The sequence below is a fragment of the Chiroxiphia lanceolata genome, chromosome 9 (assembly GCF_009829145.1).
Source record: "Chiroxiphia lanceolata isolate bChiLan1 chromosome 9, bChiLan1.pri, whole genome shotgun sequence".
NCBI classification, from domain to species: Eukaryota; Metazoa; Chordata; class Aves; order Passeriformes; family Pipridae; genus Chiroxiphia; species Chiroxiphia lanceolata.
In genome coordinates, this window is record NC_045645.1 from 21,888,072 (window position 1) to 22,032,250 (window position 144,179).

General features: G+C 39.2%; 1 protein-coding gene and 1 long non-coding RNA gene across 6 annotated transcripts; one reads left to right on the forward strand and one right to left on the reverse strand.

Moving 5' to 3' along the window:
* Nucleotides 1-7,676: 7,676 nt before the first annotated feature.
* On the reverse strand, nucleotides 7,677-95,826 carry NR5A2 (nuclear receptor subfamily 5 group A member 2). Of its 5 annotated transcripts, none has more exons than XM_032696282.1 (8): nucleotides 95,516-95,826; nucleotides 85,210-85,347; nucleotides 82,657-82,775; nucleotides 81,245-81,386; nucleotides 77,894-78,540; nucleotides 44,687-44,806; nucleotides 34,854-35,001; nucleotides 7,677-11,171 (listed from the first exon to the last, which is right to left on the reverse strand). In XM_032696282.1, the coding sequence occupies exons 1-8, from the start codon at nucleotides 95,577-95,579 to the stop codon at nucleotides 10,924-10,926; spliced, it is 1,626 nt and encodes a 541-aa protein (XP_032552173.1). In that variant the 5' UTR covers nucleotides 95,580-95,826; the 3' UTR covers nucleotides 7,677-10,923. The 5 variants fall into 5 exon arrangements, with proteins under 5 accessions (XP_032552173.1, XP_032552176.1, XP_032552175.1 ...); XM_032696285.1 differs by lacking the exon at nucleotides 95,516-95,826 and adding an exon at nucleotides 86,465-86,483; XM_032696284.1 differs by lacking the exon at nucleotides 95,516-95,826 and adding an exon at nucleotides 85,977-86,071.
* LOC116790846 lies at nucleotides 63,255-66,630 on the forward strand. The gene is made up of 4 exons (XR_004358513.1): nucleotides 63,255-63,618; nucleotides 64,624-64,660; nucleotides 65,540-65,706; nucleotides 66,337-66,630. It is a non-coding gene; the product is annotated as an uncharacterized LOC116790846 (long non-coding RNA).
* Nucleotides 95,827-144,179: the final 48,353 nt, after the last annotated feature.

Consider the following 144,179-nt stretch of genomic DNA (forward strand, 5'->3'; position numbering starts at 1 on the left):
TACAGATGGATTTAGTTACTACATTGTCAACACATTTGCTTTAATATCGTAAAATAATCCATTACTTCTTACTCTCATTTCACAGGCTTAATGTTTCGAAAATGTTTGCTGTGGAGAAGGATAGCTGGGCTCAGTCATGCTCCTCTTGCTGTGCAAGCACTGGCAAGGCACAGCCCCTTGTCCTGAGGGGACATTTCAAAGCAGAGGAGGTGACAGGGGGAAGAGTCCTGGTGGCCTCTATGACTACTACAGGAGGTGTACCTTTAGTAATGAAGTAGCTTAGTAATAGTGGTGAAGCACAAACTTCTGGTAACTTTACAGGAGATACCATCTAGCTTTTGGAAATGGTACATTTCAATGCATTTGTCTGGCCCCATTGCAAAGGTGCAATGGATTTGGAGAGTGAATTCTTAAAAGTCACTGAAACTCTCAGAACTTTCATCATAATAGTATGATGTGGGGTCCCACAAGTTTTGTAATGTAATTTATTGATGTCAGTGCTGATTATGCATGCAAATGACCTAAATATTGTTGCTGGTTGTGATCTTCCTGAAAAGGTCTTAAGTTACTATGTGCATTAGTAGCAACTGCCATGTATTCCTCTTTGAAAAGGGATGCTAGTCTTGGAAATCAAAATAATTTTTTAATCTATTAGCTTCACAAGAAGTTCCTTATAACTATAACCACTGACCCAATGAGCCAAGTACCTCCATCAAATGTTTCACTTAATGATGTCTTTTATTGCAGTTCAGTGACCCAATTGACTGAGTAGCTGCATGGTGAGCTAAGTGCCTCTGACACCTCAGCAGCAAAACTTTTTGCACATCAAGTGCTGTGAAAATGTTATCCCATGACTTAAGTAGGCGTTTTTTTTAGTCTAGTTTAGAAGAAATTACATAGTAGCAAAAAAAAAAAAAAAATCAAGAGAATTGGTGGGTGTCAACCTACAAGCAATAATCAAAGATCAGTGTGGTTTTACTTTGTTTTTACTTGTACTTTGGTTTTACCAAGCACATCTCTGTGATCAGAACTTCAACAGCAAATACAGAATGAGACCCATTCCTAATCATGCAGTCCTTCCTCCTGGCTTTTGCAGAAAAATGTGCCCTTGTGTGGATTAGCTTGTGGAGTTCACATTTTGAAGTGTGTCAGTGAACGGAAACCAAATAAACCATATTATGTGAACAGGTAGTGGAAATAAACTTCTGTGTAATAACGTGAATTGGTTGCTCAGAGTCATTCTCAGCTTGTTTGTTTGCTCTGACTGGAATTAATTATTTTTCTTTCACTTCTGTTGTGGCCTTGCATGGCTTCTCATAAAGTTTTGCCTTTAAACTTTTCCACTCTTACTGATCTGTGCAACAGGTGTGCTAACTACCTTTTAGCAACTCGACCTGCAAAAGGAGAAAGATTTCCATCAGCGATGTCTTGTTTGTTGTACCCATCGTACACTTGTCACGTAAGTGCGGCTTCTAAATGAACCTGGGCTGGGGCACAGAGATCCTTTTGTAGTTTCTGAGGTACATGGTGCCTAGGGGAATGAGGCATGGCAAAGCTCTGAAACTCAAGGGGTTTATTTCAGGGGAAGTTCAGATCCTTTAAGATCGGTTTTGTAATGCAAGCTCAGTTTCTTGGAAAAGGCCCCGCTTAGTTTTACGTTAATAAAAGATGTGTATTTGGCTTCATGTCAGAAACAGGAATTCAGAGTTTGAAAAACCTTTGAAGACTGTTACAGCTGTAATTGGTGTGTTTTGTCTTGGGTGGAGAATTTGAAAGGTTTATTTCGAGAATATACACTCTTGAGGGCAGGAACTGTTACTCATCTGTGTTTGGAAAGCAGCACCAACACAGTCTGGATAACAATAATACTACAGAAGGTTGATAGAACAATTAAAGAGTGGAAATAATGACCTAAGGGAGGAACACTTAACTTAGCATGCTTGAAGACTGTGTGTTTGGAGAAATCTGAGGGGGGAGAGAGAGAGACTAATACTCTCAGAAGAAACATGTTGAAATCTCTGCTTACATTTCATAGAAATGATATCAAATAACTCGAAGAAAAATCCTTTGAAACGGAAAGAGGGAATTTGTCCTCATTTGTGTTTTCTCCTGGGAGAGCTTGCCTTATTCTTTGGTTCTGTCTCTTTCCTTCCTATGTACCTTGGGACAGGGGGAGTCTGTCAATAAAACACCATCTCCAAAGCCCCACATTATTTGTGAATGTCAGGAGATGCACACAAAAGCTGCCTGGTAAATCCAATCTCCCAAGGCTGCCCTTTTAGAGCAACCTGGATGCTCTCGAGCCAGCCACTCCCTCCAGTCCAGGGTGGATACCCCAGAACACGTCATGTCCTGATACTACTCATCAACTGGTTTTTGGGTTTATTACAGGTTTTAAATGTTATTGTGACGGTCATGTTTCTGGAACAGCACAGGATGTAGGTCAGCCTTGGCTGTGTGATACAGGTGGGAAGATCAAGGCAGCACATCCTGGGGATTTTCTGAGATTATAGGGGAGTTTGTGACTGAAGAGAATTAGGGATTCCCAGGCTATCTGGTCTGGATCTCCAGGAAGCATCTCTCAAACTGAACTACACATCTGAGCCTCAAACACCTCATGACTGACAGACTTATTGAAATAGAACAGAATTTTCTCTCTCTCTCTCTCTCTCTCTCTCATCTATCTATCTATCTATCTTTTTGTAAATAAAAAAAGGAAGAGAATTTTTGCTTTTACATATATCTTCTGAGACATGTCAAGTATGTCTGTATACACACTTCTTTCTAAAATAGTTCTTTAAGCCACAAACAAATTATAATTTTCTTCCTGGCTACATTAGTTTGTATTGTATTACAGCTTTCATGAGAAGGCATTAAAACAAAGCAGAACAACTACAAAGTAACTACCAGGAAGAAAACAAGGGTTTTCTAGTGTCTTTGGCTTCAATTTTATCACTCTAAAGTGATCATTTCCTTTCTGGAGCTTTTTTTCTTGTTTTGTGTATATTATTTCTGTGTGTAGTTGCTCACGTGAAATCAACATCCTAACAGTGCCAAAATGTAAATTTAAAAATTAGGTGAGAGGTAAGTTGGGGTGAAGCTAATTGCATCAGTACAGTGATCCTTTAGTAAATCAATTAAAGTCTAAATATCTGAAATATCTGTTAATCAAAATTCTGTTATTTTCTTTGCAACTCCCACAGTCAATAAATGGATAATGATTCTGTGTTATTAATCACTTCCAGGTATATTAAAAGGGGAGCACAGTTCTAGAACAGCAGATAATCTCTCTGAATCTCCCTCCTCTCTCCATTTCCAGGCTGGCAGCTGCTGACACCGATGTACTGTGCCCTCACACCAGGAGCAGTCAGGCTGTGCAGGGCTCACTTGCAGTAAGTGCCCTGTTACCTCCTTGGAGTTGTTGCTCCATCCTGAACAAAACATTACTGAGACATCACTGATGCTGCTCTGCTGGACTTTCTCAGGACTCTGGCACACCAGGTGAGGTACCAGCCAGTTTTTCTGACAGCAAGGAAAGGCGACTCAAATATGTCACCACACAAAGTACTGTGGGTTTTCTTTTTAGTTTTCTTTTTCCCCCCTGCACGGTGCCCAAGGGGTAAAGTGGGGTCAAAGTTTGATAACTAAAAAGCAAACAAAAACCCCCCAAAAAACAGCAACAAAAAAGAAACGAAAAAAAAAAAGAAAAATTTTGTTCCCTCTGCTCTTTTTGGCAATGGCTGTTTTCTGGTTATGTTGAACAGTGCTAAGTGTGTTGTTGGCGAAAAAAAGTCTGTCTTAAAATAATTTAATCCCAGCTCTGATGCCACTCCTCTGTTTAGATTCTACTATTAATACTTCTGTGCTGTTGTTGAACTAAAATTCTTGTATGTTTCCTATTTTCTCTCTGAAAACAATGTTTGGTAAGAATTGTTGATTATTGTTTGGGTCCAGGGAGCTGGTCAGTGCACTGATGGTGACCTTGTCTTACTTTTGGCTGGGGTTTCTTCAACCTGGTGTGACCAGGCCCAGCAGTCATTTTCCTGTTTTGACATTTGTGGTCACTTTGCTGCTTCAGACATGTGGACAATATTACGTCCTTGACTTTTCCCACTCCCCAGCATATAAGAGACTCTCCTGAAAATCCTTACATGTTGGCATGTTGGTAAAGTTGACTTAGGAGTTTTGGTTTTGATACAAAGAAAAGGAAAATTAAAATAAACACGAGTAATGTGAATGGGGGTGGAGGGAACCTGAGTGGTACAAAGGAGTGGAAAGGCAGCAGGAGGCTCACGTGAAGAATGAGGGCTCTCACTGGGAGTGCATGGGGAACATCAGCTGGGTTTTCAGTAATGCAAGTGAGCAGAGGAGGGATACTGACATAAAGGAACAAAAATCGTGAGATGTGCCCCAGCCCCCCCTTCTCCTGGTCAACACCTCCCTTAGCTTCAGCGTCTCAGGTTCTCTATGCAAAGGCATGCAACTTTTGGGGGGAGGTAGCAACTCCAAATCCAGATATTGTGGCAATCATAGGGAAGTGGAAGAATAGGACTTTGTTGTGAAATATTTCAACTGTATTTACACAGTGGAAAAACAATTTGACATAGTTTGTGAGGCAGCTGTAGTGTTTGATTTTTAAATAAAAGCATACTCCAATAATAATCTTTTGTTTTCATAGCATGAGTTGAATGAATTGATTAAACATACTCAATCAATTATTCCATGTCATGTTTTTATCTGAAATTTATATACATTGTAAAGTAAAACTATGTTTATTAAATGAAAATTAAAACCAGTATCACTTACTGTGGCAGGTCCCTACAATGATAATCCCTACATGATAATTTATTCAGGCCTTGTTAATACTTCAAAGCAATGATAGTAATCCAGCATTTTTTGTTTAGGTTTTTTTCCTTTAGATTAAAAGTGAATTAAGATTAAATATTTATGGAACATAAATATCCTTGTGTCTCCTCTGTGTCCATGTGCTTCCTTTTTATTTTACTTTCTTTTGGAGCTGGTCCTCCCCCATTATTACTTTTGCTTTCTACTGTAGTTTTTGGGCTGACCATAATAGACATTTCTTACTGTGGAATTCAAACATGGGCAGTCCTACAGACCTCCTCTTAACATACAGTTGTAGTGTGCTGCTTTGGTATAGGAAGCAGAGCGCTTTGCAGAACTTCACTTCTTTGATACATCTTGGTTGTGATCACGTTGTAAAGAGCAGGAGAGCTGTAGTGATGTAGTGCAAGGTATAAACACCGAGGTATTGACTCAAAAGACCTGCCTCACTTTTCTGCTATTCTGCACCAAACTTCTGCTTACACCAGTGGAAGGACACCACTGTGAAACAGGAATCGAGCCATGCAGATGACTGAAGCTCGGTGTCCCCCAGGGAGCAGTGCCTCATAAAATATTTGATATAGGAACAGAAATGCTGGATGTTCGAGCATGTTTTAGGAATTCCCATAGGTGGCACGTGGCATGTGTGCACATGTATGTAGGCGTGCCAGCAGCTGCTGAATGGCCATCAGCAGTTTGTGTTGTACAAACAGTAGCTTACTTGGGGTTCTTCCCACAAACACGCTTTATTCCCTCTGCTGCAGAGTCCCTGTTTTCCTATATAATTGCAACTGACAGCCTGGATTGGTAGTATCCAGCAAATGCTCAGCAGCATCAGTCACAGGGTGATTGATGTGAATGCCACGCAGGGAGGCTCTTGCTCTGTGAAGGTTTGGGTTTGCAGCGGCATGATGAGTAATCAGTGTTACTGGAAGCAGTCTGACATGCTGATCCCAGTGTGAGAGGCATTTCACCCTTTTGTAGGTGATCCTGAAGCATAGGAAGAGCAAGATATGAATGGACAAAATTGTGACTCCAGAGCTGTTTGTTTTGACTTGTGTTTTATTAGTAACTAATGGTAAAACCTATAGTCCTTACTGAGGCAGGGCTGCAGGGGGCTGAGCTCCTGTGAATACAGAGAGCATCACGAGCCTGTGCTCCACCAACTTGCTTTACCTTGTGTCTGAATCATCTACTGGGGTGTGCACAGGACATACATTGCACAAACTGCTGTAAGCTTGATAGTTAATGTGGGACTTAAAGAAATTACAGTGAATAGGAAACAAGGGTCAGGACTTTCCTGGAGCAATAGTGAAAACTCACCTGGTATTGCAAGTCCAAGCTTGCATGCCAGACTTCAAGACTGTTGGTAACATGGAGAGGATTTTGTTATGTAGAGGCACAAAACTAACAGGTTTGCAAAGTATGTTTCATGTAGAGAACCTCTGCCTGGTTCCATTGATGTGGGCCAGACCAGACTATAACTATCAAGTAATTTCTAATGCTGCTCTCTTTAGCTGAGATCCACTGACATCAGGGTAGGCATGACTGTACTCCATCTGAGGGTCAGGTCACCTTTTGCCTTTATCTTTTAGCAAAGGTTTTTCTGTTGACAAGTTGCTGTGAAAAAATGAATCTCTTTTCTACAGAGTCAAGTGCAATTGAATTTGCTTGACAGACACAGAAGTATGTGGGCTCATGCCAGCATCACAGAGTAATACAGATCTAGGATCTGATGCCCCTAAAAGTTTATCTGCAACCTTCTTAGTTCGCTGTTAGTTTAATGCTCTTTGTCTGTCATTTGAAATTCCCAGCAGATGCACCTATATAGAATTTTCCTGGAAAAATATGAGCAACTGTATCAGAGAAAACTGAAATGTTGTTTGAATATTGCAATGTATCTAGAGTATGAGCTTCAAATTAGGGGTTAATATAAAGTATTAGTCAGTATTCCAGGAAATTGTCAAGATCACCAAGTATTGTACTGACTTGACCTGTGTTACATTGAACTCACTCTTTCCATGTTTCCAATAAAAACATACAGCAGAACTTGTTCCAGAACCAGTGTCAAGCTCAGTTAAAAATAAATCCCCTCATAGTTTAAACATGCAGTGCATATACTAAATATATTGCCCCAAAATATATCTCTCGTAAGGAAAACTATCTAAAATTTATCAACCCTGAAATCTCCCCTGAGTCTTATGCAAAATCATGGTTTTCCGCTATGATTCCTAAAAGTTAAAATAATCCTTCCTCACTTGTAAGCCACCTAATCCTCTGTGTTTTACTCTGTTTTTATTGCAACACTAAGCCCAGATTTGTTTCGTTCAAGAGCAGGATTTGTAAATAACTAATTATAGCCCTGTTTTTTCCCCTTGAAGCACTAACATTTGGCACCTCAGCAGACAGCTCCGTCTAAACTACCAGACAGTTCAGGGGAAACAGTGGACTCGGTCTCAAAACAGTAGGGTACTGCTGACAAGCTCTCTTGGACCACTTCACCTCCTGCTCTCAGAACAGCAATCAGATGAGCCAGAGGGCAACTTTAGGAAAATATTTTTCTCTAGTAGCAGTAACATCTGTCTCCTTGGTAGCCTGTGCTGGCAGTTGTGTTGGAAGCTGTGGGTTTGCCCCTGGCCCTGCCATGTATTTACATTGCTGAGAGGTTATCCTGAGCTCCGCTGGATCCAGTTACCTGATTTTCTTTTGTTCTGTCATTTTCCCTCTCTGATGCTTAGGCTGCTTAACTCTTTATGGGTAGATGTAAAGTGAAAATTACTTGTGCAGTATGAGATCAAAGGCATTAATTTGAAAGTATTGTGGTAATTTTCTTTTTTATTAGAAATTCAGCTTTTCTGATCTGTTTTAGCTGTATTTATCTGGCTTCAGCCTAAGCAATTTCACCACTGCTGTCTGAGATTTTGAAGGTGCTGTTTCTCTACACCTGTGTCTTCCACTTGCATCAAATTCTCTTTTGGTACTCTTATTTCTCCTGCATTTTACTCTCCTCCTCTGAGTAACTGATTTTTGACTGGTGCTTCATTTCAGTGGAATAATGTTATTATAAAGACAATTATAAAGTAATCAGCACAGGCATATCAATATTTATTGAAATACTGAAAAAAAAATTCCATTGGTGATGAGAAACTCCTGGCAAGAACTGACATGACAATATGTATTTCACGGATACAGTAAGAGAACTTCAACTTCAACAAGTAACTCACTGCACATTCTAAGAGTTGCATGGATTTAAATCCAAGGCAGCTGCAGAACATCTGTAATACAAATAGTCAGACTTTACAGATTGTCTGTTTACAAACACAGAACAATTATAATAAACCAGCCAAAGCCAAACCCTTTGAATTTTAGTCTGCTTTTAGTAATAGATCCTGTAATCAATAAGGCAGTCAGAAAATGCCTGGTTACAAAGTAGTTAACAATTAACGCAAGCAGCGTTTTTTTGTGATTTGTTTTGTTTTGTTTGTGTACTTTGGACAATCTGATGGGATTCTTGGAACCAAAGAAATGGGCAAATATATGTTAGTGTATCTGAAATAGTTTCCATTAAGCTGAATTGTTCTTTTCTTCTACATCCTTATTTTAATTCTTCTGTCCTGTATATAGATAAGGGTGCTGTGAATAGAGTTAGCAATACTTTTTTTAAGCTTTTTTCTTAGTATTCAGTGAGATTCACTGTAGCATTTCAACAGGAAAAAAAAAAAGAGAAAATACAGAATGCAAACACTTGAAATAATGCTTTGCTTTTCTTTCAAAAAGAATGCCCACACTTTTCTCGTACACTTATTTCACAGCCACCATCAATAGCCTCCTGCATTGTACTGTTAATTTAGTTTGTTTGAGGGAGAATGTTATTTAAATAATGCTTATGGCTGCCCTGTGGGATGACTGAGGGAGCTGGGCTTGGTTTGCTCGTGGTCTGTATGGAAGTACAGACGTGCTGTGATACAAGACAGGCACACAGGAGTCACAGACACAAGGCTTTGCTGTACTGGTACCCTATGCATGGACAGAACTTTAGAGTTGATTAATACAGGCAATTAAATCAGTGTGCTTTGTACTAATGGAGATGTAATAGCTGATGTCTTTGGTATACAATGTATGAACGTTTAGACAAAAGTGAGAGAAATGCACCTTTTCAAGTTCACATGAAACAGAAAAAGATATAACTCACATAATTTACAACAGATTTAAATAAACTACATTTAGGATTATGAAGATTTACAGACATTTAATCAATTGAATGATTTTAATTTGTAAAGACCCTTCTGTGTCCCTGAACTATGTTCCACTAACTTGAAGACATGCTACAGTAAACACATATATTTGGCTTCTTCATTCTGGCTATATCTTATATAAAGATGAAACCAAAGAAAAATAAATTAGCATCATAATTGTCTACAGTGAAAACTATCATATACAATATAAATAAACTATTCAAAAGCCAGCAATCTTCATGAAAAAATTAAAGTATTAGGATTTTATACAGTTTCTACAAGTGATTGTGCAGCCAATAATCTCAAAAATTAAAGTCAAAATGAAATACCCCTATTGATTTTAGTGTCTCACGACATACAGTAATTAAGTACTGGTAAAATAATTACCAATTTAAAAGAAATAATAAGGAAATCACTGCTCTGCAATTTTATCACAGTTTTTTCCCCACAGGACCTAAAGAATGTAAACACTATGCTTTGCTAATGTTAGAGATTAATACTTTATTTTGAAATGTATGTTGATCTACACCTGCACAGTTACCTTTAAGGGTAAAGAAATAAGGCAAGACTTATAACTGTGGCACTACATGTTAATACTGATATCTTCATTTGGACAGAGAGAGAAGTGTTTGTTCTTTTCTAATATTTGTTCTGCAGCAGACTTTGGCCTACATAGACACAGCAGTATCACTCTTCTTTCTTTGCGTAAAATATGTGTATTACCTAACTTGAAAAACAGAAGGTTTCATTAGATATTGTATGTTTGAGTTGAAATTTGGTTTCCTAATTTCTGGCAATTTTAAAGATCATTTCTTAATAAACCCCATGGCATCACCAGGTTGAACAATTCATTTGTCACTTCTTGCATCATGCAATTTATTTTTAAAAATTTTATCTTTAGTTTTTTAACATCAATATTTGGTGTCCTAATTTTTAGTTTCTTGTCAAAACCACTATTGTTTGGGACGGCTAAAATATCTTCATTTCCTTTATTTGGAAATGGCCATGAATATACAGCAGAGCCATATTTTAGCCACTGCCCTGGTTAAGTGTGTAGTTGAATTGACTAATTTATTTTGGAATATTTCCTTAACTATTTAATAGCTAGCCAATGACAGTAGCAGAAGAGGGATACTGCCTGATAGAACAACATGAACACGTGACAAAACAAACTTCAGAACATAGTAAGAATGCCAAGCTAACTGGATAACAGACTCTTCACAGCAGTGGTCTGCAGGCCTGAGAGACTGACAGTCAACACCAGCCTCTGAGGATGCGGTGGCGACACTACACAGGCCAGCTCTCTCTTACAGATTGTTGAATGGATGCCACATCATTTATCACAGAAGAAGTAAGTGTTGGGTTCTTGGAAGGATGATAAAAGATGCTCCAGATGCAGTTTTGCATCTCTTATAACTGTTTTAGAAGTCCTGCTATACAGTGAAGGAATTTAGTGCACTCAAATTCCCCACTATCTTAGCTTGATGATACAGTTCAGTTTTTTTCACCTAGGTTTCTTCATATTGGCCATCAGCAGATTTAAATATACAAGGATCATTCTGTCCTTTTTCATATCGACACTGGTGATAGTATCCACTTGGTAAGTTCACTTCACTTCAGTATAAAGTCCTATATAGATTCCTTTGGGGATGTGTAGCACATGATTCACAGTTTGCAATACAAATACCCTGATACATCACTTATTTACTATTAGTATTTGATTATTATACCATTTTGCAAAGTCTTAAAACCACATTTTAATTAGTGTTGCTCGGAGCAGTTCAGAATATGTTTGGGTTGTTTTTTTTTTTTCCTTGAAAGCAGAAGCTCTGATGGGTATAATTTATGCTCTCTTTGCATGCAGCATTTCAATGAGAAGGTTATTACATGGCACATCCCCATTCAGGTGTTTGTAATAGAGGTATTCTTCGGCCTGCATACTGATGGCCCGGATTTCTGGTAGTCGCAGGAGAAGCTGCCCAAATTTGTCTGTTTGCTGTGGGTAATTACACATCGTGTAGTCCAGCAGAGCAGCATTCACTTGTTCCTGAACACCTTCCACAAGCTGGAAGTTCTCAAGATTTTTGACATCTGAATGATAATAGAAAAAAAGTAACAGTTCAGTTGCATTTTAATTCCTGTTTACGAAGGCAGTGTTTCACTAAATGGATGTATTTTTTTTTGCCTTCTGACAAAAGCATACTTTACAAGCTGCTGAATATTCAGTGAACCTTTTGCCAACTTTCCTGGGAAAATGATCACAAAAGAGCTTTAGTGGAGTGTCTTGTTGAAATTCTGCATATACCTCAAATCAATTAGACACCAATGGAGTCTGAGCAAGGTCAGCTCTTTTCATAGCTTACAAAAAGAAAGGTTGAGGATTCCTAAAGTAGAGGACCATAATATATTGCTAGCAAATGAGTCCCAAGAGGAAGCCCTATCTTTAACCTAGTATGTTTCACAATTCATATAATTCTGTATTAATTTTTCTGACCCAAGGTGAAATCTGTGTCCAGGGTATGATGTAGTTAATTCTAATAAAAAGTGACAGCGTTCTTGTTTCTGTTTGACATTTTCTAAATGATTCTGAAAGCCTTTGACTTGTCTAGCCTATGTTAATGAACCATCTGGTACACTCCAGTGACTGCCAAAATAATCTTCCCTACTAAAAACTCTCTAAAATATATATTTCACTGACTAATGATCTTTATAAAATGAAATCATTGTCCTTTGGGTAGAATACCAGATAAGAATGGTGCCCTTTAACCTGAATATGGTTTCTGAAATCCAACACTGATTTTTTTTTTTTTTTTTTTTTTATTGGACAGCAGGACTTTTACATCAGCACGGCAGGTACAGTTTGTTCACTCTGCCTCTGTTTGATTATCTTCTGTTCTTATACAGAAGCAAGTTCAAGCTTTGGAAACGCTGGTCAGAGATAAACGGCAGTACATTATCTCCAAGCGTTTGCTTCCTTGTGTAAAATCACTCCAGTGGCATTATTTTTATCTGGAGAATGCAGAAGTTATTCTAAAGCTTGCAAATCAGAGTGTTGTTATAACGCTGAAAGAGTCAACTGATCAAAGTGCACTTGCTGGGAGAACTTTTTTTGGTTGGTACTTGATCGTTTTTACCATCAGTAGAGTACCGTAACAGTTTCTTGTAATGTCAAAGCATGCTGCTACTGGGCATAACTATGCTGCTAATTCACTTTGAGTAAAGACAAATCTGTTCTATGGATGTTTTTGGAGCACAGGAGGTGGGGAGTTTGGCAGAATTTGGTTCATTGTAAATGCCAGCCTCTGATTGTAGGGGAAGTGAGTGTTTTCCTTTGCAAAACAGGAACACGCGTTGGTCCCCCAATCTATAAGGAGCCTGAGAGGCTGTGTAAACGGGGTCTCACTGCACCTTTTCCTAGAAGTACTTTAAACAGAACAAATATTGGTTCCTGCACATAACTGTGTGCTGGAACATGAGGGAAATGGTCGGAGGAGGCAAACATTGTCTTTGGGACAAGAGGATAGGAAAGATGCCAGGGATTGCAGTGGCAGCCTGTGGCAGCACGCACAGCCTCCAGAGCCCGAGTTACAGGCTTTGAGCAGGAGCCCCTCTGGAATGTGCTGGCTGCCGGCTGCGCTTCAGGTTCCCTCTTGTACGAGCGGGGGCGAGTGTTTCCTGCTGTGGTTGTTACTGCCTGCCTCTTTCCTGTCCCAGTTTCACTGTGGAAATAAAGCAGGTGGCTCCAGGATTTGTGCTGCTTGTTGGGAACTGCAGACACGACATCCACCTAAATTCTGCTAGCTGGCTTAAGGAACTCACTAGTAATACTTAAATTATGTTGCCTGTCCAACAAGAATCGTCTGAACTTCGCATTATCCCGAGTGAAGAGAACTGGAAACTTCAAAGCTGCTATGCCTGGTCCCTTAGCTATTCAAACTCATTTATCCAAAGTCTTTTTGCCAGTGTCTCTGGAGATCTTTGGATAATCATGTTTTCATGTATTACACTGGACATTTTCTCACACAAAATACAGCTGCTTATTATTTTACATACCTACAGAAAACTCCCAAGGTATTTTGTAGCTAGGGTAACCTGGATTAAAAATTGGATGTTCTAAGCATATTTTTATAAAGTTACGAAAGAAACAGTATCAACTACCACAATTAATTTAAATAGGTTGTTTCAGATGCAAAATGCAATCATGAATGAATTGTTAGAACATAAGAAATTCCCACAGAAAACAGGGACTATGCTGGAAATTAAACTGTGTTAAACAGCAAGATAAAATGTATGATGATTTCAGAATCAGTATTTTGAACTTTTCTTTCCTCTGTTAAAAATAACTTTAAACATCAGGAAGTTTTAGAAACTGTTATCTGATTCAACCCCCTTTAAATTCAAGGGACGTCTTTCTGTTGCTGTCTGAGTCCTACTGTGTATTAAATTGTTCTGGCTTCTTGGAAAATCAGGTTCATTATTATTTTTGTTTTTGCATGGATCATATATTTATTGAAAAACCACAAAATAAATTTTTACAGAGATTAAGAAGAAACAAAGTCTGAGAACTGCAAAATTTCCATATTTTTCTACAAAAATGGTGAATTTAATGTATGTTTTTAGAGATGCATTCTGTTTTCAGCTGTATTGATACCATACTCAAAGTCAAGAAGAAACATAATATTTTATATTACATTACTCCCAAACACAGGATCAGTGGCTTTTGGCAGTAGGTGTACCTGTGAGCTGTACCGGTGTTCCTGTACGCCTGTCAGCTACTTGGCCTGGCTGAATTCCATGGAAATTGCAGAACTACAGGGGAAGGTCTGTGTTGTTTTTCCTTTTTCATCTCAGTGGAAAGTTCTTTAAATACTCATATGTGGCAACATAAGCACTGAAGTCAAATATAAAAACAGGTTGATACTAACATTAAACAAAAAGTAGTCCTGGGGCTCTTCTATACCACATTCAGCCTGAAGAAATACTTTTAATGTCTTTCCTCTAAACAAATTTGTGGTGAGGCTCAGTGCTTCTAAACAAGATGTTATTATTTAACCAGTAAAAACATGTAGAGATTTTCCTGACTTTCTATACTGAATCAGATACAGTCTGTGTGACTACAGTTTAGGACTGTGAATTATCACACAATTCATCTGTGTGTAGATCTCTCCAGAACTGCAATTATAATAGTGGGGATGTAGATGCAACCTGATGACCAGTTATGCATTTTGGAGTGAGTCTTCATGAAGTGACCAAGATCTCTGGATATGACTTTTGATAAGTGCTCTCATCTCACGTACGTTAACGATAAATGCTGCAGTAAAGCAAATGAGGCAGTCGAGAGAGAGAAGTCAAAGGATATGTGCTGAGAGCACTGTGTGAGCTCCCCTGTCATCTCTCAAGCTCTCCAATGATATTTTGTGTATCGTCAAAAATAGGTTTGCTGAACACATAGTTGCAATAACAATTATGTCATTCTTTCTGAGGGAGAATCACAAACTCCAGCTATACTGAAGATGAGTAATAACAAAGGAAAACGTGAATATTAAGTTATTTTCAGTAACTTCAAGTTATGCAGGTAGAACAAGAAATGGTACAGTTTTCATTTCTGATGCTTAGTGCTAACTAATAGTGATATAAATGAGATTAATAACTTTGGTTTTTAAGTAGATGGTTTTCCTGTGGTTTGGGTTTGGTTTTGTTGTCAGTGTTTATTATGTAATGCTGGCTAGACAGGCATGATTTAGTTTTTCAAGTATTTCCTTTGACTGCTAATGAGTTAACTTGGTGAAGACATCAAGCAATGCGGGTGGAACTCGGCTGAAGGCAGTGGTGTACAATGAGCATGAAATCTGCTACCGATGTGTACAGCACAACAGTCTTCTATGTTTTCATATAATTCTTCATTCCTGTCTGTTTTTTAAAATTGGAACGCCTCTTATCAATCTTTACATTGATTAGTAACAATTTAAAGTACATATGTTTAAGCTTAATGCAAGAAATAATTTTCTGAGGTTCAGATGCTTGTAAATTAAATGAGTAGGAGTAGGTCTCCCCCTCCCACCCACATACCCTTTAAATCCTAGCAGCTAGAAAAAGTGTTTTGTGTTGCTACAGTAAGTATCAGTCTCTTAGCTCTTCTACTTTATTCACTCAGGGACTAATTACCAACTTTTTACATGAAACAGCCTTACTGTGAGCTCACAGTGGGGCGCGCATCTTTTTCTATCCTTATTGAAAAGTAAACCCTTAGGTCTTCTGGAATATATTATATGTTTTACAAGAAATAGCAATTGCTTTTCTGTCAAACAAAGAATTTTTGTGCTCTATAGCTTACTTTTGACGATTAAGACAAAACCAGTATTATAGCATGTCATGGTCTGCTCTGCAGTCACAGTAAAGATCTGCCAGCCTTCCCAGATATCCCCCCATTTTGAGTATTTTCTACATCTGCTGTAAAACTGTGCATTAAGCTGAAACTGCATACAACATTCAGCCCGACGAGAACAGTTTTGCATATTTTCCCCCAAAATGGCTCTGGTCTTTAGAGGGGGAAAATATTTAGGTTTCAGAGAGATTTTCTCCCTCTCATATTCCAAACATGAAATACTTAAAATTTGGTGGTGTACTAATCTATAGAGAGTTTCTCTTTGGTCTGGGAATTTTGAAAAGAAAAATGAAACAGAATGAGAGATTTAAATTTGAAAAATAGTAACTCCTTAGGAACAGCATAAATATTTCTCACAAAAAGACAGTTAAATTTTACTGCTCATGTCTTTTATTGGATATGTTTCTACACGAAGCAATGAAGAGACGTGAACGCAGACAGCTCAGCTGCCTCTCTGCAAGGATGAAATAAGGTTGTATTTAGGCCTCTCCATGGGGAGGGGGATTTCTCACTTTCACAAGACTGGAAGCAGTCTTACGGATACTCCAGGCAATAGGACTTGATACCAGCCCAGGCCCGAGCTTTCTCGCCCCAAACGGGCTGATGAACCCCATCATTTAGGGACTTTACTAAAACCCAACTGGCCCCAACATTTAGCAGCTCTTTGGAATGGCTGATTAGCTTGTAGATAAAACATGACTTCTTCCAAAGTCTAGAGAGGGTGGTTTTGGCCTTCAGCTTTGCCTGTTTTTTCCAGCCATGCTGCAGGGCCTAAGAAGCAGTACTGCATCTGCCTAGAATGTGCTGCTTCATCAGGGAAGAGACAACATGGCTCCTCATGAAGTTGGGGTTCCCCTCAGGGGCTTTAGTGTGAGGCCAATTCCCATTTGACCTTGAAGATGGAATATGCTAATTACGATGAAGGTTTTTACCCCAGAGTAGTTCAAAAAAAGGGAATTAACCAGGACCGAGGTAATGTTACCAAACCTTCCTCTATTCAAACACAGTTTTTTACTATTTTTTTTCCTACTTTCTGCTAGCCCTGCAAAGTCTCTGGGTTAAAGGACTTAAAACACAGGTAGATTTTTGACACGTGCTAAAAATATTTTTGAAGGCAGATGTAGTAATGGTTGATAAAGTGCCAGTCTCTGAAAATTACCCACAATTCTCCTTCATTGAAACTAATGGTAACAACAGCGGTTCCACATAGCACATCTGTCATGGAGGCGGACGCATGTCATTCGACAGCGAAGCCTTCCTGACAGTCAAAATGCCATAATGAAGGAAGATTTATGGTAAAGATAAGCTCCTTACTGCAAAATTCCCCTCAATTTTATTACAACGGGATTGTGCTGAATATTATTCACTTAGAAGTCATGGAAAACAATTCTTGATAGATGTTTCTTAATCAGTGATAAGCCACTATATTTAGCACTTTACAAACCTTGAAAAACCTTAACATTACAACAAAGGAAACCACTTTTCTTAAGACTCCCAAGTCCAAACTGAATGTGTAGAAAACTTTTCCTTTCCTTTTTTGGGAGGGGTTAAGCTATCTCTAACAGTGCAACAGTTGATCTCTGTTTATTAGGGTCATAAAGTAATTTTCATTTTCAGTTGAACATAACATCTGCTAATGGGTGCATTGTTTTGAAATTATTGATTAAATTCTGCTATAGCAAAGTATTTCATTCATGCCAAATATATTGGGCAAAATTATATCTATTTTTAAAGTGAGAATAAGATGCTTATGAGAGAACAAGCTGTAATTCTTAGTCTGGATCCTATTTCATCTCTTCAGTTTTTGATCTTGATGGACCTCTTGTTTCTTTCAGAACAACTCAGACTCAACTAAAACATTTTGATATTGTTTTATAGCAGTAGGCTTCTTTCTAATGTCATTTAGAATATTGTATCCTATTTTTCTGTTCTAAAAAGATTGCAAATGATAGATTCTTACTGAAAAGCTCCTGATGTCTATTAAGAACCGTGCTTATTGACTTCTGTGAGTAATTTTATAATTGCTTTTGCTACTGTTATCTCTGCAGTGGGAAGAGAGACATGGGGAAATAAGGTGGATTCCTTTCCTTGTGCGACTGTGGAAGTATGTTACTACATTTCAGTTGTTTCTTTTCTTACAGTCCTTGTAAAGACAAAGGGCAAAGCATAATTTGATTTCTTAAGTCTTTATGACTGGTGTAATTACTGAGTCATCACTCAGGAAAATAAAACAGCTTGACTTTCAACAGCTCAGGCTGAATTTACTGTCTTGAAAGTTAAACAAACAAACAATCTGCACTCACTTCTTGTCCTGACACCCCAGGAACCCACATCCTTATTACTTGGAAATGAGGCATAAGTGATATGGTGATCATTAAAACACAATAAAACAAGATCCTGCTAGGCCTCTTTGATGGAAGAGTTGCTCACAGGTCCTGGCCCAAAGTCCACAGCCAGCTACACCCTTAAATACAAAGTCCAGTGTTTCTCACTGAAACTCAGAAGGGAAAAGCATGACCAGGTACGGCCACACAGTCAAGGGTATGAAGAGCCACTTGGGATAAAACTATGGCCCAGCCCAGGAGATGCCAGGACATTCCACAGACCACAGTACCAAGCAGTGGTTCCACTGCTGGCACTTCATCTTGGCCATGCCTAAACTTTGGTACCACCTCACTTTCTTTCACTTTCTCAAGCTTTTTCCATGCTGGGAGTTTTTCCCCTACTGAAGTCCAAGACTGGTTCCTGCTTTGGGCCAGCAATGAAGCATGTTCCTTGCCTCTTGCTCATCTGGGACTGAGGGCAGCCCATCTATTGCCCGAAGGTTTATTGTGTAGGTATTTTAATCCGTGCTTAAGCATTCACTGATAGGATTACGTTCCACGTAGGAGAGTAGCTGCTTTATTTAAAGACACGACAGAGGAACAGGAATTTGAAGAGCAGTTCCTCTCTTGTGTCTTCAAGGAAATTCCCCAAACAACTGGAGTGTCCCACCATGCCAGTGGGTGGTCTTAGCTATTGCTTGCTACAGGTTGTTTTCAGTGAAGGTGTGCTCCAGTCTTTGGGCTGAAGTGCACTGCCGGTGCACTGAAAAAATTAACCCTAGATGATTAAGCCCAAATTTATAGCCTGCCTTTGTAGGCTGGCAGTAAGGGAACCTGCCTGGGCTGACATGGCTTTCTGGTTCCTGCTTCCAGATTTGTTTTTGTATTTGACCTAGTGACTGCTTAAGGTAAATGACAGATCAATCCTAGAAAAAAAAGTCTTGATCTAAGTATCTCTTTTTCAGGAAAAAAATGTGTAACCACTATCCTGTGGAGCCATGGTCATATTTGTACGCCAGCACATGTTGATACTCTGGGGCAGAAGTGATTTAGCAAGGGTCTCACAGATAAACTGAGAAAGAAAGTGAGCCAAAACTCGTTTTTTCCCCCCGAACTCCTCACCCAATCCCAGGGTCATATTATATTTCTGGGCTAGAAATGTCTTTGAATATTCAGTTAGAATAAGCATATATAAGAAAGCTAGTATGCTAATCATTATGCCATCAGTAAGCATTATCATGCTTACACATACATATGCCTAAATGCAAGCATATCTACCAGCCAGAGCACTAGTATCACATTTAATAAAAGCAGAAATTAGGCCTCTGATAAGGGTTAAAAAAATTACAATAAATAATAAATTTATTGAACCAAAGGGTTTCCCCAGTAAATTTCTGAAACATCACTTTAATCTTCAATAGCACACAGGACTGTTGGTGTTTTAAGGGAACTGGCTCTCAATGCCTACAATTTGTAGAGTGTGAATAGTTTAAGATGTCATAAATATTTATGAAGTTCCTGGGAATGGTGATAGGGACATCATACAAAGTCCTTGAAGTTATGAACTGAGGCAGAAGGGGTGTTATATGCAACTTGCAATAATAGACAGTATAGTATAATGCTAAGATGAGCAAGAAACAATCTATTATTTAGCTGAGAAGCTGAATATTTAGAAAATAAGGAATGGAAATTTTATAGAGATTTGCTTTTACCTAGAAAAAAATTGCTCTGCTTTTGCTTAGACATTTGTAATTTTTCTAAATGTTTGGACTTATTGCTCTGATGAGAACCTTGCATATTATCTGTCCCTTCCCATTCTATCCCTCTCCTCCTACTCAAGTACTGTTTAAAATAGGAATAATGGACCAGATTAATCTCAGAAGTATTTCTACTGCTGCCACTGGAACTACACCAAGGGGTGATACAGTCTGAAAAGAGGAAATAGAAATATTTTCTGGAAAAATATAGAATATAAATTTCTGCTGAGGTTAAAACACAGCAATGCAGCTGCCACTGAAACCCTTTTGAGTAGCAGGCTGTATCCTTTTATAAAGCCCATCTGTCTCTGCAGAGTATAAAAAATGCATGATCATAAAAAGCAGTACTCCTTAGGGGAAAAATCCCTCTGTACTAATCTTGTAGTCACTTTACAAAACAGTTTTTAATCCCAAATTTGCATTTGATTTTCAGTCAGAAACTTTTGTGGTTTTTGCAAAGTTTTCTTATTCCATTAGAATAAGATATGAGGTACAGTTTGTTCAGGTGGCAAGTCCAGACTATGAATAAACCAACGTTATCATATGAAAGAGAATTAAACAGGCAGATCCAAGTGGGGATATATTAAGCCAAATTTAAGCTCCAGTAGTTGAATTTAGCCTGTACTAGATGTCTGGTTTGCCTCAGGATATATTCAGCTTTCCAGCTAATCGACTGAGGAAAACTGCCTCAGGTATGATAAAATTTACAAGAGAGCTCAGTTGAATAGCTCTTGTTATAAATACTAGCTTAAAGGCATTCTTCTGGTCTTTGGGATCAGGACTGTATTTGCATTTAATTATTATATTCCAAACTTTTTTGAACTTGGTTAAAAATATTAGACCAGCCAGTTATATCATTACAGTGGTTTCCAGACAAGGGTAGAGCTTCATACCACTTTTTTATTATTTGGTGAATTTTGTTTGGCCTTATTGTTTTGTTTAGATCCAAAGTCCCACAGGAGCAAAAATTATCATAATATATTTTGATTGAAAGAAGGAGAGGTAGTTAAGCAAAGGTGTTTAGTGATGTGCTATTCTAAGAGGTACAATAGTCTACTATGATTTTCTGTCACCACAACTGACAAATAATTCAGAGTTTTAAGCCTTTTGCGCTATTTGCAGACAAGGCTTAGCGTGAGACAACTAATTGTCTTTAAGACATTGATTTCAAAAACCTGTTTCTCCTTCTTTCTGAGACTTTTCAAGACATGGCTTGACTAGTTTTATGTGCTAATATTTGAGCTAACATGGCTCTTTTTCACTGAAATAAGTTGTATCAGCGGAAGCTGATTCTAGTTTGGAAAGAACATGAAAAAGATAATCACCTCTGCCTGTGTAAGAAACGAGAAGTGGAAATCAGTAACAGAACTATTTTCTGATAGAACTGTGTTGAAATAATATAAAGCAAAATGCATTCATTAATTGCTCAGTGCAGAAAGCACTACAGTAGAAACAAATGTGTTACTCCTATTATCCCAACATTTGAATTTTACTATTATTAGTAAATACTTTACTCTACTTTGGGCAGTTACAGTTATTTTCTATGTAAATGTAACTGCAGATGAGACGACTGATGGTAGACTGAAGCTGATGCTGTTTCAATTCCTTATCAGATTAGCATTGACAAAAGAACTTGCTGGCACAGATGAAAAGACCCAAAGAGTTTGGTCCCATCATATTCATGGTGTACCAATCATCAGTTCAGTAGCACACCTGACTGCAGCAGCCCATGAATTTGCTTAAATGCAATGCCCCATGCACTGGTGCTCCTCCCTGAGTGACAGCAGAGTTGGTGGCCCTGAGACAGGGCTCCTGCCCTGTCCCCCCTGGCTGGCCCAGGCTGCTGGGCCTCCTGCCAGGTGGTGGAAAAAAGAAACCCTTTGTTCTCTTGTACTCTCAGTCTTGCTTTCATGGACAGTAAACACAACTTGGGTACATAATTTTCTGCTGCAGTATTTCAAAACACATTGTTTCGGACGTTGCATACTGACCTGAGTGGAAGTTGCAAATTTCACTTTTTACTGTAAATGATGTCTGAGTCTAGTTGTGTAAGTGGTTTAGCAAATGAGAGAGACAGAAGCCCAAATGGGGACATCTGCCACTACACTGCAACTCTGCAAGTGTCAGTGCTGCCTACAGGAAACACTGGAGAGGCACCTAGATGTGTGTCAGCCTTTGTACTCTTTTCCCAAAGACTTGGATGTGTTCTTTGTCATTATTGCTTACAGTTTTAAACATACAGATATGAAAGCTAAAGAAAAGCCCACCTGAAAGTCTCTCTGGCAACACAGTTACTCATCAGTTATACAGAGGGTAGAGAACTGTGGTACTCTTATACCTGCCTTTCAAATATGAGTTCTTAGAACAGAGTTGTATTTCTCAGCTACCTCTGATTTCTTGATAGGACGTCCCATCAGAAAGGACCAGACGTTCTCATGTACGGCTGCGCTTCAGTATGTTTTTAACATTTCAATTGCTCAGTAAGGAATGGCAGAAATAAGTCAGGTAAACTCCAGATTTGTGCTCACTGCTCAGCTCAGACTGAAATATTTGGTCAGATACGGATGAGATGTTTCCATAGACAATACAGTCATAGGTTTAACACAAGGGGCATGGATAAGGGGCTCTAGATTCCCATCAGCCAAGAAACAGTGCTTTCCTGTGGCCTCGTGGCCATGGCAAACAGTGGGATATGCTTTTGGCAGGACACAATTCTTTTAAGTACATTTGTGCATTCTCATGGTTTAATTTCACGAAAATCCACAGGCTTTCAAATCTAAGGTATTGGGCATCAAACATTCCATTTATAGCTGTAAATCACCATAGTCTCCAAATGCCAAAGTAACCACTAAGTGCTGCAGCAGAGCTACCCACCTGCCCTAGGGAAACAGCCTCAAACGCTAAGTGGCCTGGACTTTTTCAAGGCAATCCTCACATGCTTACTGTTGTTCTTGCCTTTCTTCATTTACATTCACTAATTGGAAGTTAATTTGTTCTCAGAGGCAAATTAATATATTTAAACCAAAAATTATGCTATTTTTTCCAAACTGTTCATTGAAAAGCAACTCCTAGTGCACAAGTCCTAGGAGCACCTCTGAGTGTGTGGTAACACCACAGTGCCTCTTTCAACTCTGTCCCAGATATTATTGGTCTGTTCACTTTAAAGTCAGTAAGATAAGACTATTTCAACAAAGCACAATTCTTACCACTTCTGTCCAACCAAGCCTAATAAGACTCAGCTAAGCAGAGCCCAGCAGTTTATTTTGACATTAACTTCCAGTGGCAGCCTTAGGTTAAAAAAAATACACAGATCACAGTACAGAAAGTACATATCAAGCCTGATGCTTGGTAAAAAAAAAAAATCACATACTGAAAAAACTTGTCATAGAATCCAGCAGTGTCAAAAATCCTAGATATTTGTTGTTTCAAATTCAGACATTCTTCATTTAGATCAAAATAACAGACATCTACAGTGTACCTTATTGCTGGTGACTATTTAACAGCTAGGTGCTCTCACAGCATGGTATTCTATGTGCACAGTAATGAAAGTTCACTATTGATTTTTCTGTAGCTGCTTGTAACTATTATAGTTGATACATCAATAGAAAAGGAAAGCACAATGTTTCACAGGAGGCAGAAAATCAGAGAATACATGATGCTGTGACAGTAAATCATGGCATAATCTCAAGAATTGATAGATGGTTACTGCTGACTTGAAACCCATGGCTTTCTCTGAAAAGACTAACCTATAATCGCCCAATATGTTCTAATAGACTGACTGCCCATAATAGTGGTAAAGGACACAATACAATGTTTCATCTCCAGAATAATGGTCTCCATGAACTAGGTTGTTGTGGTGGAATTCGTTTTGTGTGTAACTGCAGAGGAGGGAGAAAGAGTGGTTGGAATGCTGTTTAGACTAATACTTACCGGCTGTAGGAAAAAGAATTTTTTTTTTTTTTCCGAAAAGAGCACAGAGTTTTGTTTTAAAAAAAAAAAAAGAGAGGAAGAGAAGTTGTCATTAATTTTTAACTTGCAAAAGTCTGCGGTTAGTTGAAAAGGAAATGCAAAAGAGCTGATTATTCTTGAGATCAAAATATTGGAGCTGTTTTGTCAAGAAAGGCAAATGCAGAGAAAATACATTTACCATAGCTGTTTCCAGTTCCACAGCATCCTGAAAGCAAGCCAAAGGCACGTAAGTAATTGAAAGCTTGCCTACGTGTCTGCTTCTCTCTGCTGTGTTTTTGAGGGACACAATGATCTCTGAATTTTACAGTATGCCTAGTGAATTTTTAGCAGGAAAGTTCATAATTGCTCTTTACTCCCTGGCTCATCTTTTCTAGCTTTATCTACGGTTTTAATTAATTGGGTATTTTTTTTCCTGTCTCAAAGCAGAAAGGGAGGAAGAAATGCAAGTAAGAGCTGGCCAGCCGGAGCACAGTCTGCAGTCTAGGTGACACTGCTGCCACAGTAACCCCTGAACAATATGAAAGGTATTTCCAGTGTGTGGAGTTGTTTTCCAGAACTTAAGCACATGTGAGCCTGATACCTGTCCTCTTTAACCTTGCTAGTGACTCCATTCTCTAAAAGACAAATCTGTCACAGAAGAGATGGTCTTAGATGAGAGAAAAGAACCTTCTCAAGCTGCCACCCATCCAGCCTGCCTCAGATTGGACTTGAAGAACAGTGTATCATTTGTTCTGCTTAGGGTATGGGTTTTCCCCTGGTGAAGGACTGGATAGCATTGTCTATCTTGTCCTGAGCAGTTCACTGATCTCTGTTACATTTTTTGGTGTTAGGGAGGAAAAACACTCTTGTAGTGTCATTATCCATTCTGATGTTGAAATCTTTTTCTCTCCTGAGATGAGACTTTCCTTCACTTGGCAAACAGAGGTGTTGTGCAATATGTTTATAACGCACATCAAACCCTCCCAGTACTGAAGATGATATTAAGTGTAGGGTTTTCCTTATTAATCTTTGAATAATCTTATAAAGAAGAACTCTTAAAATATCCTTAGGATGATGGCCATGTGCAAATTAAGTTTTTGTAAGCTACATGGACTGGGGGCTTACTCTTTCAGTTTGTCCCATACTCAGTAGCTTTGCACAGGATCAGAGCAAAACTGGGAACTCCTGCTCTGAGAGGTTCATCCAATCTTGGTAGCAGCTTTGCCAGACCCTAAGGAGTTGCAGTTTTCATCCCTCTTCCCTTTTCTGCCAGCAGAAGTCATTGGGACACGCTCCAAGACACGAGCTTGGGAAAGAGCGTTAAATTCTCCTGTGACTTCTTTTCATTGTTGCTTTACAATATTTCACCTCTCCCTTTCGAGACCCTCAGAGACAGCCATTGCTTTTGTTTCTTTTCCAGTGTTCAATCTTACACAAGCAGCAAAGGGGTATTAGGCACAGTCTACAGTGCATCTCCAGTAAATGGTCAGCACTCACCCATATATACACTTTCAGGTTAGAGCCTCTGCAATGTGCGTTTTTAATTAGAAATACATGAGAGGCAGTTTTTAGTCTATATTTTCTGGTTTTAAAAATATTTAGTCAGTTGTCTGTTACTACTGCAAAGTGAATTTAGTTATTATATTCCTTTAGCAAGTTCCTCATTCAGTGAAACATTTAAACACGTGTTCAAATTAAGACTATGGGGTGGTATTACTGGCCCCAAGGTTAAAGATATTCATTCACTTATCTGTATTTTAATACAAAGCCATTTCTTCCCATCTTATGGTGGAAAACTTGATTAACAAAAGTAGTCACTGATATCAAACATTTCAGCCGACAGCAGCTAAAAAGATTCTATGTAATAACGTATTTCCTCTGTTACATATGTAATACATTTAAACTTGCACTTTAAATATCTAAAATGTATATTAAAAAACAGAACAGGACAGAAATTGTAAAAGTATTCTAAAAGTAGACACACCAGTAAATATGGGTTATATGCAGGTAATTTGTTCTCCCCTTTCAGGAGCTGTTTAAAAGCTGTACTTACTAATATTCTACAAACATATTAGAGAGGGAAAAAGTGCAGAGCACACTGATTGGGTTATTCTGAAATCCCCACTGTCTCCACACAAAGGCAACTGTACAGAATACAAATATTGCTTGATGCCCACGTTTCTAATTACTTGCGAGATTTGTATCTAACAAATATATGACCTAATTTTCTCTCAAGCATCTAATCCTATTGTTATTTCAAAACCTTGTTAAATATGCATTTTGGAAAAAAACAACATGAAAAGAAAAAGTACTTGCATAAGATCTTATTTCCATGGCTTGCAGCTGTCAGACAAGCAGACAACATAACCCAGTAATGATCAGACTGAATCAAATTCATGCCTCAATAATGCCATTGTACTCAACAGTTATATGAGGTATGAATTTGCAACATTCATTGCATTTAATGAAATAAAATCAGGACAAATCAACAGTGATTATTAACTTTCCTCTATTATTTAGTGTAGTTTATTCAAAAAGCTCCATCAACCATGAAACAGAAGGCTATCTTGGAAGCTCCTTCAGGAATTTTATCATTCACTACTCCTACACCCAGGGCTGAGATGAATGATTCAAGTTTTATTTATTAAAAACTACTGGTTTAATTCTGAACTGTACCTTATAACCCCAGCATTTGTATTTTATTCCTTTTATATTATGTGCTTTTTTAACAAAAATAATTCACTGGAGATTTCACTAAGATAGATACCTGTAAAATAGACACTGTCCTACTTTCTTTAATACTGCCTGCACATGTGTGGAACCTCCATGGGAGGCTGGCCTAAAACCTGTCAGCTCACTGAAAAAGCATTCCCAGGAGCAGAATGTTGTTTATCAAAGTCATTACTCCATACATCATAATTTAGCATCTCTAAGAAATTTAAGGACTGATTTTTAATTGTTTGGCTTTGTTACGGGTTTTGACAGATAAAGTGAAAGGAACATGTCTTTGCTAAGAAATAAAGGGCAAAAGAAAATCCACTTTGTCCTGCATGTGCTAAAATGTTAAAATTCACTTCTAAAAACAGTCCCTCAAAAGATGAATTTTCAAATTGTTTGCAAAGTTTTAGACCCTAATATGAAAATACAGCAAGGAACTAGTTTCATGTTGAGTAATTTATAAAGGAAAGGATCAAATTTTCTCAAAATCTATTCAAGATATTTTAAATCAGATTCCTGTGAACAGTGTCTTTGTTATGGTATCTGTAGATATTTCAAACAGTGTTGTTTCAGTCTGCCTCTACCTTACACAGTATCTTTAATACTCTGGATTTCACCACTCTTTACAAAGATAGATAACTCCTGTTTTCATTTACCAGATTGCGTAGTTGAGATATCATTCAAGAGACTTCAAAGTAATGGAGTCAGAAACAAAAGGGTTGATTTCTCTGTTGGGCAATGCTGCCTCCATGAAAGGAGAATATCCCTCATGAGATTATTCTGAAATGAGGTTTTGTCCATATTCATTTGCTTTGCTTTCCCAGAGGGTTAAAAGTGGAATAGCTCTTCCGGTGGCAGAGTGGAGGAGCCTGGCTGCTTTGCTTGAGATCCAGAGAAGAGTTAAATGCTCCAGGAGCAGGCTGACTATTTAACCGTTCCATTTGCCCTCGTAATCTCCAGTAAGAGATGTAACCATAGTTTCCAAGGGAATGTGGAACATGCAACAGTGGGGGACTATATAAGACTGCTGACAACTGTTCGCATTAAAAGTTAGCAAATTCAAATTTGTCAGATAAATGTTTGTCAAAACTGCAATTAGGAAACTCATGATAAATTTCAAATTCTTGACTATAAAATTTTCTTGGGGACAAGAAAGGATCCCTGTAAGTGTCACTGTTACCTCTCAGCCTTCTGCTCAATGCAAGCCATCAGTTTCCTTCCAGCAGTTGGGAACAAAGTCTGTAGCTTTTGACTGACCTGTATCACAATAATTTAGAGAGGCATCATCTTGACTTCAGATTTCAAGAAACAGAGCCTCCATTATACACAGAGATGAGATCTTCCAAAAGGTTGTGATCTTCACCCTTAAATACTTATATTTCTAGTATAATTCATCCCAAACTAATATTACAGAGCTAATCCTGCAAATGTGTTCTCATCGACTTCCATGGGATGTGCACAGGAGACATGGTTTACTTGATTAATTTTTCAAAAAATTGCTTCATCATATTCCATCTCAGTGACCACAGCATTTCATCCTTTGGCCTTGGCAAATGGTGCTGCCAAGGTACACTTCTGATCTCACTGCTTCCCTGTCTTTTGGCTTCTTTCCTTTTCCCTGCTACATCAGACATAAATTGTGTTAACTTTCAAGGGCTCGTAGCAGTTCCTGCCTTACCTTTCATCAGTCATTCAACATCACAAGGTTGTCTCCTGCCTCTGACTTCTCCATTTCCCATCCACCACCTTTCCAGACCAAGTACTTTTCTGCGTTTCCCCCTCTGCTTCTCATGCTCAATATGCCAGATCTATTTATCCACCTTCTTCATATTCCCGTTCAAAACTTTGTTGTGATATCTGAGACAAGCCTGGGCTGTCAGTGCGCTGGGACTGTGCCTGTCATCCTTGCACTGTCTGCCCATCAAAATCTGTTCATCATCACATATGTAGATTGCATACTTTAAAGGAGCATTTAAAAATGTCACCTGCCATTAAGGATTCCTCATCATAAAATTAGGAAATGTTACTGTTAATAAGTTTGTCACAGTGAAAGGATCACCCTAGCTAGATGTCTCATTCTATGTTCTTTGGTTCATTCCCAGACATTCTGCAGATGAGATGGTCATTTCAAAAAGTCTATTTGAAATACTGTTAGTACAGGAAAAAAAAATCAAGACTACAAGGGAGCAATTTTTTTGTCAGAAATTAGTATGTGGAAAAAGTACTTAAATAAATCTTGATTTTACTATTAGTCAGCTGTCTGCTAGTAATAAATGATATTTAGTTCCTCCCTTGTTATAAATACATATTGATTAGTTTTAAACTCTGAACTTCAGAATGAGTTATATCTGGTCATTGCTAAACTGCTCTCTTCACTAAAAAAATATCCCCAACACCTATTATACTGCATTTAATTAAGACAAGCATCAGCTTTATGTACCATTATTTGCTTCTGCCAAGTCTCTATGGTATAAATATTGAGCAGTCACATCTCCTGAATACTAATCGATCCTTCCTGAATTCCAAATGATTACATGAAGTTTAGGAAGTGTTTCTTTGCCAGTATTACCCTCCAGTGCTTACTGTAGTTGGACATTAAGGTTGAGATAAGAGCCTGGGTAAGACGAGTGTGCAGTAAGAATTTTTCTAAATTCAGATGTAATGTGGGGAAACCTAAAAGCCCTGCTGGAATACTACTTGTACAGAACCCCTCGCCTGCTCCGTTACCGGTGTTTACCAGGTGCAATTTTACAGGTACACTTGTGTAACAGAATGGATGAATGTAAGAAAACTGACAATGGATTCAATAAAACCACCTCATCATAACAGCCCACTTATACATCTGTATTGTAAATAACACACATATATATATAAAGGTGTAAAAATAGTTGTATATTTACAAACTGCCAAAAATAGATACAGTCAGAGTGACGACTTTGAAGAAGACTGCATTGAACCCTAAGAACTGTTTGTCACTGTATGAGAAGTGGACACATTTGTGATGACAAGTCCATCCCTGGATAAGTGCTTCATTACTGGCTTACACTGGCTTGCCAGGGAAGACTGTCAAGCAATACTTTTCATTTTCAAATTTGCAGCACCTATTTAATCTTTATCTGGAATAAAGATCTACATGCAAAATTTGCTAGGTTATACCTTTATATCTGTATTACGCTTAGTTATCTATAATCCTGCATGAATTGGTTCTTGTCTAATTTTCCAGTCTTGTTTCTTCATTTCCTTTTGTTCTGATAAAACCTCCTGCCTCACTAATTCCTTCATTTAATTCTTCTATTATTTTTGTTTGTGTGCTCTTAACTACCATAAGTATTACAAAAATTTAGTAAATATTCCCTGTCATATTACTTCAATTCGATGCTTATACTCTTATTTTCCTATCTACATACATGGCATCTCAAATTAAACGCTCAGTAAAAACTGTGAAAGTGAAAATATTTACAACTTCATGTTTCATCATGGTTTGCTGCTGCATTTTTTTTCTTTTGTGTGTATTTAGATTGCAAGCTCACTGAGGCAGAGATTCTGCTAGTCTGTAAATCTAACAGAACAATGAATGGAACAATGTTGTTACGTAAAGTACATTAAAAAGTGCAATAGTTAATTTAAAATATTGTTTTGGAGTGGGATTTTTTTCTTCAGCTCCAGATTGTTGTGTGACTGCATCGATGTGAGTTACTGGAACCAGGAGAAATGGAGCACAGGCAGGCTTTGTGCTGCTGTTCCTTGGGTGCATATTTGCTCCTTCTAGTTCTGTGAGTGGTGGGGATAGAGTCTGCCTTGGAAATGCTTCATTTCAGCCTGTTTCATCTGTATGAAGATCTTAGCACATTTCTTTTCCAAAAGCACAAACAGTGGGGCCCAGAACCTTAGATATCTCCTCCTATCTCAGCTCTGACAATTTAGGGAGACTTAAGGCAAGGAAAGATTAATTTGCTAATATTCCTATCATTTTCACAGAAATGAGAATGGAGTGTTGCAGATTTAGACAGATTTCTGCTGAACCCTTAAGTAAGGCTGCGCTTTGTTTAAAAATTAAGTTCTTTTTTTGTTAGGTTTTTTTTTTTTGTTTAAGCAAGAGCCCATTGTTTGATGTCCACCACGATTAAATGTTTACTATTTTTACTGGACCCTCTTGTCTCATGTTAAGTGAGATATGAGATCAATAGTGGCTCTGCAATTATTTGTCCATTGATAAAGCCTTCATTTCTTAAATGAAGTACATTTATCTGTGTCCTGACAGTGATAAGGGAGTAGTACCAGTCAGCTGCTGCCTAGTCTAGCATTTAGCTCCACAGCTGGACAAGTGCCTGGACATGGGTCAAATGATGTCTAACTTTCTTCCTATTGGCATTTCACTTTACAAACTGCTCTGATGGGAGGTTTGAAAAATCATCCTTGCTGAGTTCAGATAATAAAAACTAGCAGGACAAATGGGAAGTTTTGATAAAGAGAAAACAAAGGCTGATTTCAGGTTAAGTGACCAGTCTGTACAGCTACTGGATGGTAAAATGAAGATGACAGAAAATATCCCATTTAAGGCACTCATTTGGTTCTTCAAGCATCATTTAGATTTAGTCATTTATCATGTTTAGGTACTGAAAATTTGATCTGAACTTTATTCTGTGTTAGGAAGCAAATTTTGGCTCTGGTAAAAACTGTTGAAATTCTCTTTGCCTTTAGTTAGGTCAAAATTTCAGTTTAGTGGAGCACCAAATCTATTTCAGCCCCTGAATTAGAGAATTCTACAGATGACGTGGGATGAGGTTTTTGTTTGTTTTTATTTATTTGTTTTATTTCTAATTCTGATTTATGACAAATATAGAGGGGAGTTTCCAAACTACTGTCAAATGTGGTAATGAAAATTCAAAGAGGCTGATAAACTGACACATTTGCTTTTTCTATCTGTAGTGTATTTTGATTCAAACCAGCAGTTATTAACAACGAAGAAATCACTTGTATTTAGTTTTTGAACTACTTTTTGATAACGTGTACCGTGGGCTATACTGGTTATATGCCATAGAAAAATTAGGTGTATTACTACCCAGGGATTAGGGTAAAGAAATCACATTATCCTCAATTTGGTCAACTTTCAGAAAGCTAGAGATGTTAATTGTCATTTGGTGGTAAATCTGATAAACAGTTACACAACTATGTGATCAGCATGTTTTTCAGAGGTTCCATGTGTAGGACGTGAGTTCATCGAGTAGTGTTAAAAGCAGGTTTAACACTCAAGTCTGTCAAAGATTTCTTTAGTCTTTCCCAGTTTTGCAACTTGTGTCTGGCCACTAACTTTCCATCAACTTTGTTATTACAGTTGCTGAGTTATCATGACTCCATCTTGGTTATCTGATGAGAACAGTAATCCAAGTGTGATGGACTTGCTCCTCTCCAGAGAGTGGCAGTGACTGAACTAAAAGATGGTATGAGGAACCACTGAGGGTAGACAGTCACTGAAGTGTGAAGATCTGTGGACATGAAAGACTGATACGTACAGAGAGGTAAGAACTGCCCAGCTGTAAAGACATTTGCTTTTCACAACTAAGAGAGGGAATTTAAAAGTTATGTAGTTCTAGGTATATAAATACTATATAACACTGAACCAAAGAGATGTCACACTTAAGAGACTGGTTATCAAATTATTCTGGCTTGTTGAATAATTGCTGAGTCAATACCATCATGTACTTGGCAGTGTTGGTCAGATGGGCCCATACAGACTGGATGGCCCACTGGAGAAAGGAGCTGAGCTCACCAAAGTGGGTACATGCAGTTTGATTCAGGAAGAGTTGTGACTGCTATCTGCAAAGGCTACAATAAATATGCACCTGTCTGAGCTTCAGCAGCATCTTCTTTAATGCTGCCAAAAATCAAAAGGATTTTCCTGTATAAACCCTTTGTTACTTCTCACAAATAGATAATGAACAATTATCTCTCTCATTTAAAATCTAGCAAGCAAAACTGATATGATTTAATTCTATTTCAAAAAGTTATTCTAAGTGCTTTGCGTTTTGAACATTATTTTACTGTTAGTTTAATGAGATAATAACTTGTGAAATGTTAAGAAAACAGGCAGAGACCATGCTCTTTGCCCTAAAGGAGTCTGCTGTCTTGTGAAGAGACAGACAACATGGTACAGCCATTAATAACAACCACTTACACAAGGCAGCCTTATATCTATATGGTTATAAAAAACCAAACAGCTTCTTTTCAAGAAATTAATTCTGTGGATTACTGAGTTCATATTGCCTTTGAGAGGCTTTATATAAGACATTGGTTTTTCAATCAAGCGCTGTACTAAAAAAAAAGAGTATAAGGTTTTACTGGCTTGGTTAACACTGGTGTGAACATCCTTCGAAATGTAAATAGGCTGGTATGTCTTGAAGCACTTTTTATTCCATTAAACATTACAGGGTCAGATTTTCAACAAGAAACAGCTGAGGTTTTTGAAATTTTTTTTTGATTAAGTGATATTTTTTGGCATAAAGACCAGTTTTCTGTTGAAATACTTAGGAGTTGTAGATTTGTGTCAAATGCACATAGGATACTTTAGGTATGATAATTGCTCCCCGTTATTTATGTAGAATTTGATGCTTAGCTACTTTTGACAGCCCTGCTGAATGCCTACCAGTGTTGTTAGACACTTCAGTGTCTTCTAAAGTCTGACTCACTCTTAGGATGTGAGGCATCTTATTAATTCCAGCTAGATGATTCACTCATTCTTTTGGGCGCAAACTTAAGTACTTAGCTGGAAAGGGCATCTGTGGTTTTCATTTAATTTTTGTCATCATTCTCATCAAATATTTGCCTCTGCCCTATGGGTTAAGTGATACCATCTTTACATTTTACTCTTTTCAGAGTAACATGTAGCTCTGACTATTAGCAAACAGAATTCTGCAGTATGCTAAATAATGAGCTAATCAATCCATTTCAAAGGTGTTGAACCTTTCTTAGCTACATCACTTTAATATGCAAGTGATGTGACTACAAGATTCCTATTAGCAGCAAAATTAGTTCTTTTTATAGCAGCATAGAGAAAAACTGGCTAACCTGGCTCGGTACAACCTTGTAGGGTATTCCTGCCCAACTGCTTCAGAAGTTGAGCACAGTACCTGGCAGAATTAGAAGAGCTAAAGGTGTTATATCAGATTAATTCATAAAACATAATTTCTGCAACTGGTGGTTTGCTTTTGCTTCTCTGAATCTAAGATATGGAAAGCAATGAAGCCCTGAATACAAAATATTAACAGTTACCAGGGAAATCCATCATCTCTTCCTAGGATTCAAAATGGACATATTTCATAACAGTCAATTCTGTTAGCATCATTCTCATTTAATTCTAATTTGTAAAATACCTCTTTTTTATTTTCTACAGGTACTGTGTCCTGTACCTCTGAAGTATTAGTCTTTTTTGCTCCCTGCATTTAAAGAGAGCTTAATCTAAAATTTTCTCAAGCAGGTTCAAAGTCTGTAACATCACAGAGGAACATATTTAAGACTGTAACTGATGTTCTACAGTGTGACCTAAACTGTTCCTTTTAGTCTACTTGCAATTGTATTAAAAAAACTTTTTTTTATAATTTTATTCCTTTACAGAAGTTTTTTTTCTAAACTGAAAATTAAAGAAAAGTATTATGTAATGTCACCAGCTGCTGATATCTCTCATTGTTGTGTTTGGCTTACCTGTTCACTGTCTTTGTAGACAAAAACACCTTTTCAGTAAAACAGGAGTTTTTGCTACAGAGATATGGCTGGGCCTGACCTTATTTATGTTTTTAAGTCTCTTCTTTCAACTGTTTGCCAATAAACAAAAATTCACTTGGGCGAAGTTCATTTAGACCAGCTTTATTAAGTCAACAAAGTGCAAACCTGAGAGGACAGGCAGAAAAATCTCCTCCTATGAAGTCAACAGGAATCCATCTCCTTAAACCCTTTTTTATTCCTGGCACCAGTGATTTTTCTTGACTGATTTATTGGAAGGCACTGGTTTAACTAATTTGTCTTGCATAGGTATCTTTCCCATTCTGTCCTCTCCACTAGGACAAAACAATCTTCGCTTTAAAGGTTATTTCCTAGCCAGATCTGTCATTAATTTGCACTTTAGGAGTTCCTTTCACTTTTTAAAAAAACTATGAGATACATTCCTCATTTATGAGTTCCAATGTGACAGCCATCATAAGGAAAAGGAGATTGTACTTACCACAGATGCCTTTGAAAAAAAGGGAAATTTCAGCCATATCCCCACTCCATTTGGTTTACATAACTGTATTCAATATCACAGAAGAACATGGGAATCTGTACTTTTCACTGTTCTCTAGAATATCTAATAGAATTTTATTCTTGTTCTGGAAAATTCAGTAACCACATACAGAAATACAGAAAGTTTGTAATACTCCATTAAATTCCACAGTTTTAGGAGTAATTTCTGTAGAAACGCACTTTTAGTCCTTATACATAATTTCCCTGCAACTGATAATTAAAAAATAATCCTCAGATTACTGTAAACCTCATTAAATATACTTCAAAATGTGTTTCATGAAAAACTTAAGAAAAGCAAAATATTTTCAATGTTTTAAACCCCCCCAAACAATAACACCATTAAGTACGAAGATTAAAATGTACCTACCTAAACTAAACAGCACCAGGAATTTGAGACATACAAATTCTCGTAGATCAAACTGCAGGGAACGAAGCTTTGCTACAAGTTCTTGTGCATGGCTCATGAGATTGTTGAGGGTGGCTCCAGCTTGGGATGCTATTATGGAATAATCCACCTGTAAAAGAGAACAGTATTCCTGTCTGGTTGTCACGGCCACAGAACCACTTTCAAGCAAACCGTTGTTTCAAGCAATCATATACAACTGGGATACTCCTGGATAAAGGAATCATTCTCAATTTAATTATATTATCAAGTCAAGATGACTTTATATATAAACCAATTTTAGCACTATTAAAAATAATATTAAACCATATATCTTAATGGTATGTCACATCGCTGTGAGGGCTGGTTTGTCTGTATTAGCTTTTTGCAGAAGCCTTATACATGAAAACTGCTTATGACACTTGTAGCTGTCCCCATCTCGGTTTGTTTTATTCACTTGGTGTCTCTTGTTCTCATCGTAACTGTAAGATCTTGTGAAAAAAGACTGATGAAGTGAGCTTCGTGCCTACACTGGGTGTATTAGTCCACAGGGACACGATATTTGTAGGAATTGGTCCAGTGTCCATAACTTGGCCAGAAACATCTATTCAAGCTCAAAAATGTCGGTGTATTCCCACAGGAAACAGAGGTATTGTGTGGGTGGTTTCTGTTCTCCTTAGCTACACAAAATCCTGCTATTTGTTGGAATTGATTTGAACACACTTGTTCTGGCAAGTCCTGCCCTGCTAAGGGGGCAGGAGGAGCTGGCAGGTGTGTGACACGGGCCAGCTGCACTCACATTGTCCCAAGCAGCAACCGCAGCGCACGAAGCTGCTTTCCCTGGGGGAAGAGAAACAAGAGGGACTGCTCTGTGACCTGCTGCCCTTGTCATGCTGCCCGTTTGTTCTCAGAGCAGGCTGAGCTGTCTATGAGCTTTGTCATGGATAGGGACCAGCAGAGAAGGGTGCTGCAGCCTACAGGAATGCCATGATGTGAAGCTGAAGTGCAGGGGCCGGGGCTGAGCTGGCTCCCGGGCAAGGCTTGTGACTGTGAGGCCGGGCAGTGGCATGGGATGGAGCACGGGGGAACTGATGTGTCAGAACCAGGGTGACCTGAGCAACTGCTTCAGCTGAAATGCTCAGCCCCTGTTCATCAGAGTGTCAGATACCTCCTACAAGTGCCACTGTCCCATGGAAATGGCCTGGTGTGCTGCTTGCCCCCATGAGGAACCACTCCTGGCCAACTGGCTGAGACATTAATGGGTCAGTGACATATTTTCAAAATGCCTTTTTCTTACCTGGGTGCTCTAACATTATCAACACCTTTCTCTTTTAGGAGCCTCCAGAACAACAGGGAAATTGCTAACCATACTTAATGTGAGCACATGTAAGTGAAGGCTGTAAATGAAGACTAAGCACAATGGTAAGTGCACCCTTTGAGTTAGTGATTTGTTTAATGGTATCAGTGCTCTTATCCTATCTTTAGGGTCTTCCATAATAAAGTAGTTAATAAGGAATGGACAGGTATCATCAAAGAAAACAGATAAATACTGCAAAATTTTGTTTTTCCAAGCTCTGATCCCTTAAAATATATTTAACCCCCCCCCAAAAAAACCCAACCCAAACTGTTAAGGAACATGTATTTTGAAATTTTTTTTTTTAAAACTATTGATTTTGCTCAAGTATAAACGGCAGTAAAACAATAAAAAAATCCTGAAATACTTTTAACCTGACAAAATTTCAGCCAAGAAAGACAGATGACTGAAAGAAACTAAAAATAACCTTTCCTAGTAATGACTTTAATAATCAATAGATTACTGACTTTTAATAAGACATTTCTTTTATATGTACTCTTACTGCTCCCAAGAAACTGACTGAAGGCAACTGCACAAGAAAAATGAAGTTACACTTTTTGTATGGAGGTTAAGAATACCGATGCTTTGTAGAGTTGGAGCAGTTAAAGTTGTGCTTATGTTTCAATTAAGACAATTGATTATGCTTAAGTATCCTGTGAGGTAGGTTTTATCGCTCTCTTTTACACCAGGGGAAACTTGAAGTAGTGACATTAAATCGCTTACTCAGGGCCAAAGAAATCTGTGACAAAATTAGGACCTGATTTTTGGAAATCCCAGCCAAACTGTCATTCAAAATCTACTTTCTAGTTCACCTCTTATTTATCTCTTTCTGCACATACATTTATACATATTTCCTTATTCATATTTACTTATAGAAATATTAAGAAAAAATAAAGTAACATACCTCAAATACTTTTTACTCAAAGAGTTTAATATAGTGACACGATTCAACTACTTCATATTGAGAAACTGGTCACATATAAAGATGAAATTTCACAACTTAATTTCCCTTTTGTAACTGTTAAGAAGGGAAAAAAAGCTCAAAATCCCTCACTGAGGTTCCAGTTTATGGGGAAAATATGCTACTCACTTCATAATAAGAAGTTAAAATGTCTGAATGTCAAGAATATCAGTGGCCTTAGTGCAGCGATTATGCCATAATGGAAAAACCCAGTAGATGCCTGGATCTCCCACCATCCCTCTACTGGAGAGCTCTCAGGCAACCTGCTACTCTTTCAGGTGCATTTAATATTTGCAGCACCAGCAAATTTGTCTGGGAGGCAAGTCCTCATCTGCCACTCACCAGGAACAGGCTGTATTAAATTTTTATATTTATTGACATTTCATTACCATAATTGACTGCAGTTGGTTCTCTAGTAGAAGGCACAGGGCTGCCTCCTAAGCAGGAGAATTGGTCCCTTGAGTAGGATTTGCAATTAAAAACAACGCAGAATGGATTTTTTTTTTAATTGTGTAAATATGATGAGTTGAATTTTCAGCTTTAACTAGAGAATACTAGGTGTGCAGAAGGCTTTTTTCAAGAGTGAGCAAAATTATGAGTTAGTGGAAAGACGACCCCCAAAGGTGTCAATCAGTTTATACAAAAGCAACTGTGCATGAAAAAGCCTCAGTTAATGTCTATTCTGAAAAAGTGGTCACAATTAAGTGCATGCTGTCCTGCTTGCTTGGGCTTGTATGCAGAAATTGATAATAAAAGGTATATTATACCTTCCAATTCATGATTAAAAGCACTTCCAAAAGACAAAAATTAAACCAGCTTGGATTTTGTGCAAAATGCTTAATTGCATATTGAAGTCTTAGCATTTACTTTATATTGTACCACTGATTACTTTTGGTAACATCAAATCCACAACTGAAATAAATTATTCTTGCTTTCCAATTAATACTATTTCACAATTGATTTTGATGTTGAAGATGGTACGTTGACTGGCGTTTTTGTAACCAGAAGCTTTGGCAAAGCTTACACAGAACCTAATTTGGAAGGAAAATGACGGGTGTAAAGCAACGGCTGCACAGACAAACAGGAGTGTGAATTCCTCCTGTACCCTGGGCTAAATAAATGCTGCAGCTGAAGGCCAAAAAGGCAGGGAGCACCTGTGCTTTTTTGTTTTGCAAATGATTTATCATGGTAATGAATGACTCCTGAAGACAAATCCCTGGTTTCGCTGGGCTCAGATGGTAACTTTTCTGGCAGAATCAGGTGGTGGGCTCTGGTATCAACTCCTTTCTATGCTCACAAAACAGAGTCTAACAGTTAATCGTGGAATTAAAATCCTAAAATTAAGCAGTGTTTGATTTCTAGAATATGATCATGGGATCATGTGGAAATATTGTGTGGAACTGTACTATCCCTTTCAATGCTTCAGCAAGCTTGAAATAGTCTCAAGAATATAAGCTTAAGAGTGATTTTAGTTGTTGATGGCTGTTACGAGGTGCTGATTATCCCTGAATGCCATTCCTTTCAGCCATACAGGAATTGTACACCTAAGGAATACAGCCCCTGCTGTGGCTCTATCCAGTACCTGTATAATGAATGAACGTTCTGGCAGACTAAGGTGGTTCAAGTTAATGAAAGATTGATTTCATATTTAATTTAGTAAATTAGATTACTGTGTGTTTGGGGCACAAAGGCAAAAGAGGTAGTGGGTGCCTGGGTGCAGCAATGGGATCATCCTGCTCCTCCCTGCTCTACTCAGCGCAACCCTGCCCAGCTCATCTGGCCACTGCTGCCTGGGGGGGGCTGCTCCCCCACTGCTCCCTCCTCAGCTGCAAACTGCACTGAAAGCCTGTGGAGTTCCCCACAACGGCCTGCCCTGGGTTTTGAAGTCCTGACCCTGCTGAGAGCCTGTGAGCTGGCTTGCGTGTATGGTATGTGGGTGGATGAGTTACTCTCGGAAGGATGCATTCACCACAGTATATAGCAAACAAGTTAATTTACTATCACAAGCATAATTACCTTTCCACTGTTTCCTGAATTATATATTTTAGTGGCAACTGTGGTGGTTATTAAACTCATTTTGAGCTTTTCATAGGATTAATGCTTTCATTAAAAACAATATTTCTGTTACATTTCTAAGCAAACTTGGAAAACACTTTGAAGAGGCACCTACATACAAAAATTGAGGAGGACTCAGCACAGACAAAACCAGCAGATATGTTTGTATCTGCGGGTTATCAGGTTTGGATATATTAATTAAAATTGTGTTGACTTATGCAGCATAAGATGCTTGTCATTTTAACATGATACACAATGATAGAAGATAATGAACTAAGTTGCCAGTGGACCTTTCCCCTAGAATGATGTTATTGTTCTTGATAATTAGCTATAATATGCGAATAGTAACACTTCAAAGTACTGCATTTACTTTTTCTAACTTAGTTTCAGAAAAACTCATACATCAAGACTGGAAAAATTCTATGCCCTGTACTTGATCATTTATAGATTCATTTATAGTGGATGTTATAAAACACATAATAACGAAAGTATTGTAAAGTCTATTTAGATAGCTATTTTAATCAGTACCATTAAATTTTCCACTCTAGCAATGGTGACTATTGAGTTTTTCAAATGGTGAGTATGAAGATGCTGAAGTGAGGAAGCTTAGAGTACAATAGAATCCATTTCTTTACCAAAGTGTTGCAATGCACTTTTGTGTTTTTTGTATAGAGATGATATGATATGAAATCACTGCTGAGTTTGAATATTCAATACACTTCATCTGAAGACAGAGCATCACTGGAAATTTTTTGTAACAAATCAAAGGCTATGCTAACTCAGAAAGGCTTTGACCAAACTCAGCAGAGGGAATATTTGGCAACAATGAGTAGAGTGTAGGTATGAACAAAAGCAGCAGCTTGTGTCTGCCCAGATGAGGCTACAATTCAGATGTTGTGTATTGACTGTTCCATGAAAATGCATGAACAGTGATATTCTGTGCAGAGCTTTAGTATCTACCCTGTGTGTGCTGGGCCTTGGAAGCTGGTGTGTTGCTGGTGTAGAAGTTACAAAAGAAAAGTGCTCAAGTTGGAGGAATTAAAGTTCTATAATTGGAAATGGTCTGTTAAAATTACGTGCCACACGGCACACCTACAAAACTCAGCGTGTGGAGAGCATATTGGCAATGATTTACAGTTAACCACTACACTGCAAATCACTCCTTAGCTGTTTTCTATTATGAAATTTCGAGAGTTGTAAAATGCATTTGTGCTACTTTATTTCCTTTTGAAATGGTAATTGCTACTGCTGAGGGGCAGTACTTAGTGCAGAAAATGAAGTGTGCAGCATAGGGACGAACTTGTTTCTGAGGAACTGCTGAGGAATTGTAATGATCTGAAAAAAGTGCTTTCTTGAAACACACACACAAAAGAGCTTCATTTATGAAACCCCAACCAAATAAATAACAAAATAAAATAAAATACAGTCTCTTTTTGTGCAAGGGCCAAAGCTTGCTACTTAGCTGCTGACTACACTTTTTGCCTATCAAAGTGGGAACAGCAGATTGACACTGGGTAAAACTCATAAGCCAGTGGCTTGAGGGAAATGCAGATATATGGAAATGTGATAGAAGTGCCCTAAGGTAATGGTTTTTGAGCCAACGTGTTTGAAAATTATCAAGTATGCTTCTGACTACTGGCCCATTTTAGATACCTAGTATAGAACTGACAGTGGTATGGCCCTGGGGAGCTGGATGAAGTTTGACTTTTGTGTCTGAGGAACAGAAGCTGTGCAGTCTAAGTGGAGAGAGCAGGTATGTTCTAATTAAGTGGTGGTACGTTCCCCCCTTACAGCTTCTACCATGATTGTGATTGTAAAAAGGACTGTGTTTGTGAGTAGCTTTTATGGAGGGATATATTAAGGAAAGCGAGGAGTGAGGCTTCTGAGGTCTTAAATTTACCAACTTGTGACAATAATCTTGATCTCTCAGACAATAAACCTGGCAATCTAGCTCAGGTCCTCAGTTTAAAGTTATTATCTTTGAAAGCCAGATGATTGACTGTAATTTTGCTCATAGTGCTTTGTTGACAGCAGAAATAAAAACATCTAAAGCACTTTTCATCAGAAGTGTCAGAGTGCTTTCCACACCTTAATCAATTAATTTTTATGAAATAGTTGTTTTTCCCTGTCTCTACTGCAGGAACTGAAAAGATCAGGACAGCAACCAGAAAGCATGCAGCACTTGGTGCACTAGCAAAGACTCATAGTGCCCAGGTCTAGAAGTGTGGCTTTCCAGGATTATTTTACAGTTGTTACAAAGAACACAGTCATAACTGTCCTTTCATAAATACATTTGAACTGGTGTTGTGTCTTAGAATGCAACAATCTGAGCTGATACTGTGAAGATAGTCCAACTTGACATTTAAGAAAAGAAACAGTTGGATTGGATCAACTTGTCTAAAAAAGTAACTCACAACTTAGCCAGGATGTAAAAGGCAGTGTACAGCTGCTGAAGCCAGGAATGGCTCAGGACAAGTAATGTAGAAGCACTGTCCATGCCCACTGGCATGTAGAGATGATGTTACAAAAGCGTTCAGCTGTAGTTTAAACTTCCAAGGGATGTCAAATTGCTAGTTAGGGGATGAACAAGGAAAATGTGGGACGGCTACTGGATTCAGATGATGACTTAGTGGCAGCAGGAACAGACCAGGCTGAGGTTCTCAGTGCTGCCTTTGCCTCAGTCTTTACCAAAAAGGTCTCCCAGGCTCTGTGTTTTGCATCAGAGCTCGAGGAGGAGGAGAGTGACCAGCACTGGGTGTAAACTGAAAAAAAAAAAAGAGTTCAGACCAGAACTAAGGCAAAAGTTCCTCCCCATGAAAATGTGCATGGAGGTTTTGCAGTTTCCATCCTTAGAGGTTTTCAAAGCCCAACTGAACAAAGCCCTGAGAAACCTGGTTTGAGCTGGGGGTTGGACTAGTGACTCCTTAAAATACCTTTCAGCCTGGATTATTCTGTGATTTTAAGATTTGTGGCTCTGGCAATTCTAGGTATTTAAAACTTCTCCTTAGCTCATCCAGCTTTGTCGACCTAAATGAAAGAGGTTCTTCAAAGAAATTATTTCTACCCATGAAAATCATTTTAATAGATGATGTTTTAAAGTAAACGCTTTGAAATGATCAATCGCACACAACTCAGGTACTGGCACAGCACTGGCACTTCTGCAATACCTCAATGACCAGTGGCCTTTCTGTGAGCACGTGTGGCACACACAGTCCAGCGAGAGCTGTGCCTGCTCCTGGAAGTATTCTGGCTTTTTTACCAGGATGGCAGTGACCAGAGCTGAATGAAACCAGGACAAGACAGTGGCATTACGTGTAGATTTCAGAATCCTTCAAGTTTCAAAATCAGCAGCCAGAGACTGTATATTTACTTCCTGTCTAGTATCTCCCTATTTCTCAAAGAAATCTCTGGCACATCCACGGGTGTGTGTTCTGCAGCTGTTAGCAAGAGTGAAATGGCAAGGAGTCCATCCATAAGGAAAAGGACTGACTGGAGTGCTCTTGTTGCTAGCCTAGTAATATGGTTCCTTGCCCTCCAAACAGCCTAAGTGCAAAGAGGAAAGTACAGAAGATGATGAGAGACTCTGGGAGTCTTGCACCAACTTCAAAATTACAAACTTTGGTATGGAAAACTGAAACTGGGTTTAAAGAAGAATGCAATAAACCTATTTTACAAACCTGGGAAAAAAATGGATGCAATCAGTTCGATTTAGCCAGGTTTTAATTTAGTTAGACTGCTTCGAAATACACAGCTTCCAAATCCAGCTGCTGATTTGGAATAGTACATCTAATAAGCATCCTGCTACCTGTTGTCCAACAGTGAAGAAACGCTTTGCTTTGCCTGGAGATGATGTACAGCTGGTTTTTTTTTCAAGAAAAGAGTGGCTTATAAGGTAAAAATTATTACTGTGGGAAAATGGGCACAATGGCTAGAATGTAAGGATATTCAGATGTCTCTAATGATTTCAGTGAGACTTAGACACTCAGTACCATTAAAAACTTGCTAATCACATAACAAATGAGACACTAATTTAGCAGTTCTCTCAGGAACAGAAAACTGTCAATATACTTATAGCTTTATAAACACAGGAATAAGCAAGCACCATGTGTGGTAAATGAACTAATTGCTGGTAAATTTGTCTGTCTTTTGCAGATGATGAAATAGAAAGGGGATCAGTCATTTTCTCAAAAGTATCAATATAGATCAAGAGCAATGCACCTAATTTTTGCTAATATAATTAGGGAATACATTACTATCTGAGACAGGCCAGTGACTTTCCGTGAAGGTGCAGGAGTCAGTTCCATAGCTAGAATTTGAATTTTCCCATTTCCTTACTTGGAAAAGTCAATCATTTCTCCTTTCTACTGTAGACCTTTTAATCATAAATTCAAGCATTTATGTCTCCTTTTGATTCTTATAAACACTTGTTCTCAGTGCTAAGAAATGGCTTCAGTTTTAAAATTATACGTGAAGCTGTAGGCAGATTCCACAACATGCAGACACAAACGGTGTGGCACAGAAAAAGGAGCTCTTTCCCAAGTGTGTATAAATTGAGATAGTTTGGTTTGCAGCTACTTAAATACCAACAAGCCATCGTTTGTTTTCACTTTGAGTCAGAAACATATTGTCCAGGCACAGTTTGCTTCTCTTTGATACTGTGATTTTTTTTTTTTCTGTTAAAAGCAGAATAATAATCTTAGGAATAATATTCTTATTTTACTGGCAAGTTCTTTGTGCTTTGGAAAGTATGAAGAAGACAAAACTTTCTATTTCTTTTGGGTTTTCTCACTGTTTTCATAATATTTGTCAGACTACAGCTCTTGCATTTTTGGAGATCTATGTATCTGATACCCAAAGAAAATTAACCCTTGGAAAGCTGTGCAAAAACTGAGACAGCTCCTGAGACAATATCTGCATTTATAGCCTCTGGACTGAATAATTTCCCTGTGACTAGATGTCTCAGCTGCCCAGTTTTTCACACGTGTGTATGTCTCTAAAAGCAAGATATTTCTGAGGTAGTAAGCTGCAGGCTTTCTAGATTTCTGACTCAGTTAGTGATTCTTTTCAGTAAATCACAATTCTGAAGGTGAAATAAGCTATACTTGCTTAAACCTAAAGTATTAGGTTTAGGAGTGTTGTTGGCGCTGTCAGAAACCATTTTAGCCCCAAGGAAATACAACTTCTTGAGAAACATTTCTCATCTGGTATTTTTCAATCACTGAAGTATACAAGTACATTTGAAAAGCAAAGTGATTATGATTATATCTGCTTTTATAAGTTTAACTGTAATCAGCGGACTAGAAGCAGAGTGCACAAGTCATTTTATCTACATTATTTGTGGAGAATCTCTGGGAACACAGGAGCACTTCTGACCTAGTTAAACTCCTGCTATTTTGAAAGTTATTATAAAAAAAGGACATCAATATTTCTCTAAGACCACATACTCACTTGTTGCCCGGTAACCAGAAGGATGGAGCCTTCTTTTCCATGTACCACTTGCCGGTAAATGTGATCTAGAATTAAGAGTTCGCTCCAGCAGTTCTGAAGCAACTTCATTTGGTCATCAACCTGTAAAGCAAACATGAACGTTGGTGGCATCGCTCTGGGAACAGGTCTACATCACAATATGGAGACAGTCCTCCTTCAAGCATGTGGCTAACATCATGAGAACAGAAATGCTATCTAGAATTACTGACCCACAAAATTGCTATTCTCAGCTAAATAAACAGGACACTGCTGAAACCTTTATCCATAAAGTGTATAGAAATTTTACTCCTGATTAGAATAATGGAAAGCAGAACTATGGCACTGTTATGCAAAGTAATAATAATTGTGTATTTATGAAATGCTAATGCCAATGGGATGTTATTTTCACCCAAAAAAAGAGGAGTAGAAATAATGCTGATGTGAGCTTTCCCATACTCCCCATCTTTGTAACTCAGCTTCTGGAAATAGTAAAGAATCTGCAGATTCAAGAGCATTATTGCTGCAACAGGCCCAAGTCAGAGATACGTCCCTTGCAAAAGGAAAAAGTGAAGAGAGAGGTAAACACTCTCTAAAAATGGCTGTGGAGTTTTGAAAAGAGAAGAACACTTCTTCAGGAACAGAAGCTAAGCAGCTTCAAGGGTCACTGGTAGGGCAAGAAAGGGCAGTTCACAAGTCAGTAGTGAGCAGTGAGACATATTTGATTGTATTTGGGAACAGAAGGAACATGCTGGGCACTCAGCACAAGCAATCTACATTAAGATTTTGTGAAGTTATTTGGGATGTACATACTGGAGAACCATGAAATATGTCCCTAAAATGACTCCAATTGCAACTGGATTGCATTCAGTTTTATTCATTTAGAGAATGAAAAATAATTAGGATTTCCATGGAAATGGGAGGGAAAAAATCACAAATTAGTGGAAGGCAGATTATGAAATTAAGTCATGGTAAGGATCAGTATCCTCTGGACCTATTCTTACTGATCTTACTGACTTCTTTTCAAAATGAAACAAAGTCTTTGACTTCAGATGTGTGCCCTGAAAGAGTCGAGAGATGCTTGCTACAATTTAGTGTGGTCATAGCATGTATATAGTTGAAAGGACTCTAAGAATCTTCATAGATAGTAATTGCTGAACAGATTAAAAATGCTATAAATCAAAAGAAGTAAAAAATAAATTAGCATATTTAAAGTGGAGCAATATCTAAAATTTCTGAGACGTGGAACTATTAAAATTGCTTTTCAGGGGTTCTAGTTTCAATTCCTTTAGAAACAGATTTTGTAATACACAGGAAACCACATTACAAGGAGTAATCCTGCATGAGCTGAACTAGATAATGCAGTAGATATTTTCAAGTTTTTTCAATCAGACCTAATGAGTTTCTGAACTTTATTATTTCAAGCTTGTTTTCTGGTTGTGTGATAGAGAAGGAAGTGACATTTGTAACTTATAGATTTTTGTAGCATCATCTGTGAAAGTTACTTAGTATTATCTCTCTCTTTCCAGTTACTTGCCATATAGCTTGGACTTTAACATCTGAAATATTGAAATCTCTGTTTGCCTCCTTCATTTATCTAAACTTTCTCTTAACTTTTCAAAGGCAGAAGAGTCTGTGTGCCACAGATCTCATTCTCCCACAGAGATCATAGAGCAAGACTGATTTGCTATTAAAGATCTATTCCTCTTCAAAAACATGTATTTGACTACAAAACCATTTAAACCAAGTGATTTGTTAGCTCAAGAGAGGACAGTAAGTTACCACATTGATGCACTTTGGCCAGGTTTCAATTAATTATTTGAAAAATATGTTTGAAATTTACAGAGTCTATTATTCTTGCTTTTTATGTGAAACTGTTCCGTGATAATTTTCTCCTCTGACCAAAACCGTGTTGGAAAAATCACAAAAATCAAATAAATCACGCTAACACACCAGTCATCCAAAATTAACATTTCATACAAAGCTATCACAGCTTACATCTGAAGGAAACAAACTGTGAGACAGTTTAAACATTCAGCATCCGTGTCATAACAACTTATACCTGAATAAGAGGTCAAGCATTTGATTCTACTATAAATGACATATTTCCAGCTAACCCATCTGTCTCAGCCACAGGCTTTTGAAAACAAACTACACTTTACAGGTCTGGCTTTCTGAAGATCTCAACAGCAGCTAGTCTGCAATCAAAGCTTACTTCCCAAGCTTTATCATATCATTACCACGCCAGTGCTGTGAGAACAGTGTGAGATGGCAAAATCACAACAAAATTGTTTTGCACATAGTCTGTTCCTGCTGTTCTACAAGACTCATAAAACTAGCAACAGTGAACATCTGCTAATGGTTCACAAAATCTGCTCCTCCGTATTCACTGCAGTTTAACCAGTGAACGCCCATACAAATGGATAGCACAAAAAGCACAATACACATCCCAAACACAGTGTGGCCTGCAGAAGACTATCAGATCCAGCTGCTTTTGCCATTTTAAGAAAACTGATGGGGCAGAAGAACGCTTCCCAGTTTGTACTAGGAAGAAAGAGACATGACTTTAAGGAGGATCACTGATTACTAAAATGCATGGCAAGTGACCAGTTCCAGCCTACTTCTGAAAGACGTGCAAATGCAGAAAACCACACACTTTATCTTGATAATGCATACAACATGAAAAACAGAAAACAACATAGATCACGTGGAACAAAAATGGTAACGCATCACTCTGCATGTTAGAATGAGGTGGTAAAGTTTATGATGTGTGTAACTTCAGCCAGTACACAAACACATTTGTGTTTCCATGGCACATTGATAAATGAGTTGCAGAAAGTGCATTCTCTGGCAAAATGAAAAAGTCAGCCTTTCACCAGAACAACTGCACGCCTTCAACTGAATGTGCCCTGAACTGATCCTGAAGGCAAAGAGGTTTAAGTTCAGTTCTGAAGAGGAAGATCTGCAGAAAAAGCCTCTTGTGGACTTCAGTCTCCTGACTCCACAGCTGGAGCATGCTGCTCTGCCATTACCAGGGGAAGCAGGAGCAAAGATAAGATTCTGTCACCAAGATAACTTAGCTCCAGCCTGGGACTAATCAACAAATTTTTCAATTGTGGTATATATTGAATTCAAACAAGCTCAAAAACTTGTGCTGACTAAATTGTGATGTTTTTCAGTTTGTAGAGATCTTTAAGAGTACTATCAGTGTTTTAACACCAACAAAAAAAATTGCTTGTTGTCCCAACTACTGAGAATGCTTATAAATTAAACATCATGTAGCCAAGAACTGCCTGCTGCAAGAACAATCCCCAGATCTGCAACTGCTCCCTGAGAACACCGACACAAGGATTAATGTAACCCATGTCTTATCTAAGCAAGTTGTCAAACAAAATGCCCATTTGACAGCTACCTACCCTCAAGCAAAAGCATGAGTGAATACTGTGCCCACATGGTTAAGTTTAGGTCCTTTCTGGCCATTAGCATTCAGATGAAGACACACCAGTGAGAACAATATAACTGGAAGTTGTTGCTGAAGAAATGCCTTTTAAAGAAAGATGTGGAAGAAAGTAAGGGAGGATGTGTGACTCAAAAGAAATAGGAGATCATTTCCAGCACGCAGGGTGGCATGAAAGAGTAAAAATGCTATGAGTATGAAGTAAGAAAAACATCACACTGTTAACTGACAAGGGAAGCAAAGAGAGTGCTTAGGAGGAGGCCTTAAATGAGGGGAATGGGGAGGCAGTGTGGTGTGAGAAGACGTAAGGGGAGCTGGGTGTGGGTAAAACCTTGAGTGCGAGGATGATGACATGCAGACTTTAAAGGTTTGTGTGACAGTAAGTGATGCTGCTTGGGCAGAGAAGGAGCAAGTACTTTGTTAGAGAAGCAGAGGATGGCAGTTGTTATCAGCACAGGTGTGGTATTGCTCATCTGCACAGTGAACTTGATTCTGTTAAATATCTAAATACAGGTTTGAACACAGAATTCCATGGTAGCATGCCCGAGTTCCTTCACTGCCAGCTGGAACTATAAGGTAACTTTAAATCACTTTTTTCTGAGTTCTCCACTAACAAAGATTTAAAAAACAGGCATGCATGGGAAGACATTTAGATGCACCTATTAGTTTGCATAGTTTATCTTGCCAGTGTAGTGCAGGCCACATAGAATATTTCCAGGAGTGAAGGAACCAGACTCTCAGTTTGATGTATAAAGGTCTAATCCTGAGTACTATGGTGGCACACTATGTCTGGCCAGGACAAAAAGATGGTCTGGGATTGGGAACGGTGGTGTCTCATTTGTCTGCTAAACCCTGGACTCCCACTCATCTGGGCCCTGAGCTTTTGATAGGGACTCCATGGAAGTTTGTCAGCCTTGCTGAGGCCTCTGTTGACACTGAAATACACAATCACACCTTATCAATTGTAGGAAGGACTTATCTCAGAAATGCTGGTTACTCATCTGAAAAACTATTTGTGCTGATGTTATAGATGAGGGAGGCTAGTGTGACACAAGAGTAGTATTGTTGTAGAATGTATGCTTCCCACAGCACAGAACGTTAATCATTATAAACTTTTGTTTTCTCTGAAGAACAACATTGAAATTGCCAAACAGTAAAATGAAGAAAAATGTGTATGCTTTGCTGAAATGCACCTTAATCTTATCAAAACCACACTGTGGCTTTCTTTTAGGAAAATGTTTCACAATATTTAGCATACTGTAACCAACAACTGCAAATTTATTATAATTTTTCTTCTGAAGGGGTATTTTCAGCCTGACACTTGATGAATTACCTGTTAAAAATTTCAGGGTCATGGGTTTTTTGTGTTGCTCTAAGTTAAATATTTTCCTTATAATTATTGCTGCAGATTCAGTTAAACACTGCGCTCGCATTTTACCCAGTCTATACGTCCCTTTCTCAGAAGCTGGAGAATCCTTTTTCATCTCTGTTCATTTGCATCGACTTGCCACTGTAGCTTTGGGCTTTTCTGCTACTAAAAATTTAAAAGGGTATCTAATGATTTTTAAAAAATATGGTAATTGAAATTTATGTGATAAAACTGTGCTGGATTCAGCTGAATTGTTTTTACTTATGCTTCCAGAAGGGAATGCAAATATAAAATAACATGAAGCACTCATCTCATAGTGCCACTTTTAAATTCTACGGCCATTGAATAGCCATTTCCTACTGAATATGAAGTGATTAAACATCTGTCTGAACTGTTCAGCCTGAAGCATAAAGGTTCAAGCAGTGGTTGAACTTTCTTTCAAATGCAGTTAGGAGATCACTCACAAGTCATTGCAGACATATAGTTTGAGTTGTTACTCCATTTTCTTATGCCATAGTGATGCAAATCACCCCAAATCAAAGTTTTATAAGACAAGTGCACTCCAGAGGCTATTTTTTACTCGTGAATGCATGCATGGTTTCCAAATCATTATACAGATAGGGGAGGATTTGGACTCTCCAGATGGGTTGCTGCTAACAGTGGGAAACCTCCTGTGGAAGGCTGCTGTCAAAAAGCAGCACGTAACAGCCAATGTGGTTTTTGAAGTGAATGCACGTAACTTTCGGAATCAGTGAATGCCCTAATAAAATCTGATTACTACCTATAACATCAGTAATAAAATGCTACAAAGTTCAAGAAGAAATGTTTTAATATTAACTATGGTTGTTCCAGCTCTTTACTAGAAACCTGTGTGTAATATAAAATTTCTGTGTGAAGGCAGGGAGTGATCTTTACAAGCCCGTGTTGGGGTAAATGATTGTGAAGGGAATATAAAATCTGTCCAAGTTTGGTAGCATTTTACATTTGTCTTGATTTAAAAATGGAAGGAAATACAGAAATACTTCAGTGTATGCCTTTTCCTGCTCCTTTGAAGAATGCAAAGAGGCTGTTATAAGGGCGCAATTATACCTGTAGCGTGCCTGTGTGTGTGCGTACCTCCTCCTTCAGTAACTTCTGAATCCACCAGTCAGAGTCAGATTATTTCAACAGGAAGTTCATCTATCCAAAATGTTAAGTTCCTATATGCTTTGTGTGAATCAGTGTCCAGATAGAGGAAAGCAACTGCTGGATACCTCGCTGAAAGAAAGGCTAATATGCTCACCTTATATGCAACAGTAGGGAACTGAGAAAGAGGAAGAGAGAAAGACTAAAACTCTTTGTTAACTCCCTGCTCACGGAACCACCGGTATTTGGAATATTAAGCCACTTTTGATTTTTTTAAAGTGTACATACAGGGAATTTATAGCACAAAGCAACATTATACCTGTGAAAATCCCCAAACTTTTACCCTTCTGCACTGTGAAGGGGTGAAGGTGTGGTGCCCATGCTCTGAAAGGCGTGTGGTATTTCCTGTTCAGCAAATGCACATGGGGAGAGCGACGGCTTTGCCACAGCTTCTCCCCTCATGTGTCCTGGACATCTATGTGCAAGATCACTGTGAAAGAGAGGGTCAGAACATCACTGACCATCCACTTCCCAGTTTCAGTGCTGATCTTCCAGTGAGTCAAAATGCTTTAATAAAAAGCAGCCTTGAAAAGCATCAGTTCACACTCATCCTGTTTTCTTGCAGGAATACAACGCAAGGTGGATGAGTCTGGGGGCCTCAGACTGCTGAAGGTGATCCTACTAAAGAACAGGATCCCTCTCACGGATTTTTGGACTCCATTTAGAGAGTATTCTCTCTTAAGGAGAAGGTAAATGACAACTTTTAGTTCTACAAGCATCAGATGAAAAGGCTGTTACAATAAAGATTTTGTGTGTCTATATTATATAGTGCGTCAAATGCAACATATATTCTTCTCCTTTTCCTCACATTTATCTCTGTGCAAACTGCATGAAAATGCCTTAGTATTTGACAGTCAGCATTATTTCTGATGAATTATAAATGTGTTTTTCTTACCTTCTTTTTTGGGTCTTTTTTTTTTTACTTTAACTGAAAATAAGAAAAAGTATTTCTTTTTAGTCACAACTGAAAATTTTGCTTACAATGCAGTGTTTCTTGCTTCTCAAAGTGAACACAAAGATAAGGAAAGAGGAAAATTAATTATTCTCAGCATCTTTTTCACAGAGTGAAGAAGGAGGTGCTTTCTTTTGGACTGGATCGATAGAATTAACCTTCAAAATCCTACTTCTGTGAGTATCTTTACTGATGTTAGTACAGCCTAAGTTTATGCGTAGTTGGGTCTAGAATTTTAAAAGAATTAGATAAGACTATGTAGTTTATGTAGCAATTTTGGTACCATAGCTGTGTTTCTCTGAAAAAACCTGTTTTTTCTGCTGTCAACAAACTAACTGCAAAATTGTGCTAGACCATATTCTTAACTCTTAACTTGCATGAACGTAAGTCTTTTGTCTTCCACATAAAATCAGAAGTAGGCCCACCAGATTCATCATTAGCCTTGCGGGTCTGATCTGCTTTTTAGGATGCACAACTACGTCCTCTGGGGAATCAGAAGACAAGACTGAGTGTAGTAAACTTTATGGTACTGCTGGTGAATTTATTCTCAATATACTGAATCAGCAGTTTCGCTCTAATGTAGAGCAGCCTGTGATTAAAATCTGTGGTCTTCTCCAAGTCACATATTTTAGCATTATATGAAAGAACTTCTAGTACATAATGTTCCTTTCCTGTCTAGTGATTCACTGGAAAAAATATGATTTAATTTTTCTTACAGCTACTGTATTTTTCAGCTCTAAACACTTATTCTAAGAGTCTACAGATAAACTTCACCTCCTACATTTTCTCTCATTTGTAAAATTTCTTAGAAATCAGCAACATCAAATCTCAACAGAGATCAATATAACATACGAGGTAGACTGTCAATATTAAAGACAAAGTTCTAGTAAGAACTAAATTTATTTTTAACAAAATAAATATTCTATTAAAACTCTATCAAGTAAGCATCATATAGAAAATGTTTTTAACTTGTGACACAAGAGACATGTTAATGTCAGAAAGACTCTTTAATATGGTATCAGGCAGGCAGAGTAATATCTCAACACACTTAGGGTCCCTTTCTTTCAAGTGCTGCCTGCCCCAGAACACTGTTTTTTGCATGCATTACCACAAGAGTTACTTAAGTCATCTCTGTTTTAAATTACAGTGTGGTTACTCTTCTGTTTAATGGGGTTAGTGTTTATTTCCAGTAGAGCTATTCAAGCTGGTGTGGAGTATGGGAAAAGGGCAAGCCTTAAGAGAATTAAAATCTTACTCTCTTTCAGCAGGTGACACCTGGTTTGTGTACACAGTGTGGGACTGTATTCACAGTTATGCAGATGGGAATTTGCAAATAATCCTCTGAAGTCATGGCTAACAAGAAGTTACTTTAACATTATGGCAGAAGAATAATTTTCCAGGTGAGTATTAGCGACACCCAGGGTCGGACACTGACAAACCACACAAAGAATGTAATACATTAGATGTTTCATACCATTTGTAATTATCATCCAATCAGTAGTTTTTTTATTTAAAATGTTCTTTATCTTTTGATTGCACAGCACTGCAATCTTTTTCAGTAATCAGAATATATTAGTTTATATTTTACTTTTCATAGTCTTGTTAAAACTTTTGACAAACATCCAACTATGTAAATGCAGGAATTTCCTTCTCCATACTTGAATCGGTGAAACAAAAGGATCTAAAGTCTCAAGACTGGGAGCTATAGTGTGCTAAACAGGACAGTCACCTGTAATACAACTTTGGCAACAGATGCTGGAGTTGCTGTAGAACACTGCACTTGTCATACAAATGTATTCCACTGTGTTTTTCTCTGATTTGTAATAGAACAGCCAAAAAATGCCACAGCAAAAGCAGTAAGAAATCATGAGAAACAGTATCTTCAGTCAAGCTGTGAAAGGAGTCGGCATACTGATGAAGAAAAAGTACAGAAATGTTGTCTTACATTCCAAGGGCTGGAGCAGTAACAGTAAGTCACTGAGGCAGAGATTAAATAAGAAAGAAGATCCAGTGCTAACGGAGAAAGTGAAAGAAAAATCAGCACTATGAATGGAGGTTGTCATATATTAAACCAGTACCCATCTGACTTGATAGAAAAAATTGCTTAAAAACACCACCAAAGGAAGCTGAAGTCATACAAGTAGGTTGTAGAGGTGTAGTGATGCATGATCCAACAAGGTACATGGGGATGATCCAAAACACTTAGTACTCCCTTTATATCTTAAAAGCATTGCAGGAGGCTCTTGGCATGCAGCTACTACCACCCAGCTAAATCCTTTCAACTATGAACATGATCCTCAAAAAAATTAGCTCCTTTCCCAACAGAGTCAAGTTTAAAAGAGTAGACAGAGCCATGCTGCTAAAAATCACAGGAAGTGTTGATTGAATGAATGTTTAAGGAACTGGCAAGTATGTATTAATTTTTTTTCCCATTCATCCTTTCATTTGGCTTTGTTTCATTTATTCCTACTTCCTGTTTCCTGTAGTCTAATTTGGAAATCTCTGAAGTGTCATTAAAATAAGATTGTCACAACTCTGCCCAGATCCCATATTGTCATTAGCACTGCAGTTAAGATTAATTTTAATGTTTAAAAATATCTTTGATGGTACTGGTTTTATATAGGCTGTTTGTTATGTTGTTGACAAGAACTTCTGCAGTACAGAACACAGAACGAGCAGGAACTTTATATGCAAAAATGTCCGTGGACTGTGACACAAATCAGCCAGCCTTGGACTTTCTCTGCTGTCACAGCTGGGCACAGGTATCAAAACTGTGAATGTCTAAATTGGGTTCCTACATGTCTGTATGCAATAGAAGATCAGGTGTGTGTTTAGGAAAAACGGAGAGAGTATGTACATCTAATTAATTAGGTTTTTCTTAGCTCATTTCTGAATGACAGCAGGGATGATGATCAACAGAATCAGGTTGCTCTAATTACTTTGCGTTCACCCACGAGCACACCACACACCACAACTGTAGGAGCTAAGTTTCAATCAGACTGGCAGAGGCTTCGTCACTGGGCAAGAGCTTGCAATAAAATGGCAACGTTTTCCTCAAAAAATCTTGCTTTGCATTGCTTGTATTCAAGTGTCTGGCAATCTACTATTAATCTAGGTATAAGTACTAGTTACTTTGGTTTGTAATTAGGTTTAATATGAATTTTATAATTGAAGATTTTACTTTACTAAAAGATTACTTTGACACCCAAATGTAAGAAGATTTACTGATTAATCCCAGATTTATCCCAGTCTTACCAAAGGAAAATGCATCACAACTCTGCCTGTAATAAGTGTTTCTGATGTGTTTTAGGACTTTTTAAAATATGGCTACATAAGTCTATATCAGGGCAATTTTCCTGCTACATAGAATAGCCTGAATGATTTAAAAGTAAAAATGAATGCAAGATTATGCAAATATTCAGCATTATGTCATTGATAGGTAATGGATTGAATTCTCTCTTTGGCTCTCTTCTTTTTTTTTTTTTTTTTTAACTAATCTGCCTGAGGGTCTGTTTCTTTTAGAGTATAAGGTCTTTAGGGAAAGGACTGACTGTTACTGTCTTAAGCAGTATCTGTTTATGTTACCATAAATCAAATAGTAGGAAAGGGTTGCCCGACTGCATAGAGCATACATGGACACTTCTCCATAAGTAAAATTATCAGTTTTTCAATTTAAACTGCCAACCTGCAAAATAAACCCAGAATGTCCAGTTAAATAATACAACAAGATATTATTAGTGAAGCTTACTGTCTTCTTACACAAATATAAGCATCAGCTTAATGACATATGAGAATATTTTGCTCAATATTTTTTTGAACTGTGGCATAGTCACATAACCCGACATCCTATGTAACACCATCCCTAGTATGGTATCTTACAGTATCCAGAGCTTGGATGGCATAGAAGAGATTTTTTCATTATGAGTGTCTTTCATACTCATTCTACAATTCATATGCAGACAAATACAAAAATACCTGGGTTTCAGCAAAAGGCTTCAAGGAGCCAGTTTTTAGCTTTATTGCTTTATATCTGTAAAGATTTTGATAATGCATAAATTTTTTAAGCACACCCTAACATAAGCCAACTTCTAAATTCAGCTTCTTGCGACAGCTCCTTTTAAATTTCCTCTTGCATGAGCACACACTGCACCAAAATCCAATCTACTGTATATGCATTTTGCAAATATATGACTATTTGACAAATGGAGTTGAATCTTGGGGTTTTTTTGGTTACTTTTAACAATTGAGGAATGTGCACAGTTTATTTTTTAGCTCACATGTTGCATGCAAATTGCCTCTTTCTACAGTGCAATGTGCATATGAAGTTCCCTGAGATGTCTGAACTAGATTCACTGTAAGTACTTATCCAGAATATGCAATTAAAATGTAATTCATTTCTAGATATCATCAATATTCTGTCATTGCATAAGGGGAATGGACTAGGTGACCCATGAAGTCTATTCCTACCCTCATATCTATTATGATTACCTTATATTAGTAAAATTGCTTTTTAAGGTCACTTATATGCCGTGGTTCCCTTTATACAAATATTTGGTACCTTTGGCCATTTACGTGTATTTTTTCATACTCTGTTTAGAATGGATTCAGTACAGGTAGAGCATCAAATAAAACAACCCCCTGATATTTTCTTGTAAATAATTCATAAAACAACGTTATGACCCTTATTCCCCGTGAGGCATCCAGATAATGAGCCACCCAAATGAAGCAGTGAAAACATGCACTTCCCCTGCCATGGGTGTGCCCCTGACAGACTCCTCAGGGTCACAAACCCATCCATCTCTTTTCACACATGAGCTAATCAATTCAAAGAGGGAAGTGCCAATGAGCTATTAGATCAATATGGTGAAGTATGGAGATTGATCTTATCCCAGAGTGACTACATTAACAGACTCGTCAGTGTGACCTCTGCCCTGCGGTGCACATTATACAGGATTGCAAGTCTGATATCTGAATGAAGACCTCAGGTCATTGCTTTTAATAATCTGCTTTGCTGAAAGAATTAAAAGTAAATCTGTAAAGGGATAACTAATGAAAATATGAAGTGCTTTCTGCTCCTCTAGTCTTGGAATGCATGCAGAAATCACACCAGATTTTCGCAGGAGCAGCAACATTAACTGTGTCGCACAGGCACCTGCTCAGCCATGCCTGGCTATTGGCATTTGAGAGAACAGTATAATACAATCAAATGATAGTTTGCTCTCCTGACACAAATATTAATAAAAAAACCCCAAATACAAAATGATAAAAAGTACTAGCTGTGTCAAAATAAATTAAAGTCTTGGGTGAACTACCAGATTGAGAGCTATATTGGAGTCCTGGTAGTCTGAATTATTTAGCTGGTGTAAGTGGAAGCTGCCACTGCTGTGAAAGTTGCTCAGAGTGCTGCCATGCTCTGAGTGTACCTTCACCAAGCAAAATGTTCCCAATACTTGTGTTAACTCAAGGTCCAACTGTGGGAGTCAGTCTGTTTTCATTTAGGACACTTCAGAGGACAGTGACTTTGGGGAGAACTGATCTGATAAGAAGGAGCCTGGCTTCATGACATTTACGAGCAATATGTACATACATACCAAAATACTCTCCTGTCCCTCAATCAACCTGTGTTGGTAAAGTGTCACCAACTGTACAGGAAGTCCGTACATGAAGTGACCACAAGTAATACTATAACCAACTACTTTGGGGCTCACATTTTAAAGACTCATCCTTTTGATTTATAATTTCAGAGATGCTGAAAAAAAAGTACACTTTTCTTGTCTCAGAGCATGATATTAATATCGTTAATATTTTTAACCCTGAATAATTTCATTGCAATGAAATATTTATGTATATAACACACTCTTAATACTGTATTTTTATTATACCAAACATTTTTATTGTTCATTGTATAATTGAATCAATGAATTAGGAAAAGGTTACTAAAACCGGATTAATGCATTTTTAATGAAACTTAATGATATAACTTCTGTTAGTCACTAAGAATAATGGCAGATCTATCAAGTTTATACAGATAAGAGCTTTGTGAGTCTATCTGAAAGCCCACATAATGGCCCCTCATTTAGCTGTAACCTAGAAAAACAGCCTTAGCAATCCTATTCAGGGCTTTAATTCATTGTTTATGTATATGATCTCTCTTCCGCCTTGTGATCAGATCACCTGTCTAATGATGCAAATATGAATCTGTTTAGCAGACGCATCTATTTCCAGTTGTAAAAGACTTCGTGAAAACAATGCTCTTTCAAAATCTAAATGGAAGAACCGAGCTAGCCATACAATACCACCGGGAAATGTTTCTGAACTCGGGGTAACAGACTCGGGAACTGCTGAGAACTTTGCACGTTAATAGTGAGAATGCAGACGTTTCCATGCTCACACAGCTCAAATCCCTAATTAGCATACCAGCCTAAATTATAAATGCTTTCCAGGTAGAAAAAACTATGCTTAAAAATATCCCAACAGAAAATCCTTATATAACACTGATTGAAATGTTAACACTGTACAAATGTTATAGAGAAAACTAAAACAACAGTTGCAAACATGGCTCTGAATCCTACATAGATACCGTGTTCTTTGCAATGTAGCATTTGATTTTTGATTATTTTGCAGCGGATATAAAATAGATAACAGAATTTTACACTAGTACAAGATATATACATTGTGGAGGAGGGACTTTATAATGACACCTTTAGAAATATATTTGCATTTTTCAATGGGAGGTATGTTACCAAACTTCTTAAAGAGAAGGATTCTAATATTGTTTCTACCTTCCAGTAGAAACTGAGAGTATATACATAATACTTGTGGTACACAAGATGCTGTAGTATTGCTCAAGGACTTCTGTGAATTCTGTGAAACCACATAATTTGAAGTGGTGAACCACAATTAAATAAATCACACCACCAAAATGGGCATACTTTTTTCCTACCACTATGTTGTGGTTTTTCCATTATGTTCTTTCCAAACAAACTGAAAAGCTATTCTGCAATAGAAGTGTTTTAGATCTAAAAGGGATTTAGAATTCTGATATTGTATTTGTATCTTTCAACTTACAAAGCACAGAACTTAATACACTTCAAACAGTACAGGCATTAGAAGGACTTTGATTCAGAAAAACACTTGTCCTGATCTCACTGATGGGAAGCTGATGCTTATATATTTTCACTAAAATGAAGGTTATTCTTCTGAACAGGGGCCAGGGAAAGTAAACATAGCATATATAGAACTAAAATACCATTTCTATAAATAATAATAATGATATCTTTTAAAAGTTCAGTGTCTCACACTCAAGAAGTGCTAGAAGTAAATGCTGCCTCCCAATGGAAACATAAAGTTTGTTTCTCAATAAAATAAATCAAAAGATTTCTAGTCCTATTGTTTTATGGGATGTTCAATCTTTAGTAAGAACTGAACAATCACTCTGGATTTCACAATCAAATGTTCTGGTTTATAAACTTCATACCACTGGGCTCAAAATACACTTCTAGAGTAAGGAGGATGTCTTTTTCTTGTAAAACCAACCACTTGAAAGTTGGTCAGGAATATGCAGAAGCAAAAGTGGAATAGTGGTAGAGTTCAAGTGCCATCATGAAGTTCATGATAAATACAATTTATCTTATAATTCTTCAATTTACCATATAGCTGCACAACTCATAATTGCAATATAACTGTCACACTTGAGCTATCAACAGATACATCTGTCTGGTCACAGAGTCTGTGGCTGCATTAAGGATGTCTACTAGTGGCGTTTATTTAGATCATTGTTAGGTATCTGAGTAAAAATAAGAAATATACATTGTTTTACAGTTAGTGAAATATGTCACTAGCTTCTGTGTAACCTAGGAATGGATTTTTTTTTTTGAAAACCCTCTTTCCAATTTCCACTGTAAGCAAGTGCTTACAGGCAGAGAACATTTATGAAAACTTTCAGAACAAAAAAATAATCTTCTGGGAAAGTTACAATAGATTCAAAATACATGTCTAGAATCTAAATGCTTCCTCAGCCTCGACAGAATAAATAATAAATGCTTTCTAGGTAACTACTGCAGTTCTTTTGATAATATATATATTAATAAATTAAAAATGTCTGTAGATTGACAAGTGTTTTGTGGGCTTACACTGGAAAGCCGATAGCTAATTATGAAAGCCTGACTTGACTAATCAATTATTCAGATGAACATTAGGTGCCTATTATATGCGTAAACAGGGGAATTATATTTCCCCTAAGTAACTTTCTAAAATAACAAACCCAAAACATGCAAATTTGAAATAGACAGAAATGGCACTATTATACACTTATTGCACATGCAGAATTCCAGCTGAATTATTCAGGGAACAGTGAGTCGGGAGCTTCGGTCCTCTGACTCAGAGCAGCACAGCAATAGCAGCACATGCCATGTAGTATTTGTTATGCATGTAATATTGATTTAGCTCATTCTTGCTGGTCATGTTTCAAATTCATTTCATGTTTAGGAGATAAGGAAAAGGGGAAGTATCCCTGGATTGATATTTGCAAGATAGTTTTATGCCTGTTGAACATAAGATTATTTGATAAATTAATAAGACCATGTCTTTTAAGTGTAGGAAGACTAAGCCTTTGAAAAGGAGCATAAGTGAAGTAATGAGCTGTGTTTTGAAAAGGTTTATATTTGCTACATTCCCCACCTCCTGTACATGGAGACTGGGAGAGTGCTAGTATTACAGAACAGATTCACTGATGTTTCTTTAAGGAACAAAACACAGCAAGGTAATACATAATTGTCCTTTGCATTTAGAAAAGACTGTGCTCTTAAACAGCATACAGCAACAGGGAAACCAGAAATAGATGTGACCAGACACCTGCTGACAAACAGTGACAAATCCCACTGACACTGCAGTGACCCCCAGTTAGTCAAGATTTAATTAAGGGGTATAATTAAGTCAGTGGAACAGAACACTAATGAGTGGTGTTTTTTATATGGGTAATTACACATAAGAATACAAAGTAAGCTAGACCCCTACATATATCATTAAAATGAACAGTATAGAATGACAATCGGGGCTTCAAGTATTTTTTGTTCTTTCTCTTCAATAATGCAGGTTGAAACACCATGGCTTGTCAGGCATCTGTACACATGCTAACACATGCTATTGGCCCAGTCCTGCCTGTGTCTAAGCATGTTGGTAACATGACCTTGGTGGCACAATGCATATCAGTACAGCTCCATGTACAGGGTTTTGCTGGGCTCTGTCTGTTGTTGTGTTTGCCTGCACTGGTGCCGTGCAGGGGTCACTTGGGCTCATTTTCTAACAAATGACATTCTCTTGCCATTCTCTTTCAAGTAACACATCCTCTAGATTTCATTTATCAAGCGTGTTGATTACAAGGAAGACATAGGTTCCAAATTGTTCCTATGATTATCTGCACGTTGGGCACAATATACCTTTACAATCAAATGACAGAGATTTCTTACAGCAGTGGTATGTGACGGCAGATCCAGTTCTCTGGAATTTATTTTGGGAATCTTTAGGTAGTTGAGTGAAATAGCTGAAATATCTGTCTACGTGATATTTGCTTATATTTCAACCAGAAAAGTATTGTAAAGTAGATTTTCTAGACCAACATTTTAAACTGGGATGGAAAACATCATCATGAATAATGATGACAATGGTAGGGGAAAAACAACTTTCCTACGGTCTCGAAGATTTAAAAGAATGCCTGTGTAGTTTGGGGCCAGCCCTCTGCTGGGATTACTCTATCTGCTCCCAGCTGGTAGCCTGCAGTTCATGACAGCCTTTTATCAGTTATCAAAGCAACAAGTGGAAAAGCAGATCCTCCTGCCTGCTAACACTCTGTTCAGTTCTCTCTGTAGAATTTCTGCTCCTAAATCTTTCCTTTTAACAAGTCCTCAGATTTCCTTCCTACTGCTGCAGGAGATGTTAAATATCTCTCAAGTTTTTAGCTCGCTTGTCTAACTAAAACTCTGCAGAACACTAAATGAAGAAAGAGTAATTGCATTGCACCAGCCAGAAAGTGACTGAAATGCAGAATGCACCCGATCTTGCTCACAATGGAGTGCTGAGAGTTTAACAATTGACTTCAGTGATAGCAAAAGCAGATCTTAATTACTCAAACAACACCGTAAGAATATTTTACAACTTAACTAAGTACAAATTTTACTGCAGCAAAACCAAAGCAAACAAACTGCATTGAAACTTATGACATATATACTGCACTTACTTTGCTTTTTTAGCAGCACAGGAAAAATAAAAAAGGTAGAACTAGGAGATATTTAAGCATAATTAATGTGAATTCTTTCAAGCAAAATGAATATAGTTTATGTAGTGAAAATATACACCCTACATTCCTTAAATCATGCTGATATGGAGTAATAGGTCTTAGAGACACAGTCCTATAACAGTAACTACAATCAGGTAAAAATCAAGATAACAGCAATCTGTTATGCAGGCTATGCTAAACCATAATATATGTTAAGGGGTTTGGGATTTTTTGTTAAACTCTTTGGTTTTTAAACAGATTTTCCTGCAATTTACAACAGTTATGCAATGACAGAAGACACCATAGGAATTCAGGACTTGCTCCCTCTGTGAACCAAGGCCTTTACCACACCAGGCTCCTCCATACATGTGTAAGTGCCTCTTCCAGCTGGGCACAACAGACGGAACAGGGCTGGGTCCTGCCAGGGCTTTGCCCGGCCTGCAGCATGGTCCTGTTGCACTCAGCAGAACCGGCTCTGGGTCCTCTGGGCCTTTGCTAGGACATGGGCAGCAATGTCTCATTTTGCCATGGTGCCTGAGGTAAATATTCTGGAGAGGGCCTCAGTAAATGTAATTTTAAGATATAGAGTTACTACTTAGTTTTTTTGCCCAAGAGCTGGAGCACATGCCAAAACCCTAACAGAACTGTAATATAATAAAAGAAGAGAGGTCATAAAAATTATGCAAATCATTTCCCCGTTTTTATCTTTCTGCGGGTGTGTGCCAGTATAAAACATGGGGTCAGAAGGAGTGACTTCCTCCTGGGCTGCAGACACACGTCTGCATAATGGGTCCCTCACATCTTCTTGTGCCCCATTTTCATGCCTGCGAAGCTGCCCCTTCCCAGCCGTGTATGAATGAATAGAAGTGCCTTTCATCCCCCACTTGCCTGGTGCTTCAAAAGGAACTACGAAAATAGCAGCAACAAAAATCCAGCCGCCTGCCAAAAGGCCCGCACACGTCCCATTCTCACAGGCATGCGAAAGGTTGGAGAGCTCAGCAAAATTTTTATGTACGGGAGCAGGCCCAAGGAAAACTCACACGCCATAACCAATTGTGGACAGAGGATCATCTATCAGCAGACAAATGCAGGAACTCCAGAATGTCTCTCCTCAAATGAAATAATATATCTTTGAAAGCCAATGCCCGTTTTAGGCCTGAGGCCCATATATCAAGCCTGAGAGGCTTGTGGATACGCTCCAGGGCCATTAACCTTCCACCTGTTTCCCCTTGTCCTTCAGGATGAGACCCTGCCCTTGATTTTACTCCCTTCCCCTGTTCATCTTCCGACAGAGTGTAAATGTAAAGCAGAGGGCCTGCGAAATAATTCAAAGGCAATGGACCAGGGACATGGTTACAAATCTCTGCCACTGGCACTGTGACTTATGCAGGCAGTTTGTCACACATGAGCCAGGTGACCTCTGTGACATAACAGAGAAAAATATCGCCCGAGATCAAAAGATGAGATTCAGAGCACTCTAACTAACTCTGGTGTACACAGCCACACTATAAGGTGGCCAAGGGTTTCCTCTCCTTCGAATGCTGCTCACTCCGCTCGCTGGCGGGCGGGACACACTCCTGCTAATTTCAGTAATCTCTTTTTCTCTCATCTCTTTGGAAATCTTTCCTGCAACCTGAACATCAAAATTTGCCTCTTCTGAAGCCTCTCTTTTTCAAAAAAGGTAATTAAACTGAGGAAGAGAGAAAGCAAAATGCCATTCAGTAGATAAAAATTAACACATAAAAAGCAGCATGATTGAAAATGGCAGATTAATCAATTTTGCAAATGGGTCTGTTTTAATCCACTAATTTTTGAAATTATAAATAGTACTAAAACTTTGTATGAGCATGTGCTGGCTCTGGTATTGCAATGACAAGTCTTCAAAGTCTAAAATATTTATTGGAATTCAACTATCATGACGGCAAAAATGGGAGTAGAGTTACTATTAAAAATGATGTAATGCACCCAGAAAACACACTTCTGTACTGATTCATATTTTACAAAGAGATATACTCCAGAACTAGAATAACAGTCACTTGAAATAAGCCTAATCAGACTGATTTAAAAAAAAAATCTTGAGTTCATTTTTCAAGCTGTGTGCTACATAGGAAGTTTCCCAGCTGTTTTGTACATTCAAGACTCTGCTGGGTGCAGACAAAAGAATAAGGCCTAACCCAGTGTTTCTCTTTCACTCCCTGTAACCAAACAGTATGTCTGGTATGGGCATTTAATTTTGTCTATTTCATAAATTAAAGAAAACTCACAACTGTCACAGTATTCCTGGCACGATGATGAAATGAGAAATACAACCGTAGCTAGATCAGCCTAGATCCCATTCTAATCCTAAATCACTTTGGCACTTGCCCACACCTAGTTGATGAAAAACTCAGTTTGACCCAAGAATGTATATGAAAACACACATATACAGACACACTTACAAAAATTCAGCACATTGCTTACATGTGTGCTAAATGTTACCTCATCAGCTATTTCATTCTGTCTCGTCACATGCTGACTCGTAAACACAGTAAATGCAAAATCAGTATTACAAAAACATTAGTGTGAACTGTTACCACATGCATTTGTAAAAATAAGACAACTGTTTGATTTTACAGTGCTAGAATCATTTGCTCTTGTTCAGGCCTTGTGATTAAACACACCTTTTCCTCTTTTTAATATCTCTAAGGAAAGCCTGCTAGAGATACAACAGTCAGCGGCTGCATGTGAGTTTTGTCCCTGGATTCAGTGAACTCCCATTCAAACCCCCAGTGTCTTCATTTTCGAAAATACCTAGTGTTACTTTTTCATGTAAATATAGGTGCTATATCCAAGGTTTCTGGCATTCAGATCTTTAGCTCTCTTTGACACTTCTACTGAATATATTAATTTGTATTTAGGCTGGATATCATTTGGCTTTATACATCCTCTTTTTTCCCATATATTTGATGTATCCCTGAAAAAACTAATATTTAATTTAAAAAGCACCTAACCCAATCCATTGCCTTTTACAGTAAGTATGATCTAGTGCTTCTGCTTTCGTAATATTCATGAAATTTGGAAATCAAGGCTAGGCATCATATGTTACTATTATATGCTAATAGAGGACTTTTGAGTGTTTGATCAGTTTTGAATGCCCAAATGGCATACTAGAATTTCCAAGGCATAAACTACTTTAGGATGTTATTATATGTATAAAAATACTGTTATATGAAGATAATAATTTTTAATTTTCATAGATACACACTCAGATATGCACAAAATTATTTGTTTCATTTACTTCTTGTCATGTGCTTTTTGTGTAAATAGCTACTGAGCAAATATTTTATAAAATTAAAAGTTAAGGTACCCTGATTCTAAAGAGGAGAATTTGACTCTTGGTTTTAATATAATGTCTTGTCTTGAGGAAAAAAGCCTTAAATTAATTGGTTCACATAGTATACAGATGCTACAACCCCAGTTAATTGTATTTTGAGTGCTTGTGCCTCCTTGATTCAGACATTTTAAACAAAACAAAACAAAACAAAACAAAGAGCATTTAACATTAACAGTAATTTAACAAATAATAATTTGGAGCATGAATCATTCCCTACATTCCTTTTCAGCTACAGACAATTTTTGTTGGGAAAAGTGCCATATAGTATCGACAGTGACAACAAATTGTATTGTCCGGTGAACATCTGTTTCCGACTCCCACACTGATACTGCAGGTTGGATACTTCTGATTTAGTCTTCACAGGCTGCCCGACCACAGAGGAACTGGAAATTACTGGTACATTCAACTTTTATTATTGGAACACAGGAAAACTTTATCATCATGCTGGGAAATTCTGTGTCTTTTGAAATATTGGAAGGAGAGTTATGTGAGCACAGAAAGCCAAATGCAATAGTTCTTAGGAAGAAGAAGAAAGGGGGCTCCTGTTCATCGTGTCTGTCTGTACATATGTGCATAAAAGTCTGAGATTAAAATCTCAAAATGGAACAGTATTTCTTCCCTATACAAAATATCTCTGAAATTCAAAGCAGTTTCTACAGGGCAGAACAGGCTGAGGTTCAGTATGAGCTGCAGGTTCTAGCCCTAGAGAACTGAGCTATTCTAACTCATTTATTGCACCAAGTTACTATGATAGCAACTTACAGAGAAAGACTGTGTTAACTAGCTGAAATTTTTACTGTTAAAAATCAAAACCAATACTAAGCAGCCTTTTCACAACTGAGGGGAGTTCGTTAAAATGATCAACGTCATTTTTCTCACAGTTATGCCATCATTGTTATGTAGCCTGAAAAAAAAGTTTGAGTTCCATTTTGCCACGGACAGAGAAGACAGGAAGATACATTCCTGATAGGTACCATGTATCAGTTTGATATAGCTCCAGCTCCCAATCTGTAAACTCTTCTACAGAGAAAGAGGGAGAATGAGAAACACCACTGAAACTCCTGTTAACACTAATTAGAGTTGTCAGCATGCAGCGGAATCAAAGGCAAAACATGTGGAGCTCCCACTGAAGTCAAGAGGAGAAGGGTATTACTTAAAGGAGAGGCATGCAAATTAAAAATAAATGCTGTTCAATGTTACCAAATGAGCTAGTCACGTAAACACTCGTTTTGAGGTCTAAACCTTCCTACTGGGAACTCTCTTTCTGAAAGTTCATTCCTAGTCAGGAGACAGCATTGTCCTTGACCACACTTGCTGAACAAGAACCCATCTTGTGAATGATGGGTCCAAAGCAATGTAAAGTAATTGCCGTGTGTTTATTTCTGCTTAAAGTTGTTATTACTGTTGCTGCTGTTGTTAATATTCTTGTTGTTTATTTGCTATATTATAAACAAGGACCATTGTTTTCAAAGTCTTGCAGCAGAAAGGCAGTGCTACTCCTTAGAGCAATTTTGGATTGCTCAAAAACTAGAAAGTCTGTGTAGAATCTTAGCAATATGGCCAATATTCAAAATAGTGTTAGGAGATTCTAGGTCTCAGCCTCAAATGCAGAAAATTGCCTGATATTGTTTTTCATGCGTATGATGTGTACTAAGCCAAACAATACTCCATTAGTACTTGTTTGTGAGCAGCTGGCTTTCTATCTACTGCTCTTCTCCATGTGTAGATATAAGGCACACCAGTTACTGTGGAGTCCTTACAAAAGAAGCTGAAACTACTTTATACTGTGGTGACCTGGGTATGAACTACACATTAGTTTTAGCTTCCACTTGCACGCTAGATGATTTGCACTACCACCTAATTTAGTCTCATGCCTCCCAGCAAGCAGCCTGTCTATTACAACCCTACCCTCTCCCACAATTTTAACTGCCCTAAAACTGTTGCACAGACAAATGGGAGCAGAAACAGAAACTTTGCATGACTGTCACCTGTTATTCTTTCCACATGTTTTTGCTGTTACATGAAGGAAAGTTAATACTTAGGATTTAATATCTTTGTGGTTTTACTGCAATTTTCACTGAGCTCCAGAAGTATCAAGCTGTGACTGCTGGCCTGCCCGACCCACCCACTCTGAACCTTTTTCTCAAATATTTCCACCTTTTTCGAAAAGGGTGAACAAGGAATTTGAGGGCTTGTCACTGAAACCACTGACTGCTGAAGATCTCTGTGGTCAGTGGAGCTCAGAGCCACAAATAATTGCAGTTACTGCTGCCTATGTAGTGGCTGTGGCACTAGCACTGTTCCTGAGAAAGAGAAAGGAAAAGAGAAAATAGATAATAAAAAGGGCATATAGAAATAACATGTAGCAAATGAAACTGAAATGCTTGACACAGGCAGCTTTACAGAAGAAAACAGGAAACTGTCAAATGCTGTGAGTGAAAATGGAAATTCACTATTCAAGACCTTCACTTGCACTTCTTATTCAGACAAATTCTCACTGGCTTCAGTAAAGCTTTCTTCTGATACTCAGTACAAGACTGGGCCTATAAGCGCAGCCTGACTTACACAGCAAATTACTATATAAAAGACTGACTTGTTCATCTCTCTGTTTAGGATAGTAAGCAGTTATAGGTACACATTTATTTCCTCGCACGAGGAATTCTGGCTACAGCATGGAGACAAGGAAGATTCCCAGCATTGTTAGCCTTTTCTGCCCATACCTTGAAGAGAGATGAAGCAGATTAGTGTGTGACTAGACTGCCCTGTCTCTACCTCCACTGAAGTGCTGGATCATCCCTTAGACTAATCAGCTGCTGCCCAAGGGATGCAGCAAGCTGCTTCTTGAGTGGTGAGGGATTATGACTCAGCACCACCAGCCACTGTGTTTGCTCATTACTCAGGACAAACTGTGAGACTGCAGTAAGTATTCCCCAATAAATACCAAAAGGTTTCCAGCTGAAACAAAGAGATGGTGTTGACTGAAACACCAGAATAAAGATACGATTCTTCGTCACCTTCAGTGTCACTTAGTTAGGGCGACGTTTCCTGTATTCAGCAAACACGCCAGTAAAAGAATTTCTTGGCATACAGACAACATGGAAATGTCCTTTTAAAAATCAGTTAATACCAGCAGAACTCATGAGCTAGCTGGAACCATTTCCTATGCTATGGAAAGAACACTCGAATAAGGTTAACCAAGACATTTCACCCTCCCAACCTCCCCCCTCCCCATCTATTTCTGGATGTCTTCTTTTGTTCACCCTTTGCTAATTATAGTGGCCTTGCTTAGGTGATATTTATAGTCTTAAAAGAGTTGCCTGACTTTTAGAACACTTTATTCATGTATATTTCCTGTGTTTATTGTTGCCTTAACTAATTTTTTTAATTGTTTACTTGATCCAAGATTTTATTTAGCAACAAATATCAAAGTAACTTTTCTTTCAACAAATGCAAGAGCTGTATTTAGATGTAAAAAACATTTTTCTATTTCTGAATTTCCCAAAACAGATTTTAGTTTCTTTCCCTCGCCAACTGATGGGTACAACAGACAATTCCAGAATTAAACAAAATGAAATTTCTTTTTTCACTGCAATATGAATATTGGTATTTTATTTTACTAATTTTTGGTATCCCTTTTTTTGTCTGTAATGGTTGCATAACGATTGGGGTGTTTCCAAGACATGGTGTTAAATATTTGTTTGCCCTGATGCTTTTCTAACCACCTATAACTGAACTTCCACCATTTGCCGAAGTGGAAAAGAGACACTGAGGTAGTCTACATAAAATTATAGCCTCCTTTCCCATCTGCTCTGTATTTTATCTCTTAGTTTTCCTTAATTCCTTATCACCTCGATTGTTTCTTCTGTAGTTTTTCTACAAACGTGCCTGTGGTGACGTCAATTGCAACACATTTCAGTCCCTATTTCAAAATAGCAAATAAAGAACATTTTAAGGAAAAATTTGGTGAGTACTTTTCAACTCTACTGAAAGCAGCTGGATTTGGGGAAATGTTAAAGCAAAACTAACTGGCAGTTTGCCTTTCAGCAGAAATGCTCTCTCCTCCCCTTGATGCTGCCACCCACTCGGACATGGACGGGCTGAGGTAAGGGCTGCGCGTCTGCTGAGGACAGAACCGATGGCTCTGTCTTTGTCTCTGTTTTACACAGGAGCAGGGTGCCTGGCTGGGCTGGTGGAGGGCAGAGCAGCCCATGCAGCCCGCTCCTAATGGAGACATAGGGAGGGGAGCGGCTCCTTTCCAGGGAAGGCAGCTGGAGCTCCACACGCCTGGAGCCCAGGGCTGAGTATCGACTCTGACACACCCCTGCCCTGCCCTGCTCTGCATCGGGACTCGAGCGCGGACCTCCGGGCGGCAGAGCCGCTCCTGGCGCGGCACCTCGGGCTGGAGCCCGGACCCCTTTTACATGGCCAGGAGTCAGCTTCAGGTCGGGAGAAAGAACGCGTGAGAGGAGCAAAGCCGTGGCCCTTGACTTTGCCACTTTTTTTCGGTTTCTCGCATGTTATTTGCTGACGCTCTGTGCTGGGCACAGCCCCTCAGCTGCAAGCCTCAACACCCCTCATGGCCCCACCTGGACCCCACCCACGGCACCATTCAGGCTCCAACGATGCCCTCCCTGAGCTCTCTCACTGCCTGTGTGTGCCCTTGCCTCGTCCCTTCAAATCCTGCCTTGCCCTTGGGGCTCTCAAGGGCCTCTCTGAGGGTAGTGGAGTGGGATGGTCCTGGCAGCATCCCCAAGACCGGCCCTGGTTCGGGTGGGGAGTGGCAGCCCCTGCCCCTCAGTCGGGCTGAGGTGACGGGGCTGTGACGCCCAGTGGTTTCTGTGGCACAGGGAGAGTAAATGTTTAAAATCAATTCTGTAATGTGGTAAGAAGATGTGTTGTGATTTACCTGAACAAAACCGCGCTTTTTATTCCCAGTTGAAATGGTTGCAGACTTGATAATTAAGAGAATTCTTTTAGAAAAAAAAAATGTATCAGGGAATGGTTAAAGGCTGCCCTAAAAATAGTGGTTGTGCTCCAGCTTGCTTTTAACTGTTCTTTCCAGCCAGGTGTGGGAGAAGTGGGAAGGATTCAATAGCTATGTTACGTGTCACTTTACGCAAAGATCTGCACTGCACTCATTTATTTGAGTACCATATTTTGGACATGGCCACTGGCTTCACGTTGGCTGTAATGGAGTTCAAATCAAATGGTTATAATTGATTTGAGTATTTCGTGAGTTGTGCTCAGGTTTAAATTAATTTTTGAAATATTATTTCCTCTTGTACTAAGTTTTTGGCTAGCATAAAATGATACACTTCCCTGGCAATTGATGGGTTATTTTATTTTAGAAATCTGAAAATCTACTTGTTAGTGCATACTGGCCAAAGTATGGAGTACAGAGATACCAGACAGATGTTTAAGAGCAGTCTGCCTCTTGGTTTTACTGCCTCTATTTGAAACTCCATTTTATAATAACTTTAACATTGGAAATGGAAAATACTTCAGTCCTTTAGTATGTTCCTGTGCTTATATAGCTGTATATTGTGTCCAACCTGTTCTGAGTGATCTTACAATTTGAAAGCTCTCAACTTTAGGCCTTCTCTCCAATAATGAATCTGATCACTGAGTGTTGTGGAAAACATACTATTGGCACTACCACAGGTAAGGAACTACACAGTTCCTCACTCTCCATGGTCTTTGTTTAGTTCAGATGTTGTGCTTCTACAAGGCTTTCATATGGATGTATTTGATGCCTCATCAAGCTATGAATATTTGGATTTTTAATCTTTCTTCGTAAATCACACTTTCCTCTGCTTTTCTTGTAATTTGTCAGCATTTTTCAGCCCTATTCCTGAGTGGATTGTTTTGGAGCTATCGTCTCCACAGTGACATGTGTACAAAGATGATAATCCCTTGACCTGGGACAGCTTACCTCTTCTATATGAAAATATAGAAGAGCATCCATATATACTATAGGGCTTCAGCAGAGCTAATAGGAAGTCTGTAAGTGACTTCAGCATGGCTGGGATTTCATCCTTACTGTAGGTGATCCTAAGGGCTACAGGTTAACAGAAGAACATCCTTAAATCTGAACAGCCTTGATAAATTTATAAAGGCAAACTTTCACTGTAACTGGGAACCATCCCATAGAACAGAAATATGATACAAGTACCATATGCAAGTGCTGGATCTGAGTGATACAGGTATCATACAAAAACTCTGGATCTGAATGAAACTAGTCCTCTTCCTGTAGTAAGATTTATTGCCTTGTTGTGTGAAATGTCATAATTTGCAGATGGAAAAATGGCTTGCCTTTTTTTGTTTGTTTGTTGCAGAAGCTTGCAAAAAATTGAGACCTTTTCAAATGAAGATCTGTCATTTTGTTGTCAAAAATGTGACTCTATGAAGCAAAATCTATGATTTTTATGAGAGACTGGAATTGTTTAATTTTTAATGTGCAAAGCTCTCCGTCATTTGGCAAAAAAGTTCCGATCTTCATTGCAGAAAATAACGGTTAAAAATTGTCTGAAAATACAACAGACTGTCAACGTGGCTGAGCTTTCATTGTTCAGTTTCTTAGTTGGCACAGCTGTTATTGTTGGAGTTAACTTTAACATCACTTTGGACTACTCACAGCATGCAAGATCTGAAGAGCACTATTTTTTCATCTTGTCCTACAGCAATGTGATATGCATTTGCTAATGCACCCAAGTAACCTTTCTATGTCACCGCTGGCAATTGTCAAACAAATTGGAAACTTACACTTTGAAGGAAAACAATTAACTGTAATGTTAAACTTCTGTTTTCTGTAACATACCTTAAACTCTGATTAATTCAGTGCCTGCTTCAGGACATGTAGCAGGAGTGGCTGTAGCTATGGAATCATGTCCATACCCCAGCTTATATCTCTGCTTATGAGCTGGGCAGCTTTGGGAATCGTTACTTGCTCAAATTTTCTCTAATAGGTGATAAAACTTCGTTACTGCATTGTGGCTATTCATGAGAACCTGAGTAAGCTTGCTAGTGAACTACTGATGGCAGATCCACTCAAGTGTAGAAGTGACAGTCTTTCAAAAAACACCTATATGGAACATGGTTCTTAATCTCAGTGTGATGCTTAACTGGGTATTAGATAGAAAAATTACTAAACCCAGAGTGACTGAACTCAGTCTCCTGCTATCAGGGTGATAACAACATCGTATGGCAGAGTGAAACTGAAGTATCCATATGTGACACAGAAGGGCATAGGAGAATGTCATCTTTCTTTTTATGCCTAAAAAATGTGCCAGAGGCTTAGCACTGAACAAACTATTTAAAAAGGCTGCAAAATGACATGCCCACATGCTTAAATACAGCATTTAATCACATCCTTTGTTCAGAGAAGAGCCAGATCATCATGAAGTTTACAGTGTTCCTCTAAATTTTTAAATGTTTGAGAAGTATTTTTCTCAGATCCAGATACACTGAAGACAGACTAAAAACCAGCAGCTACACATGACAACAGAATAACTAATGTGATTACCAAAATCAAGGATAGTCCTGGACCTCAATTTCTGGCAGCCCTCTGACTGAAAGAACATTGCAGAAATTTTATTTCATCAGCTATGCAAGTTACATTTCCTGTCCTGATAAACACATACACTACAAAGTCCAAAAGACTTTAAGTTATCAAATTGCACTTGATTACTTAAGTCTAAATATTTTATCAAACTTTCATCACCCTGAAGGAGATCTTTTAAGGTATTTCACTGCTGATTTTTTTTTCTCAAAACCCAGAAACTCAGAAAACGTATTTTTTTGCTATTCTGTGCTAGTTCTGTGTCATAATTGAATTTCTGTAATTCCTTCTTTTCTACGCATTTCTTGATACTTAACTACATAGAGTCTGAAATTTGAAATTAAAGCTGGTGTATCAAGTATTACATTACTACATCTGTCTAAATAGATTTTACAGAAAAAATTAAGAGACCTCAGGAGTTCTGTTAATCCTATTCCCACTATTTGCACTTCTTTGAGAAATAATTTGAAACTCTGATAATATAGTTGTGCTTACAAGGAATACGTAATACAAAGCCAGGCCTTTGTTAGTTTGTGAGCTGCCAAAACATCTGTCTTGCCGTGCACAGTACAAGTTCTATAGACAGGGTCCTTTTGAGACATGTGCTTAAACCATCATTTCTTTGAAGGCCACAGCTAATGTAAGCACGGGCAACTTTGGACTTACAGCAAGAAATCTGTCCCGGAACTGATACAGTCTGACATCAATGAATGGCCTAAATTTGCAAACTCAGTGAATAGTTGTAGGATGAGCTTCTTTAACATGAAGTACACTGTCTCTTCCTGCAATCATTCACTAAGTGGGTTTGTGCTCACACAGTACTTTGACCTATGACATCCTCACTAAAATAGCCGAATAAGTCAAGGTAGTATTCTTTGTGAGTCACCGGTCTTTCAGTGCCTTTTTTTTTAACTATTAACATTTAGTTGATTCTGATCCTCAGCCAGAAGAAGGTACCCTGACGACTGTTCCACAGTGAAGGTCCTGTGTTTTTCCTGGCCTGCTTTCTTTTTTGGGTTCAGGAATACTTAGCTCTGGAAGTAGTTTTTGAATTTTCACTGATGCGGCCTGATGAGGAAAGACCAGTCCAGTGGAGCTGTCTGCATCCTTTCTTGGGGCCAGGCAACCTTTGGACTCTAGGAACACTTGCAATATTTTCTTTTTAGCTTTGTACAAAGACCTTTCACCTGGCTAAGACAGCTGGCTACAAATCTAGCATCCCCAGGGCATTCCTGAGTTTTCTTAGCTGAGGATAAGATGGATATATCTTACTTTTATATTTACTGAGTTTTCAACAACTCCAGAATAGCAAACAAAGGCCTTCTTTACTATTAGTATCATCATCATGAGTCTACTGGGAGGTTATGTCTGTATTCTGATTTCATCTGTGTATAAAGAACGACACAGAAACATTTCTCATTATGAAAAAAAAAGTAATATGTAATGTCAACCCCTAGAATTTATGATGTAATTACTACTTATAAAGCATTCCAAGTTCACCAGAAAGATAGGGATGTCTGAAATTTTAGCAGGTGGTAAAGTTACTGGATTACAATTGGCTGCTTTGGATCTTATTCTGGTATTATTATTAACCTTGACTAGTTTGCTTCTTTAATTTTTCTTTAATTTTTCCAATAATTTTTGAAGATGAGAGGATCTGCTCCTTTACTGAGTATGAATATTAGCCTTAAATTACATACTTAAATCCATGCACAAGTCATCTCCAAATGCAGTGCATGCTGTAGGTAGTTCTAGCCAGTCAATACTTTTACCTTTTATATCCTTAAATGTATAACGTATTCCAAAGAGGTGATGACAATTTGTAGAGCAACATGTGAGAAGACTGTGATAAGCATAACCTGATAAAAATTTCAGTAAATAGTTTTAAAACATATTTGTTATCCCTTGAGATCTCTTTAAAAAAATCCAATCTTCAGCCAAAAGGAAAGAAAAAGAGAAAACTTAAAAGCTGTAGCCCAGTGCTGGGTTATTATCTCTAGGGTAAATAAGGCCTAAACCATTGATAGACTGGGACAGCATTTTTTATCATATCCTCTTCCTGAATTCTCCTAACTACAATTCTCTAAATTTAGCGGAAAGGAAAATAATTGCTCTCTTATATTAATTGAAGAGACGAGTGTGTAAGACAAAATTTCGAATGAAGTGAAAAGATACAGTAAATAATTGCAAAAATGCTGTCCAGTAACTCAAAGCCAGTTGTGCAAGGCATCACTCCTGATGATAAAGTCAAGATGAATTTCATACAAGCCACATTTATACTTTTCCACTGCTTATTTGAGTAAATTATTTGAGTAATTTAAAATTTTAGTCCCAGAGATCTGCTAATGGACCTGTCTTATCTGAAAGACATCTTAATATTCAGTTGTTAAGTTTAGACAGGTAGGAATAATAATAAAATATCTTTCTGAGCAAATACATACTTCTCAGCTGTGTACAGGTAGGAAACAAAGCTGTGCTGAAAATCTAGTTGCACCTTTATCACAATTGCCTCCCCTTCCTTCTGCACTTAAAATCTGTCATATTCTTAGGTGGTTTTTAATTTTTTTACCCTCTCCCACAGGGTGAATGTTCATGCTCTGTGGAGCAATCTGAAATAGCTGCTTTTGCTACCTTGATCAGAAGGACCTGAAACCATGGATGTACAGAAGAGAGCTGCCTTCAGGAAAGGTTTTGAAACCCTTTGTTTAATACTGATCTTGTACTCACAACTGAAAAGACAGATGGTGTTACCCAGTACTGTTAAAAATGTAGGGTTTAATCTAAATGTGTTTTAAGCACCTCTCTTTTTGAAATTGAAAAGCTCTAAGTTCTTAGCATTGTGTATAATCTGGTCCCTAAATTTTGGATGTGGATGGATTTCCAAGTGAGTTGCTCTTGTTCTGGAATGCTGTGCAATTCTGTGGATCTTGTCCAGTTAAAAAAAATAATCTGGATATGCCAGAAGGTATGAAACTGTTGTACTTATAATGTACTTCTAAGATGTAAAGGGTACAAACACTAAGATGAAACTAATGCTTTCTACAAATGTGTGAAAGTCAGTTCCCTAGCCAAAGGCTCTACGTACCAACTTCTTAGAATATATGTATTTCCAGAAATCTGTATGTACATGGTAGTGTATACAGACATCCAGAGCCAGAAGTTGGTCAGCATTTACATGAAACAAATTTCTGCCTCTTTTGTGTCCATACTAGTGAACATATCTTGGTTAAAGAATATCATCCAGGCTGAGTTTGGAGGTGAAGAGCCTCTCTAAAACTATTCCCAGTATATCACGTTGAATACTTATAGAATCTGCCTCTAGATTAACCTATGGAACCATAAAAAAAAAATATTGCTTGAATATCTTTTCATGTTCTCACTTTAATCATAAATGGAATTTAGGGTAGATCATAACTAAAAAATTTTTACACTGAAAGATATATGCAAGATTCAGTGATCTTAAACATTGTTACTCTAGACTAAAGTACTCCCCAGGTATGGATAGAAAGATCTGGTCTCAGATATTTAGAACATGGTCTATTGGAAAAATAAGATGTTCGCAATTTCAATTTTTAAATTATTTAAAATGGTTACCATGGCTTATAGCTTACTATAAAATTGCATACAGCTTAGACAGCAAATGTGACAGCCTTTTCCTCTCTTTAATGCATTTTGGTTTTCCTCTCTGAGTAAACTTCCCTCGTTCTTTCTCCTTATATAGACTGAGTTTTCAATGATTCCTGCAACCATTCCCACAAAAAAACGGAGGGAAGCTGGAGTTGTATATGCAACATATACAGGTCACGTTTCATGTAAACAAGCTTTATTTCATGTGTCCATGTCATTATGGTTATGACAGAAATGTTGTGGCAAGCTTTCTGACTGCAGCTTTTTAATAAGGTGCTTTTGTGCTCTTGATTCATGTAGATTCAGTTCTCAGTGAAGTTCTACACTAATTGTTGTATTTGGATACTGAATTATTTTGACAGTAGTCAGAAATTATAGGTGGTCACAAAACTTTACAGATTTCAGCAGCAAGTACTTGTGGCAAAAACACCTCTCTCTAGTAGACAGAGATACGGTAACTGGCAACATAATAAGGAAATTCAGATGTGAGTTGAGTTCATCATCTTGAGGGTTTTTTTGAGACAGAAGATTATTCTTGCCAGAGCTAATTTCTGTATCAAGAAAGACATTAAAAACTGTAGCTCATATCTATTGTCTGATCTCAGATTTCTGGCTTAAAATTTCAGACCTGACTCCAACAGACCACCTAACTGCTTTTACAGTTATGAGAAATGTAAATGGAGCAATTTCTGGCCACCAGAAAGCTGTGCATGAGGGCTTACTGGGTGCTCCAACAAAATTAGGAGCTGAAAGGTCATTGTAGCAGCCTAGACTAAAGGAATCCCCCATGTACCAGTGGTGATGAGAACCAAAAGGAGTCCTTAAGGTATCTTCTTCCTCCTTGCTTTCTGCTCTGTGTATATCTTGCTTAGGATTCAGCCTTCATGGTTAATTAGACACATGGGAGTGCATAAAATAGTATCCCATTGAGAAAGTGAATATTCCAGATATGGAGTTACATAAAGTGTGAACAGAGATGGACAGAAATGGTGTTCCCCCCTATGTTAAATAAGGTAATGAAATAATTACATAAATGAATGTGGAATGGTGTAACAGGTGTGCTTACAACTTTGAATACAAGCCAGACAATGAGTGATGCTGACAGGGAAGGCGTAGAATTTATGCAAGGCCCTATGGATGTTAACAGTAGTTATAATAAATACTAAAATACAGAAAAGCCCAACTGAATATTGAATCTCTTTGCTACAGCTAATTACACGCTCAGGTGGAAGATAACTTCAAGTTTCTCCTTGTAATAGTCTGACTACTTCAAGCCAAATAAATAAAGAATGAGATGCTCGGGGGAAGAAAATGTAAACCATGCTTTCCTGCTTGAAGTACAACATTGTAAGAAATAGTATTTTCTTGACCGAAAGATAATATAAGACTGTTACCTACCTTAAGTTCTCTAAAAAAGATGCTACTCCTAGCCCACTCAACAATGGAGAAGAGGGTTTGATCAGCCATTTTACACATAAGCCCAAATGTGTTGAGCTTCTCGTGTTTGCTTCTGTTGGCTTGCTCTTGCTGCAGATATGCCATGATTTTAGCTTGGACTTGCGGCTCATCTGGCTCACATTTCAGGAGTTCCAATATCAGATGTGGAATACTTGCTGGTGAGCTTGTTTGATAACCATCCATGTATGAGTAGCCCATTATTGACTCTGGTGAACTAGTGTAAGGGTCAGGGTACTCAGACTTGATAGCACGGCTTGGAAAATGGCCATAGGTTTGGTAGCCTTGCAAACTGCCGTGGGGTGGCATTGTCATACTAATTGGAGAGGTTACAAAGGGACTTCTGTCATAGTCTGTGGGAGGCAAGGCAGTATGGTTCAGAGGTAGGCCTTTGGAGGCTGAATGGATGTTCTGGATTGCAGAGGATATTGTCAGGTCAGTTGGCATTGCTTGGATCACCTGAGTCATGGCTTCCAGTTTAAGTCCATTTGCTCGGATAAGAGCTTTCTTCTGCTGCTTCAGTGCCCTGTCTCTCTTGTACATTGGTCCAAACTTGTTTCGACCGCCACGCATTCGGTCAGCTCGCACAGCTGCCAGGGGAGAGGAGGAAGTAAATCATAATTAAATCTTGGACCAGACATTCTCTATTGAAACATACACTAGGAAAGAGCAGAAATGTAAAAATATAACTCCTCTTTTCTTTTTTTTTTCCTACAAATTCAAAGTTGCGCTTTTATTCCTAAAGGAAAAGATTTATTTTGACTTAACAAGTGTCACTTTTTTCTAGTGACACTTAAATGTCACATGCATATATTACTAACATAGGAGAACTCTGTACATTGATTAGGACACAGGGACAAACACAACGGATGGCTACAGGAATTTCACACCTGCTATGGGATCATGTGGAAATCTCAATGTACATTTGGTTTTATGTCAAGCTACTATGTCATTAAGAAACAAGGGCTGATGTCCAGAATTTGTCTGAGACGTATCCAGCAGACCACATTGTCTCATTATAATCATTCCATTACTGCCTTCCACCGCAGCAAAATATCTGAAATGTAAATTGTGAAACGTTCAGTAGTCATGAAGGGGAATACATTTCTCTTGGCAAAAAGGAAATATTTCCTTCTGTTCAGGTTGGTGTGAAACTTCGACATTTCTAGTTTGCTGAACAGCTCTGCTGAAATGTTTAGCTGCAGTTGGAATGTGCAGAGAGAAAGCTGTGCAGCTTGCTGCCTTCCACGTGGAAGATGGAAGTGAAACAGAAACTATTGACACCGTTCTGGTCTACAATATCTATGGAATTAGAAATAATTAAAACAAATCCTACTCAACAGCTGCCTTGGGAGTCATACTGGTGGTCTCTGCCACAGCAGCGTCTGTCACCATGGTATATATGTGCTGGACTAGTGAGTGAGGAGCTGTCACCAAGCCCACCTTACCCAACAGCAATTAGATTGAAAGAGGAACCTCTGACAGCCTGGTGACATGTTGAGACTGCTGAGATTGCTGGAGGTTAAGTTCTTGAGCTTTTTATCTTAGGGATTAGTAGGACATTAAAAATTTATTATGAATGCTAGATACGCATAATACTGTACCTTATCATAAGGACTTCAACGTTTAATGATTTTTTTTTTTTTTTTGGTCTATGGGTGTTTATGAACAAGACTTTTAAGGCTATATATATTTATGACTATCAGGGAAATACACATATAAATGTCACAAGTATTGACTATTATGGAAGCATGTGTTCTTCCAATTTTCTAAACAAGGAAAAAGAAGTTGCATGGATGTGGATAAGGAAGCTAAAGTACATTTTCTACAGTATCTTTAAAAGCACAGGCACTTTGCTTGAATTTGTAGTAAAAATGATGCTTCTAAAATTGTGGTTGACTTTGAACAAAATGCAAGAAATTAATGATATCACTGGTAAATGTAATTTATTTTAAATCTGTATACACAGTATCCTCCTAAGTACTCTGCAATTAAAAACTGTGAGCAAATTGGATTAGCAAGTGCTTTTGTATAACTCCTACTTAAATTTAAGGTGAACTGCGTGCAATCACAGAAGACAAATTTTGGTCTTGTATCACTGTCAGCAAGGGAGAGGAGTTAAAAGTAGGAGTAGATAAATGTATTTTATCCTTATCCTTAATGTTAACAATTACAAAAGGATTTAACATGTCCTATTATTGTACTATTTGAATTTGGAAGCACATGCAGTGATTCAGGATGTTTAGTGCACTGTGTCGGTGCTTGTTCAGTCTTGTGGGCAATTAGAACAGTATTGAATCAATTAAACTGCAGGAGGCTGATTTTTCTGTTTATCTTCAGTTATATCAACAGCTTTCCTTTGCCAGAGTCAGGTGACAGGGTCTTTTCCTTTATGGTTCCCTTCGTGGTTTATGGTTTCCCTCCTTTGGCCTGATTTTTCCTGGTTAAGCATCTACGGTGAATGTCATTTCAGTAGTTGTAACAATAACGAATGTAGGAGATTGTCCTTGGTCAAGGAAAAATGTCATCTGCTGTGAAATCTGAATTTCAATATTTTATATATCAAAGTTAGAATGAACCATGTATGATTCACAAATTCAAGTTGACATTTTTCCATTTGGTTACCTCAAAGGGTATTGTACACTTTTCATTATTCTCTGTAGATGAGAAAGTGAAATGAAGTCAAAAAGTGTACTTCAAAATGCCTTATTCTCTTTCAATTGCAATAGCCTCGCAGGTGTAGCATTACAAAAATATAGGACACAACTTTAGAGATTATTTGGTTCCTTAATCTCAAAGGCAAGTCGGTGTGAGAAAAACCCTTATTTTATCTGTTTCTTTGTTTTCTGCCTTATTGTCAGAAGAATGTATGTTAAAAACCCCATCAACCCTAGATAAAATACAAATAAAATCAGATCACTCTCCACAGTAACGAATAATTTTTTTTATAATCTGGACACTTCTTATGTATTTTATGTTTAATTTAAAACAAGTCTTTTAAAAAAGCTGCAAAACTATTGTATCTAGTTCCATTAATTCACAAACTTTAAATTCCTGAAATATCAAACTATATGAAACGTATATGAAAAAACGAACTATGGTTCCTAGCGATATACCATTTACTCACTAGATTTTTTATAAAGCAACAATTTCACTGAGCATGCACCGTAATCTTTTATTATAATTTCAAAAACATAAATATGTAACTTTTGAAATATAAAATAGAATGTAGCAACATCTAATCCTATAATTTTATAGTATAGTTGAAGATATCAGCAAGACTGTAGCTCTTACCTTCCAATTTCATTCCAACACTTAGACATTTTTGAAATCGACAGTAAGGGCATCGTTTTCGCTGTGTTTTGTCAATCTGGCAATTCTGATTTTCTATACATGTGTACCTTTTGTTATTCTGGACTGTTCGCTTAAAGAATCCCTGTATGATAGATACAAAAATTAGCCTATTTTGCTTGAATATTGTATTTCAGCATTTTATTTTATGGAAATCATTGTAACATAATTTTCAGATGCCACTCAAGCACTTACAAAGTTACATAGTCTATTTTAAATGAGTGATCTGAACCCAGACTCCAGAGGAGGTTTTCTTGTCTTAGTGCTATGTTTTATAGGCTTATGTCCAAGATTGGTAAGGCTGTAGCCTTCTGTGCTTCTGACAGTGGTGTTAGAAATAGTGACACTGACCAGTTCCTTCTGTATTCTTTAATCATAGCAAAATTATTAAAGTCTTTCTTTTAAAGTAGTTTTACATGAAATAAGTAGGGACACTGTTGCAAAGATAACAGAAGTACAGCATACCTCTGGCTACTGTACATCCCAGTGGAGCATGCTAGAGGCATAATAAGTGCTTGTCATTCACTACTCATTGATTATTTTTTAGTGAAAATATAATGGACTAAGTTAATTTTTCCGTGCAACTAAATGTTAAATTGCATTGTTCTGGCAAAGCAGTTTCCTTTACAGTGCACTACTTAAATAACTGTAAAATATTTTAAAAATTTTACACTAAAAATATGACATCATAAATTCATAATTATGTAAACCTTATAGTATAATAAAACAGTGCAGATATATTCATCTTTCCATATGATAAATTGCATTTAATAATATTTTATTTTCAAAACTAATGAATGATCTAACCAAATAATTAGTTGCTTGACTTTGTGTGTCAAGTGAGCTCTGACAGTTCTAGTTTGCATGAAAAAAGTGCATAGTCATTATAGTCACAGAAATGTACACTGGAATATTGAAGGATGAAAGAAAAATCTTAAGAAAGCTGCATCAGATTTTGCAAAGCTGATCTGTATTGAGGATAATTTTCTTACTTTATCCTCCAGGAAAAGAAATACTCTGAATGGATATAAATCAACTAAAACCAATATTTAGGACAGTTAGGAATGAAACTTTTTCTAGAACTACATGACAACAGCAAAATACTTAAAAGCAATGACAAAACTACAGTGCAAATCAGACCAAGTTGTTTCCATTTGTGCAGATATCTCTCTCAAAGAGACTTCTAAATCCTAAAGCTTTTTGGTGGTTAATTTTTTTATGTGAATGTAATAAGAAACATATCAGGAACAACCCAAATTACTACACATCTGTTTTCTTTAATTATCTTTTTTTCTGCTTATATTTGAAACATTTTTTGCTATACTTGTGTTTGTATGGAGTAATAAGTAGAGAACCTTGCAGCTTTCACAGGTGAGAAGTCCATAATGGTACCCAGACACTTTGTCTCCACAGACTGGACATAGTTCCTCAAGGTCTTCATCATAAGAGTAATTCACCATTTTAAACTGAGACACTGGGGAAAGGAGAAATAGTACATTCAATTAGAATTTATGTTACTAACTTAAATTTTCTTCAACTGTTCTCACCTAGAGAGAAAGCTCAGTTAAACAAGCACACTATTGAAAATAGGGGGACAAAACGTTTTATTTTTAAAAACAACTTGCATGGAGACATGCAGCTTTTCATCATCATCAAATCTGCATGGTACTTAAGAAGCATAGCAAGAATCATCAACTTCTAAGTTTTATGTTTAAATATTTATAGAGTGCCTTTCACTTAGTGCTTACTTTATGGAATCAAAACCTGAAAGAATTAATTTAAATTCAAAAATTATCAAGGGCAACGTTTAAAAAAGCAGAAAGAGAAGACTGTCACTTGCATATTTAAAACAATTCGTTTCCTTTAAAGTTTTCTTTCAACATCAGCCTGCAAATATTTACCTAGACAAAATCTGTATCTCACAGACCGAGCACTTTTGCACCGCGTGAAATCCAAGTTAGCTGCTTGCAAAACCAGCTTAAAACCGGCTCCGCGCCTCCCAAACCCGTCGTCTTGGGGTGACCGCCCCCTCGCCCTCGCCCCCTGCCCGCGCCGCTGGGTGAGCGCTGCGTGCCCGCAGCCCCCGGCTGTCACAGCCCGCGGGTTCGCAGAGAGACGGGAGAGACGCTTTTTAGCCGTCGGCGGGTCGGCAGAGACAGCGCACCGGGAACGCCGTCCTCGGGGGATGCGCTTGGGTCTGCCCGGCCCGCAGACCCAGCATCCCCCGCTGCCGGGGGCTGGGCGTGAAAGCTGCGCGCCGGGGCCGCCTGAAGTTTCTCCCGCTCGGGAAAAAGGCGGGGAGGAGCCGTCAGGAGAGGACGGGGGGCTAAAACATGCGGAATGAAGCGCGGTCACTCGAGCCGGGCTCCCCCACAAGGAGCCCCGGTCAGCCGCTCTGGTTATTCCCAAAATGAAACCCTTCCACTCGATGCGGGGCCAGTTTCCTTTCCCCTCCCTGCTGCTAAGCCGCCGACCTGGTCGGAAAGCATCGTGGCAGCGGAAGGCTCCTGAGCAAGGCGAGAGACAGTGGGCATCGCCGCCACACTGCTTAGGATGTCGCCTTTTTGTCTTAACCCTGCGGCTGCCACAGGTCGGGGGCACTGGAGCGCTCAGACTCCGCCTGAAGCCCCCGGACCGGGCGCCCGGCTGGCGCCCGGTCGCCAAAGCAAAGAGCTGCGCCCCGGCGCTCGGGGGAGCTACCGGGGAGCGCGGGGACATTATCCCGCTAGCACGCTGCCGGAGGAACCTTTCCTGAGCGACCTCGACACGGCCAGGGATCGCCGCCTGCCAGCGGCGTGGGGCGGACACGGGGCGGCCGCAGGCGGAGGAGAAGGAGGGCCCGGCCCTCCCCTCTGCTCCTGCGGTCCCGGCTCCAGGGTACGGCGCTGGGGCGAAGTTCCCCTCCTCGTAGGAAAAAACAAATGGGAAAGCAGGGGTTTTCCAAGCGCCGTGCCCTTGCACGGAGCCTCCTCCTTGGGTGAGGAAAGGGCTGGGCAGGTCGCCCCCAGCACCTCCAGGTCCCCGGCCCATCCCGCCCTTACTTCACAGCAGGCTCCCGGGAGGAGAGGGCATAATTTCGAAAGAGCAGGCAGGACGGGAGTTGGAGCCCCAGGAGAGGTGTACAGGGCGGAGTGGCAACTGGCCGCATCCCGGGGTGCCGGCTCCAAGGCATGGAGGCGACCCTCGGCGGGATCTGCGCCGTCTCCCTCCGCGCAGCGCTCCGAGCCGGAGCAGGGCACTGGGAACAGCCCCGTCCCGCCAACCCCCAGAGACATTTCCAGCGCCATCCCAACTCGGGCATCCCTCTGCCTTCCTGAGTACCCCGCAAGGGCGCAAATCCTCCGCGGCATCGGGGCTTTCTACTGCGAAGTTTCGCGACACCGTCGCTGCCACCTGCGCGGTACCTGCGAGCGCCGCACCCGCGGGACAGAGCCCTCGGGTCCCGTTCGGGACGGCGTGTGGCACACGGAGTGCTCGGCAGGACTTCCCCGCCTAACTCCGCCTGCCATAAACTCCGAGGCAGTTTGACGCGGACTGGGAATTAGACCGAGATCCCCTGCATCTGCAGCAGGGCGAGGCAGTGTCCGACAGGGCGTCTGCACGCCAGGGAAGGCTACGACCGGCCAGGTGCTTGACGGTTCCCCGGCCGCGGTTGCAACTTCTGACCAGGGCCTTTCTGTCGCCTCGGCCCTGGTGCCCCGACACCCGGTGCCCCGACCCCCACTGCCCGCTCGAGCAACCCTGCAAGTTGGCCCGCGAAGGCAGGGGCTCTGCGAGGCGCGGAGCGGGCTGCGGCGGGGGAGCTCGCAAGCAACAGCCACAAACTTTTTTGGCAGGACGAAGGAGCGCTTTGCCGAGGGAAACCCGAGCGTGCGCGGAGGGGGAGCGCCATGCCTCTCCCCCCTTACCTTGCATGTTTTCCGGCATCTGCCCCTGTTCCCCATTCGACCGGGCGAGTCCCAGAGCCTCCGTTTCCACTTTGGGCAGCATGACAAGGCGGCTGCGGGCTGGTCTGGGAGCTCCGTGTCCGTCCGCGACAACAGCACCTGGACACGGCAGCACAGATTTAGCTGGAGCAAGGGGCGCACGGCGGCCGCTGCGTCTTCCCCCTCTTCCCTCCCTGTGCTCCACGCCAGCCCTTGCCCAGCTGGAGCGGGAGCACCGAGCGGCCCCGGCCGCCGGGAAGCGCCTCCGGGTGCCCGCGGCTAGCGGAGCTACGGAGCGGTAGTCGGGCTGCAGGCGGTGGGAGGCGGAGAAGAGAGGAGGAGGAGGAAGACCGGGGGGTGCCGTGGAGGAAGGAGGAACCCCGGGAGCTGGCAGCAGCTCCGCCCGGGGCTCAGCACGGCGGCAGCTCGGCGCCCCGATCCATGCGGAGCGGCACAGTGCACAGGAGCGTTCTGCCGCCGCCGGTGCTGCTGGACAGGGTTCCCACCCCCGTCCCCCTCCTCCCTTCCTCCCTTCTTCCCTCCTCCTCCTCCTCCTCCTCCCCCGCTTCCCCCCGGTACAAGTGCGGAGGTGCCGACTCGGGACCTCCGGCCCCGGCCCCGCGGGGAGGCGCTCCCGGAACCTGGGGGCTGCAGGGCGCGGGGTCTCCGGCGAAGGGGGGCCCCGACACCGCCCTTGCAGCCAATAAGGCAGAAGCGGGATGAGCAACACCCCCCGCGCACACACGCACCGCACACACACTGGCCCAGCGCAGTCACCTCCGCTGGTTAAACGGGGCTGCGGCGTGAGGAACTGGGCTGCTGCCGCCCCTCCTCGCCCCAGCGGAGCCCGACGGGCCACCAGCTCCGCCGAGCTGGGGCTACGCCTACTCTCCCTTCAGCGGCCGTGCCGGCGGGCAGCCACGCTGTAGCTGCCTTGGGGCCGGCGGGGCAATGCCCCCGCCTGGCCAGCGGCGGCTGAGGACACTCCTGCCCTCGCTTTCTCTCGGGGCGGGCGGGGGTACACAGTGGAACCCCCAACCTCTGCGGCCACGTTGCGGCCGGCGCAGCCCTAGGGTCTGACACAAGCGGGCGGGAGCCGCGTTGGAGCTCGCTGCACCTATTTAGGCTTTTTCGGTCTCCCTCCCCTAAGCTTCTTGCGAAATCTGTCAGTGCCAGTAGCATCGTTAGCACAAAAGCCAATGCTCTGGCAGAGCCATCGCTCCCTTCCCCGGCTCACAGTGCAGCAAGTGGCACTGGTTTCCAAGTTGTCCCAAAGAACTCGTTTCTCGCACGCTGGTGCTTCAGCGGCGAGAGCCGGGCGGCCCCGCGGCGCGGCGCGGGGGAGCCCCGGGGGCGGCGGGGTGCAGACCGCCCGGCGAGTCGAGCCGGAGCTCTGCCCGTCCCGTTGCCCTTCCCGCCCCTCCTTCGCCGGGAGGGCCCGGGAGGCTCCGCGCAGTTCCCATTGCGGCGCATAGGTTTGGTGGTGTGGGATGAGCGATATTTGCACCTTGGAAAGCATCCGAGCTCCCCATCCGAGCGCTCGGCTGCCCGTGCTCCTCTGGCACTTTAAATCTCCGTTGTGTATATTAAGAGCTGAAAATATTTGGCGGTGAAAATTGCTTCCGATGGGAAGTGGGGCGCGGAACTGTCTCTAGCGCAGAGTATGGCATTTCCCATCGACTGGCAGAGAGATGGTGAAAACGGGTCTTTGTTATAACTGAGTGTTGGTGATCGCAGGGTGAACCCGCAGTGGGACAAGCGCACCACATGCAGAGAGCGGAGTCGGCTATGCTCAACTTTTTGCATCCAGTAGCTGGGACACCTTTGCTAGTTCAGCGCAGATCTCGAGCCAACCCAACACCAGCATCAGCGGAGTAGAGCCCAGCACGCAGAGAGGCTCAGACCTCTCGGATTCTTTCCATTCTCACCTTTCCCCATTCCCCTTCGGGCGGGAGTGCGGGCGGGTGAACTATATCAATACCTTATACCTCAAGTTATAATTTCACAGTTTAGCAGGTCGTCTGCGAATAAGTTTTAGGACAGCAGTATGACGAGCTGCGTGAGAGAACAGCTGGATGGCTAGGACGGGGCGGCTGAAAACCCTCTCGAGGGAACGCCCGAGTTTCTAGGCAGAAGTAACTCAGGCTGAGACTCTGTTTCGGCCCCTGGGAAATTGTTGCAGATACATTAGTTGCAAACAACCCCTCTCGTGTAGTATCGCCCAGCGCTGAGCCCGGGCGGCTCAACGCGGCGTCCAGAGCACAGCGGCGGCTCCACTCCGCTCCTCCGGCACCCGCCCTGAGGGCTGCGGGTCGGGGGTCTCCGCGGCGCGGCGAGGCCGCGGCCCTCCGGCCTTCCGAGCCTGCAGCCGGGCCGCCTGGGCCCGACGGGCGGCCGGAGGGCTCCGAGGGCGGCTCGCAGAGGAGCGACCCCTCCTCGCAGCCCTTCCCCGCAGGAGAAGTGTTGTCAGAGCACAGCTCCGGACGCATTTACAGCAGACCGGCAGGACACCCACGGACCTGGGTCCTGCAGCCCGCTGGGCTCCACCGGGCAAGCCGGTCCCCTCCCTCCCGCTCACCGCCGGGTGGGTCACGCCGCTTGGCGACACCCCGACGGAGCTCTCCGTGATGCCACTCTCGTTACCGCTGCTCCCGGGAAGGCATCCCTGTTCGGGGGAAAAGCAGGGGAAGGAAACCCCGCGTCCGGACAGGGCAGGAGAAACCAGCCCAAGCGCAGCCGGGGCAGGCGGGCTGCGGCCCCCGCGGGCAGCGCGGCCAAGTGCATCCGCCGGCGGGTGGTCCGGGCTGGGTCGGCTGTCCCTGTACAACACTCCCCCGAGGATATGGCCCTAGCACTGGTCCCCGGGCTTTTCGCTCCTACTCGTGGGCTTAATGTGATTCCACCAGGGAAGGGTTTGGAGAGATTTCAGTCTGTACATCGCAAAGTCACTCTGCGAGCTGTCGCTATGGATGAAAATACTTTGGAGTGGTTATTACACATCCACATTTCTCCGAAGTAACAGTTTAGGGCAGTACATATTAAAAATGATACCTGGTCCCTTGTGGCTACATTTAATTTAACATGGAGTTCTAGCTCTCACGATTGCCTTGAGCAACCTTAATTACCCTTTCTTCTAATATCTTCTCCATTCCTTACTAAGTTCTCCAAACTTTTTTTTTTAATGCGATTTCTCTCCTGAGTTTGCCTGCCTTGTTCTGACTTTGCCTGAAGGTCTTGATTGACGCGTGTAATTATAATTATAAAAGATGATGGCTCGGGGAGCCTGCAGCAGCCTTGATTAGTACAAGGAGCAAGACCTGGAATATTTTATACTTCCCCATTTAAATGTATGTACATTTACATTAAAAAAACCCCACTGTCTAATTTTAAATAATCTGAAGCTTCTGCCACCTCTCTGTTTTCAAGGCAGAGGGTTCTGTCTGATATTTCTAGGCAAGCTCCGATTTCTTACAGCTTCCAAGAGTCCACAGAACCTGAGCAAATTTCAAAGCCTTTTCCCTAAACAGAGACGTTTCCAACTTGAAAGGTCTGCTTGATGAGAAACAAACAGCATGCTCCCTTCGAGCTTTGTGTCGGGGAAGTGTCCCGGAGAAGGTTTGATTTATCTTCTCAGCAAACTAGCGAAAGTGAACGTTTGGGGGTGGGGGTGGTAAATGTTCAAGACAAACTTCGCAGAAGCAAATGAAACAAATAAAAACTTCTGCTGGGAAGTCTAAATCCGGTCAAAACTACTTATATGGAAGTATTTAAGGAGAGAAACCCGCATCATGTCCTTCTTTCTCTCCCGCTGAACATTCCCTTTTGCCTGCCAGCCCAGAGCTGCCCTGAGCCATCCTACAGTGAAAACTGTGACTTCAGCCAGGCTCGAGGAGGGAGTCAGCGCCACGCAGCCACACAGCCCCGGGCACAGGCTGGCACAGCCACGGGCACGCAGCGGCGCGGCCGCGGCAGAGACGGGCGCGGCCTCGGGAAGTGCCCCGGAGGAGGCAGCGTGCAGCAGACACGGGATCCCTCTGCAGCCGGCGAAGTTCATAACGCCAGTTTGCTGCTCCACCTCACGCACCTCTCACGCCCAGCGTTACGAGACTGTTTACACCAGAAAAAGCGTGTCCAGTACAGGTTCTGCTCTATTCTTCTTCTCTTCTCTTCTCTTCTCTTCTCTTCTCTTCTCTTCTCTTCTCTTCTCTTCTCTTCTCTTCTCTTCTCTTCTCTTCTCTTCTCTTCTCTTCTCTTCTCTTCTCTTCTCTTCTCTTCTCTTCTCTTCTCTTCTCTTCTCTTCTCTTCTCTTCTCTTCTCTTCTCTTCTCTTCTCTCTTCTCTTCTTTCTCTCTTCCCCTCTTCCCTCTTCCCCCTTTCCATCTCATGTCTTCCCCCCTCCGCTTCTTGTCACAATCAGATCCCCCCTACAGTGCAAACGGGAGAGTACCTCGAAACCGGTTTCCTCTCATCATTTTGCCGAGGCAATACTACATTTAATTCCTAGGGATTCATTGAATGGGGGCTGCTAGTGCCTCCAACTCAGGCTTTAGAAAACAAACTGTCCTGTAGAGAACTGAAAAAAATCAAACCAAACCAAAAAAACCAAAAAACCCGAACAAGAATCCCTAACCCACAAAGCCAGTCCACCTCAAACACAAAAATAAACTTTCCTCGCCTATTTTTTTTTCTTTTTGATCCACTGTCGGCAAAACAGAGTGGGTGCTTCAGGCTGAAATACTTTTGCAAAATACTTTACTTTTGTAAAACGCACGCCACAAAGGATCATTTTCCTTTTTTTTCTGCAGCTAATCGTTCACTGTTGCCTTACGGAGATGTCGTTCCTCTCCGATCCGACATAAAGAGTCATTTCCATACAGTCAGTTATTGACCGAGAAGCTACTTTTCAAGCCCGACCAAGCTCCTGCTGCCCGCCGGAATACACTGCTGCCTGATGGACACCTGGCAGCAGCGTGATGACACTAGACTCGGGAGTGAGGAGCGAGCAGGGCCAAGTGGGTGGTAAAGCATCGCTGCGATTGCCTTTCTTTTATTGCTAAGTGAGTCATCAGTGCGGTGTCGTAACACTTCACCGCGTCCCGCCGCCGTCTGCTCCGTCCCGCCGGCTCAGGTCCGCCGTGTCCCCGCCGTGTCCCCGCCGCGTCCCCGCCGCGTCCCCACCGTATCCCCGCCGCATCGCCCGGCGCGGGGCGCGCTCTCCCCCGCGGGGCCGCCCGCCCGAGGGTGACACGAGTGGGCAAGGATGGCGGGGCACTGCCTGCTGCGAGGCGGCTTTCCGACGGAGATCCTGCTGATCTAACTGGAGGGCGTGGAAGGGCTATGGCATCCCCGTGCGCCCTTGGGGAGGCGGTGAGCCGTGCCCAGAGCTGGCGAGAGGGCTTCCCTGCATCGATCCCATCAGCAGCTAACTGCGGTCTGTTCCGCGCGACACTTAAACATCCAGTTTTGCAAGCAGGAATTCTGCTAGAATATTTTTTTTCCCTGCCATAAATTACACGAGTTCCGTGGGGAAAACGCCTTCTAGTCCCGCATTGCCTGGACCTGTTGCCGCTAACGGTGCGACGGGGAAACGCGCTCGCCCTGATCGCTCCTGTCTGCTGCGGGGGTGGCGGCTTCCCCCCTAACTGGAGGCGAGGAGGTGAATCCATCAGCAGGGGCCCCTCTCCCAGAAGCGGAGCCGCTGCCCGGCGCGGTGCCCCGCGGTGCTGCCGGCGGGGGCGGCCGCGGGGCCAGGCCGACGGACGCCCCGAACCATCCCGACGCTCCCCTCCGCTGCCGCGATCCCCCTGCCCCTTCCCAGCACTGATAATTACTTTTGTGACGAGGCTCTTTTGTTTCTGCCTGTGCTGCCCCTTTGGAGCCGAGCGTGGAACCTCTGGTTAAAAAAGCTAGAGCTTGACCTGGAAAGAGAACTCCAAATATATTTGTATATACAGCAAGGCTCCTGTCAGGGCTCAGTGCCCGTCTCTGTATCACAAGAGATAATTGATTTTTATCCTGCACAGACAGGCTTAAAAATGAAATTTCTTTTGCTGAAGCAACTGACCTTGATCTGCTGGTGGAAAAAAAAGATGTTTTAGGTCTGCTTCTTCCCTCCACCTCCCCCCACCCCATGTTTCAAAGCTTGGAAAACTTCATGTAAAATAATTTAATAGCTGATCTTTATAATGAAAAAAGTTTGAGCTCATATATATCTATATGTCTTTACACATAAGTGTAAAATCATAAAACAAACCACGAGAAGATAAACCAGACATAGTTTACACTGAGAAATCTTGATAAGGATTTTGTACATATGCATGTTTGTTCATTGTGCATAAGAATGTATTAATATATATTATTATATATAAGGTTGCGTATCTATGTAATTTATATAATGTACCCCTGTAATATGTGAGTAAACTCTAGAAATTAATAATAACTGACATGAGAAGTTTTAACAGTTTTCCCTACAATACAGCCTAACAAAACTGCTGCTGCAGACAATTCTTCCCTTTCACTCTATATAAGATAAGTTTGAGAGCTGACCTTTAAATTACCTCCATGGACAAGTGGCTGGAGGCATTTTGTCAGTATTGGAGGTTTCCCTCTGGAGACTACAGGCATAATCATTGTTACTTTGCCTCATGTATTTTCATATTTAAAATCAGACTGGAAAAAATCGGATATAAATGTAAGTACTGTCCCTTTTGTAGATAGCTCATTTGCAGTATAACAACAGGAAAGTGGGAAGAAAATTCATAAAAGTAAAGAATAATGGCAAAAGTTCACTGATATAAAACCAATAACCTATGGCATATCTTTCTGTCCTCACACAGCCCAAACTGTTCACTTCTGTGGAAGCTTTGCCAGCATAATTGCTGACCAAAATCCTAATCCAGACTTTTAAAGAAAGTATTTGGTGTCTTTGTTAATCATATGAAAATACTGCTACTACTACTACTACTACTAAAAATAGAAACAAATTTGACAAACTCATGAGTCCTAATTATAATACTGTTAACTGCCTGAGGACATACATTAAAATTAAGATGGCAGTAAGCATTCTACAAGCTAAAAAATTTCACAGTTGGAAACTACAAGTAGATTACTTTTCTCCTATATAACCATTTTTTCTAATTAATTAAAGTTTTTTCTGTTAAATAATCATAGCTAATGCTTATAAAAAGTGCATAGTGTCCCTGATGACACTAAGACAAGAAGCTAATTAGAGGAAAAATAAAACTAGTCAAGTATCTTTGTATTGCCTCAGAATCTGATAGAAGAAAAAAAATCATGGCATTTCCGTAAAAATGTTTACAAGTCCATATGGTGTGCATGATCTGGAAGATAGGATGTACTATTAAGATTTTGTGAATTCTAGCTGCCTCTTTGACCATATGACTGTAAACCTAAAAGCAGGTGTCAGCAACTGGTAGTGCCCACTCACACTCCAGCTCCAGGCTGGTTCTGTTTGCTCTCCAAGGGAGAGATCCACTGCTATTTTTATCAATGGAGTTTGATTTGCATTCATAGGAGCTGGGTGAGGCCCTCCTTGCTGGGAGGAAGCTAAGTCACTCTTACTGTGACATGTCACTGGTTTTTAACAAAAACTAACTTATGCCAAGATGGGTGAACGCACTGGGTGCATTCTGCAAAGCAGGTGCTCCCTGACAAGAGCTAGCTCTCAGTCTCTGTGCTGGGAAGCAGCAAGTGTCCCTGACTGGAGGGGCTCATGGGGTGAGGGCTGTAGAGGCTGTGGCAGTCATCACAAGCCCATCTGCTCTGCCTTGGTTAGAGGGGAAAAACTGAAAGAGATGCTGGGAGGGGCTGGACAAAAGTGAAAGGCCAGGGCCGGGATTTACTTTTAAGAGCACTTGACCCTGTTGCTGATTGTACTTACACCCTGCGAGGACAGCTTTTTCTCCTAAAGAATTACTCTCCAGTGCAAATAAGAACAGAATCCTGCTCCTTCCTATTTGGTTCCCCCACCTCCAAACAGAGGCCCTCAGGGTGGTGCTGGTTACATTTAACCCTTACAGGTACACAGTGATCAGTTTAGAAGGCTGAGTTAGATGCACTTTTCAGGGTTGTCACCATAGGCTCTGGCTGAGCAGTGCCATACAAGGGTAGAATCCTCCCCTTGACTCAGAGCACACAGGACTTCGGAGAGTTTCACAAGATTTAGAACTGCTTTTTGTAGGCCATGCTTTGTGAATCTGTCCCGGTGTATTTGTGACACAGCTCATGTATAAGTGCATATTAGAGGTATGGTGACAAGAGTCTCTGCTACTCCACCAATCTGTTTCATATCAACATGATTTAGGGAACCCAGATCTACCAGTCTTTTGGAAATCATGAAAATTACAGTTTATTGGTCCAAATATCACAGATAAGTGTCTTATTTTCCCTTCCCCTTGGGTTGTGTCCTTTCAACCTTATCTGAGTGACAACTCTTTGGTTACATGAGTTGTATAATTACTTTACTATCCCATACTGAAGGCTGAGGAGGGGGAACCAGAAGGTCCCTCCCTGGCAGCCAGAAAGAACAACAGTTAGAGCAAGGCCCAGTAAAGGAAGGGCCGGAAGGGAAGCTGGACTTGCCACCTTTTCCATGTGTTTCTGGGGGCAGAGCTGTGCAGAAGAGAACCCCACACCTGTAGAGAAGCACCAGAGTGGCTTTGAATTCTCTGTGGCTTTGCTGGGATCATCCCTCCTGGCCCAGGTATGATCTGACCCTGGTCACAGTCATGTCCAACAGCCCAGGAGTGTCCTGTGCCCTCTGTTTGTTATAGATAGGATACCCTGACAACACTGCCAGAGGGCCAGAGGGACCACAGGACTCCCTCTGAAGAGAGGCACCAGGAACCCATCCCAGAGTGGGGCTGCCACCAGGCACAGGTGTCCAGGGAGCAGGTGGTCACGAGCCTGGTGTTGCGATCCACAGGGCGTTAGTTCTCCAGTCATACATTTGCAGCCCAGTAGATCTTGCTACAGTGTTGGGCACGGTTCTTGTGCAGGAGTTTTAGAGCAGTTAAAGAGGGTGCCCTGGGGGTCAGCTGCCTGGAACACAGTGGGTCCAGGGTGAGGTAGGAGCCCTTTCCAGGGAGAAGCAACAGCTCCAACCAGAAGATAAAGATCAGCTATGTTTGAGGCTATTTCCTGTAGCTGTTGCTGCACTCTCCTTCCCCACAGTCCCAAAGCCTCCCTTGATGGCAGGGTGCCCATATCACACCCAGCATCAGGGCGAGCTCCTTGCCTGCCATGTGATGACGCACTTTGGGGCAAGAGGAGGAGAGCGTGCCCTAGTTCTGCATGAGGGCCAAAGATCCCTTCTTTCATCCTTGCCAGGAACTGCTGTGCTGAGGCACTACCTTGCAAAAACCCTGGGCTGTGGAACCTGCAGCGCTGCTGGGCTGGTTTGCGAAGCGCCTTCTGCTCCGTGAAAGAGGGTTTCCCTTGGTAAGCCTTCTCCAGCCCTGCCTGGCCCCAGTCCTGATCTGGGCACAGGCTGATGGGGCAGGGAATGCTCTTGCCCCGTCAAAGGAAAGACACCTCACTCCATGAGAGTGTTGAGAGCCAGAATGGCCTGAGATAGGGAACGTGAAGAGAAGGGAGGTGGTGGGCAGACACACAAGGCAGGGGCTCAGACACATCCCCCATAGCCTGGGACAGCCCAGGGCAGCTGGTTGTGCCATGCCCCTTGTGCCTGCAAGTCAGAGAAACCCATGCCTGATGGCTTCCAGAAGGGGAGTGGGTGCTGTTTCCATATGCTACTGAAGGTATTCACTTTGCTGCTCTGAAGTCTTAACTGACTTTTATTATCCAGCCCACCCTCACTGAGTCATGACATGTCTTCATTTTTAGCTAAAAAAGAATCTGTATTTGACAGAAACTAGAGTACTACAGAAAAGACACAAAAACATTCCTGAGGTTTTCTTCAACAAGAATAGTCAGGCCAGAAGCAATTTAAATCCAATTTTTGCAAATGTTTATACATGTACACACACAATTTCACAGTTATTATCAATTGTAATAGATAAAGATACTGTTAATTATCCGATTATGTATTTGATAATGGCACTGTCTCTAGTGAAAATTGTTATTCAATGAATCATCATCTGTTTTCTTACATTTTTACACTGAATCGTAAAAATTCTATCTTGCCTAAATACATGTGCAAATTTATCAGTTTTGGCTTGTCCAATTGTAGTGATTTTTCCAGTTTGGACAGCCACAAATCTAACATATTTACACAGAGTTTTCAAAACAGTTGGAAAACTGTTACTTACCAACTGATGTAAGTCCATGCTTTATAGATTCCTGTATGATGGCTGCGTGGGAACCAGAAGACATTATTAGGTGTAAATATACCGTACCCTTGGGTACAAGGTGTACAGCATTGAGTGCAGAAGAGGTGCAGCCTGTAAACTTTTCTGGCCTTGAGACCCAGGCTATAATAGCCTTCAGTGAAAGTCGGCGTGATGAACAACAACAAAAAAAATTATCCAAGAATTCAGAAAGTAACAAGCATGTCTTTGAGTGGACTCTGTACTTTTTCCAGCATTAGTGACCTGCTGTAAACCATGTATCCCATTTCATGATAGTCTCTAATCAGAAGAATTGGAACTTGTGATAGGTTTGGCATTGTCACGTGATTTTGTACAGCTTGATAAGAGACCCTGTTATAAAGTGACAGCAAAAGAGATAAGAACTGTTGGCAGATAATGGCAGAGAAATGATTAACCTAGAGTGGAGAGGTGCTATGAAGCCCAGAGAGTGGAAGGTTGTAAAGTTGTGGGGTCATAAGATCATACTGAGTGGATGAAAAGCCATACCAACACAAGTGTAATGACTATAAACTCAGACTTGTGACCTGTCTTCTTGATGTCATCACCTCTTTGCACAGTGGACAGCAAGCATGGTTGTTTTGGCTTCTGTAAACATTCTTTGAATGGCAAAACAATCAAGCATTAATTCCTTAAGGGAGGCTTCTGAATGCTCTGGGGATTCTACACTCTGACTAACAGCACTAGCAAATCTCTGCTAATGGTTTGTCAGACAAAACCGTTTTATTGCCCCAGTCCTCAGGCTGGAGTCTAGCTCCAGGTTGTAGCCATTTAGTTAAAAGCATACACTGCTTTCTCACTAAAGAGCCTTACAGCGTGGTTAAACATTGATATCCCAGGATTATGATATGTGGACAGTATTGCGCTGACCCCTAAGGCTGGGAGGTACAACACGTATTCACAGCATGTCAGATGGCTGTCAAGTGTTTTGATTTAAATAATTTTTACAAAGGTGTGCAGCTGTGCAGATAACTGGGTGATCTTTCAGCTCAGCTGTGAGTGGATCATGTTCTGCTTTCACCCCCAGCAGAAGAAAGGCAGGGACACGCCGGCTCCCGGGATGACGCTGTGCTACATTCACGGCAGCCTGAGTGCACTGCAGTGCCACTGGCAGCCTTTGCAGCTCTAGCCCAATAGATTAAGTCTGCATACACTTTGTGAGATCAGACTCAAGCCTGAATAATCAGACAGTATTTGATATTTCAAGTCTCTTGAAAAATAGAGTGAAGCTATTCCACTGTGGGCTAGATCTGAAGCCTCTTGAAGTCAGTGGGAGTTTTTTTCTCTTTAAATTTGCAAGAGGGCTGTAAAGCAGCACAGGCTTTTTTATATACTTTGTCATGATGGTTAGACTTTGGTGATACAGTGGCAGACAGGTTAGTCCATGCTCAAACTGAACTGCTTCTCTCAGCTAGGATGAGAGCTTGAGAGCTGGTCTGAAAATGGGGTTGATGTGGCAAATGATTCAGTGATTGGGCCTAACAGCCAGGAACCCTGAATTATCACTTGGTCTGTGCAGTACTGTCCTCCTCTAGAGCCCCTGGTAGTAAGATTGACAGGCTGCAGAGGGAAGGCCTGATTTTCCAAATTTTTACCTTCATATTTATTAGAGGAAAAAACTAATTTACAAAGCTGGTTAAACAGGTACTATGACTGTTTTGTCAGGGTCACTGATATCTGTTTAGACTGAGTGAAATCTGGAAGCCAGGTTTTACAGCAGATTTTATACAAACCTAAATAATTGGACTCAGTGTTTATTTTAATTCGTTTGGTCACCAAATAGATTTTCAATACTATTCATAAAAAATGAAGAGAAACATTTATTCCATCAGAAAAGGCATATCTTTGGGGGCTGGGGATAAAATAAATGAGAAATGCTGCAAATGATACTGTGGTTAGAAACTTTCCACCGTGTCTTCAGAGACATTGCTGGAGCACTGTTGGCCCATCTTCAGGAGTCTCTATAAAGGAATCTGCTGTATGTGGAGGAGAAAGAGATATTAAATCATAGGAAATATAAAGAAACTTCATGCTTTTGGCTTCTAACACTGTAATTCCTTTCCTTTTTTTGCATCAGTATCAAATGTCAGGGTCACTGAAAAATGTTCTATTTTTCCCTTTCTGATACTTTGTCTCCGTGTATAGAGGAATGTATGCCAGGTGCACAGCCAGACAGGCTTTCTTTGCCTTTCTTTATACCTAGTCCTGTAGGGGAAAAGAAACTCATAGGGATACTCTAGGAAAACCTATATCAGCTTATGATCCAGCAGCTTGATGTATTTAACAGTGATACATTTGGACCCCAACTGAAACAAATACATAAGGATATGAGGTGTAATGAGGCGTCCCAGTGGTACCGCTGAAGATAAGTACCTGAGTTTATGGTTGAATACTTTGCTAGACCAGGAATTTTGAACTGCAGCTTTTCATATGTAAGTCCCTGGTAAGGCAGCCACTGACCTTACTTGGAACAACTTTTCCTAACTGTGGTTGAAGGATCATAGACTCATTTGGTATCTCTGTGTTTTTCTGTACTCCTCCTCTCCCGCCTTTTTTTTTTTCTTTTCCCCTGTTTTCATCCTGGATGGGTGAGACAAGGCTTTTGAAAGGTAATTTTGTTATTTCAAACATGCTTTTCTCTCTCAGGTCTTTCAGGAAGATAATTATTTGATAAACCTTTAGCGTCTTTTTTGTTTAGCCAGTTCTTGTATGATGAAATTGTCCCTTGTTTGTCCCTCGAACAAATGTCCTCAAAGAAATTGTACCTGATTTCAAAAGCTTGGCAACAATCCCTCTTTTGACTCTTGCACATCAAATTATTTTGCAAACATTTACCACAATAATGGAGTTAGAAGGAGTTTCTTCTCTCATGGGCATTTCCACAAGTGCCATTTCATTTGGGCATGTAAGGATATTAAGAAACAAGCTCTGAAAATGGACTGATTAATAGTGACCTTTTCAAAGAATTTTAATCCCTGACTTGTATATCTTGGTGTAAATTTAGTGATGTCAGTCACAATTTTGTAATTATCCTGTAACTTTTTGGATATTGCTTATCTGTGTTCAGTCTCTTCCTTGTCATCTTTCTATGTCATCTCAAGGCATTATCATTTTTATTATCCACAGATCTCAGAAAAGGTACATCTCCAGCACAGCACGTATCAAATGAGGGACGTGATCCTCATTCTCTGGAAGTTCAGGCCAAACGTGGCATTGATCCTGGCACAGTTCCTACCAGGCATGAGCTGTCTAGTCCTGAGAGCAGTCCAGTTGGTTTCAGCTGGAGGTTTGCTTAGGTGGAAAGAGATTTGCAAACTTTTCTTTGATCTAGAAATAATTCTTTTAAAACTTTTCTCCATTTCAGTCTTTCTGATATTCTTCCTGATATATCACAGACATTTAAAATTCTTTTGGATGCTTCAGTGTATTTTCTCTACCTTCATGAATTTTATATTATTTCACATGTGCAAAACCAAGGCATTAAAATACAGTTTTATGTCTTTTCCCCAGTAGTTCTGTAAAGGAAATTAGGAGAATCTGATCTATCTGGTGATCTTTACCTTTTGGGTTTTTCAGTGAAGTAATTATTACAGTACTGAGATTGAAGGTTTCATTTATTAAGTGATTTCCTTCAGTTGATTCTCAATTCCTGTTTGGTCTTATGGTATAACTTCCCTATTAAATGTCTTGTTAGTTTTGTTTTTTTACTTGTATATATTTTACAAATTATATTTGTCATCTCAGTGGAATGCAATGGCATTAAAATACATTTCAGCATATGCTACTCCTTTACTTGGGATTTTCAGCATATTGAAATGGAACTCTGGTGAGCAGAGGCATGGTACCTTCTTCCTGGATGTCCAAATATGAACTGTTTTCTTTGGTTACATTAATCAGAATATATTAGTCTCTCATGTTTCTGTTCTCTGTTTGGATTAAAACCATTTAATATAAACCATATTTGGAGATGACTAATGAATTTTAGGAATTATAAAATTGCTTCCTATGACTTTTCCCTAATAATTACTTACAAAAATTATTTCAGTGAATATTTCTCTTAATAAATTAATGTCTAGATGAGGAGGTAAATGCAGACATTTGTAACTACTTCTTTTAGGTTAAATGAGCAGTCAGGTAACGTCCAGTACTACTTAGAAAGAAAACTCAGTTCTCTGCAGATGGGAACATACAGTTGTGGATCACAGAAGTCCTCTTTTAGCCTTAACTAAAGGAACAGCATAAGCTTTAGTGGGACCCAGATTTAGTGCTAGCACTCTGCACTGAAGAAATAAAACTTTTGTGGTGTGAGGAGAGCTATCTAGCAAAGTTTTATCTGCCTGTCTGTCTACTGTGTAAGTAGCTTCAATTTTAATTTCTTGTACACCTCCTTTTCTTCACTAATCTAACTTATTGGCATACAAAGAGAAATGTTATTAAATAGTTATGGACCTTTCCAAAGCTTATCTAGGAGATATTTACTAGAAATAGGAGCAGAGTGTTTGACTTTGTGAGAAAAGAACAGATTTCTGTGAAACAGGCAGAGGGAAATTAATTCCACTCAGTAACAGGTGTTGTGGACTCATCCATCATCTCACATAGCACTCAGGAGCATACAACAGTTTCTTCACAGAACAAGATTAATAAAACATCAGGAATTTATTACTTTGTAAGGAGGAGAGGAGAAAGAGGTGAGAAGGAGTGGATCTTAAAGTGGATCTTAAGTGGAACTTAAAACCTTCTGAACTTGGTATCTAGATTATCTGTTCTTTTTCGAAGATACATACACACGTGAAGGGATGACCATTCCCATCCCCATCTTCCCAACCCAAAAACCTCCCAAAACCTTAGCTTGAGGCAGGATGGAAATACCGAGTCAGGAACCTAAATTCTGAAAGACCCTGGTGAGTTCTGATGAGTTTCTCATTAATTTCTAGTCCTGAAGGAAGCTGTGTGCTGTGCCACAGGGACTGGCTTTGCTTGAGACCATGGAGCAAGGGCAAGCTGAATGCTAATGGAAGGTGAAAGACTGGCAAGAGAAAGCAGATTTTAGAGTGACATTTCATGTCTAAGCAGAAGGGGTCTCCTTACTGAAACTCATTTATTGAACCAGGAATAGAAGGATGTCTGGAGGCTGCTGAACTGCAGAACTGTATGTAACACACGCTCGATGGGCCACATTCCAGCTGGAGGGAGGAGAAATCAAGGCTTAGTGATCAAGTGGTAGGTCAGATCTGGTGTAGAGGAGCGCTCCCACTTCTTTCTGTCTTCCCAGGGAGCAAGTGCAGAATTTGTTCCAGATTCTAAGCTGACTTTTGGGAAGGACACTGACAGGAGACAAAAGTGGGGTAAAGGCCATCCAGAAATAAGAATTTCTGATCATTTTATTAATAACTGTGAGAAATGTAGCACCTGGCAGGAGAGATAAGTGGATTTTCCTAAGCTCTGTTAGAGGCAGGTAAATATTGTTCTGGTTTATGGCACTAATAATTAAACAGAACACTAGTCTTTCTCTTGGCAATTTAAAATTTAAGGTGGTTGGTTTCTGGAGGCATATGCCAAAATCTGAACAACAAAAGCTACTATACCTGTAAACTTCATAATAAAAGACTGTATACATTTTGTCCAATGGATATGTTTCCAAAGTATATATCACTGAAGAAACACAGGTTTTTTTCATTGTCTTCCAAGTCATCTAGGCACCACTCTTGTTAAATATTGCAGGTCTTAAAAAACAGACCAAGTAGACTTAAGATCTGAGAAATATTTAATTCCTTCAAGAACATGGTCTCCCTAGTGCAGTTATATGAATAATATATTAGTATAACATTAATTAATATTTTTATATCCTTTTATACAATGTGCCACAGTTTCTTAGATGGTATACTTATTTCATGTGGTTAGATCGCAGTAAAAAAATGCAGATAACCCTGGAATTAGAGTCCCTGTATTTCTGGGGAAAGCAGTAGCACCTGGGACTTCTGAGGAGTCCTGACTTTCAGGGATCAGCTTTAAATTAGATTGCTAATGCACTTGCAGGGACATGCAAATCTTTAGTGCCTGTTCAGACATTCTGTTTGTATAGCGCCTAGACCAAATTCTTTGTCTCAGACTAGGGCTTCTGGGTACTTCTACCACACCAAGAAATGTAAACAGATGTTCAGGTGCCCTTATTATCTGTAAACACACATTATTCTCATCCTAAAATTGTTGCTCTGTCTTTCCTCTGGTCACCACTGCCTACCCTTCCTAGACTGCAATGCTTTTCAGCAGTCCAGACACCTGTGTGTACAGTAAAGATGGAGACCTAATCATGACCTCTGAAAAATGCTGTATTACAAAGATATATACATATACACAGTTAGAGGTCTTTACTAAATCAATAGTAGGATGATAAAGAAGAGAAGCCTTGTCAGGGCCCCAGGTCGCTAACAGGCCTTAATGGCCCTAAGCAGCTTCACCTGGACCCCCACCCACGTGCTCCACTGGGTCACCTGCTCATTTAAGCTCCAGCTGGTAACAGGCCCCTTCCCTACGCTGTGCTGGATGGGGACCTGTTCTCAAATTATTCTGTGGATTTTCTGGCTTGACTTCAGACCTTGGCTGATTTTACTGCTTTCACCCAATGACCACTGGCACATTGGTAGGATTGGGTACTACTCTGCTTGGCTGGCTCCTCTGCTCCAGGGCTGTGCTCCGTCGGTGAGTCCCCTACCCAGTCTGTGTTCTTGCTCCCTTAGCTCCCAGGTTGCCTCCTTGGTGCAACTGGCCCTTGCTTTCCTCTTACAGCTTTTGTAGGTGTTCTTCTCATCCCTTCCTGTGAACTGGCAATAACTACTTCTGTAACTCTGCCCAGGGACTTGCTGGGCACTTGAATGTGCTTTTCAGTTAGAATGTGGAGGTTTTTCAGAGAGCGTTCTGCTTGTCTTAGTGTTCTTCCTATGGGCATATGTTTTTTAGTTTGCTTTTTTTTTTTCTTTAAAAAGAGAGGGAAGGATTTTGCTCATATAGTTCACAATGAAGGGCGGTTAAGAAGACCATGCTCTTTCCCTTTGGTCATGCCTGGACAGGACACTGCTGACCTTCACAAGATCTTGCTTATGAAAAGCTTGCACCAGTTTCAAACCAGGTGGTTGTTGTGTGGATCCATAGCCCTTACTAGTTGCTCACTAGTGTCTCAAGAGATGACAGAGCACTTGATGAAGTGCAAGTTAGAGCCAGCATATGTGTAAAGTGCAGCTCAGGCGTGCTTTTGAAAAACAATCCCTGTACCTTGTTTTACCATTAACTAGCTGCCATGTTTGACACTCGTGCATCAGTTGATGGGGGGTAATGGCTGAACAATAGCTATTGATTTTTCATTTCATATTAACGACATGGCAAGTCCTGAATCCGATAGTGAGCATAGGATGCTAGTGTAGACATTCCTGTTTGGCTGTGAAAGAAGTCTACTTGCCCATCCCAGACCTTTGCCTTGTATGTCAAGAAGCTTTATAGAATTTTCTCATTAAAGCATCAGAATTTCACAAATTATAAAACATATACATGTTTGTGATGGTTTTCTGTCTTGGGGCAACCATATGTAAAGCTTAAAATAAATAAATATTTATCAATTGTTTACCCAAAGCGCACCGAGAGAAATGGCAAACACTGAATGACAGAAGAGTGATGGAATGGAGTGGAAGTTCTTTCTGACTCAAAATCAGTGTTCAGGCAAATAGAGACACTGACTTCATTTGGTGGAGATTTCAACCAGCTCTATAGTTTTCATTATAAAAAGAAATAATGACCTAGAATTATTTTCTAACTTATCCTTGTCAAAACTGTTTTAGTCAAGTCACTGTAGTATAAAATATTGAGAAGGGAAAGATCTGAGACTTTTTATTGTTTTGAAATTTTAGAAGTTTGGAAAATTTCTGTAATTTTGCAACAGACTAGGATTTTGGCTGGAAGTCAAGCAAAATGCTTGTATCATTTCTCCTATAGTATCAGCAGACCTAAAAACCCAGCAGAATTCAAGTGAAATTGATGTAGCTTACAATGTTTCCACAATGTGAATAAAAGCACATGTTGTTACTTCAAGCACAAGCATTTTAATCTTTTGTTTCTTATTATGTTGCTGTCTGATTTTATTCTCCCTCCCCTTTGGCTTTAGATCTCATTTTTTTTCCTCTTTGCCTGGTCTTGCACTGTCTCTGTTTGTGGACAGATTTCCTCTGTCTGCTGCTTCTCATATACGAGTGAAATCTTATATTGGCACCTGCATTTAGAACCTTCTGAAATACAGATGCTGCAGATGTTCCTAGATTGGACTTTTTTTGCTGCTTGCAGTAATAGCACTGCTCCTGTTACTAGAAATTATTATATATAAAAAAGAATACAGTAAGTATTCTATATATGTAACACTAAAATAGCAGGAAAAATTGGTAGCCTGAGGCTATGCCCTTGCACTGTAGCCTTTGAGAAAATAAGGATTGCTTTTAACTTTTGAATTTGTACTATATTTGTACTATATTTTTTCACCTCCTTTGATAGAATTTGCCTGAATTGCAGTATGGCATGTGATTCCCTGTGTTTTTTTCTCCTGGAAAATTGGAATCCACAGCATTGTTTCCGTTCCCAAGTCTGTCTGACTAGTCTGGATGCTAGGGGCTGTTGGGACCCCATTCCTGATCCAACCTATGTAAAAACAGTGAGCTTTCTTTGGGCAGAACAACTTGTAAAGCTATAGCCTCAGGTGTTTTGCGAAAAGGTCATGTCCTGTTTAAAAAAACAGCAACAGCCAACCAACCAAAAAACACCACCTGAAAACCCCCAACACCATAGCAAATGCTAGAAAGCTTTGGCTCTGGGTATTTACAATAGATTCTTATGGGATTTGAAACTAATCCTGATCCTATTGCAAAAGGTTGAGAAAGGCCTCATCTCAGACGACCACCTCAGTGTGTGTAACTGCCTCATACATGAGAGGTAACTCTGTTGGTATCTTCAAAAGTGAATACACACTTATCATATCTGGAAGTGGTTTATTGGCCTGAGTTCTGTAAAAACAAGTATGATCCTCGGTATCTCGCAGTTTGACCAACTCTGTGAAATCTAACCATCCCAGAATTATCACAGCTATTTTTTTTTTATTCTGCCCAACTGTCTTTGAGATGAGCTGACTAGAAAATACAAGTAAGCATGTTAAAATGAAGGTTCCAAGAAAACAGTCTTCTGTGACGGACCTTAGCATGCACAGGGAAACTCTGAGAATTTCAGGGGTTGGACCTGAAATCCTGCAGCTTTCTGCTTATGAAAGGTAAAAAGAACCATCTTTAAATCAGATAGACAGAAGTGGCTGGCTAGTGAGGGAGGTGATCCTCACTTTATCTTATTTGATTTCATGTTGAAAGCTGTCTGCAGTGTATGGTACTTTGTACTTCTCCTTAAACCTCAATTGCTTTTATACCATTGTTCTGAGGAGCCATTTAGAGAATTTTGAATCACTGGGATGATATGATTCAGTCCTAGAGTACTCCAAAGCACAAAGGCCCTATTGTTCTACCGTGTTACCGAGGTGTTGTAAAGGAGAGCTTGCTGTTTGTAGCTTTGGAGTAGTTTGTCATGTTTCAAGCATGCCTGCCAAAAGGAAAATCCTTAATAAAGTATATAACGTAGAGGTGAAACCTACTCGGTACCCTTCGCACACAGTGTGTACCTGCCTTTGGATAAGGCACCACTAGTACAGTCTGCATTTCTTCACAGCAAGTATCATACTTCCAGGACCTGTTTCATAAGTGGGTACATGTATTCACTGATAATGAACTAAATTTCATGATTTTATTATAGCTTAATGCTTTGCAGAATTTTACACCAGTTTTAAAAATGTGTGGTTTTAAGTTAAGGCTGCAGTGAATTGTCATCCCAGCTAACATAATGGAAGTACACCTGAATGTGGAATTGTACTGTTTATCAACATTTACCAACCTGTTGTTGCTATAACATCATTAGCTTTGGTTGTATCCATCCTAAAACAGCATTTAACAGGACAGTTATAACTGAAGGGGAAATTCACTCAAATATAATGCAGATTTTTGTAGTCGGAACAACATTTTAGAGAGGCTAATGGCATTGGTTTACCTAACTTAGTTTCTGCTGGATTTATAAGTTTCTTATTTCCCCCTTTTAAATGGAATTAAATGTTATTAGGTGAAATTCTGCAGATATCTACTTAGGGTGAAGTGGTAGTGGGTGGGAGAAGACAAAGTCCTTTCCTTCTTCCTTTAGAAATCTGAACATCAGCAGGGCACAACTCCCTTGTGCTTTCTGGATGACTGGGCAGAGAGATCCCTTGAGTACCTAAGGAAGCAGTCTTACTCCTGGCACATGGGTTCTTACAGGCAATTACATGACATTCTCTGGACTCTTACATTTCTTATTCTTAGCTTTCTGGGGACTTTTTTTTTTTTTTTTTTGCCTTGCATTACTCTATTTCTCCTTTCTTATAGTTACCAAATAAATTCAATCAAGTCTTTACCAATGTTCAGGAAAAATAATAGTGTGAGGCAATGGTGTTTTCATTAATATAAGCAATTTCTATACAAAAAGGGAGGAACTATTCTGCAGCAGTGTTTCCTGTACATCTGTGCTAAAGTGGAGCACATCTCATCCCAGTGAGGGAAGCGCAACATATTAGACAGAACCTATAATATGAAATAGAAAAGGTGTCCAGATGAATGCATAAAAATCCCTTTATCATACTGGTATTTCTGTCACCATCTTGTGACCTGGGCTGCCCTACCAGCCTGAGTATAATGAAAAGACAGAGTAGTTGTTGATCTGCCTTTATTATGTATAACATGTACCAGAGCTAATTTGAAAAGTGCCAAAAGTGCATTTTTTAACTGTGTAACATGACTTGTTTTGCAGGAAAACACCCTAGATAAGAAATGTATAACAGTGTATAATGTGAACAAGGTTTTTAGAATACTTTTTGTGAATTTTAAGCGGTGTTTAAAAATCATATTTTATCTCATAAAGTATTAGTAGCATTACACCTGAGATCTATTGTTTTAATGTAATGTTATCATTACATGTCCCTTCTCTGTCTATAGGACTGTGCAATATCAATTATTCAACTTATATTGTTAAAGTCAGTATTGAGCTATGGTGATTCACACTTGCTGAAGATCTAGTCCAAGGTTCATAAAGCACATTGAAATAAGAGATAACAGGTACTGTATAAATGCAGTGAGATAAATGGAAGAAAACAGTCTTCAATTTTTACCGATGGAAACCACAAATTCTGAAAGAAAATATGAGGCGCATTATAACTTTAGTATGCAATGACTTCTGTCTGTCTAGCATCAGTTCTGTATTTTTTATACCTAATAAATTATCCTGCTTAAATTTAATTTCACTCCTTTACCCCAGATTAACAGTAGTCAAACTGGTCCTCTTGGAGTTACAGCTGCTAGATTTTGGGCACAAACGGGGTTTAAGATCCTTTTGCCTCAGTCTATTCATTAGAAATATTTCAATTTAAAAATGAGAAACTGTTTAAAATGCTGTTTGTACTTTCAGAATGCTTGGTTGGAATATTCAGCTTTATCATGCTTGGTTTTGCTGGGGGGAATGAACTTCGTGTTGCAAATGGGATTGATGCCTCTACATGGTCTCATGATACAAATCATTGATTAGAGGAAGGTGTCTCAGTGACATGTGGTAAACTCTATCAGTCTTGAGACCTAGCTATTCTTTCTGCTTTTGCCCTAGCAGAGCACCTGGGAATTTAGTTTGGGAACCCTGGCCAGGGATCTTGGAAGCCAAATCAGGAATGGTGTCTGTTTGAACTGGCAGACAGTGAATGACTGACGCTGAGGATAAGTAATCCATGTTGTGAAACTTTAAGGTGCCATTAGTTTTGAAAAAGTACTTACTGTCAGTATTTCTGAAATACTAACCTTTTGAGGCATAGAGGTCTGTCCTTTTGAATATTCTTGAATAAAGCATAAGGTAATCCCTCTTGTAGGTATTATGCATGTGCATCCCATGGTGAAAAATGTGTGTCCTTGGGCCTGGTGGGGCAAATTCTTCTCTCGGTTACACGAGAGAAAATGCAGAGTAAAGTTGTAGCTGTTGCTGATTTCTTCAGTACTCGGTGATGTAAATGAGGGCTGAATTCATCCCTCTGCCTATATCTGGTATTTTGCATAGAAATGCTCACTGTGCTGAAACATACATCTGCAAGAATGTGTCTGTGTAGTTTACATTTTCAGTTTTAATTTTTGAACCATGTGTAAAAAACTCCAGGGAACAGTGTGTACTGTCAGCAGAAGTTATCTTTTTGATGAATCAGGCACATTGTTTGTAACCCCGCATTTGATAGACATGTTGTAATAAGGTCCTGAACTGCTTACTGTGTCTTTATGTACCTTCCCCCTCAGCAGTTGTAACTATTGTGCTGCTTGACCTATATTAATGGTACTACAAACAACAAGTTTAACCATTAACTTGTGAGCCCTGTTTAAATGGATTTTGCCAAGAGATGAGAACTGAAGGTTTAAGGAGGTAAAAATTAAAAACAGGGCTACCCAATGTGAAATTTTTTAGTGCTTACTGATCTGATGTGTGGGGTGGGAAGGAGTTCAAAGGCTAACATCATATTATGATCTAAACAACCATTCAAGGTATAGAAAAGCCTTTCTTAGATGTTGTGTTCATCAAATAACTTGTGAATTTTATCTCTTTGGTTATTCCAATGAGTCTTGCTTGCTGTATTATCTGTGTCCATCTACACTGTAGCAAGAACAGGCTGAGAGGCTTACACTGAAGAGGGGTAAATATTGCCTGCCAGTGCTGCCTGGGAAAAGGGAAACTGGCTGTCTAATAACTTGTGAGGAGACAGTGAAAGCTAGAAAGAGTTCAAGTAAAAGGAGCTAGACTAATGCTTTAGGTATAGAAAGAGCTGTGTGATTTTTAGCTTGATTTAGTTGGGCTGCATCTCAGGAACTTAAGTTCTGTGTGCAGACCTGATTTCTGATATATATATATATATATATATATATATATATATGACTACATCACCTCAGGAATAAGCAACTCGATAATCAACTGTAGCAGCTGATCCATGGTAAGTGCCTCATGTGTGCACAAAGCCAACAGCAAACATGGGATGGTTCAATATCCGGTGTGATTTGATCCTTCATGGAAAAGTGATTCTGTGTTTCTAAGTTTATTGACATCAGTGATCTTTGCATGAGGTCCTTAAAAGGCAGGCATGCAAAAGTTAAATTGGGGGAATGCGGGGGTGGGAAGCGATATGCTCTGGGATGTCCTGCCAAAACCTCCGTCTTCCCTGATAAAGCTGCCTTGTCGTATGCAGGCAGGCATTTCAATCTGCTACTGTTTCCATTTGGTGGTTATCTCTCTCTGCTGGGATTTCACCATTCTGGCTCCACAAGGCATATGCAGGTGTCTTGTGCAATCTAAGTGTGTGTCCTGCTGAGTCCTGGTGGTTGACAGTGCCAGAAATACGTGCTTTAGCTAAAAGAAGCAGCTGATATTCATAGGTTACAATGCCTGTGGCTCACTGTCTGCACCTGAGCTGTTATGTATGGTTACAGCTATAAAATGGGCATTAGGTCCCCGTGCATACAGTCAAAACAGAACCTGGGGGAAAATCCCTCACATTGGTTTGAGTATGTTGCAAGGGCTATTGCAGAAATGCGGCATTGATTGTTTTATTTAAGGTGCACCAAAACATCCTGTTAGAAACATGCTTTAGGAGTGTATGGTATTTGTGTATGTGGTCCTTATTTCAATGTAGTCCAAGCAAGGTGAGTAGAACTGTATCTGTCTTGTCACTATTACAGATTTTTGATTGAAGCAGGTAAATTGAGACAAATCCTTGTCAACCTTTACCTCAAGAATTGTCAACTGAGCTCTTCAGTCCTTGATTTGAAGATTGCAATCAGCTTGGTAAACATTTAATTAAATGACTAAAATCTTTATAATAGGAAGGGAAGCAGTGAACAATCCTCTCAACAATTTAGTGTTGAAGACAAATTAGGGAGGGAAGCCCACGATTTTAGTTGCCTGACTTCTCTAACCAGGGATTTTCTTGTTCTTCTTGGATTCCTAAAGATAGAGGCACAAAGTCATCCTTACAAGGAAGTGACCTCAATTGAGTCAAAGGGAAAAACCAGAAATATTGGGGAAAGCTTACTGTGAGCAAACAAAAATGCAAATGCGTCAACAGAATTTTTTTGCTTTTAAATTTCTGTAGTTGCACTTTTCTTGATGCCAGTATTTCCTAAAGTTTCCATTTAAGTAAGTTAAACTGGTAAAAGCCCCTGTGTACAGGTGAACCCTAAGGATTATTTTTGCTTACAATAGTTATTCCTGAAATTCTACGGAAATAAGTTCAGCTGAGGAAAATGTGTTTTCAAGTTTGTCTGTAAGTTTAGTGACATTAATTTCTTTAATCTGAATTAGCAGGCACAATTTTGCTTCACCCAGAGCAAAGGTAGGAACAGGGCAGACCCCCCTGGCTACTCTTCTCTTTTTGCCTATCCCTTCAACTCGGAAACAGCTCTGCTCAGAATGAGGTCGGAGCACGGTGATTTTGTTCTGAACATTAACTTTTGTTCTAGCAGCTGTGCTGGCTGGCACCCATGCAAGGAAATTTAGCATTTCCCTCTGTATTGGTTCAACAGTATGATTTTTATTTTGCTCTGAGTCTAATGGGCACGTTCCGGTTCGTAATCATGAGAGGGCCTGGCAGATGAGCTTTTGAGATGCTTGTGAACAACTCTGGTGAGCAGCTCCCCTTGGTTTTGTGTGTTCAAACTGGCTTGCAAGTCTTTAGATTTTTCTCCTCCCAGTGACTCTGTGTGGAAGGCTTGTTTTCTTACTAATTTAAAGCACCTTGTATAGGTGTTCACATGTTACCTTGATGGGAAGTAAGGGAAAAATCTAAAGTTTAATGAACTGACCATTTTTTGCAAGTTTTCAGGTATGTGAGAAAAGAAAGAAATTCTCACAGAATGTGACCTGTACAAATATGGGCAAGACAGGTTAAATCAGAGCAACAGTTTTAACTTCATGGTTTGTTGTAGCTTGAAAAATAGTTGTCTGCCAAGAGGAGTATTCTGTGACTCAGTGACAATGAACTGACACAACTGAGCACAGTTCAGTTACTTTTTGTTCATTTAGTCAGTTTCTCTACCCTGCATTAAGTCAGTCTCTATTCTGCAGCAGCTGTCATGGTAGGACAGCATCTTTTAAATATCTCGATACTTTCTGTGCTAAAAGGTTAGTGTGAGCCGTCTTGAGAGAATTTTGTCCTGTATCACAGCTATAAACCTTATCTCAGTAAATAGAATAAAGCTGGCTAATGTTCACCAACTCTTTCAGGGGATAGGCTTGAAAAGGTAGTAATTTCTTTTGACAATGCAGAAAGCATCATCGGAAAATAGTCTTCATTACGTATCAGTGAAGATAAGCAGCCTTTTTCAGACTATATTTTCCCATAAGGAGTACAAGTCTGATGTGTGTAGCTAGCTTGATGGGTATACCTTATACCTGTTTCTGAGAATTGGTATCTGAAGCCCATGTTCTTCTTACACAGAACTCATATTGAAAGTTAGTGGAAGTTTTGCATGTCTTAGGATTGTGTGACTTTACATATATATATGTATATATGACATCTTGGAGATAAGAAGTTCATTAGAACCATCAGGGACAAATTGAAATAACTTGTGTTGTTTATGTGACTCTTCTGAAATGGAGGGCTGCCAGCTGGAGGCAGCCATATGCATGTACAAGTTTGCAGCTGGGAGGGCAATCGGAATTCCTTAACTATGTGGTATTTTTCGCAAACTATGTGTAAGGTAAAGCTCAGGAGCAGGGAAATACATTGTGGAATGGCAAGAAAAGGATCATGTTTGCAAACTCTACATTTAAAGTAAGTAGTAAGACAAAGTGAGCATTATATTGAGATCTCATAAGACACCTTGGGATCCCCATGTGCATGTCAAGCAAAGATAGAAAAAACTGTAGGGGATCAGAGAGTCTCAATTTGTACTCAAAACAAGGAGGTGTAATTTTAGTTATTCACTACAAATAGGGGCTTTCTCTGACTCAATCTATTTGGAACTTCTAATGACTTTTCAATTGACACACAGAAGCAGGTCTTTTAGCCCAAGAAGCTTTTCTTTCTCAACCTCACTTAATGCGTTTAGCTCTGGACTTCTCAGTGCTTGCTTTCCTCCTTTTATTACTTGTTCCATCAGAGTACCTTTATATACAAGTTTCAGCAATGCTATTCACTCCAGTGACCTTATTTGGCAGTTATTCAAATGGATGCACTGGTTTCTAAATGAAATAGTTCTGCTTCATTCATTTCCTTGCGCTTGTATCTGCTGCCTTATGAACTCTACAGTACTACACACAGGTTATCAAAAGTTGTTCTATTAAATTATGCATTAACCAGCAGTATATGTTTACACTGTGTATGTTTAATGGCATAATATTACAAGCATTGCATAGTGTAAGGACAATAGCTCAGTAAAAAGTATATTGTCATGAGGTAAAAACCTGAACTAATCAAGAGTTGAAACTCTGTGTAAAATGAGAAGTTTGGATAGAGCAGCCTTGGGAGTTTACAGACTATAAAATGTAGCCTGTGCAGATCGTCATGAGCTCAGTAGGAGTTTTACCAGTGTGAATGTTATAGGGCTGAAATTCAGTTGCAGCACTATAGAATTTCAGCGGTGCCAAATTATGTATTTTTAAATGACTTGAACATTTTTATAACTGTTGATATTAGAAGACTGTTTTAATGGTTTTTTCCCCCCACAATGAATCACCTCTATCAGCCTTACATTAAAGAGGTGCTGAAAGCAGATGATGAATCTTATATGAACAAATGTTGCACACCTCTGAGAAATATAATTAAACTGTTCTTGATAGCAGATTCATGAAGAGGCTCATAAGAGAATAAGGTATTTATTTGCAAGCTGCATCAGGAAAGGTATCTGCCTGCCTCTGCTGTTCTGTTTGTTGGTTTTGGTTGTACAGAACTAGCATCCAGGCATCCAAGCCAATCTGTGTCCCTGTTCTGATAGCTATTAGTATGTATGGTGAATACTAGTATTTGCTCTGAGGTTTCTGTGATCCTAGGACAGGAAGGTAAAGGCAAGGCTTATACTCCTTTAGATTTTGGATAGGGCTAGGAATGAAGTGATTAAGTACTTTACAGAGACCAAATGAGATGGGAAACTGACAGTTCTTTCAATTGTGGTCTGTCTTCATCTGGAAGACTGGTATGAATGTGAGACATGAAGAGAACTTTCGCATCAGAAAATTATTTTCAGAACAAATGGCACACTGCTTTGTAACTGAGCTCTTTCTTTCCATTTTAAATAAGATTCTAGCATGACAGCATCATTTTCATCACAAGTGTTGTCTTTTGTCCCAACTGGTCTACCTGGTATATTTGGTCCAAAATTCCTGGTCTTGACCACCTGTTGGTTTGCTGCTTGGCCATCACTGTATTCCAAGAAAATACATACTCCCCGTAACAGTAAACATTGCAAGACTTAATGCTTTGAGGGTGAAGACAAGAAGTGGCATACTCTTAGTGTGTTGGATACACTCTACACAGAGGACATTGGTCCATTCTGCACTGGGATAGTGAGGATCCTGAATGTCTCTTTCGTACATATTGGAAAATATATGTGTTGGCAGGTTCTGATCAGGCTTCTCTGGCCCAGGGCTGCTCATGACTCTGTCCTTGAGTTGCCAGCTCTGGTAACTCTTCCGGCCATGCTCATGGAAGGTCAGTGTAGTGTCCCTTAGAGTGTAATGTGGGAAGCATGCACCAAACTACTCTTTCATGACCCTCACTTAAAAAAAAGTGACATCTCATATTATGAAAGACTTAATGGTGTTTTTTATAATGTTTTTAATATTTTATTCTTTGGGGAGTAACCTGGACATGTGTATACTGAAACGAGCCAAATGGCTCTTCACAACAGCTGTGGTAAATGTACAAGTGATTTTGATGCTTTGAAAACAGGAAAAAATCCTCTTGTGTTGCATCATTCTGGCTGGGAAGTGCTCAAAGTTATTGTGACAGGACTGTATTTTGAGCAATTGTTGGTGATTTGTTTTTTAGCACACAAAGAAAGTAATAAATCTGTCACCCTGAAAAATCAGGTTGTGACCTAAAGGAAGGAGCAAATTGTGGCTTTAGGTAAAAAAGAGTGACCTGTCTAGGAGGGTCATTTATCATTATAACAAAATTGCTGGTGCTCTCCTAGCTGAGCAGGAAGAAAGGCTGTGGTAAGCAGAATTGAGGGATGCAAGCATCCGAATATTTTTAACTGATCAATATTTTCAGGATTTACAAGCAGCCAAAAAGCTGTCAGCATGCAGAGTAAGTTCACTGTGCATCTCTTCTAGGAAAGAAAACAAGGAAGAAAGAGCCTATTTTGGCACTTGAAAATGAAATACATTTTATATTTTGTATTAATAGGTTAATTCAAAACTGTATCTTCATACAGATGCCCTTAGCAGCCTGTGTGTCTTGTACAGTGATACATGTATGAAACCAAACTCCCAAGAAGGTTGAAAAAACCAAATAAGCAACAACATCAATCTCTTCAAGATGAGGTTAGCATTACTTTCTAGTTTTGCATATGGCACATGCAGAGTCTCAGAACTCACTTGGAATATGTGGTTTCATTGTTTGAAAGTAACAGACCCAAAGTAGTTTTGGTTACAAAAAGAAGCAACCTTCCAAACCTGCTTAGCCATCACTTATTCTCTCTTATCCTATAGGTAAATAGTTTTACATGTATCTTATTAATAAAAAAAAGGCAGAGCAATTTGAGTGCCATCACTGAGGTTGGCAGAGATTGCAAAGGGTATGTTCAATGAGTTCAAGTGTGACTTGCATGGAATATCAGCTGAACATGTTTTGAAATACAAGATTGACAAGAAGAGTTCTCTTTATGTCATTATTCTTAAGTATCAAACCTCTTTCAGAATTTAAAATACTTCCGGTTAATTCTGGAAAATATTTTTCTGCTCTTCAGTCTCTCCTAGTTGTGAATTTTCCCTTTAATCTGTTTTTATAGAGTTCACAAAAGTATAATGAAAGTGGGGGGAGAAAAACCCAATGCAATTTCTTGTACAGTAATTTTCATGCCAATTGCTAATTTCCACTGATTGCCCTAGTGCAGGAGTGTCTTATCAGACCAGAACATCCAATGCTAAAAACCAATTCTAACATGTTTAGAAAAGCATTTATGATTCAGGCTATTGCCTGTCATTAGGCATTACCAGCATTATACTGTATTAAGAATGCTTAACAAAGCTATTTTAATAAAATCTATAAGGGCATTTTAATATATCAAGGCTGGTAAAGTCCTGTACACTTTGAATGCACTATAAAGGCATTAAGATAAAAATCATGTAGAAGGTAAAATTGGAATTTGAAAAGATGAACTGCTTTTCTAATACACATTAATAATACTACTTCTATTATGGTTTTACTAAGGAAATTAGTATAATTTTAAGCATAAATTGACTACATGGCAGCACTAAACTCTGATGTATTTCTACGCCAAACTGCCCTGTCAGATCTTACCACTGTGCAGGACCAGGCTGGACTGAAAGCACATAACTGAAGTTTCACAACTTCATGACTAAAGTTTTCATGCTTTAAAAAGATTAGTCTCTTTTTCAGCAATTCCTCCACTTTGAGGAGTGAACAAAGTTACCCTGAAAAAAAGGTGTCCTAAACTTGTCATTAGATAGCAACATTTTCATCTCACTCTTTCCTGAAAATGTTGAAAGTGATTTTTATCCTGATAGTATGATTTCTGCCCCCCCCCCCCCCCCCCCCCCACTTCTAATTTAAAAAGGAAATTAAAAATTTCTGTCACCAGTATGCCTCAAATGTATTTTGTTCAATTTTGGCTTGAATATGTAGTACAAAATTTTGTGAATGTGTGCTCAGAAATATTTTATTGTATTTGATACATACCCATAAAATAAACTAGATTACTCTCCATGTCAGATTTGCTTTCAGTGAAAAACTGAATTAACTCTTTTCCATCTGAGACTCAGCCTCAGGAATTAAAAAATATGCCTAGTAATAAGTTTTTGACTAAGTACAGACTTCCAAAAAAGCTTTTACCTATTATTTTCAATTACTATATTATATATTCTGGTTTGGTTTTTTTTGCTTCCTTTAAGCATATATTTACAAGGTCATGCAGTGATAGGACAAGGGGAAATGAGAATATACAAAACTTCGATGTATAATCCAGAGTCAAAATTATTTGGACCTTAAATTATTGTCAAATGTGTGGATAATCCTTCCTTCCCAATATGTATAGGTTAATCCTATTAACTATTTATGAAACTAGCAGAGTCTCTTAACCAGATAAAATGTTAAGTGTTCTGATTTCTTAATGTCCTGTTAGTAGAGAAACCATTTAATGTCTGCAACACCCACTGTTGTTGTTTTGCTCCTATTTATTAATCAAGTTCTAAATTGCAATGCATTTTCCTTGCATCCTTTTTCCTGCCTGATAGGAGCCATAGATGTTTCTAATGAGTTCCTTTTTATCTATTATTTTTAAAGAACTTCCTTATTCAGATGTGATATGTTATTAGGACAAAGGTGGCAGGTTTTGTCTGACCAACTTATTTTCTTGCTATTTTTAGAAAAAAATGTGCTTGTATTGGGTACCATAGATTGGCACTTGGATGAGGTTGGGGCAAGCAGCTAATCAATCATATCTGGATAATAGACATCAGTGTTATTGCTTTGCAAGGTTTACCTTCTTTGATTTATACTAGGGGATTGTTTTTTATGGGACTTTGAGAATATTTGTCACTGAATAATGTTTTTATGACCAAGCCACAAACACAAAGCCAATATTTCTTTTAAAGCTGTCGATCAACAGTTTGATTAAATCTGTACATATTTTGAGAGCATTCAGACTGGATGCCATCAAGTGCAATGAACAGAAGATGCTTCTAAAACAATAGTGGTATCTGGCTTAAATTGTTACTGACCATCACCTTGTGCAGTCACTTAGAACAGGAGAATATGAAAACACAACTAAGTCAAAATGACATAATTTAACAGGCAGCCTGTAATTCCCTTATGAGGATCTAAAACTCTGCCTAGGCAGAGTCTTGAACCATTGTCCATTAAGTATCAAGGAATATCCAGCTAAGACACTTTAACTTTTAACCTGTTTCATTGGCTGTGAAGTGTTTAAAATCTTTACTATAACTCAGCTGCAATAAAATTAAAATTTTTAAAAACTGTTGTGAAGATGAAATGCATACTTGCTGGTGGTATAATGAGACATGGCTATCTGTGGTGATATTCTTGCTTGTAAACAATAGTAGGAAAATGAAAGACTGGTCATAAATTAAATCTGGAGGTTTGTTGTGGGGAAAAAGTCACTATGAGCATAGTAAAGCAGTGGAATAAGTGCAGTCTTGGAAGTTTTCTGAAACTGAAAAACCCCTCAGAAACCTGGTCTGGATTCAGTGCTGAAGCTGCCTTGAATGGGAGGCTGACCCGAGATGCTCTGAGATTCCTTCCAGAAGGAATGATTGTGTTCTTATTTTTCCCTGAAAGATTAAGCGTTGAGATTTTTGGAATGGCCCAGTAGGGCTGGATCCTCCAGGGGAGTTTTCAGATGAATGCAAAAGGTTTGGAGCCTAACTGGGCTCTCTTTCCAGAGACAACAGGGTACAGAGGGCTATGCCCTTGGGAATCTGTTCTTACCCCAGCCTCATTTATCTGAGAGGTTTTAGTGATTCTAGTGAACTCATTGGCGTATACCCAGAGCAAGCACTCTGCCATTTGATGGCAGTGTAGAACATTGAGTCACGAGGCAGCTGCAGTGAAAGCTGTCAAAATCTGTAGAAAATTACAGTTTTGAGTGGGTGATCAGGGCAAAATGCATGTGGGCACAAGGAAGATGTGATCAAATTCCCTTTAAATACACTGAGACTTGACTACACTGATAAGATAAAACTAAGACATTACAAGTGAAGCAATGGAGACTTGGCCTGTAGCTTACAGTCAAAATTAAATGCCATTTTAACTGTATCCTTGAGGAAAACTACAATGTAAATTGAAGAGAACTGCATGTTTCTCAATGCTATGCAGAGGAGGCATCACAATGAACAAATCTTATCTCACTGTTTGTAAACTAGTGTTTTGTCTTTAATCTATTAGTGGACAAACTATTCTGATGCCCTTCTGTTGTTTGCTTTGGTCACTCTGATCCTCATGTACTAGTGCTTGATTCAGATCCAAAGCATCCCTCCTAACCAGAGATTCTTATTAAAAGCCAACATATTTCTGATAGTTTATTAGGAAAGAGTGATAATATTCAGCAAGATAGATTGCAGCCTTATAGTGCCTGGTTTTACATGGCTCTGATCAAACACATTTGCAGCAGACTAGGGCCCGTCAGGGTAGTGGAGAGGAACAACATCCTCATTCCTCAAAGGCAAGTCTATCACAAATGCCACATGCTTCCTTTTCAAAACCTTTGCATTAACACATGAACTAGTATTTCCTCCTGCTGCCTCAGGCTGCCTATCTCCATGTTCAGGAGTCCAAAGCATCAGAGCTATATAGGGATAGCGCTTCCCAAATAATGTAGTCTTGTGTTGTAAAAATGCTAGTTCTAATTTCCTATTTTCCCCTCATTTGTTTGTTATGCTACATGGATGGGAGAAAGAAACTAGAGAAGTTGTATTTTGGGGCTATGTAAGTAAAAGCAATAGTTACTCCAAAATAAAGGAATGCAAGGAACAATACTGGCAATTATTACCTGAATTTCAGCAGTTCTGCACTTGGATGTGATGCAGATATACCGATCATCAGAAGGGTGTGGGGAGGTTTGCTGTGTGGATCATGGTATGATGAGATGTGCCTGCTCAGGATGGCAACAGAGTTCCAACCGAATAGTATGGGGAACTAGAGAGGAGATCCAATAACTGGAACTACTATTATGATTTAATTTCCCAGCAGCCTGTAAGTAGGAAAGAAACCAAACCCTACATCCTGAAAAGCCCCCAAACCATAACAAATGTAGATATAAAGACAAAAATGCAGGTACTAGAACATCGGTAATATTGTGATACATATCAGTATAGATGACTCATTGTAAGTAAAATACGATGCAGAACAGGGCATAGATCCATCTCTAATCTGTTGTCTCATGGCAATGACTAGGAATTGATGCCTTGTAATGTATCTAGGACCCCTAAATGGAATCTGATTTTCATTAGATTAGTGTATGGTGATCACAGATGCCCAATATTTTTGAAAATAATGGGGTATTTTTAGCAATATGAGGATCTATATTAGAGAATTTTGAGAAGGGAGAGAGAAGGCACTCTAGAGTTACTACTATGAAAAAGAATAACTCAAAATATCCTAGACACTCTGTTTGTCAAGGAGCAGTGTCCTATTTGGCTTTTCCATGCATACTACTTCCATGTTGAATAATACCAGCTTGAAAAAAAGATCTGAGTGTACACACATGTATGAGGTGCCAGCTGCATACCAGACACTTAAGACATAAAAGAAAACTCCTTACTCAGACAATGCTTTTAAAGCAACTGAGATAACAAACTAAAATTCCTAAAATACAGGATGTCCTGCTGCAGGAGGGGCCATTAAAAAGGAAATGGAAGGAAACTGGACAGTCCCAAAGAGAACCATTCACACAAACTTATTTTCAAGATCAAATCCAAAACCCAGCTATGTAAGCAGACTTATACAAGAGAAATCATTGCAGCTAATGAACTTTCTGCCACCTGTTGTCTTAAAGGGGATATGGTCAGTGTTGGCAGTTTCAATGAAGGATCTGAACTTGTTCTTAGACATTTGATAAATTTTCTTAAAATAAAGGTATGTGATTTGTATGTTATGAAATTATATAAAAAATAGTAGATCTCTTCCAATATATTTTCATAAGGCTTGAAATAGTTGATAAATATGCAATAACTTTAGCTACACAAAACAGTCTCTAAAGAAGCTTAGGGCCTACTCATAATCCCTCTTTAACTCATTCAACAAATCTTTAAAATGTGTTTTAGGTAAAGTCTTAACATTCAGGAATTTATTTTTACTCATTATTAAGCTGTTTACTTGTTTAACTTTTCCTAGTTGTCTTATAGCCATGGAGCTTTGTAAAGAAAATTTTGTTAACAAAATTTTGTGCTAAATAAAAACATTAAATCTAAATGCCCAACAGTATTTGCCCTGTGCGTGTGCTTGTGCATATATATTAAAATGTATTTAATTTATATAAACTTCATTATTGATGTATGTAAACATATACGTATATATATACAAGCATACATATGTGTTTATATGAATATATATGTATATAAAACGTACAAATGCTGTAGCTACTTGCTCTTGTTTGAGAGAAAACAGGTTTGGAAAGGATTCATCCAATAAAATTGAATTACTTCATTTAGTTGAGTGGAGATTTTTGCAAGAAATAGCACAGAAGGACACAAATATTTGACAACAAAAGACAATATCAGAAAAATGCAGTTTGATGTGGAACACAGAACTAATTTGTTTTAATTCATTAAGGTGCATAGAAAAATGTGGCAGAATATTTTTTGGGTTTTTTTGTGTTCTAATTAATATTCATACATTTTAAATGCTCTCCCCTATTACGTTTTTAATTATGTTGGAGAAATGTGCAATGTAGATTTTTCCTTCTCAGACAAAGTGTAATACTATGGAAAAATATTAAGCTAAAGAAAAAAATAATCCTGGAACATTCCCACTGGCATCCACACAATGTAGTTCTCAAATATCAAATGGATGTACATGACAATTAGCTCAGGCTTTGCCATAGAGGAGCACAGAACAGGATGCCAAAGTTCCTATCCTATGATGCAATAAATTCTTTCTTATTAGCAGAGCTTCAGTTTTCAGTTAAAAGCAACCAAAACTTGTACTATGTTCTTTATTCTCTTTATGATGTTACTCAGTACTCCATGGAGCAACTGATGCAACTCTTCATAGACGTTACTTACAAGAGAACTGATAGCAAAAAAACTACTGTAAATTCAAATACTTTGAGTGTAGTTAAGATTGATTTGTACTACAAAGAAAATATTTCAAACTATCCTATTTCTGGTTGTGTTTTTTCCTATTTATTTTACGCACATGGAAAAGTAATATAAGCTGTGTAACATCAATCATTCACTAGGCCTTGCTTCTCCTGTGAATGCTACTTCTCTTTTTAGGTTTTCCATGCAACTGCACTTTAGGTAGATAATAGTGTTCAATGCATTTGCTTATTAAGCCAAAAGTTACAATAATTTTGCAGCTGTATTCTCCCAACATATGGAATATTCTACCATGTTTTGAAAAGTGTAATGCACATCTGTGGCATACAGAGTCATATTCTTTCAGAAGATAAATGTTTTGGAGGATTAGGAGACTTGCCCTAATCAGGTTAAGTGTCAAATCATTGCCCATTAAGGGCGAAATGAAGTATGGACACTCTTAAAAAATTGACTGTCTGTATCAGTCTAAGAAATTATTTGGGATTAACTAGACCCGACACAAGAGAAACAAGAGCTGATGGCATAACTTGGGTTATGCTGAGGTTCTATTTTGGTACTCGGAAATTTTGTGATCATGAGCAAACTCTTTCAAAGTGATTCCTATTTCATAAACATGCAAAGTTGGTGTGTTTGTACTACAAAAAACCAATTAAACATGGCTGTTTCCCTGGTTTGCTTTGAGATCACTGAAGATGAGAATTCAGCCTTATCTAAATTCTGACAGCTCTTCAAAATGTGTTTACATACTGTCTACGTGAACATGCTTTGTCCCTTCACAGCAGCTAGAAGACTTCACATCTCTTCAGGAGGATTTTTTTTTTTTCTGTTCAACTTTACTAAAACCCATGGCTTTTCATCAATTAAACACCGTCTCTTCTGTTTAGAAATGTGTTCTACTTGGACTGTCCTGGCATTAGCTTGGGATAATACTTACCTGACAGGGAAATCTAGCTTTAGGTCATCCTTTTTCTTATGGCTATTTTAGTCCTGTTATGATATGGTTTCTAATAAGAAAGGTTACCTTTACCAACTTCTCTGTAGTGACTGATACAGCAAAATACCTAAGCCTGTGATAACCTTAAAAATCAGAAGTCCCAAGTACAAGGAACCTACACTTTAAATTCAAAACAATTAAAATCAATCAAAACATTGTGCCAGTGTAATGGCACACAGTGTAATAGCTGATGTAAGAGTTGTTGGTGATCATTGTTCAGTCTGGACCAGTGCCTCTCTCTCAGACTGTGGTCAATATGTGCTGTTCCCCAGGGGACTGCAGGAAACGCAACCTTGGTTAGTTACTGGTTTCTGCTCCTTAAGGTAAAGGTTTTTCTTGAGGACCATTGGGAATTTGGATATGCTGCTGGCCAAGAGGGTGACTCCTACTGTCTGCCACGTTAGAATAATCTGCACTCTGGTGTGCTAGAGAAGAAAAGTATATACTGATATTACATAATTAGTATACAGCAGGAGAAGTTAGGAGGTATTTTACTACCCAAGGGCAGCTGAGAATTACAGAGCTGTACCAATGACTTGCTCAACTGAGTATGAAACCTGGGAGCATCATCAGAATTATACTGATTTTTCTAATGTCACAGAATGCTTTTGGGGGGGGAGGGGGGAGAAGAGAGAGGAAGGCACGTGTTAAAACAGTGCTCAGGTTTGCTGAGTGTAGGTGTTTCTTGCTTGTAGACCTGCAAGCTGCTTTCTGTGAGTGCTATCATGTAATGCTGCTGGACAAAACCACTCGTAGGTGGGCAAGTCCCAGATATTTTAAAACTTGAACGATTGCCAACTATTTTCTGCATGTCTTTAGAAAAGTTAATAAATCTATCTATTACTCTTGTTTATTCAGTGCAAGAATATTGCTATAACTTTCTTCTTCACTAATTCAGCTTTGCTTCTGGGTGGCTGTATTCAGCTGTATTGGTGAAACCCTCTGTGAAGTAAAACAATTTAAGTTACAGACTTGAGGGGAATCTAATTAACTAATGAGAGCATGTATGTCCTTCCTGTCAAGCAGCTCTGGGACACTGAGGATTTTCTTTCCTGAAATAAACCACTAAATGCGCTTTACAACATTCTGTGTTTTGTGAGATATATATATATTGGAGAGAAAATCTTTAAAAGCAAAATCAGTGTGAGATTTGGTGCCACATTTAATGAGTACCTGATTTCATTCCAACTTCTTGCAATTGCTGTTACTTAATAATTTTGTTTGATGTTTATATGTGCTGATGTGTTCAAAAGTAGATGCCTATGCTGCCACCTGCATACAATAATCAGCTTGTGCAACCTCAGGGATGAACTCTGCTGGTGGCTTATGCAGCAGTACTTCAACCAGGACACATGCTGAAGCATAATCTCATATGTCTTGATATAACTAGATCTGAAACATCGTAGGTATTAAGAGACATACAAGTCATAGGCCAAACCCTGGTGGGAAATCATCCTTGTTTGGGAGAGCTCATGGGTTAGAAAGTCAGGCCAAAGGTGAGGTGGGAAATAGAGGCAATGTTCCCAATTTGTAAAGCAGCAGAAGAGCAGCACGGGCTTCCTGACACCAGTCTAGTGCCACTTAGGTCTTCTGCTGCCTCCTCACTGCTGGGCTGGGTGCTGTGCACTTCACAGTCACCTGGCAGCAAGGAGGGGATGTTTTCCTTCAGGACAGAGAAATTTGCCCCAGATAGAGGAAAAAAAAGCTTCCAGCAGGTTGGGAAATATATTGAAGCTTCAGGGTAGTGTTTATGAGAAGCAGAAGAGAATCCATGTTTCATGAAAGACCGCTGCTAGTCCTGTATGAATGGTTGCTAAATAAGGAAAAACACAGTCCAGGGAGCACTATAATGTTACTAGAAGCAATTCAGTGCAGCACAGTACATGGCCATAAATTTCACATGGAAGTTATAGCAGTTTTCTCCTCAACAATTACACACTGAATGACTCTGAAAATGATAGCAAGCTTATCTGACATGTCTTTATAATAAAATATTAAAAAAAGAAAAAAAAGGAAAATTGGAATGTGAAAAAGGTGAACTATCTGTGTTTTGCCTTCTCCTGGAGCATCAGAGAACAATATGCAAGGGTGTACCATGAAGTCATATGGGGGACAATGAGGGGGAGATGTGAGAATTGTATTCCTCATGGCTGCAGCCACACACACAAAGGCAGAGACTGGCACTTCTTCCTAAGGCCTGTGCCAAAAGAAACAGAATACAGCACCAAAATCTGGAGACAGAGGTGTTCTGGGTACATGGAGAGTCTTCCTTCTAAAACTGTGCAGGGGCATTTTAATAAGTGGCATGTTCCTGCAATGGAGCCTCACTTTTCTGTTCTGTTCCTTGTCCCTATCCTTCAGGTCTCCTTCAGCATTCAAAAGTTGTGCTTACCTGCTTCTCCAGGATCAGAACTGTCTATCTTAGGTAAACCCAGTAACTCCAGCAACATCTGGCAGGGCTCAGATTACTGTTCTTTTCAGAGTTCTTTCCTAACATCACTTATTAATGGAAAACTCTTCTTTAGAATGCATTTCTCTTTTTCTTTCCTTTTTTTAGTAAATTATTTTATTTATATTTTTCATTAATTCAATGCATCGATGAATCAGTTTTGACTCAGGAAACTGGTAAAATCAGTCTAGAATGTTTTTAATTTGAATAGATAAATATTTTATTTATATATCGCATTTAATAACATGAGCAAAATTATATTTGTGGTGTGTGCCAAGAGTTGTTGTACTAAATATTCCCATGCAACCTGATGACTGAGTGGTGCTCTGAGGATAGGTGCTATACTACAACACTGTGGAAAATACTGATGTTAAAAGTTGATGCAGTTTTACAGTAAATATTGTTGAGGAAATAAAAGAAGCTGCAATCTGCCTTTAGTGGAAATGAATTAACTGGCAGCATCTTTGCTGGCAGTTTGCCTGTTTTACACCAAAGCCTAATCTGGTTCTGTAAGAACAAGCTCAACACAAAGATACTGTAGTAGGAAGCTGCACACAATGACTCCTACTTAAGTTCTATCCCTTAAACTTTTACCGGGGGTGATTTGGCCAGGTTTCATATAGTGCCGTTAAACTTCCTTCTTTGGTATTGCACTTTTTTTTTTCCCTTTTCCCTTTTAAACACGTGTTTTTTCTCTCCCTCTCATACAAGCAGATGGTCTCTAGTTATATGCAGGAGCTTCTATTCCCTGGGTTGCTATGCAACAAAATGCATCCTATCTGCATCCTTTCTGCACTGTATCCCGTTTCCGTTCAACAACTCAAAATAACCAGCTTAGTGCTTCAACATGCTGCTTCCTCTTTTCTGCAGAGTTGAATATCTATCAAGTATCTTCCTGGGCTTCCTATCTCTTCCTGTTACAGCCTTGAAAAAAATGTGTTTGCCCTGAATTGATTTTCCTCATCACTTCCTATTTACATCAGTCCACTTAGTGCTAAGGCAGGCAAAACATACATAAATGAGTCACGCAGCTGCTAGCCCATAAAAAAAATAGTGTCAACCAATTGTGTGATGTTTGAAAGCAAGATTCTTCATTGTTGTCAGGTGTGGGGTTCCTGTTTGTCCTTTTTATCGTGGCTTTGTTTCCCTACTGATACCAGAAAGTTGAAAACAAACTTTTTCTTTTTTTTTTCCTTTCTTTTTTTTTTTTTTTTTTTTGCTACCAGACTTGTGAAAAGGAAATATTAATCTCCACAACAGCAAGGGAGAAGGTATGATAGAAACAGTAATATGATTTTTGCTGCCTGGTAATGAGGCAAATTTTTTTTGGTGGGGTTCATTTGGTGTTATTAATATTGACTGCTATGGTTGAAACTGCAGATGTTATGAGGTACTTGTTAAGATGTTACTGTTAATGCTGAGGCTTGGGTGTTCTAAACCATCTGCACTACTATTTAATGTTCATCAGGCTAAGTACAATTACATTGCACCCTTGGTTAATTTTTTTTAGATAAGCTTGATTCCCATTTTGATCCTATGCTCTGTATGCTCCCATTTGATCTGTATGCTCTTGGAGAACGTAAGGGAATGTAAGCTCTTGGATAACCTTTTCTTGCCTACCTTATAGATAATTTAGTCGGTTAAAGGACACAGATTTATTTTGCACAACTTGAGCAATCTGAAGTCAAGCATGTGGTCTGTCTTGAGCAGCTATACTCCCTTTCTAGTCAATGGAGAAAGAGAGGCACCTTCAGTAAATGAATTATATTAATTCAGTTGTTCACTAATATAGGTGGGATGAATCACTGAGACACACAGGGTTTCTGTCTCTTTAGTAACTGTCAAAATAGTTTGGCTGATAGCTTGGATGAAGTGCTTGATTCTCAGGTTGCTGAACTGAATCTGGCTGTTAGCAGTCTGTTTTCATGCAATTCCAGATTATTTCTCTATTTCTCAAATATAATTTCTATTTGTTGGTATCCTATGGCATCATTTCCTGGTAAAAATAATCTAATCCACGTTTTGGAAAGAAAATGAAAAATTACTAATAAAACTACAGATTTGAGTGACCACTGAGCCAGTTTGGCTTTTTATAATTGATCTTCAGAGGTCATGTATATATAACTAAATATATCTCTGAGTTCAGCCTATGTAACACAAAATTTAGTCTTCCATTTCTGGAGCAGAAGTGTGCTTAAAAACCCCCTTGTTGTCCAATAGCATTACCCATGTTCAGATGATGACTAGGTTAAGAGTATCTGAGTTTCAGTGCCTGACTCTTTCCAGATTACAGATGAGATAAAGCTTTTGATGAGAGATTACTCAAGGCAGAGTTAGATGATGCTTATCCAGAGCACTGTTTGAAACTATGTAGAATAGTTTTCTACATTGCCTGAAAGCAGAATTTCAGCTGCCATCACCTTTCTGAAGGAATCTGACAAGTTCTTTTATTAGATTTCATTAGTTTTCCCAGATCAGGTGGATTTAAGAAGTCTATGCTTCCTTCATGGTTACTGACTTTTTATTTAGTTTATTTTTCCTAGAGCCATCAGCCATTCTGGTTTTGGCTCACTGGCATGACTGTCCTCTCCCTTTTGCAACAGTACTGGATCTAGATGTGTAAGGCAAGGCCTCTGCTTATGGGGCTGCTGGGCTCCTGCTGTTGTCACTGTGAGTGCCTCTCCCAGCCCTCTGGCCGTGCTTCTTGGCTTTCATCTTCCCTCCCATAGCCCAGGGCAGCCTTTGGCAGGGTCAGGCTGGTGCAGGAAGGCAGCTCTGCACTGCCTTTCTCATTTACTTGGCACCTTCTTGACTGAGACCAGAAGCACAAAGAAGAGCAACCAAATTAAAAGCATTTCAGCTGAAGATGCAGCACTTCGTAGTATAGTGTTTATGGGGCTAGGGTTCCTTTGCTCACTCTCTTGTTCCACAGACTGTAATAAAACCTGGGCACTGCCAGGTTTCGAGAGTAGCTTTTCCTTCAGGAAGCTCAAACCCCCGTAGCCACTTCTTTTCTCTGTGTGGTGGCAGCCTGTGCACAGCCCTAGCTCCGTCAGAGCACAGTCTCTCTTCTTCATTTCCTCTGCCTCCCCAATCTGCTGCAGGGGTGTGGAGTCACACATTTGTTGCTCCCTCCATACCCCACATCAAGGTCTTGGTAGTAGAGGCTCCTGCCCTGCCTTCAGGAGCAACACAACAGATTCTGGGCACCATGTTATAGTTTGCTTATTCTGAGAGAAAATAAATTGATTTCAACTTGCTCCAGAAATAGCAGTAAATAATAAATATATTTATTTATAAAGTGCCATTCTCAAATTGAAATTAATAATACAATATAATTAATGCAGAAAAGAATCTTTTCCCCATTGCATCTTCAGAAAACCTTTACATTAACAAAAAGGATAACGGGTGTCATAGTTCAACAAAGCTTGGGAGTTGTTGGATGTTATCTGAAGGACTGTGTGTGGAAAGGTAGCCTTGGATGTTCATCATACTCTAGGTTTAATGTCTTGGAAACTATGCATTCTAAGTATAAGCAATGAAGGAAGGTGTTTATAGAGAGGCTGTCAGGGATCATCCTTTTAAGTAATGTGAGCCATTTTCTAATATCATGAGAAAGGAAGGGAGTTACATTCAGGAGGGGTGAGTGAGTTCTTCCCAGTTGCAGCTTTTGGAGCAAAGGGTAAGATTGGTTTTGCCCTGAGAGATCGTAGAATCATAGAATCAGCCAGGTTGGAAGGGACCTCTGAAATCATCAAGTCCAACCCTTGATCCAACATTGCCATGCTTGCTAGACCATGGCACTGAGTGCCACATCCAATCTCATCTTAAAAACCTCCAGGGACGGAGAATCCACCACTTCCCTCTGTAAAGAATTTCTTCCTAATATCCAACCTAAACCTCCCCTGGCACAGCTTAAGACCATGCCCTCTTGTCTTACTGAGAGCTGCCTGGGAGATGATGGAAGGATCCCTCTAGACAGATGGTGTCTCTTGACAAGACAGGATGCAAACTGGAAGTTGAATTATAGCCCACAAAATTTAAGAAGAAAAAAAAAAGGCAGTGATAACTTATACTTTATTCCTTCCTTCTGATTAGTACCCCCACAGCCAAACATCTCCAATGTCCCAGGATTTGTGCACACGGGGTCATTTGGAAGCTTAGGCCCCACATTCAATGTATGTCAAACACAGAGCACTAGCAGATGTATTGTGATTGGTGTTGCTTAAATGAGCTCAATGCTTATTGCTTCCAAATATAGAATTTAGAATAATGCATATGAAAAGTATATTCTCAAGATGTTAATTAGAAGGTACAGAAAATGCATATATTGGATTATGACTAGGTAAACTTATTTTTAAAAGGGAGCTCTGTGCCCTGTTCATGTTTGTCTTAGAAACATGCAACCTACACAGACAGAAAAACCAGCACAGACCAACACAACTTCAGTTCTTTTAAAGCAATGGAATTTCAGGTTTCATGGAGTTAAAAAGTTTATTTCTCTAGGAAGCAATCTTCCCAGTCTTCTCTAGGAATCTGATGCAATTAGTTTCTATTCGAACTTTAGAAGTTAGCAAGTACTTTTCCTGAGTGATGGCATGTTTTGGTTTTTTTTTTTTTTTTTTTTAATTGTAATAAGAGATATCTTTAGTTCCTTTAAAAATAAATTCTCTCATTCATGGAATGGATAAGGTCTTTTATAGCTCCACCTAACAGCAATATAGAATTTCTAATAGATGAAGTTTCATAATTTTGTTTTACAACTAATTTCAGAAATACCTCAAAATTTATCAGAATAAATATGAAGTGGATATTTGCAGGCAAATGAACTATTTTCTTTTGACAAATTTGGAGAGCAGACAGCAGAAGACAGATCTCTTCTGTGACGAGGATCTGCAGGTCTAGTGTATAATGATGGAGTCAGAAGAATAGATTCATTCATATTTCCTATCACAAAATGTTAAACTGAAATGTTAGGAAAAATCATCACCACGCCAAATCTTTGTATTGTCTTTGTTTCAACATCCAAGAACAAACAGATACTCCTGGAAGAAATGGTCTTCACTGTGGTGTTGTTTGTTTGTTTTTTGAAAAAAGTCAACAGGATTAATCCCCAGGAATTAGAGAGGCCAGTCAGTGGGAGGTCAGAGTGGAAAACAGAAGTGCAAAACTGCAACTTGCCTAACAAGAGATGAAATTATGTCCACGTGTTTCTCTAATAAGCAATTTGCATTAATCACTTTCTGGTAGCCTCACTAGTGTGTGTCCATGGAGGGATGTTCTTTCCCAGGCATTGATTGCCATTGTACATATGAGTTGCTTTTGGCATATTTTCTGGTCATAGTCAGTACGTACACAGAAAGGTTTGCAAGAGGGATATTGTATAACCAGACTCAAATAAAAATACCAATTATATTGAAATGCTTCAACACCAACACAGCAATAGAAAAGAGGCAAGCAGAGTAATTAGCAAAGCAATCGATTCCAGTGTTATGCAGATTTTCTGCAAAAAAAAAGGGAGCTGTTCTGTTCACATACCATGAATTCTTTGCTTGAGAAATAAGCATTTTTCTTTTGTTGTTTCTCTGTGTAGTCTAGTCATTAGGACCCATTTAAAAGTCTGGGAATTCATACTGAATTTACAATATGACTATGAAATCAATAATATATCAGTAAGCAATGTTCGTTACATGTGAGCAAGAAATGAACAATGTTGATAGGGATAGGCCAAGTTCTACCTTTCTGTAAAGGAATCTGTATCTGAAATTCATGGTGACAATGAGCCCCGTTAAAAAAGGCAAAATGCCTACACAGAGAGAGGGAGCATTATGCTGCAGGTTTAGCACTTTCAGATTTTAAACAATGTGTTATGGCAAGTGCCCTTGTGGACTCCAACTCCTAACCTGCTCCTGGCAGTAGTGGATCCCATGTAGGTTACTTTCACTTCCCTGCTGGGAATTAAACTGGCAGCAGGATAGCTGTGTAGGCGTGTGGAGTCAGGCTAAGCAGCACAGTGTAAGAGTCCAGGCAAGGCCACTGTGGCCTCTGAAATCTGTAAAGGAGCTTCAAACTCTGGCAGGAGGTAACGTGTCCAGAGTATATGCTGTAGTATGGTATCTTTACAGCATTGGACATGGCCTTAAAGAAAATTGTTATGATAGTATGTCATAGTGGTTTGAATATGTTAAAAGTAATTTGTCCCATTGCTGGAGTTATTTCTTTTTTACAGCAGACTCAGTAACTAAACTAAGCAAATGGGGAATGAGTTTGGTTATATAAGTATATTACCTCTGAGCCCATAGTGGTCCTTCTCAGTATGTTATGTTTAAAAATGTTTCTAATCCTAAGTCTGTATAAGGTGCTCACAAGGGACAAATAACTTAATATTGACATAGCCTTAAATATATTGAAAATACATGAATCAGAATAATGAGATTCATAAATATGTTAATATTAATGGGGAAACCTTTTGGGAAATGTAGTGTAAAATCAAAGAAAAAGATGAACTTGAAATGTAAGCAATGATTCTAGTTAAATGAATTAAAAATTGGATATTTTGTTCCTCAAGTCAGAAAAAGACATTACATCCTTTTGAAATTGTACTTATGTCTTTAATACTGTCATAAACAGAAAGAACACAAAAAACACTAGAGGGGAAAAAACCTAAAGGTATCTCTAAAAGCCTGCTAATAAATTAAACCCCTGGAATGATTTGTTTTTCGCATCATGAAAGGAGGAAAGCACCATGAAGCCTTTCTTTCAAAAAAATCTCTCTAGAATCAATTGACTAATTCTACACTGAATTTCAAGGCTATAAAACTTTATTAGCAAGAAGAATATGTATATTGTTACTCATTTGTTCACACTGCAATGGTTAAGGTCCTGTCAGCATTTCCGTTAAAAATCCCTATTATTTAACAGGAAATTCCAACACACATAAAAACATATTCAGGCTGCATTTGATAAAAGGGCTTCCTTAACCAGATTCTCAAAATTAATTCCGTCTAGATGTTTTATAGCTTGAAAAGAAGTGAACTGTCATGTCCTTAGAGGTACATACCATCTCATACTCACTGCACAGTATTATCAGTGTGAGCAACTACAAGTGCTCTTTGTGTCTCTCTTTCCTGGCTGATCCCCACTGTTGCACAAAGGAGTCCCTAATGTCTGTCCTGCTTCTAGTTACTGTACCATCTTTGATTTCTCTGCATTATTTACCTTTGTTGGGTTGCTGTGATTTTTGTCTTGAAAATTCCTTCATGGAACTTCAGGATCGGCCAGGGTATAGGGACAGATTCTGTGTGCAAAGATCCTATGTTGTCTGGAAGCATTGAGCTTCTGATCGAGGTTTCTAGGGCAGCTGCACTGTCTATAGTGTTGGATGAGGGCCTAGTTCTGCCCCAGGTCAGGGAACTGAGGGTGATGCACAGATCCACTGAGCTTAAAGCCCAAAGGGGTGCTGGACTGGCCCAGCCTGATGCCCCCATTGTAGAGGTCCTGGGGGTGAACCCCATCCTAAACCTTACGCTAAACTCAGCAACTGCACTGAGGTGGAGGGACACCTTCATGATCCCTTCCTCAAGTAGTTTGCTCCCATGACTAATCACGTTCTCTGCAAAAAGCTGAATTTTGTGTCTTAAAAAGATCAATAGATACTTATTGATATAGCAAGAAATGTTTTACTGCTAGTGATTTAAACCAGATGCTTGTTGTATGTGTGTCTAAGGCAGAATATAATTCATGAGTGTTCAGAAAGACTTAGCAAAGACTTTGGCTGTTGGAACTACCACACGTTCATGCTTTAAGCACAGTTGTTCTATGTAGGGGCATCACACCTCTAGGCTGTCAGACAAACCAAAGAGCTGCACTGATCACTGGTAAGCTCTGCTTGTCAGGGTGAGAAACAGGGCAGTTCAGAAGCTTTTATGTATATCATAAAATCTTTGGTAAATATCTCAAAAATCTGTTTGATTAAGATCTGCGTGAAAAATCATGGGGTTTTCTTTGCAATAGTAAAGTTGAAAGTGTAAAAATGTTCAGATTCTCCACTGCTTAGCTGAGCTGTCTGCTGTGTAACACTGGAAGCCAAACTTTATTTAAAAATGCTGTTTACTCCATTTCTTTAGAGTTCCCTCAAAGATGGTTCTCATTCACTTGTAGCTGACTACAGTACATCAGCAGTGTTTTCAAATCTTGAATCAATATCCTAGATGTTTCCAGAGAAATTAATTAGTCTCGCTGAGGAGTTACTTTCCTAGGTTGGGAAAAACCCCCTTTGCTCCTGTTGGTATTGACTAGATAGTCAACTGGATAGACACAATGTTTATCCTCCAAAGAGGTCAATTTAACTGCTCCAGGCAATACAGTAAATGTAAGAACACACTTTTCTACTTTTTTGTTTGTAAGCATTGGCCACACACAGACTTTTAGTTGAGTACAATTGTTTGAGGCCATTGTTTCACTACCCATTTTTTTGAAGACCTACCCTTCATTCTTATATGATTCTTAAATTAGTCATTTTCTGTTTAGGAATAGTCACTTCCCTAACAGCAGTATATATAAAAAATCTCCAGTGGAAGCAGATAGACTTTATAAAAAGGAAGCTCCATGATTAAATAAGAGATAATAAATACTGAGATTATGAAATCTGACAATATGTATTAAGAAATATTTTTTTGACTACAAACCACAAACTCATTAATATAATTTGCATTCATATCCACAACACTACTTAACATATTTATTATATTTTGCAGCATAGGAGTGATGTAATATTTGTCAGGGAGTCAGAAGCTGCCCTTCACATTTTTACATGAAGTATTTCTGGAGGAATGTGCTGCATTTACTGTGTAACTTAGAGATGTCCATTTTTAAAACTACAGAAGTACATTTGAAAGCTATTTATGATTACATGGTGTGGAATTTTGTGAGAAATTGATGACTTCATTAGTACACTTTGGACTAGTGTTGCAGTGCTTCAAGAAAAAAGTTTGGCAACTTGGAAATTTCATTTTGGTGTTTCCCAACAAAATGTTTTTTTTTTAATTTATTTCCTTTTCCATTTTCCATCACTGAACATTTTCTTAAAAAAACCCAACAAACCCCACAAACAAAAAACCCCAGCAAGCTTAGGCGACCTGAAAATGAAGGGACGTATGTTGGGCTGCCTTGCACTGGCTTTTAACCATTGATCTTAAGGTCTATAGTTTGTAATGTTAGCACATCATCAGGAAATTAAAACCAGTAGTCAAATTTTCCCCTTATCTAAAATGTCTTAGCTTGGTTGCAATTTACTTCCCAAGAGATAACATGAAGTGTAGGACCACTGAACCATATCTTTGTTTCAGTGACTATTTCGATATTTGTATGTTTCCATAGACAATGAGACTTTCCTTTGTCTTGGATGCATTCTGAGCAGATGCGAGATGTGGATTGAGGACCCGTTGAGCAGAAGAAGAGTTCAAACACACTCTGTTTTCTGTGGAGAAGTGCTCTCACCTCTGGGGTCCTACTGGCCAGGGAGGGACTGCTGTCTTTTCAGGTTTTTTTTTTTATTTCAGTCCTCAGGTATTTTGGGATGAAACTGTAACTTTGGAAATAACTCAATAGGTTTTTTCTGAAAACCACATTTGATGAATGCTTTATTTGCTGAAAAAATTCCTCAACTGTGTATGAATAATTATGGGGTTTAATAAATCCTCTCTAAAGAGTATATCAGAACATTTTATTACACATAGAATAAAGTTAAAAACACAGAAAGTGTTCTGCAGGCAGCTTCCTGCATGTCTGTTAAAAGTGGGAAGCCCTGTTGGGTTTTCCTTCCTGTGACGGCTTGCCCGTAACCCTTTAATCAGTTTTCCATAGCTGAAAAGTGTTGTTGGCTTTGTTTATTACTGAGAACTGTGAGTCTATATTTTCTTCTTGGTGTGCCCAACATGAATCATGGTTTATAAACATCCTGTTGGTATTGATGGAATAACTGGGACTTTGATCTTTTCAAGTAACTCATGTATAAGGCACAATGTTGGTAGAGTCTTCAAAGTGCTGACATAAAAAAACCCCAAAAACCCTCATACAGGAAAAAAAACCCTTCCATGAAAGTAGGATGTAAAAATGAAACGTTATTTCATGTACAGTGCTTCTGAGCATATATCTTTAAAGACCCCTGACATATTTTGAAGCTCCAGAATAAAACTTGAAAATAAATTAAATAAAAATTCACTGATCCAAGGAATACAACAACTGATTAGATTCCTTTTTTGTATTTTACAAGAATATATTCTGGATTTTCTTGCAAGAGCTATGAGAAGGATGAGCTATTCTGAAATCCAGATTTTTTAAAATTTTTCTTGGTTTACTTCTGCTATTTTTTTTAAATTTCCTACAGACACAATGGCTGATATCAGTTATAGAGATGGTTTTATATATGCTTATATACATGGCAATATAGTTATCATTTACTGAAGCCTCGTTTGTTCTTGTGTCCAGGGATGACAAACAGTGCTTCTTGTAAAAATAGTTTTAAAATGGTATAATTTATGATGCAAGTATTCTGAAAATAGACTGTTTGTGAACCAGTCAACAGTTTTAAAACAGTTTTTAGAAACATCTTTTACAAGTTTTTTTTTTCTTTTCAAACTAGACAGTCCTTTAAAGATGACCCTGTGGAGTACAATAGATGGGACAAACAGTGAGAGACAGGTTTCACATTGCTTTTGAATGACATCTAAAGCTTCATGGTGGCCCCTTTGATGTGAGCCCAAGAGAACTGACCACCGGTGTTGCTTTGTGCAGTGATGATTTGTTAATCGGGAAAACAAGAAATACAATATGGCCTCAAGTAAACCTTTAAGTAGTCATAGATTAAATTTGGTTTTTTTCCATGATCTTTAGTTATTCTTTATACAAAATAAATAATTTCCTCAACATTATTAACTGCTTAATTCTATGATTTTCACCCAGACTTCTAAGATCACAATTTTTTCATCTTTTCAATTCTTACCCCCCAGATTAAACTGAATAAACTGGGTTAGATTTTTTTAAAAGGACAATCAGTGTATATGACCAATTCTTTCTTACAGGTTTACAGACGTGAAGTTCACTCAGTGGTTTTTCACTTTGCAAGTCATTACTAATTATTGAATATATTTCTTAAGAAGCCACTATGATAGCACAATCTCCTGTGCCCTGAATAAACAAAAGAATTAACCATTATTATTTTACAGTCATTTGGAAAGATGAAGTAACCTGTTATTAAAGGATAATAAATGCTGATGTCCACACTTTTTCTTGTTTTTCTGGATTTCAATACTGATCAATGAGGCAATGACAGATATTTTTCAATTTTTATATTGGTTGTAAATGAACCACACTGTGGTCATCTGAAGTAGCAGTAAATACCCCCTCTTAATAATTTCCTGAACATAAAAATTATATGTATTTCTTCAACTAGGAAGTTAATGTCAAGAGGATATATTGAAGCTTGAATTTCAATAATGAAGTGCTGGACTGGTGACCATTGTCTGTTTAAGACACTTGCCAGACTTTTTTTTCCTTTTCAGAGAGGAATTGCAAAAGGAATAATGAGGGATTATAACAGAAGAGCCTACAGAATACTGTAATGCTCTTTCTCTACAGAGAGCTTCAAACAATCACTGATATCAGGTTTCTTCAACAATGACATTTTAGCATAATAATCATATTTTTTTCTAGAACATATCTGAAGGAAAACTCATCATACCCATTTAGGTAAAACTATAATGAGAGAGAAAGTTGCTATGGAGTTCTTAAACTACAAATCAAACTACTCCGAGGTGAAGAGCTGAGTGTCTGAGGAATGCTAGTTTAGTTCATGCAAGGACACAGAGTTTGGTTCAAGTCTGTAACACTGGTATAAAGGATTTTTAAGTCCATGAAGTTATACTGGTTTGAGTGTTGGGGGGAAAATATTAGTGCCTCCAAACTTGTTTTATGTACTGCTAAGCCACTACGGTGAACTTAAGTTTAAAACTACTTATAGAACTTCCTTATTCTTTGGGACCTGAACTCTAATCTATCTTTTAGGATGTAGGCCATTAAGTGACGAGACCAAGAGGCTCTGTTCTGTGGTGTGCTGGACATCTGATGAAAGAGATATGCTCCAAAAGTTCCTCCAACTTTTGAGTCATCACCACAGGGGCTGGGAGAAGCTGAGAAGCTGGGGTTGCTGCTGTCCTAGGCTGGTGAGCCCCACATTTCTCTGTTCATGGCCAGAACACTTTTAGCTTACACCTGGGAGGGCACATCCTGGCTCTCTTTGATCCAGACCCTGGATCACAGACTGAGCATAGAAACACAGGCATGGGCAAAGGTGAGATCACATGCCAATCAAACCTGTGTGTTTGGTTAAATGAGCTGGCTAGTTATAGAGTGGTAATCTACTTCAGAGGTGGAGTAGAATGAAGTAATTTAAGCACTAAAGGAAAAGTATAACTAACATGCATGGGCAAAGTGCCTCATGTTTTATTTGTAAGGATCGTTTTTCTTTTAAAGTGTGGCTTTGCGATACAATTCCATGTTAAGCATCTTCCTACCGTCATCCAGAGAAATGTGTTTCTACCTAAATGCTGCTGCAAACTCACAAATTCCACTTAGGATTTATTTAGTTCTCTTTAGTATTATTAATACACGTTCTCTTTTCAAGTGAAGTGTTGCCTTTTTGGCCTTGCTTATTTTAAATCCAACATTGGGATTAATTTGGTTATTTACTCTCAATAATGGAGATAAGTCAAAGGGGAAATGCTTTTCACACTGAGCAAGCACCACGTTCTTCTGGAATGAGCATTCTTTTCCTCTGTTTTTGAAACAATCTTTTGATTTCTTTGGTTTTCCTTTCATGACATTTAGGAGAAAAGGAAACTGCTGTTGGATATGGGATGCCTGGGATTTCTGTTTTACATTATACTTTTTTAAATATTTGAACTCTGCTTTGTGACGGAACAAATTAGAGCTGAAACTGCAGGGTGGGTAAGGAGTTTCAAGATTTCCTTATTTGATTTTCAGAGGTCTATATTTACCTTACTCCATTTTATATTGTGAAGTACCCTTTCTGCTCTTTCTGAACAGTCTTTTATTGGTAGCAGGCTTCTAATAATTACCTGCACAGCAGCTGCCAGTCTTCTCTATTGCTATGTCTAAAGAAAACCAACCAAACAACAAAGCCCCAACAAAAAAAGCAGATTTCTTCTGCTACATACTTTGACAGACATGTGAAAACTTCTCTCATGTGCTGTTTCATTTTTGTTTGTTCTCTCTGCCTATCTCAAAGTACTTTTTTTTTTTTTTTTGGTAACTTGATTTCAACTTAAAACCCCTAAAACCTTAAAACAATGTGTCTTCCCTTTGTTAGTAAGAATCTGGTGAATCACTGACCTGCACACTGCAGTTTTGTTCCGTGGGACTCATGCAGTACTGACACTGCAAACTGGTGCCTTACCTGAGCCTCAGTTAGGCTCCATCTAGGAACTAGTACTCAGTTCAGGTGCTTGTGGCAAGGATATATGATCTCCCTGCTGTTGTATTGGGTATATTTGCTGTATGATAGAAACTTGAGAGAGATTCACTTACTCAATAGAAGGGCAAGTGAGACAAAACTCATTTTCTAAGATATCGTACCTATGCCAGCGGTTTAGCAGTTCTTATATACAGGAAGCAATAAAACTAGTTAAAAGATCATTAAATAACTCCCATGAAGTTATAACAACGCAATAAAAAAAAATCTAACCAACACAGAGCACCTTGCATCATGGAGCCCTTTAATCTGTCTCTACCTGAGCTGCACTCGAGCTGGTGACCATAAATCTACCAGTTTTCCAATCTCCAGCACCATATTTTGTCTTTTGCTCTGAGTTCCTGGGCCACCATGGAAGGAGAGCCGAAATCTTGCTATAGTTACTCTGGTGTGCCAAGCAACTGTTCAAAGCCAGAGAAATTGCTTTGAACAAGGCAGAGAGAAGTTCTGATTTTAAACTTCCATATTAAAGTGGTAATGAAATGTATTTTTGTATACAGCTTTGAAAATCCCCACTGTGGAATCATGCACTATCAAGGGTCATTTTAATAACATTGATTGTTAAAAGACACAGCTCCCAGTGTAAAAACGGAACTCATTAGAATTCAGGGTAGAGCTGATTACAGAGGAATGCGTAAAACTGAATATTAAGAAGATTAAGAAGAACTGGGTATCAGTGTTATATTCCAAAGGGAAATCCATCATGTACTTACTGTCCCAATCAGTGGTACCCAAAGGCAATGTGTACCTCTGTGAATGTACCCTACTGGAGAGGGAACTCTCAGAGTTTGGCCAAGGGTAACTATAAATATTAAAACCTTTATTATCAATGTTTGATAGAAACATAAAAAATTTATCGTTGTGTACAAATTCTTTCTTTAGTAGAGGAGACACATGAGATTTTACACTGCCACTGTTAAGTCACTGTTTTTTTTCTTTCAGACAAAACCTAATTATTTCTGCCCAAATTTCTTTCTTTCTTTAATAGAGGTGGCATCATCCAAAAGAAGTAAAATAGAATGAATAACTGAAGCCCTGTATATAGTTAAATAGTAGATTCTGTATCAAGGTCATTCAGATAGACTGTTGTGCTATGTTTTCTTTCTTTTATTTTTTTCTCTTTTTTTTTTTTTTTAATTTCCAATCCCCTAACCTCTCTGTCTCCTTTTGCTATTCAGTATGTGTTTGTCATAGTCTCTCTTGTTTAGAAACAAATGCATTCAGACACCTTTGGTACTTATAAAAGCAGTCATAAATTACACCAATCATTAACATAACAGAAACACATAGGAGTTATCCAGCATATTGAAAAAACCTGTGAAGCTTTCAATGCACTCTGTAACTGTATGAGATAGAATTGAAATGTGAATATCTACCCAAATGTGAATTTCCACATCTGTATAACATGCAAATGGAATTATTTTCTCCATTGTTGAGAAGATTCATTAAATAGATGTAGAACCTTAAGAGTGAGAACCTCCTTGTTTTGTATAGGGAAACTATATGAAATGTAGCAACATTTATATATTTAAAATATTATTATCATAATTGAAATGTAGAATTAACCAATTTTGCACTATTTATGATAATGGGACAATAAATGTCTCATGAAAAATACAATGTTCGAAGAAAAAAACTCATAGTGAATAACCGCACTAGTATCATTATAGAAATATGTTTTATAGTTCTACTGTGAAGTACAAAAAGATCAGATAGGATATATTGGGTTTCTACATTTTGCTACTGCTTTCTGCCTTCTCAGCTGGTGTCTTTCAAGGAACCAGAGAAACAATACTCACTGGGACTCTTTCCCCTTCCCAGCATCACCTCCAGTAAGACCCCAAGTTGGACTGGCTGTATCTCTATGTGGTATTCTGCAACAAATAATCAATAATCATCTCTTCAGTTTGCTTTGTGCCCTGTACAAGTCTATTAAGATTATTGTTGCAGAAACACTTGAGAGATACATAGAGGGGATAAAAAAAAAGAGAAACTAGCCATTTAAAATATGCTCCTAGGCTTCCCATCCTCACATATAATGTGCACTACCCTGCTGCCATGGCCCCACTACAGCTATTGGGCCTGTGGAAAATAATATGAATCCTTTTGGCTTTTACACAAAGTAAATTGTGTGGCCAACACAGTGTGTATAACTGTGTGGATTTTCATATATTTTAAGCAAAAATGCACTACACTCCCCCTCTAGATTTAGATGTAGCAATATATTTATGATGACACTGCTATTGCACTACTAAGCTACAAAATTCACTTCAGTCACATTGCTGTTGAGTTATTTTATTTAGATTGACAAAAGACATCATCGTATTAAGATAATCAAAACTATATGAATATCTGAAGATTCTTTTGAATAAATCAATCTATTTTTGAATAGACAAAGACTATAATATGCTTTGCTGCAACCTAGGACAAAATACTGTGTATTGTTAAGAGTTTTAGTAACTGTCCATGGACTCTCTCTGCTGTAAATGAATGTTTTTGAATAACACCAGTAATCTGAAGGTAATGAAAGTAGTTTATGCAAGGTGCAATAAACAGCCATTGTTGTGTCTACAGAACATTACTTTATGCTACTGTGAAGATGATGCCTTTTTAGTCTCCAAGCTGTTTTGAAAAAAAATTCAGAGGCCACTAGTCTGAAAGAAACAAGGACAAGATAATAACTAGAGACGCAATTAATCCCTGTGCTTTGGAATAGTACAAATTGTTACAACAATCACAGAGAAAGCTGTACAGAGGTTACAGGAAGGCAAGTTAATGCAATGCTTAGAAAAAGGGAACAAAGAGTGTTAGAAAGACCTAAATTACAAGAGTAAAGAAATGAAAATACAACTTAATAAGAAACAAATGTTGCATGCTGTGTATTCACAGTGGAATGCTTGCAGAAAATATGGAAAAGTCTTTGTTTACTCAACCCTGACTCGTAGGCAAAGGTTTACATAAACTGGGCTTCTCTCCTGATCACAAGTATGTAGGAAGTCCTATGGGGATGGGTAGTCAGTAGGGCTTCTCAGTCACTTGAAATCAGACACGTTTGGATTCAGTCACTCAGGACAAAAACTTGGTTGCATAATTGTCAGCAACAAGTTCCCATTTTATCTCTGGGGCCAAAATCCCACTAATGCATCAGGCTCCAGCTCTGTTGTCAGCACTGGCTCTATAGGAGCAACAGAGTGCCAGCGGCCAGGACCTGTCGCTGGATCCCAGCCCTTGCTCCTGTGTGTCAGCACACATTGCTGTGTTTCTTCCCAAGCTGTTTCTGGTGCTCCCTTTCCCTTACTGGCAGGAATGAGCTTTTGTCTTATGTGCAAAGAAGGAAGCAGTAGCAAAAAAAAATCCTCATTAATGAATATACAGAGGAGATCCTGCTTTCAGTCATGCCCTTTTCAACCTGACTGAACTCGAGGCCACTTGACTCTTGTCAGGACTCTTTCAAGCCTCCAGAAATCCAGAGAGCCTTTGGAAGACTAAGTGCCAGCATCAAGAAAGTAGAGGTTTATATAGTGGGACATCAGAGTGGGGCAGAGAAAATGCACCTAGAAAGGACCACAGTGGGTGATGTAAACCCTTATTACACTCTATAGCAATTTAATGAATGTAAGTCTGAATAAATAAATATCTGACATAGAACCAAGAGGCAGCTGACCTAGTCTGAATGGGAATTAAATTGCAGTTGACCTATTGCATCACTAAATTACACTCCTCAAGGGGAAGAGATGAGAGTTACATGCTTTTTTTTTTTTTCTTTTCCGCTTTAAAAAAAGTTTTAATAAGTCAAAGAAATGTCTAATGTTGGTAAATGTGCATGGTAAGTACTTGATGGATTGAATTCATTCCCCTCTTTGTGTGCTGACATCCTATTCGCTGCATAGGGAGATTGTACAGATGTACAGAAATGCTGCACAGGATGGGATGTTTCTTTATGGCATTTCCGTGTGCTTCAAATCTCTGAAGAGTTTTCTGTGTGTGTGTTTTATATTGAGTCATTAAGTACAAAAATAAACTTATTCACAAACGAGCTTTGATCTAGGTTTCCTGTGATTTATCTCTGCTGCCTATAGCATGCACTGGATTCCTACCTGATTGTTATTAGCTCCCCAAATATTTATAACACTCCAGATAATCAATGCTTATCATAGTCAATACAGATGTTACAAGTTCCTCAAAGAAAGGCACTGTCAGCATAATAGCATTTTAATTATTGCAGCATATGTTTTTGAGTATTTTCAGTATCAATCAAACAGAGTAACTATATATATCTAATTTATAGATAATGTTTAAAATATTGTACATGTAAATTACAGCTTTTCCCACTAAATATAAGAAGCAATAATGCAATGTCTTGGAGGTATTAATGTTCACTTAATTTAAATCATGTTGCTTGTGCTGTTTTCTGTTTTCATTCCCTTGCGTTTGCACTCTCTACAGGATGTTTTTCATTCAACTGCTGTGTAAAACAAATTTGCTTGTGGGGGTTTGGTGATATAAAGTATCTGACTGGCACCAGTGCATTAGTTATTCTACATGCATCTGAAAACATAAATTCAGTATTTGGAGAAGAAGTAGAGATAGCAGCATCTGCTGGTTTAGAAGACACAGACAACATGTTTTTGTTATCAAGTGTGCTGGAAGTTCGTGGGGAAGTTCAGTGGAGAACACACTGAGCCCTTCTGTCCCTGAGCTTCCCAACTTCATGTAGCCTCTTACTCTCTGCACCATTTTGAAGTTCTCCAAAAAGAAATACAATGTTTCTGTCTTTTTTAGAAATTTCAGAGAAAACTATAATATTAACTTTGTAAGGAAGACTAAACATTGATCTATCTTCTAACAGAATCCATTCTAGGAACACCACAAAAATATTTCTGTTGGCAGCACAGTCGTGCTTTGAAGAGGGGAATTGTTCTTTGTCTCTTTATAAAAGTACTTGCTGCTCATGCAAGGTATTAGGGAGTCAGTTTTGAATCAGAATTCTGTTTCTGTCTTCTGGATAGATACAAATCAGAAGATAGATATAACACAAATTGACATGAAGATTTTTCATACCTTAACTACCTAAAATGTCAACTATCTCCTGCCTAAACCCCCTAAAATATCTTTGGAATAAACTAAATTATTTGCTAAGTAAATAATAAGCATACCTTGCTTTTTCAGGAATTTTGTCTGTTATCGTTTTGCTATACTTTTCATCAGGTAAATGATGGCCTGGGGGTTTGAAACACAAAAGCACAGAGAAGACAAGCATCAGTGTATAATAAGTGGATAATAAGTATTTCCCAGGTACAAACACTATTGACCCTAAAAATGGTTTAAAACCATGAGAAAGACAGTTGTGCCACTGAAAAGACTTACTATATAGGACCTTGCATACATTTTTGTATCATTAGATTCATAGGAATATGAGAATTTGACATATTTATCATTTCCGTAGTAGGACCTTCAATAGTGATTCATCTTGAGCTGTAATATAAGTCTTATGTACTGTACATGTCTTATTTACTCATTATAGCTAATGTCCCAGAGCACTGGATGGTGATGCCAGACATTTTTAGTCTAACCTACTAAATATATCCCTACAAATTTTAAAATAATTCTTATGAGTATATGCATATTTCTGTTCAATAGTTATTTTCCTATATTTGGATTCACTTCTCACTAAATTAAAATTAAAAATATTTTTTAAGTGGTTGAACACATTGTTTTTATTAGTGTTCTCGTACCATGAATCTGCGATTTTTTTTTTTTCTTTGTCTCTTATGTATACAGAATAAACATGCACATAGACATATGCACACACAAGCAGACATACAAAAGTCTGCTGAAATTCTTGGTACTTCCAACTCAAAATGAGTACCATAATCAGAGTTTTTATTGAAAATTCCTGCTTGTGCAGCCACTGGATTCATTCAAAATTTCAGCTTCTGTTCAAAACATAGATTTCCTGGAACCTCAAAACCACCTGGTAAATCTGAACCTTTTAGTACAGATTCAAAAAGCATGTAACACTAGTAAGTTATCTGTATATTCAGAAGGAGAGTTGTATATTTAGAAGGAGAGAATAATTTGGATAAACACTGATTTGAAAGTTTATAATCCACCTGAATGAGTCTTCTGCCGCTATTTTTTGCAGGCATACAGACTGGCCATTTTACAAATAGTGCAGTGTAATCATTGTAGGTCTCCAAAGACTATATTTCTAGCCATGTTATCTATGAAAGGTATGTTTCTTGTGCTAGAAAATTATATCTTATATTGTTACGTACTAGAATCATAGAATTATTTAGATTGAAAATACTTTTAAGATCATTGTGTTCAACTATAAATGAAGAATTTGAATGTATTGGAATATTTTGTTTTGTTTTTGTTTTGTATTTGATTTTTTTTTGGTGAGACTTTTATTTCAATGAGAATACTTCATTTTTTTGATTTTATTATTTTTCACTTTCCAAATTCAAAGTCATGGTTCATG

What these genes read in the sequence shown, in the direction of transcription:
- NR5A2 (XM_032696282.1), bottom strand. Translation starts at nt 95,579, where the DNA reads ATGTCTTCTGGTTCCCACGCAGCCATCATACAGGAATCTATAAAGCAT. An exon ending in TGTTGGAATGAAATTGGAAG is followed by an intron (nt 78,541 to 81,244) that starts GTAAGAGCTACA and finishes CTCCCCTGGCAG; the next exon opens with CTGTGCGAGCTGACCGAATG. An exon ending in CCTGGTGCTGTTTAGTTTAG is followed by an intron (nt 11,172 to 34,853) that starts GTAGGTACATTT and finishes ATTATCATTCAG; the next exon opens with ATGTCAAAAATCTTGAGAAC.